This window comes from Malaclemys terrapin, chromosome 13 (assembly GCF_027887155.1).
Source record: "Malaclemys terrapin pileata isolate rMalTer1 chromosome 13, rMalTer1.hap1, whole genome shotgun sequence".
NCBI lineage: Eukaryota > Metazoa > Chordata > Testudines > Emydidae > Malaclemys > Malaclemys terrapin.
The window spans coordinates 2,852,629-2,991,104 of NC_071517.1; the positions used below are offsets into that span (position 1 = coordinate 2,852,629).

Genomic DNA, 138,476 nt, shown 5'->3' on the forward strand with positions numbered 1-138,476 from the left:
AAGGGCTTTCCTATTGTTTTCTGTCCGCCTATTAGCTCAAACATTGCATCAGGTCTTTCCCTCTCTAGCTACAAAAGGAACAATAGTTTTTTTTTTTATTTTACACAAAAAATTAAAACCAAAAGACCCCATAACCTAGAACAAAGGAGTCTTTCAATATTCTTTATAGTGGATCAGGCCACAGTGGAAAAATCTGAATTGCCGGACAGATTTACTTGCTGCGTGGAAGAAAGAATCCCGCAATAACCCCAGAACCCGCAAACCGCTCGTGTGGGCTGGAACAAATCTGTTCCGAGGCAGTTCTACGTTTTATTACAACCCTTTGCTTGACTCCAGCTCCCTAGACCTAGAGGAAGCCAACTCCGCGCCTCACCACTTTTTTCCTGCCCTAAATGATCTTTTATATATGTTATATTTTTAACTCACCAAAATCATCGCTTGATTTTGGGGGAGGGGGGAGAAGGGAAAAGAGCACGTACCTGGCAATCCAGAAATCCAGCCTCTCCCCCCCCCCCCCCCAGAAAAAAAATTCGGGGGGAGAAAGCTATTGAAAATAAGACAGTTTGTAACCTAGCCCTCCCCTCCCGCCGGCTGGGAAGGACCCCAGCGGCCCTGGCTCGGCAGGTCGGGAGCATGGCTTGGGCCCGCACGCTGCGATTTTGCCTTTGGCCAACAATCGTTTTTACCTTCCAGGGACAAGCAGCTGCCGCCCAGACCGAATCGCCCCCAAATCAGAAAGAGACCCCCCCTCGCCCCCTGTCCCTCCCCAGGGCAGCTGGGCCACGCACCGCCGCTCTCCCGAGCTGGGGCTCCGGCTCCGGGCCCCCCACCTGGCAGCGGGCTGCGGCCCCTGCGGCTTCGCACGTAGTTCGAGTCTCCATCCCGCCGACTCAGGCTCGCCTTCTCCGCAGGCGGGGGGCGAACTCCAGCAGCTCCGAGAATCCAGCCGCCGAGAGCCCGGGCACCCCGGGGCCGGGGTGTGCGCCCCCCCCCCCCCTCCACCGGCTCTTCCTGGGGGACTCCGGCGGCAGCCCCCCCGCCTCGGCCCGCAGCACGTGCGAGCTCCGCTCCGCGCCGGCGATCCGGGCTCCCCGGTTCTTTCGGGCGCGGCCCCTCGCCAAGCTGCAGCGACTCCTCCGGCGGCCCGGCCCGGCCCCCCTGCTCCCGGGCACCGGCTCCGGGGCTCGCCCCGGGGAGCAGCAGGCGCGGCCCGGGGAAGGACGCCCCGGGCGGGGCGGGGGTAGGGAGGGGGAGACTCCGCGGGGAAGAGCCGCCCCCTCCCCCAGCAGCCTGAGTCACCGGCATCCCCGGACCCAGCCCCTTTTAAGGCGGGATGGAGGCAGCCGGGCTGCTCGGGCGCAGCGGAGGCTCCCGGGCGGCGGGAGACCGGTTGGGGCTGGGCTCGCTCCCGGGCAAGGGGCGTCCAGGAGGCTGCAGGCACCGGGCGCGCCCCGACTGGGCAGCGCCGCAGCCCGGAGCGTTCTCGGGTCACCTTAAATCCGTCGCGCCGCCCCCCTCCGCGCACCTTCGCGGCGCCGCCAATCAGCCGCGGCGCCGCCGTTCTGTGAATGATTCCCTCTGGGCGGGTGGGGCGCGCCTCCTCCAATCGGACGTGGGGGCGCAGCGGCCCGGGCTCTCGGGCCAATGGGCAGGCGGCTCTCAGCGGAGGCCGGTGTGCGCGCTGCTGGGGATGCCCCAGGCTCAGGCTCGCCATGTGCTCACCCAGCCGGCTGTGCCCGCGTGTCCGGGACTGGGACTCCGCTCGTCAGCCGGGCCGAGCAAGCCTCGAGCCTGCGCTGCTCCCAGGGCCAGTGGCTGAGACACTGGGGCGCACAGGCGGGTTGCGCACGATAGGGACTTAGCTCTGCCCCCTTGGCCCCAGGGCTGCCACCCCTGCGCCCCTGGCACTCAGAGCACAAGGTGGCTCTGTATGTAAAAGGACAGCCAGCTCCCCACCTCCTGGGGTTTTGTTACTGTTTACCCTGAGCTAAGAGTTGGCCTGCCAGTTTTCCTGGTTTTACAAACACATTTTCTTATTCTTGTAAATTGGTTTTCCTCTACCTGGGTGTTGTGTGAAAGACCCACACAAACAAAGGCGCTTTACTAGGTCACACAGGAGAAAAAGTGAAACCGACTATTCACAAAGTGCTGGCGAAGACCCAAAGTCAACAAACTGAGTCAATGGGGAAAACTTTTTTTTTTTAAATTTGATTGTCATCCTAGATTGTCCTTGTAACAGTGCAAGGTACAATGCAGAAGCATGTTTTCAAAGTTGACAGCGCCCCTTTAAATAAAAGATCATTGTAGGTATTACTAACAGAGCCTTGGATGATTAAAACTGAGAGCATGTTATGACTGCACTTTACTTTGCAGCCTTTATGCTGTTTGTCCAAGATGAGTGAATTAGCAAAAAACAAAGGACTACAGTAGCTTAGCCCCTTTCTCTCTTGTTTCTACTCAGTTTCATGCCTGGGTCCCATGCACTAGCACAATGCTGCAATGTCTCGGCTGCAAACACGGCGTGGGGAAAGTTTACTTCCAAACCAATCAAACTGTTTTAATTGACATTTATTTTAGATGTCGTGAAACATTTCTAGTACTATCCCATTTGGAAAAACCTGGGATCATTATTACTGTTGAGCAAATCTTAACTTTTGGGTCTAAACTACTTATCAAGTCCCTCTGAAGGGCAATATTGAAGCCGTAAGTAGTTCATTGGTTATTGTCTTCTCCAGCACTGCTAGCCTTCCCTCTGATCTGCCTGGTTTTCTATGCATTTATGGATAAATGCATTTTATAGACTGACAGCCTCTTGAGACTGAAGTTTTCCATTAATTCACAGAACCGTTACAGTACAGGCAGCAGCTGCACCCGAGTGCCTTACCCTGACCTGCAGGAACCAGTTCCGAAAGCCAGAGAGGCATTCGGTTTGCATGGCCGGCTCAGTCCTTGCTCTCTTTTGGTTGACATTGCCTGGAACCTTGTCAGCTGGTACCAGTGGGGATGATGTTTCCATGTGACATGGATTCCTGATTGCTAGGAACTGGATTGAGACCCACTACCCTGCATATAGGCCACTAATCAGCATAGACCAGGGGTTCTCAAACTGGGGGGCGGGACCCCTGAGAGGGTCAGAAGGTTCTTACGTGGGGGGGTTGTGAGCTGTCAGCCTCCACCCCAAACCCCGCTTTGCCCCCAGCATTTAGAATGGTGTTAAATATATTTAAAGTGTTTTTAATTTTTAAGGGGGGGTCGCACTCAGAGGCTTACTATGTGAAGGGGGTCACCAGTACAAACGTTTGAGAACCACTGGCATAGACCATCCTACTATTGATACAAATAGCCTCTGCTCTGATCTGGATTCCCTGGGTCCAGCAGGTGTAGAAGTGGGATGCAGATGGTTTATAATAAAGTTGGACTTAAAACAAAAAGTGAACATCGTTTTATAACTGCTGTTGTTTATTCTCATTTGGAATGACGTGTCTGTACATCAGCTAGCACCATGAGGGGCCCGCCTGGCTAGGGCTTCGTGGTAGTACTGCACTACAAATAATCAAGGCAAGGCAAGCTGTGTGTCTGCCCGGGGGTGGATCATTTCTTTGCTGGCTACGCTGGAGCCAGCGAGGTGGTTCACTGCACCGGTGAAAAAAGTGTGAGCACAGCTCTGTGTTGGGCACCAAAGCCAACATGCTGTTTACACCCATGCACAGTGAAAGCAAATTGGGTGCAAATTGTTCCCATTCTGGCTTAGCAGCATTCCACGCCCGCTTTGCAGGAGGGGGAGCGATTACCCGAGGGGCAGAGCAGTGGAGAACAGGGGCCCGTGGGTGCAGGTCCAAGCACATAACTGAGTGGGTGCGTGGTTATGACATCCGTGAAAGGTGGTAAATCAGAAGCTGGCTTTGGGGCATAGAGTGTGCCAGTCCAGACGCTACCGTTGGCATTGGATTGTGCAATGCGTTTGGGAGTTACACAGTGCGCTGAAAATGGGAGGAGTAATGCATCTGTTTCCAGGGGCCTCTACAAACAGCTGGGTGCCCATGAAATTGCTCTCCCCTAGCAGCAGCACATGGAAATCACGGCTCCTTCCCAGCCATCCCCCTGAGATGTGGCAGGCCAGCTCCATACCGGGAAAGTTTATTCTAGAAAGTGAAAGTGGGAGCTGATCTAATGCTCCCAGTTCAGCTTCTTAAGTGGAAAACTCTCCCAGCCACTCTGGACTGGGGAAGGAGAGGGGACTGGAGGGGAGCGGGTCTGGCTGTCTAACCAGGGACATAGTGTGGCCCTTTGGCCATTACTAACTCACCAGCAGGCCGCAGACTGTGAAGGAAGCAATAGCTGAGTCCCGGGGGTCTGGGAACCAAAGGGAGAAAGGATTGTAAAATACTCCACTACAAAGAGTCAAACTGGTGGAGGGGCAAAGAAGAAGTATTTCTCCTGCCTTTCCCTAGTCTACACCCTTAGCTTTCTGCCGAGGACGATGTTCCAGAGTGGCGGGATATGAGACACAAACCCTCCACCCCAACATTTTATTTTTAAAATTGAAAATGAAGCATCAGAACTAATACCGATTAGCCACTTCAGGGTGTGCATGGCTGGACCTTTGCCCTCTTGACCCAGCAGGCACCAGAGAAGGCAGAAATAAGTCACGAGTCCAGGGGGAAAGACTTCCTTCTGATCCAGTTCCTTCCCACCTTCGTTCCTTCCCACGTCCGGGTATTCGCTCGTTGGCGCCTGGGCTGTATTTCCCTTCACCACCGACCCAGGGGCCTCCCATCCTCAGAAGCAACGATATTGCAATAGTTCATCTCCTTCCAAACACAGCACCAGGGACTCCTGTTGCTCAGGGCGACGTCCCCCACCCCTTGGAAGGAAGGTTCCAATCTATTTGAAGCAGAATTTAATCTTGTTGGGGGTAGTTTACACTGGGTAGTAAATAAAGATGGTGGAGTGTGGCGCGCTTAGGGGGCTGCGCTCGGAGTTAAATGGAAGCAGGGGTGACGCTAAGCCTACATCCGTCTTGGAAAAAAGAGCCGCACATCATTAACATAGGGGTTATAACTGGCTTTAAACACATCAATGTTAATTTCTTCACACACGTTGGAGAAAGGCCCTGTATCCCTAACATTGTCTATTGACGGCTCATGTGATCCCAATCACCAAATGTATTTCAGTCAGAAGGTTCCGTCTTAGCGGAGTTTCTATAGAGCAGAAGAATGCATATCATTAGGAGTGTAAATCCTCTGGCAAGCTGACGGGTACCATGAAAGGAGACATCAGCCGCGCGGCTCCCGGGCCGCTGAGGAAACACAGGCACAATTAGTTTCTGACAGAGGGACAGATGGAAACAGAGCCGGATCTGTAGATGGGTGGAGATACCTGCACACACGGAAAAGGAGGGAGAGGGCAAAGACCTGCGCAGCTGGAAAATGGTGACTGCTCTTGTTTTCCCCTTCCCTTCTCAATTTTGATCTGTGACTATTGTCCCTGGGAGATGGGTGAAGGGAGGCAATGCCAGAGCTGGACCTTTGCCCATAACCCAAGGCGGGCTACAGCGGCTGTCGCTGGCTTCAGCTGGGAGCATCTCTCTGACACGGAATAGAAAAGCCTGCTGCATCCATCTTTCCAACCTGGCGTGGGCAACGGCCCGAATGCTCGCTCTTTGGGGGTAAAGGGTGGGTCGGGGGAGGCAGAGCCATTCATGTCTAGGTTGCCAGTTCAACACCCGCTCAGATCAGTAACAGAGAAGAATTGTCACCTTCAGAAGCTGACTGACCGCCCTGGTGTGAGATGAGCTCCTGGGTCCCTGCCCAGTGCGCAGATCACAGGAACCCCTTTCTCAACTGGCAGCAATGATTGGTGGGCCCAGAAGCAAAGCCAGGGACCAAACAAGCTGTGGAGAGGGGAGTAGGAGCAGGTGGGTTTGGCTTTCGCTCTCTGCTGGGTCCGTGGAAACGGAGAGACAGGTGCACTGTCTACCTGGCCAGTTCTGAGCTGCCCCCTTGCAGAGCCTTGTGTTCATTACCGGCTGCGAATGGTGGATGGACCCGGGACCCAGGGCCACAGATCGTCTCGTTGTTCTGGCTGGGGCAGAGAGTGGCCCCCGCCTTTGGCAAAGCTGCCCCGGAGGGACGCTCTACTCCCTCTTTTGGCAGCACACTTTGATGTCAGAGCCACCGGTTGGCCTGGATCTCGAGTCTGTCACAGCTGGCTGTGGCTTGTGGCTAGCAGGGAGGACTAGTCCCCGGCCTGGCTTCAGCATCCCTTTCCCACACATGCAGTTGCTCTGCAGGCCTTTCCTTCCCCCAGTCCGGTCAGGCCTGGTTCCCTGTGTTCTCCTGGCTTCCTGGGACTGACGCTTCCTGCAGCAGCTTCCCGATTCCTCATGTGCATCCGAAGAAGTGAGCTTTTTACCCTTGAAAGCTTGTGCCCAAATACATCTGTTAGTCTTTAAGGTGCCACCAGACTCCTCATTGTTTTTGTGGATACAGACTAACACGGCTCCCCCCTGATACTTGGATTCCTCAGGGGTCGCCCTCCTGTAACTCTCAGCCCAGCAACGTGGTGCCCAGTCCTGCCCCTCGGACCAAGGCCTTTCCACAGACCGGGGGCCCGTCTCACCTCTGGCAGTGCAGAGTGCTCCGGGGTGCTGGAGCGGGGCTGGCGGGAGTGGCACATGAATGGGAGCCCAGCCTCGGAGCCGACCTTTTCCAACTCTCGTTAATCACTGGGGAAAACAGAGCAATTTTCCCAAATGAGCAGAGCCTTGGCATTATTAGCCCTGTCCGTCCCGCGTTCCCCGGCCCTGACGGATGGCAGGAGAGCCGCAGGCCAAATTGGCTGGAGCTGGCTGCAGGCGCATTCCATGCCCTGCACTGCCTGGCAAGCAACTGGGGCAGAAGCCAGGATAACGCCTTCCGTGCCTGTTGCTGCTGCTCGCTCACCAAGAAAGTGCCTCGTTCTCTGGCTTAACAGCTGAAAACAAGGCCCGGGCTCCAGGTCTTTGCTGGCTGGGCTGTCCAGGGTGGGGAGCCCCTCCCAAGAGTCCCCTGCTCTGCGGAGGGCTCCACTTTGAAGTTCAGAAGGGTTGTTATTGTAGAACCATGTGCCGGGTCTTTAAGAGCCACCAGAGCCCTTGGATTCAGTAGGGACAAAAGACCAAGGTCTTTGCAAAGACCGTTGTACGTCCGCCAGCGCACAAAAAGGGAAAGTAGTCCCCCCCAGGGCACTTCTCTGGCAAGAGGTCAGAGCTAGCCGCTGCCAGAGGTTATACGCTAGCAGAGAGAACAGAGGGGTCACAGGGAGAGCAATCTCTCGTGGCAGGTCCCACTGCTGGGGGGAGATGGGGGCAGGTTAGCAAACGTCAGACTAAGAGAGTGACTGGACCAGAGCAGACAGCACCCTACTAGGCAAGGTGCCTAAGTCCTTTGGGCTGCAGAGATGTGCCTAGGAGCTGTGGCCACTCGGCGTCTCGCCCGGGGGGAGCCCATGACGAATGCACGAAGAGCTAACTGGCCCAGTCTCTCTTGGGAAGTAAATGGGGGTACACACTGTTCAGAAGGCAGGGATGGGACTCAAGACATCTGGGATCAATTCCTGGCTCTGCCACAGCTCCTGGGGTGACGATCGGCAAGTCACATAGCCTCCCTGGCCTGGTTCCCCCTCTGAGAAATGGGGATCCCACCCTCTCTGCATTTGTCTTCTCTAGTTAGACTGGGAGCTCTTTGGAACAGGGTCTCTCGCACTATGTCTGCAGTGCCCAGCGCGATGGGGCCCTGATCTTGGCTGGGGTCTGGGCAGCGCCCGGCGCGACAGGGCCCTGATCTCGGCTGGGGTCTGGGCAGCGCCCGGCGCGACGGGGCCCTGATCTCGGCTGGGGTCTGGGCAGCGCCCGGCGCGACGGGGCCCTGATCTCGGCTGGGGTCTGGGCAGCGCCCGGTGCGACGGGGCCCTGATCTCGGCTGGGGTCTGGGCAGCGCCCGGCGCGACGGGGCCCTGATCTCGGCTGGGGTCTGGGCAGCGCCCGGCGTGACGGGGCCCTGATCTCGGCTGGGGTCTCGACAGCGCCCAGCGCGATGGGGCCCTGATCTTGGCTGGGACCCGTAAATGCTATTGTAGTACAAACAATAATGATAAGACAAAAACATGCTCTGGAAGGAGGGGAACGATCCACCCTGGTTTTCCCTTATGAAGTCAGCTGTCACACAGTCATCTCTTTGTCCTCCCATTTCCTGCCCCCTTCCTTCCCCCTCCCCCATGAGCTGGGGCCCATCTCTTGTTGCCCTTGCAAACAATCGGGTGCTTTCAGCCACCAAACAGAAGGGAAGGAAAAAATCATCTCACACCGATCTCAGCTTCTCCAGGAAAGTCTTGCTTCTTTCTGTGCCGTTTTGACTCCTGTGCCCTGACAAATAACCCCCATTGCTAGGCTACCAAGTAGCAGGCCTGGGCGGGCCGGCCTGCGGGGCTGAGCTGAACTGGCCTGTAATGAGACCCTCCTTGGGGCCAGCCCTGAACCCTTGGATGGGAACAAGCCTTGATTTCTTTAGGCCACCGACAGAACATGGCCAGGTAAAAGCCCACATATGCCAGAGGGCTGGGTGCCAGGTTGTGTAATTTTTGGTGGTGCCCAGAACGGGTCCAAGCAGAGACGTCCCATCCATAGGACGGACCAGGGCAACCGCCCTGGGCCCCGCGTTTTGGGGGACCCCGCGTTTTGGGGGACCCCGCGCTTCAGGGGGATGCAGGGTCTAGGGTGGCCTGGGGGCTAGTGGGGGGCCTGGCGCCGGCAGCAGCGAGTGACCCAGCCACAGTCCACTTTGCCTCACCCTGCCGGTGTCGCTCGTGGGAGGGGGCAGAAGCCGGAAAGAGGTGGGGCGCGGGCGTGGGGCGGAATGGGAGCAGGAGGGGGCGGAGCAGGGGCACTGGCTCAGGGGCAGGGGCAGGAACTTGGGAGAAGGGGTGGAGTGGGGGCAGGGGCGAGGCAGAACAGGGGCGGGAAGAGGCAGGGCGGGGACATGGCGGGCTGGGGCTGGGTCGTTCGCTGCTGCCCGTGTCAGGCCCCCCCGCTAGCCCCACAGGCCGCCCTGGACCCCACGTCCCCATGAAGCACGGGGGAGGGGGGAGAGTCGCGGGGCCCTATGGATGGGACGGCTCTGAAAATATCAGCCCAAACGTTGGTGGAGCCGGGCCCACGTTCCTGAATATTGCTGGAGCACGGGCACCACGGGCACCACGGGCACCACGGGCACCTAGAACTCGCCGCCTATGCCAGAGGCTCTTCCTCTCGCTGTGTTGGAGTTGCAAAGCCTCCCTTGTCTCCAGCCCCCTCGCTCTTGCTCCGCTGCGGCAGGCGTCTGTGGAGCTGCTGGGATCTGATCCTGGGAGCTCCACGCCAGGCCTGGATACTAACTGCCCCCCCCCGCATGGCGGCCGCAGCTCTCCTCCCAGCCTCCTTCGCTCACGCAGAGCAGCCGTTTCCCTGTGGCGGAGCCGCTCCATCCTGGACCAGGGGTGGTCCTGGGAGCACCACAATTTGCCAGATCAGCTCTGGGGAGCCCGTCTCAGCCTCTCTCCTCTCCTCTGGTCTCCTTCCCGCAGCACTGTCCACCTTCCACCTCCTCTTCCCATTGCTGTCAGCTGCTCCGTGGCCTTTGCCATCGCAACGCTCTCTGCTTTGCACCCAGCAGGCGTCTTTCCACGCCTGGCTCCCCAGCTTCCAGCCCTCCTGGGGCTGAGCCAGACACAGATTGTGTCCAGCCCACGGCTGAGAGCACTGCTGTGCCGCGGAGCTGGGGGGTCACCCCGGCCTCACCCTTCTAGTTTTATAGACAGTGAAATCGGGGCCATCTCCCGTTTGTCCATCAGTCGGTCTGTCCCAGGATTTATGGGGTCCTCATTGCTGTGTGGCAAAGGGCACTAGAGTAACTGCTCTGGGGTCTGAAATCCTATATTCACAGAATGGGACCATCAGTGTCCCTCTCCGGCACCTCCATGACCCGTTCAGCCCGCGGTCTCTCGTCACAGTCGTGTTGGTGGGGCATGCTAGGAACCAGGGGGAGGCCAGCAGCTCACTCTACACGGGCCTGGCCGCTCCAGAGCTCAGAGCTTTCCTCACCGTGGCGTAAACCTAGCAACCTCCCACCGCCTCGACACAGGCCATCCAGGTACGCAGTCAGAGACGGGGCAGAGCAGCAGTGAACAGAAAGGAAGGGGAAGCCGAGGATGTGCCATGTGTGTCCAGGTTCATCTTGGCAGCTTTGCCTCTGCGTGACGCTTTGCCTATTTGCTGAATTCGGTGCCGGTCCCCAGCACGCCTACAAGGGGTGTGTGTGGATGGGACAAGCTCCTCACTTCTTGCTTTTCGGTGGCGCAGGCCTGGGTGTGGGGAGTGTTTTGTTCTCAGCCCAGAAAGGATCAACCCACCCTGCCATCCCATGCGGCATTGGCCACGCTGCCTGCCCGTCTGGACGCTGTGGGGATGGCATCGCAGGCTGTGGGCTCTCCCGCCCCGTACCCCACTGCTTCGCTGGCCCCCAGTGCCTGGGACCGGGATTTGGGGAATGAGTGTGACCCGGGTTCAAACTGCCGAGTGTAAACAGGGCGGGCGGCGGGAACTGCAGCGTGACGGGGGCTCGACAGCTGGAAGCAGTTGGCGCATAAAGGGCTTTGGAGATAAGAGCCGCACAGCAGATGTGGGCTCCTCCGGCCAGCGCCCTCTCACTGGTTCCCATTAGCGAGCTTCTGGCAAGAGGCTGCAGGTAGGTCGGAGACAGAGGCTGTGTGAGAAACAGGAAGGGGAGGAGCAGGGAGTTTGGGCCATCCCAGGGGCACTGGCTCAGCCGCTCACCCCTTCGCAGCTACCGAGAGTTCTCTGGCCTTGGCTGGGGGGGCAGGCAGCCTCCGGGCCCGCTGCACGAGGGTCTGTGGCAGGGGGAGCTCAGGGAAATCCCGAGAGTTCCTCTTCTGCCTCTTGCCCGAGCCTCCAAAAGAGGCATGTCTGGCAGGAGATGGCAGCAGGGCTGGGCCCAGAGTTCCCGAGTCCTACCCTGGCACTGAGCCACTACTGCCTCAGCGGCCTTGGGTGCATCACTTCTCCCCGCTCCCCCCGCCCCCGATTTACCTCCCCGGGAGCTGGGCTGGTTAACGGCTACGTGCCTGCACAGCCCCTGGCGCTGCCCCTGGGCCGTGCACGTGCAGCAGGGCTTGGCCGTATGCTAGAAGAGAGCAATTCCCTGGGGGTCTGCTATGGCCACAGCCCCCCTCTCTAGCCTAGGATTTATAGGCAGGGCACAGGCTCAACCCAAAGTGATGCCACCTAGGCGAACGTCTCCAGCCGCACCTTCTGCCCCTGCAGATTTACAAGCGGTAAAGTCCAAAATACAGATCAGTGGTCCTATGTGCCCCCAGAGCGTCCTGCCTTGTCCTCTGCTCATGCCCCTGCCCCCTTGTGTAGGGTGACCAGACAGCAAGTGTGACAAATTGGGACGGGGGTGGGGGTAATTGGCACCTATATAAACAAAGCCCCCAATATCGGGACTGTCCCTATAAAACCAAGACATCTCCTCTGGGGGTCACCCGGCCATTTCTAAGGTCATGAGCTCAGCTGCACCCAAACAGCTCCCAGCTATGGTGCCTCTGACCTCTGTCTGGGGGTGGACCCCCAAGTCCCAGGCTGGGTTGGAGTCAGTGGGGCCTCCTGCTGGGCACCTTGCGGAGGTGTGGGGGGGATACTGTGACCCTGGTATTCTGTATCCCCGTGGTGGGCTCCATGGAGCACGCAGCCCAGCTGACAAGCTCTCTGCCGCCAGGCTCCTGGATCTGTCTGTCACTGCTGGAGGTGCACACTGGAGCGCATCCACTCCAGCACGGTCAGGACAGGCCCCAAGACGGCAGCAGCCCAGCCTGTTCCACTTTGCTGTCTGCTGGCTTCGGGCTGGTGCAGCCGGACGACTCTGGCGGAGGGCGTGGGAAGGAAGAGAAGCAGGAACAGTTCACACCTGCGCGTCTGCCAGGCCCGAATCGACGGGATCTCAGCAGGCCGGGATCCCCTCCAGGCTCGGCAAGCAATGCCTCTCCCTCGCCAGCGTGTGCACAGCCTCGCTTGGTTGATGAATTTGTCAGAACTTGAAAGGGCCCCTCGTTTATAATAGAACTTCCTGTTCCAGCCCCATTGCCAACACAACCACAGGCAGGTTCACTGAGCGTCCAGCAGCCAGCATCTGTGAGGCAGCCCAGGGAGGTCTCCCTGCAACCTCCCCATGGATTCCTGGGAGGTGAATAAGCTCTGGGGGATTTCAGATGCTGTTGCGGGGAGGTGGAGATCTGTCTATATCGAATATAGCTCACTGTTTCCTGGCTTCAGGGAGCTTCCGAAAGGGGCTGGTGAAAGTGAGTCAGGGTGTGACATCCCCCAGCCATCTGCTGCCTCTGCTGTCCGCACAGAGCGGGGACCTCGCTGGGTCGAGTGAAGGTGAAAAGAGGGGAAAAGCTGCTAGACGGGGGACCCCTCCACCCCCTGCCTGTCATGCTCCAGTCCAGCTCCCAGTGAGTTTGGGGAAGCAGCCAGCGGGGAACCGAGAGTTGCTGCGACGTCCCTTCTTGTGATGAAATTTCACCCCCCCAAAGGAGAGACAAAATGAAAACGTGGTGGCGTGTGCAGGCGCTCTGCCCGGGAGCTCACCGCGGGGCGAGGCGGGTGACAGGGCTGGGGGCAGCTGCGCAGCTGTTTATATGGGGGTCAAACCTCGTGCCCAAGGAGTCACGGGAAATGCCTTGATGAACAGCGACTCTACAGCCCCAGCACATGCTGCTGCGAATTGCACGACTGGCTTATGACATCATGGAAAGAGGGTCGGTGCTGAGGAAACAGAGCCAAGGTTTTCTCTCTCTGCTGGTTCTCATCCTCCCTTTCTCTGCATATCCCCCCCCTTCCCTTCCCACAGTCTCTCCTCCTTCCACTTCCCCCTCCTGGCCCTCGCTGCTCATCCATTCACTTCTAGCCCCCGCCGTGGCCCTGCCATGGAGTTCACGGCCCCAGTGGGCTCCGTAGGGAACCCCTCTTAGCAAAGGAAGGCGAATCCCCCAACGAGATTTCCAAGGCGGCTGCTTCACTGGGAGAGGCAGCCTGGGAAAGGGCGAGGGGTCTGAACACAGGACATGTCTCCAAGATCTCCTGGCTCTGTCCTGAGCGGCCTCCGCCAAGTCGCCCTGGCTCGCGGGCTCCTCCAGTGAGGCTGGCACTCAGCCAGCCCATGCCTGGGGGTTTCAGGCAGGCGAAGCCCGGCCGAGGGTAACACTTCCGCACTCGGCACCTAGATCTGTCATCTGGCCCTGAACCCCGTGGCCTGGTTTTCAGAGAGAGCCCAGTTCAGCAGGGGTCGTGGGTGCTGAGGCCTCCAAGAGGGCCCCGATCCTGGATGGAGGGGCCTCACTCTGGGCACCCGGCTGTGGCAATGTTCCGCTTGAGCGCTGTAAAAGGAGAAGTCTTCTTCTGCCCGGGGTGCTCTGCAGATCAGCTGGCTGGGGGGGGCGGGGCTGCTCTCGGAGCCGGCGAAGCCCGGTGTGCCTGCTAAATATTGGTGTTAATAGCCACAGTAACAAAGATAAGTAACTGACCATTCATTAGTAATGCCTAATAATCTCTGTCTCCTTGTTTTAAAAGGATGCAATCACGGGCCGGCTGGAAAGAGAAGCAAGGTCACCATCCAAATTCCTCTGGATTCCAGGGCTGGGGGGTTGGTGGGGGTCTCTGTGTCACTTGGACTAAAGAGGAACTTGCCAACTGCCAACAAAGACATGTTTGATCCAGAGAGCTCCTCCCCAGCTCCAGCGCTGCGACCCTGCCAGGAAGCCGTGATCCTCAGTGACATGACTGCCGTGCTGCAGAGGCAGCTTGGTGGCTTCTTGGCAGAGTCAGACAGGAGGAGACGCAGGGGGAGGGATGTAGCGTTTGCATTAACAGGAGCAGGGCTGGCTCCCAGAAGGAGGGGCTCAGACTAGGCTCTGGATCTAAACTCCCCCTCCCCCCCGGACCCTGGCTCTGACCTTTCCAGCTTGGGCTCACCTCTAGGAATTAACAGCCCGGTTACAGACAGCAGCAGCAGATGAACCAGGACAGGGCTGATGGGGGCAGGCGATGCGTGTGGGGAAAGCCCCGCTCTGCTGGCAGCAGGCTGGGGAATTTCTGAGGCCTGCAAAGGACAAGACCAGGTTCCAAGGGGGCCCGGGAAGCAAGTGCCGAGGCGTATGGACGGTGTGTGTGTCTGCATCGATTCTCTGTGTCTCCCGCTCCAGCCCGAAGCACCACACCGCCGACGGAACAAGCGGAGCGGAGATTTACAGTGGCTGGCGCGACACGCCGACCCTTCCACTCCACTTGTACAGCAGCATTTTCATCGATCTCTCGGAAAGCTGACAGCTCGGCGAAAGAATGAATCGCTTGTTTCCACCAGCACTGCCGACGGATCCTTCGGTGTTCCACTGGAGAGAGACAGAGACAACAGCCGGCAGCCCCACAACCCACCACCACATCACAACCGCCTCAACCCCACCCGCCGTGCAACCACCACAACATCACAACCACCACAACACCCAGAACCCACGGACTACCATGACATCCAGACCGCCTCAGTCCACTGCCTGCTGCAGCCTCACAGCCGCACACCCCGCCGCACCGGCTTCAACACCACCGCAGCCCCTCCCCACAACCCAGCTGGAATTGTGGCCCGTTCCACATGACAAGGAGTCATCTGGGAATGGGAGCGTTCAACAACTGCACAGAAATGACTTCTTGCTTCTCCTGAGTCCCGTATGCAGGATCTCTTGGTCGCTAATGCCCTGTGTCAGCTGGGGGTTTCTTTTCTGTGGGAGAAGGTGGAAGTGGGGACAGGGAGAGAAGGAAATTCAGTTCACAGTGTTTGGGACCGCGGGCCCCAATCCTGCAAGCTGTTAACTCCTGGCTGGAACTGCCTGGATTTCAGGGGGGGGTCTGGGGAGACATACAGGTTCTGCCCTGCGGAATAGCTCGAAGGGTCATGGCTAAGTCCGGGCTTCGCAGTCACGGCTCAGTGTCCCAGGCCTGACACACGTCCCCCTGCTCCACACCAGGGCAGTAATTATAATTAGAATAAACACTTAGCTCTTATCGAACACTTTTCATCAGTGGGCGAGAACCTGTCAGTAGACAGGGTAACCCTGGCGGCTTCAGAGGAGTCACTCCAGATTCACACCGGGTTAAACTTGAGTGGAATCAGCTCTGTGCTCTGGGCCTTCATGCCGCACTCCCACTCGCCTCCCGTTCCACTACGTGCCAACGCTGGCCTCGTGCGTAGCCCAGCCCCAGGCTGATCTGTCGATTGCGAGGCTGAAGTCTGGAGGAGTCCAGGCTACCCGGTGCAGCCGAATGGGCATGGCTGGCACAACTGAGGTCTGAGCCTGGCACCTCTGCCCCAAGAGGTTGTTCGGGTCTCTCGGCTGAGGTCTAGAGCAGAAAGCGTTTAACAAGGCAGCTTGGTGCCCAGCCGAGCCGAGCCAAGGAAAAATCGGCCAGGAGGGGACGGCTCAGCCCCTAACCCTGCCCTGCCTGTTTCAGACACTCTCTCTATTACACCCTTGGAGCGGCAACACTCAAGATGTTTGCCTGCAACAGACAACTCCCTAATAAAAAGTGGAATGCACGTCAGCATTAATCACGGGGCCGAGCGGGGGAGCCGAGTGCGGGGGCGGGGGGCTCGCCCCCACTCACCACTCTATTAAGAACGTAAATGAGGCTCCGCAGAAGAGGAACAGCTCAGTGCCGCCAAGGAAGTTCCTGCCTCTGGCAGCCAGACAAGCTGACAACGGTGCCGGTTCGGTGACCGGCCGGGGGGCCGGCAGCCCCATAGCAAGGCTGGAAATGTGACCCTCTGTCTCAGAAGGTTAAACCCGTGACACTTCTCTGACATGTCTGACAATGAAACCCAGCCTTCCCGGGTCAGCCCCGAAGGAGGCGACCTCTGAACCAGCAGGAGGTCGCATCTCATTAAAAACGAATCTGTCCAGTTCTGTATCGATGGCCTTTACTTGCTGTAATTAAAAAAAAATTGTAGTCCTAGAGCAATGTTCTCCTGGAGCAATTACCTGGCAGTCAGTATAGACTATGGCATAAATGTGATATGTATCCCGTCCAGCCATGGCATAATGATGAACTGTCGGCTACAGAGGGCGAGCAAAGCACAGAACTTGTACAGCAGCCTCCGCTAGATGTGAAAGGGAATCCATCCAGAAGAAGAGATCTCCTTGGGTTGGGTGACTCTGGTCTGTTTCGCCTGTTCTGTGAGATTCCCCCACTTGGGCCGGGCCCCCACCCAGCCATCGGCCTTAGAGGCCCTGAAAACTCAGTTTTAGGAAGATCGCATTTTATGCCAGATAGAGGCAGGGGTAGGGAAACAAATGTCATGGCTGTGACATCTTGGGGGGTCTAACCAATATAAACGCAGTGAATTAAAGTCAACCCCAGTCTGATCAGTTGGGTCAATCTAAAGTCACAATGGGTCCCTCCCCCCAAAGTGAGCTGCTCCCTATATGACAGGAATAAGAGTTAAATTGGGGAGGCCAAATTCTTGCTAAAGCCTAATCCTGACGGGAGCTCCACTGTAGTGGCCTCATCGGGGTCAGTGAGCGCTGTGGGGTCTGCGACTGCAGAGTTCATTGTAGGACCCTTGGTGCCCTGACTGCACTAGGAGTTTGCCAAAGGAGGGACTTGATCTGTGCACTGGTTAAGGGCCCTGGGCTCTGGCTCAAAGACTGGTCCGAGGTTTCAAATGACTTTTGTTTGGAAAGCTGTTCTTTGGGCGGGCGCATTGTAGGGTGGGAGATCTGCAAGGTGGATGCCCATCTCCCTGCTGCACGTGCCACGCCTAGACAGGATGGCTCCCTTCTGGAGCGGCTGGAATGCTGCGAGGGTCTCGGTGGAATGACTTTGCAAGGTAAGGCAGCCCATGTCTCGCTATTGGTTTTTAGTAGCGTCTCTGTTGGGAAAAGTCCTTTGGGGCTAAATGTTCAGAGCTCAGAACCTGGCTTGCAGTGAGCAATTCCACGGGCAAACAGAGACCTGAGCATGCAACTGAAAATGAGCTTGTGGTTAGTTCCTGCACTGTGGGCAAAACTCCACTCAGGCCGAGGCCTAGGCATCACTTAAGTCCTACTCAAACCCCTCCGGGTCTGCACCGGGAGTGGGGTCATTGGACTGAGACCTTATTGAGGTGAGTGGGCCAGGAGCAGGCCCTGTGTGTTTCAAATAAATGTCCAGGGTGTTTTGCTCTTGAGGATACTTTTAAACATCACCTTGTTTCCTGGCGTTTGTGCTGCTCTCGCCAGCACCCAGACTCCGGGCGGTGCTAGGGAACAGGAGGTATTTCGCTTCACATTCCTTGCACAGTTAAGGAATCAAATATTTTCCAGGGGCAAGATTCTCAGGAGTGACTGGCAACTGCAGAGGCCTCCAATCGTGGGGCCTCATCTTGAGACCTTTCAAAGGGACCCGATTTTCAGAAAGTGCTGAGCAGTGCCTCAGGAAACCGGGCTCTTTTCGGGCGTCCCAAACCGGCTCTTTGAAAGTGAGACACCCCAAATTCTGAGTCACCTCTGATTGCAATGGCTTCTTGGCTAGGGGTGGTATGCCTCACTGGAGCAGGCTGAAATGTACTGCTTCCCAAATGGCTAGAACATTATCAAGACACATCGAGTGAGTGCATGCCACGCATGGCTGCCTAGTGCACTTGTACGGCCCAGGCAAAGCGAATGCTCCCTCGGATCGCGTCTGTAAATTGCTGCTGTTTGAAATGAGCCCATGGCTAAAAAGGTGAAGGTCAATGTAATTTTTACCACTATGAGCAAAGCCTGACTCCTGTGTTTGACTTTTCAAATCCCCTTCAGCGCTCTAGCATGGTTGGTGTCAAATCCAGGCCTCCACCTCATTCCGCGCGGAGGGCCAGCAAAGCATTCCCATTCATGTATGCAAATCTGCAACTGGTGAGATATTGTTTGCTGATCTGCGGGGGCCTCCTTTCTCCTAATCCAAGCCTGGAGAAGTGCCATGACAGCTCCACCCGGGATGACAAGAGATCTCCCTGCCTGTCTTTCTACAGAATGCCTGTGTCCATGCATGGGGGGTTATTTTGAATATCCCACTGCTATGCGAATGAGTGTAGCGAGACTCGGGATTGGTTCCCATCATGTTGCCTGCCCCTGCTCTGATCAGGGCTGGACAGCACAGAGGTAAAAGCACTCACGACCATTGGTGCCTGTACTGCTGCCATGGGGCCGCATGAAGACTAGGCCAGGAAGGCCTGTAGGAAGCTTGCCCAGTGAGTCACTTTAAAGCGCATGGAATTCACCCGCACTCTGCAAAATCACCACAGAGCGAAACCAGGCCTAAGGCGACACGTGGCATCCTCTGCTGGCAGTTACCGCGAGATGGTCAGGGCCCCAGGATGGAAGTGTAGCCGGGTAACGCACTATGAGCCGATCAGGGTGTGAAGTGCAATGCACCCGCGTACAGGGGATTTCTAGCACATGCTTCTGAGGTCATCGGCGTCGTTCACCTGACGCCACGGCCCAGAGTGCAGGTGTGGGGATACAGGGCTGCAATCAGATCAATACATGAATTCAACAGACACCCTCTTGTAGGTGCTGAATGCCAGAAGCAGCAAATCCACGGAGCGCCTTCAACTGTGTGTTTGTGTGTGTGAGAGAGAAGGAGAGATCTTATGATAAAATAAGTCCACTGGGGAATTTGTCAAGGAGTCTTGGCACACACGGCAGGGCTGTGGTGCTGTAGCTTTGCCGCGGTAGCTAATCAAGGTGGCATCAGAAGGATTAAAGCGTATGTAAATTCTTTCCTGATAAGATCCTCAACCAGGAGAGGGTCAGGTGCCAACTGGGTCCTGAATTATCCCCCAGGAATCAGGGTGCAAAACTCCCCTCTCCCCTAAGCTGCTACCGGCTCAGTCTCCAAAGTGCAGCACCTGGCTTGGGAGACATCTGGCGTGGGGGGTGAGGGCAAGTGTGGAACCCCCCAGCCCCTGGTGACTTGTAGCAGGCAGAAGAAGTGGTAGGAAAGCTTTTACACCCTGCCTGGCTCATGACCACAGGCTCAAGCCCTGAGCAGAGGGAGGTGGAATCCTGGCCCCCTGGGAGTCAATTGGACGTTTGCCATTCATTCGAATGGGGCCAGAATTGTGCCCCTGGTCTTTGTCTGTCTGAGCTGCCACTGAAGCCTGCTTGGGGGAATGCAAGCGGCACTGAAAGAGGAGGAAGAGGGAGCGAGAGGGAAGGAGACACAACACAGAGATGTAGCAAAAAATCCCAGCGTCAGCAGTTTGCATTTAACTTGGGGGCAAAACTGAAATCGACATTGATGGGAAAAATTGCCCCGTGGCATTGGGAAGAAAAGCCCCTCTGTTTCGTGGATGCACAAGTGAAAACCTTTTGATGTTGCAGAATATAATTAATGTCATACTGTCGGAGCTGGTAATAAATCAGTTCGTAGATGTAGAGATTTCAAGGTCCAGCACCGAAGAGTCAGGCTCCCCTGGCCCATCAGAGCTACTGCTAGAAGACAGCACATTCTCCACCTCCATTCTTCTGTCACCTGGCTTTCCTTGCCTGCCCGTCTGCCTGAGGACCTGTCCTTGCCTGCAGAGCTGCAGGAGAACCCTAGCCCAGATCCCTGCAGTGCTCCGCTGGTTACACGGCTCTGCCCCTGGGTTTCACCTGCTGCTGCTCTGGTTCCAGATCATGCATCTCCCCAGGTTACATGGCTCTGCCCCTGGGTTTCTCTTTGGGATTCTCATACCTGCATCTCACTGTCCCTATGGGAAAGGGTCCCTGAATCTCTGAGACCTTCTTCTCCACAGCATGCACCCCAATCTTTGAGGCCTCCCCACTGTGGAGCACTCTCCCAGCCAGGGCCATCAAGACGGGCTGCCAAACCTTCCCCCCCGCCCCCCGCGAAGGTTTCAAGCAGGTGGAGTGAGTCTGAGCACAGCACTGTAGGACGGGGCAGCACACTGGGGTCTCTGGATTTCCTTGTGCTACCGTTCGTTGCGGCCGGCTGACCCTCAGGGCCTCTCCTTGTGTAGAACTGGATCCGGCGAAGTGTTGAGTGCCTTCTTTGGCTGCCGTGGGAGCGAGACACTCATCACCTTGCGGACTGGGCCCTTAGTCCACGGGGGCTGTTGGACATGCACAGAGTTTCTTCTCCCCCTCCTCCAGGGAGGGAGGGACATATCTCCTCAGTGCTTTCTTTGCCCTGCAGATCCAGGGAGCAGGAGATCCAGGCCGAGCAGCCTGGTCTCCCTCCCCCAGGGCAGTGCAGAGAATTGATCATTAGTCCCCAAATCCCACATGCCTTCTGATATCACACTTCTACGTTCAGACCTGCCTTTGCCTTAAATGTCAGAAATGGGCGAGGAGGCTCTGGGCTAAACCCACCAGAGGCGGCTACTGGGCTGACATCAGCGTAGTTGTGTCCACTTATGTCAGGTCGGTGTTTGGTCGTCCCTGGCAGCCCCAGAACTTAGCATTCCTGTTTCTGGAGAGACTGCCCCAAATGCAGGTTCATTTGCCTACCACAATAGCCTAGAGTTCTCCTCCATCAGTAACAGCTGAACCTGACCAAATGGCAGATGCTCGTCAGTGAATTCAGGTACCTGGTAACTGGGTTAGCAGGATGGTCACTGTAACGAAAGCAATAGTGTAAGGACTTGTATAGAGCCAAGAGATCTGAATGAGGCCCCCAGATAGGAGCAGTGCTCCATTATTTAGACGGTGAATTCTTCAGGGTTCTGACTATGTCTTTATGCAGCCCCTAGCGCAATGGGGCCCTGACCTTGGTTGGGAGCTGCAAGTGCCAGGGGAACAACAGTAATAATCAATGCCGATGAGCTGGTGGGAAGATTAACTCTTGTTAGTGTGTTACTGCCTTACTGGGTTTTTTGTCTGAGCTGTTGCACAACACATCAAGTAGCTGGGTAAGACACTGTCAATCATGTTTTGCTGGCCAGGGAATTCCAGATGAGTTAGTAACTGATAATGGCTCACAATGAATGAGTGGCTCATTGTGGTAATTCGCTTTGATATTTCGGTTCAGGAATGTGAGGCTGAGCCCTCCTGACTGTGCACAGTCAAACGAGTTAGCAAAAGAAAAATCAGTACAAATAGCAAAGAACTTGCCAAAATAAAAACTCCTGCTGGATTCAAGGGATCCATCCTCACATTGCTGGAATATCGCAGCACATGCAAAATGCAGTGTCAGGCTCAGCAACACAAACAAAGACAGAAATCTTGGTGCTGATATCTAATGAATGTCCTGAGTCTAGCACAATTAACCCTGATGTAACCACAAAGTTGCTGGATGGCAGGAAACTAGACTAGAAGAAATGCTACAGGCAGAATGCCAAACAGTTACCCCCGTGCAATGGGAGAGGATGTTAGACCAGGATGCATGGGTGCTATTCCTAGCTCTGGGACCAAGTCTCTCCTCCTTATTCATACTGCTTTGCACCGTCCCTTTGGGAGGAGTAACATACCACTCAGCTTGAGGATGGATGGGTGAAATTGGGCACTCAGCAATCTTGGGGATGTCTCTTCACCTGTCTGTGTCTCGGCTTCCCCTCTACCCTTTGGGATTCTGATAACATCTAACTCACCAGGCTATTACCTGGGGAGCTGTGAGCACCTGGCCGAAATGGTGCTGCTTCCCTGCGGCATTGGCTGCTCTTCCTTTTATTTTGATCAGGGCCCCCAATTAACTTTTTCTGAATCCACCAATCAATGCAAGAAGCTAGAACCTGGCCCCTGCTAGCAAATGAAAAACAAAGTTGTGGATAGGACCCTACCAAATTCACTGTCCATTTTGGTCAATTTCATGATCATAGGACTTTACAAATCGTAAATGTCATGATTTCAGCTATTTAAATCTGAAATGTCATGGTGCTGTAATTGTAGAGATCCTGACTCAAAAAGCAGTTGTGTGGGGGTGGTGGGGGTGGTGGCAAGGTTATTGTAGGGGGGTTGTGATACTGCTACCCTTACTTCTGCACTGCTGCTGCTGCTGGCAACGCTGCCTTCAGACCTGGGTAACTGGAGAGCGGCGGTTGCTGGCCGGGAGCCCAGCTCTGGAGGCAGAGCCGCCGCCAGCAGCAGCATGGAAGTAAGGATGGCCTGGTATGATATGGCCACCCTTACTTCTGCGCTGTTGCCTGCAGAGCTGGGCCCTCAGTCAGCAGCTGCCGCTCTCCAGCCACTCAGGTCTGCAGGCAGCAGCGCAGAATTCAGAGTGGCGTGGTATGGTGTTGCCAGTCTAACTTCTGCACTGCTGCTGGTGGGGCACGGCCTTCAGAGCTGGGTGCCTGGCCAACAGCCGCTGCTCTCCGACTGCCCAGCTCAATGAAGTGGCAATACCGTGACCTGCCTAAAATAACCTTGTGACCGCCCTGCAACTTCCTTTTGGGTCAGGACCCCCAATTTGATAAACGCTGGTCTCCCCCCGTGAAATCTGTATAGTATAGAGTAAAAGCACACAAAATACCAGATTTCACGGGGGGAGACCAGATTTCATGACACGTTTTTCATGGCCATGAATTTGGTAGGGCCCTAGTTATGGAATAGACCTTCCCCTTCCCATGGCTTTAACGCTACCCTTCGCCAGGAGCCTTTGCAAAACCCCTACTTGAGAAAGCGCTCATGCGTCTTTCTACCTTCCATCCCACCCCTCCACCCCACAAACAAAAAGTGCTGGTTGTTTGCACTGCCAAATCCTTCCTTTGCAAATGAAGGTCTGTATACGTTTCATTTCATTTACTGGCCTTTATTCCCCACTCGGACTTGGGAACTTTGTGCATAATTAGGTACGTTTCCCCTTCCCGCCCCAAAAAGGCATTTTCCTTCCAGAAAACATTATTCGTCATTATGCAGACAGTCCCATGTGCGTGCACACGGCGTCAGACACACACAGGCCAGGGGCTGAGTCTTGCGCCCGGCGCCTTCTCTCATCGCTCACACCTGTGGAAATGGAATGCAAAGTGGGTGCACTGATTTGCACAGATGTAAATAAGGATGTGTGGAGTGAGGCCCTGGTGAAGGGAATTAGATCGGGAAGAGGGTGATTCTAAGAGCATCTTCAACCCCCTTAACTTTAGCCTCTCAGAAGGAAGCCTCTATCATACAGGGGATACAACCAATGAGAAGAGGCCGAGGTGAGGAGAGAAGGCAGTAAGCGACGGGAGGGGGATGTCACTTGGGGGAACCCTGCTGTTTATTGCAGAGATCCGCTTGTGTTGTTTTGATGTGTATCTTTTGTGTTAGTTACATTATTTTCCTTTTGTTCCCTGCCCTGGCCCCGCTCCGGAGCCGAGAGGGCTGCAGAGATTGGGGCTGCAGATCGGCTCCGGGTTTTCCTTCTCCCAGCACGGCATAGGGTGCCTAGGCCAAGGTCATCTAGCAGAAATGAGTGCAGCTCAGCACTTGTGGAAACAGGATTTGACAACAGGCTTTGTGTTTTCTTTCCATTGTCAGAGCCGGGGCGATGACACACATCCATTCCTCCCTCCCACCTGTTTGCCAGCCATCCCCAAAGTCCTTGGAGCAGAAGGAAGTCCCGACAGCTACGCCAGGCAGTGAGATGGGGAACGGACTGATTGCACTGTGCATGGGGATCTGTGTAGAGAGAAGAGATGCGGTGGGCGTTCGGCACTTTGGAAATGTGACAGACAGACAGATCCATCTTTGGATCCTTTACGAGCGAAGGAAGAACGGGCATGTCAGGAAGAGGGAAATGCCACGGGCTGAATGTTCCAACCCTTTAAAATGCACTGGAATCCAGCCCTCCTGCTTTCTCACCAGGTGCCTTTGATCTACCCTCACCCCCAGAAACAAACGGAAGTCTCTCTTGAACTCACTCGTTTGTAGTCTTGGCTTTCGAGCATCTTCAGCTCTGTGTTTCCGCTTAGCCCTTTGGGCTGAGTCAGTGCAGTTCACACGGAGACATTAGCAGATAGCACTTTATCTTACCAACCTTATGTATCTGCTCTGCTCCTTCGGAAGGGGGACGTGGCTCAGTTTCGAAATGAAAGGGGCCTGAGCAGGAATAATGGATCAGGGACATTAGCCTCGCTCCACAGCGCAGCGCTCAACCTTCCGAGACCTGCTGGGGCAACTCTGACCTTTCCGATGTCTGATGGAGACTCACTGCAAGGGACACAACACAAAAATCGCCTGGCAGAAGAGCAGAGGAGAGAGCTGGCCATGACGCCAGCGTCACTGCTTTAATGGCTAGAAAGTTTTCTATAACCTGCTTTCCTGATTCAGCTTTTCTGCCATGTGTAATTTACAGTCATGTCCAGTGAGACAGCGACATGCAGCTTTACATGGGACACAGGCCAATGTGGGTCTAAAATGAGTGATCCACCTTGTCATGAGGGAGGGGTTGTGAAGTCTGCTCCAGAGAACTCTGCATTAGCTACTCTCCGGTACACCTGGCTGGGCGATGTCTGTAATCCCAGTGCTACGACCAACCATCTTTCGTTTAGATTCTAATAACAGGCTGTGGTTCTGAAGCACGAGGCCTGTTGCTAGAAAGGGCTCTGGCTTGTCGTATTATTGCCTTTGCAGTGCATCTCCTTTCCCGTCGGAGCCCAGCAATGGCAGCTCTCGCGAATGCACTCGGGATACGCGACGGGTCTGGGTGGCATAGTCACAAGTTTCTGTTTGATCTTGTGAGACGTACTTGGCGTCACGTGCGTATTCAACCCCGGCTAATGCTGCACCATAGAAAAAGTCTCACGTTAACGACTTTTGTCACAAAAGTCATTAACATAATAGGACTTCCACATCAAAATTGAATATTAATACTACACCAGGCTGCGGCAGTAAGAAGGATAATTGCTCTAATACATTTTCCAGTAGGATTTTCGCATCATAGTAGCAATTGCATTAGCAAAACCGATTATTAACACATCTGATACAATAGAAAGGGCTCATAGGAGTTAAGTTGGTTCCTTTTTTCTCAGGACTACAGCCTGAGCGGTTGAGCTGTGTCTCTCCCCTTCACCTCGCCTCAAAAGAAAAATACCCACACATCAAACCACAGACCCTGCCAGAATGGCTGCTACTAGCCATGGGAAGCAGACAGCCAACTGGAAATGTTTATGGACAGTTAGGAGATTGGGGGCCTGATCCAAAGTTGGTCAAGAGAAAAATTCCCCTTCACTTCTGTGTAAGTATTCGGAGCAGCAGCAGGGATGTTTTGCTGTTACAGAGACGGCTAAGTGACAGGTCACTTGCATTATGTACAACACACTGGATTGTCAGTGCACACACCACATGCAACAGTTGTGGGTTGCTTTCCTGCAGCCCCTCCCAGGGCTAACCAGTAAACTAAATGCAATGTGGCAGAGCATTCATAATCATATATACAGATCTCACTTTTTCGCACAGTGTTTGAACTGTAGAAGGTAATGGTGGTGGTGGTGGTGGGGGGGGGGGTTCTCTTGCCTTTCATGAGTTTCATGCAGCTTTCCTGGATCTACTCAATCATAGCTACCAGGGTGAGTCTTTCATTGGCCTTTGGAATGCATTGGATTGCACCTGATGCCTTAGATGTGTGTGTACATGAGAGGGGGAAACTGAGAAAGAGAGAGACCTTGGGGTGAAAGTGGACAGCAAATTAGACATGTCTTTGCAATGTGATGTGTCAACAAAACAACTAGGCCATTGCAACTCTGAGCTGCATAATGAGAGACATCACCTCCCTGGAAAGAAAGGAAATAATCCTCTCCATGTCTCTTGTGTCCCCCCACCTGGGATATCACCATAGCTGAGAAAGGTGTATATCCAGGATTAGAAACCAGCCCTCCTGACTCCCAGGCAATGTGCTTTCAACACCAGAACATGCGTCTTCTATTGCTCCTCATGTGCTCCCTCCTGATCTTTGTCAGCCTTTTTAAATCCGGATGGAAAATGCATCCTAGAGAGGATGGCTTAGTCAGATGAGCACCCGCCTACCAGATTCTCTAGAACCATAGGTCCAAACCTAGGGTCTGCTCACCCCTCCTTCTTTCTTCAGGGAGTATATGAAGGAGCACACAGCCATCTCTTCTGCATGGATGTCAAAGATTCTGCAGCAGGTCCCTGGTGTCCTTGACTCAAACTCCCCTCCTTCAAATGTGGGGCTGTTTTGTCCACTTCACGCCCACCCTGCACCTGAGAGATGGCAGAAGATACGTGGCTTGGATGTAGTACTGTACCTGTATAGATCTACACGATGTATGTATGTATGTGTAGTGGGGCTAGATCGATAGATAGATCAGTGGTTCTCAAATGTTTGCACTGGTGACCCCTTTCACACAGAAAGTCTCTGAGTGCCACCCCCCTTATAAATTAAAAACACGTTTTTATATATTTAACACCATTATAAATGCTGGGGGCAAAGTGGGGTTTGGGGTGGAGGCTGGCCGCTCGTGAACCCCATGTAATAACCTCGTGACCCCCTGAGGGGTCTTGACCGCCAGTTTGAGAACCCCTGAGATAGACGGATAGATAGATAACTTTGCTGCTACACTAGAAAGTGGCCATTCCATGCACAGGGGGCTGCCTTGAGGAAAACACAGAGATGGGCATGACAGGGTGGTGGAGGGGATGCGATGGAAGGTGAGATCTGAAATGTTGGCTGGGGGCAGATGCGCAGGGCCTTGAAGGTGTGACACATCCATGATGCACAGTGAGACCACAGACCCCCTTGGTGTATGGGGCAGGACAGAGGACTGGAGAGGAATCCACACTCCCCTTTGGTGGGTGAAGGGATCAGAGTGTGTCACAGGGTTACATATTTTGAATACTAATCTGATTACTTGCAACTAGTTACTGTCACTCTAATCACTTGCTCAACAGCCCTAGGGAGCAGCATTGTGCTTAGGACTCACCATGGCCTCCAGTCCCATTGAGGGTCAATACGACCCTTGATCACGCATGGCCCTGGGCACAGAGATAAAACTCATTCGTTCTGTGAATCTGAAATTAGTGGGAAGCCTGAACGCCAGGAGACCTGCCCTTCCCTTCCAGGCACTGTGCAAATGAGAGGCTGATTGCTTATCAGACCCCTGGCTGGGTTGGGCCTTGCACTATTGGCTTAGAGGACTCTTGGTTTTTGGAGAGGTGCATGAAGCTTGCACCTTGGCATTCTTGCTGTCTTCTACCCCACCCCTCTGGCCCTGAGTTTAAATTTCCACAGCTTTCCCTTTATATGACACCTTTCCCGAACGCATGCAGCTTTTCTTCTAACCCGCCCTTTTTATACTAACGGCCAGGGCTCCGGGGAGTCCCGGGGGGAAGGAGACGTTTCCTATCACCTTTGAAAGAGACTAAACCCTGGTGGTGGAAAACTGATGAAACATTCAGAGCAGAAACTCATTCAGTGTTGCAGACCAGCAGATTTGCAAATTAGCAAGTAAGCACAATGAGAATAATTTAAAAAGCCTCCAATCAAATAACCCAGGATACTGCATCCCAAGCTCAGACTAAAAGTCACGCACTCTGAGTAATACCAGGCCTCACGGCTATGAAGAGGAAAGGGCTAGCGCGTCAGATCAAATGCTTGGAGTTATGAGACGGGGACATTTGGATTCTGTTCTGGATCCTTTCCTGGTGACTTGGACTAACTCTGCGAAATCCTTGCTGAGAATCCCAGGGTGACTGGCTGGGATGTTTTGTGAGAATTCACTGGGGCTTGTGGATTAGCCAAGTGAGAATTAGAAAGGGTTCGTTGTGCGTATTGCTCGGCCTGCGCGCTGGATGCTTTACAAGGGAGCACAAAGAGGAGGTCTCTGCCCCAAAGCGATTGTACTCTAACTAAACGTCTCTCCCTGTCCCTGCAGTGACAATCAACAACCCCCCCAAAAGACTTAGGGCCTGACTCTTATCGCAAGCCGCTTTCACACCAGTCTCACTTCACTGTCTTCAAGTTACTCCTTGTTTACAGCAGTGTCAGTGAAATCAGAATCCAGATCTCACTTTTTCTGTGAGGCCACAAAAGGAAAATATATTTAATCTGCCAGATAATTAATATATAATACATAGAATAGAATAGAATAACTTATGACAAATTAATAAACTGCCAGATGTATCTATGTAGGCACAGGGGGCTGCCCTCGTGGGTCTGTTTGCAGGATTGGCACCTAAAGATTCCCTGTATGACCTTGTCTGTCCTTTCAATGTGTTTACTTGTGTCTCTGAGCACACCCAGTGCAGGGCTGGCACTTGATAAATAAACAATCAGACTGGCCCAGGTGTCTAGCAGGGAGTCCCACAGAAACAGGGATAAAGTTTGCACTGTTGAGGTTGCACAGAGGGGTCCTCTGCGGCGCTACTTGGTCTCTGTACAAGCAGAGGGAGAGGAAGGCTGTGGCGCCTGCGGGGAAGGCACCGATCTGGGACTCAGTTGGATTCTTGGCTCTGCCACAAACTCCTTGTGTGCACTTGGGCAAGTCCCTTAGTCTCCCTGCACCTAGATCGCCCATCCACTCAAGGGGATAATGCTGCCCATCTCCCACCATGTACCTGCCTTGTCTAGGCCCTGATCCTGCAAATGACTCGTGGGCCTCCAGGGGTTTAGTGGAGGGCCCTGGGTCACTGAACCTATGGCAGGATGGGGCTTTAGGCCTTTGTGGGCAGGGGCTGCCTGCCACAGAGCTCCCCAGTGTAGTCACATCCTGCACCCACCGAAGGCAGTTTTCCTGCTGGTGCAGATGTGACCGAAGCACTCTTCCCTGGGCCTGGCTGGGTCTACACAGGGGCATAGCTAAGTGGTGGGGGTGGCGGGTATTGTATCTGGCTCCGTGTATGTGCAGCGCCCAGCACCACCCGATCTGGCCGGGGCCTTTAGGTGCTACAGGACCAGCTGCCCACAGTGCAGGGAGGGGAGAGGGAGACCCTGGAGGGCTGGCTCCAGCGGCTGGGGGTCCCCTGCCCCAGAGAGGTCCCTGGCCTCCGCAGTGACCTGCCAGGAGGAACAGACAAAAGAAGCCCCGGGAGGCCGAGGCGAGCCCGGCGCCTTTAAGAAAGCGGAGGCTCCAAGCCCGCCGGAGATCGCGGCGAGGGAAGGCCGGTGAAAAACCAGCAGCCCCCCGAGAGCAGGGAAAGAGCTCCCGGTGCCAAGCCCGCGCCCGCCTGCCCCGAGGACTGTGCTGAGCCGGGCGCGCGGGGGGGGGTCGCTTCTTCTTGTTGTTGTTGGTGTGTGCGCAAAGGTCCGAGCAGCAAATCTCTGTTTCCTCCTCTTGTTTTGAGCGGTGCAATGTAGGGATTTCCTCTCCCCTCCCCCCAGCCCGCTTGGCTTTTGCAGCTGCAGCAAGGACGTTACTTTGTCTGGATCCCGACCGCTCCTGCCCGCCCCGAGAGCCAGGGCGCCAGCTCCGGGCCTGGGCAGCCGAGGGGCATGTAGCCGGGGCCATGCACGCAGCAGCCTCCCCATTTGCATTCGCCAGGGCAGACGAACAGGAAGAAAAGGGAGTCCCGCTTGTCCGCCAGGCCGGGCCCAGAAGCGGGCGGCTCCGCTTCTCTCCCGGGGAAGGGGGAACATGCAACTCGGCACCAGAAAATCCAAACCCCGCCAGGTAAGTCCCGTGCCCGGGGAGCCAGAGCTGGGCTGGGGCAGCTCCTTGCAGCCCTGGATGGCAATGAATGAAAAGCCCCGCTCAGCTTTGCATGGGGCCCCGGTATAAACCTGCCCCCCCCCCCCGGCCCCAGCAAAGTCAGCGGCAATGGCGGGGGGGGATTCGATTCCGCTTCGCTCTCATCCATGGTCTGTTGCATGGCCCCGGCTCCGTTGGGGGGAAGCGAGGCGCGTCCCCCGGCCATAAATCGGTGCTGCTGGAGGCTCCAGCCCCCCGGGCGCGCTAACTGAATGGATTTACTCCGCGCAGGCAGGTAGGGGACCCTGGCACCGGAGCAAAATCGTAAAATAATCACAACCGCAGCTGGCCCCAGAACGCAGCGTCCAGCTCCGCCGTGGAAAAATCCGGGATCCGACACCAACCCCCCGCCCCCCCAACAGCAGCCGTTTCCGCTTTCGGGAGAGCGAGAGGACGCATTAAAGCAACATACCCCCCAAATTACCCTGCATCCGAGGCGTTTTCCATCGGCCCGCGCTGCAAACTGGCTTCGGGGGCTCCAGGGGCCCGGGTCTCTGCCCTGCTCTGGATTTGGGCTTATCCCGCAGATCTGGCCCGGGAGGCGGCGGCCTGGCGGTAGGTGCTTGGGGCTTGTTTGCCTTTTTCATTCTTCTTTTTTTTTTTTTGTAAGTCTTTTTGCCGCATTTTCTCCTGTCCCCCTGCCCTCCTTAATTCCTAAACGAATGGGGCTTTAATTCCAGAGGGAAACGGTCCCCCTTGCCCTGGTCTACTTCTGCATCTCCCCCCCCCCCAGTGCAGTTCAAGGAGCTTTCATAGCTATTCCAATCAACCCCCCCCCCACGAAAACACAACAAAGCGGGGTTCAACCCAGCCCCGTTTTCTCTGCTGCGCTCTCCTGTGTATTAGGGAGCGGTGTGTTGTTTACTAACTTTGTGTACGGACTAGCAGGACAATTGCAGCCAGACTCCGATCTGTGCCAGCTCCGAGACAGGCCGAGCCTACACATGGTTCTCGTTTCCAACTTTTTAAAAATAAATCGCTTCTGCTTTCATAAAACCGCAACGGTTCAGCCGCCGAATAAGCCTGTTCCCGGCTTAACCTTTGTCTTTAGAACGTAGTTGACATTTGGGGGTTTTTTAGCCCTGCAATCTGGCCTGGAGAGGCTCTTTTGCAATTTGCAGGCTGGGTTTAAAGCAAAACTCACTGCGGACATTTTTTGTTGTTGAGAGGCGAGAGAATTTTTTTCTTTTCTTCTGCAAATAACATTCCCGGCTCTGATTTTTAATTCTTGATTTCATTCTTTTTTTAATAATTATTTTCGTCTTTGTACTTTTAAAAGCCCAACGAGACTTTGCAAAAATAAATCGAGAGAACAAAATAGATCGTGTCTCCAGGTTTCCTTTGCAAATAGATTTACAGCGAGCAAGGAAAACACGAGGTAGGCACGGCTAGTATTTAGTACAGCTTGTACGTAATGATTGCCTTCGAAAACAGCCAGGACAGGTTAAAACAGGCAGCAAAACCCGGCTTGATACAAACACAAATGTGATACTGGACCTGTAAAATCTGCAGTTTAAAACCAATCTAAAATGTAGCAATCTTTGCACCGCTATTTTTAAGTTCCAAATGTTCTGGCTAAATCGCTGCTTTATACTCAAGGAAAAACACAGCTTTGTTTCTGTCCAACACTGGAAAACTAATTACAAAGAAATACAATTATCCACGCTTTTAAAACAATCTAAAATTACCGTCCAGATGGGACTAAAATGACTTCTAAAAGGGAAGACGTGACATAGGATGATTGTGCTTTCCTGGGCGCCCTAAAGATCCCGCCCCGACTCCCCAATCTTTTGTTTCTGTTTTCTTCAAGGAAACTGATCGCTGGGCTCGGCCACTAAAGTTTATATCGATGTCCTGCAAATTCAGTGGAGAAAGTATATTTGTGCTAGTAAAAAATAGATTTATGTAACGATTTTTAATTAAAGTGATCGACTTTTCTGTTAACAAAAGAGGTAGTGAAAACCCGAGCTGCCAGGATGAGAGCGCTGGGTTCCGCTCACGGGAAGCGGCTGTTGGGGCATTTCGAGAGGGGTTCGCTTAGACGCGGTATTTTTAGCGTGTGTCTCTTCCCCGTTCTCCTCTTGTGCTCGGTGAAATTCGGTTGCAAAGAGAGGGCAGGAGCCGGAGCCGCGCCGGGCTCGTTCGGAAAACACGCAGGCGGGCTCGCTCGCTTTCGCTTGGCTTTTGTTGTTGTTGTTGTTTTAAATCCAAGAAACGAGCCAGGACATTTTTAGTGCGTTTAGAAAAGCGCATCGAGGGGGCTGGGGGATGCCTCTGATCTAACAAACCTAACGCGGGGTTTCTGTGGCCGGTGGGTCCCAGGCTAGGCGGGGGAACCCGACCCCCTGGCTCGCAGCCCCTTTGCGCCGCGGATGGAAAGGCCCGGAAATGGAGCGGGAGGCGGGTTCCCGGCCCCAGGCTCGCGGGGGATGGGGAGGACGAAGGAGGCTGGGGGCCAGAGCGGGGACGGGCAGGGAAGATGGCCGGCGGGGCGAGCGCCTGCTCCCGGTGGCGCGGGGAGCTCTCGGGGGTCCCTGGCCGGCTGGCCGGGGCGCGTTCTCCGCTGGGGGAGGCGGAGGCTCGCGGGTTCTGCATCGCCGGGGAAGGGGCTCTCCGGGGCCGGAGGGGAAATGGCTCCGGCCTGGCACCGCAGAGCCAGCGCGGTTCTTTGCAAGTTTCACAACAAAACCCGGGCTCCGAGGAAACCCAACCGCCGGGCTCTGCTCGGAGCTGCAGGCCCGCGGCGCCCTGGGCGGCCAGGGGGGAAGGAACCCGCCTTCCCAAGGCGAGCTTGGGGATGGGGCCTTCCCCCTCCACTGGGTGCAAAGGCGATGCTCGCTCGGGGGGCTGGGGGGCTGATTCTCTCGCCTCCCTCCACCCCCCGTTTTCGGGGGTCGGGATACAAAAAAGCAAATCTCCCCGCTTTTCTCCAGCCGGCTCCCCTTGCAAAGGCCTGACAGAGCGAACAGCCGGGACCCCACCAGCAGGGCCCGGCGCAGGCAGGGCTGGGGGGCCCCGCGCCCCGCTGCTGGGGGGAGAAGGAGGCTTCTGCGAGAGAGCAGCCGCGCTCGGCTTCCCTAAAAGCATTTCTTTCTCTTGGTTGTGGTTTTAAAAAGCCATTCATAATTGATGCATAGCCTGGTCCCCCCGCGCGGCCGCTGGGTGCAGGCGTGTGTCTGTCCAGGAGCTTTTAGCCTTTTCAACAGTCCGTGCAAATCAGAGCCGCTGTTACACACACACACACTCTTTCCGATGCTGTGTGAGCAGATAAGGCAGGAGGGGGCTTCCAGTCCTGCCTGCACCCCCCGGGCCCTGCCTGTACCGCTCCCCACCTCTGTCTTCTCCCCCCCCGCCTGGGGGGCAGCTAAAAGTCCAAAACAAAAGTGTTTAAAGAGAAAGCAAAGAGCTCGGGTCCCTTCCCCGGGCTGTAAGCCTGCCAAGGCCTCCCCAGCCCCCGGCTGCCTAGGTCTGGTTTGCATTGAGGGGACAGGCTGCTCGGTAGCACCGCTCCTCTCCAGCCCTCTGGATTTTCCCCAGTGTCTTTTCAATGGGGATTCTGGATCCCGGCTCCCTCTTCGCTCCCAGGTGCAGTGGGAGATGGAGCAGGAGGCAGCCGTAACTCCCTGCAAACACCTTAGCGAGAAACACCGGGCAAAAACGGGGGACTGGGGGGTCCTTTTTTCTTTGATGACTTTGTGCTGGACTTAGGGCAGTGGGGGCAACTGTGAATCCCCTCCTGGGGAAAGAACACGGCCTCTTGCGCCCGAAGAATGTGAACCCCCAAGTGCAGGAGCTGGGAGCCCACACTGGATTTCCTCTGTGCCGCCAGGAACACACACACACACACACACACACACACCCCTCTGCCCTTTACACAACAATAAAAAAAGTCAAACCTCAGCCAGCCAGCCGGTTTCCCATTGGATGGCAAAGGAAAAGCCCCAGCGCTTCGGCCCTGTATCCCGGGCCCTCCTCAGCCAACCCCCGGAGCCAGCCTCCCTTTCCCAAGGCCCTGAGTTATTCCATCCCGCAGGCCCAGCACACACACACACACACACACACACACAAGTCAAACAGCGGCCCTAATGATCACTTAAGGTTGCGTTTGCAAATCCCGTTCCCATTGGCGCGCAGAGCCGCTGTTCGCGGGCCTAGCTGCCAGCTGCAGGATTCTGGCACTAATTGCGTGTTTATCAAAACATGCCCCCCTTTGACATGTCACAACATATTTGCGCAGAACGCGGTGTCCCCCCCCCTCCCCCAACGTGGGTTCCCTTCTCTGTGCTGCGGGAGGGGCGCTGGGTGACAGGCAGGGCTGGTGCAATATGTCTGGGTGTGCAGGTAGCCAGGACTGGGGGTCCCCGGGCTGCCCCGCACAAGGGTCTTCGGGGTTCCGTAGGGACCAGGTGCATCTGGGAGCCTGTCACTGGGATTATTTATTGTCACTTTGCATCTAAAATCCAGCCCCCGTGTGCTGGGGGCTTTCTCCCCATGGAAGATTCCACTAGCTCTGTGCGTTTGCCATCCTCTTTCTCTTCACCCCCTTCCTTCCCTTTAATGCTCCCCCCCCCAGTGCCTGTGACTCCTGTCTTTTCATCATAATTCCCAAACTCCGGAGTGGGGGGAAAGCCAGGTATTAAACTCGCTTGAATGTACCCCAGATGGGTCGCTTCAGTGAGAGCCTCACACAACCAACACCTGGAGTGGTGCGTTGGGGGTGTGAACACACTGGGACAGATTTAGCTTCTCATTAGGACTCTGCATTTAACAGGGCATTAACTAAGCGTTTGGAAGTGGAAAAGCTCCGAGCTCCTAACCTAAAAACCTCTGCTCTGGGCTGATTGGACTCCAGGCCTTCATCTCAAGGGGGGGGGGGGGGGGAATTCTCTCCACTCTGCCTCCCCCCGGCTATAGTAAACAAGGGCACCATTTATGATGTGTGTGTGTGTATCTGTATCTGTAACACTGTATGTGAGTGTATATATTTGTGTGTATGTGGTGTGTGTATGCACTGAAATCCTGTTTGGGTTATAAACGCTCATTGCATTTGAGCAAATATGCCCCCACAATCCCTTCCTACAATGCAAAAAGCTTGTGAGGCAGCGGCCAGGTTTCTTTGGAGATTAAAAATGTGTTGCTGGCTTCAGTGCAATGTCTGTCTGTCTGTCTGTCTCCAGACACTTTAGCTAGGTAGATTTATTCCATTAACAAATTTGTCAGTCTCCTGTACCAAGAGGGAGGCCAGGGCTCCCGGCTAGCTCGGGGGAGGCCAGAAGGGGGCGGGGCTGTATTATTCCCATGGCAATTGATGTTTATAGGCGGATGGCCAATAAATAGCCCGAACTGGTTTAACTGGGAGGGGTGTCAGGATGCTGTCTGCCTTTTCCTCGCTGCTGTCCTCTCCAGGCCAGGCCCACTGTGATCAATGCAGCCAGGGCGGGGTTCCACCCCCAAAACCACCTGTTTCTACCCTGAATATTTTGCGTTTTTATCAATCACTCCAAGCCCCCCCCCAGGCCCCCTCCCTGGCTCTCAGTCGCAATGGCAACCCAGACACCATAAATAATGCCCCTGCACAAGGTCTTCAGGGTTGCATGTGTTGGCGTTTAGCAAAGGGGGTGGGGGAACCCCGCTCCTTGTCCCATGGTCCCCAGGACAGGGGCGTGGACTGCGGAATAACCCCAGGCAACACTCCTGAGGCTAGCCCAATCTTCCTCCTGTTGGCCTGGCCGGGGGGAGGGGACACCCAGCTCTGGGGGGAGGGGAATGACTAGGCGGTTGGTTGATTCACCTGGCGCTTTGGGTAGGGGGCAGGCTAAGGCAGATGCCACCCCCCGAAAGGAGGGGCAGAGACCCTGGCCTGAGTGACAGGTGGCAACAAGGTACAGCCCTATTTTGGGTGAAGGTCTTTTCTGGTGTGCAGGGGCTTGTGTCTCCTCCTGTCTGTTCTCGGGCCAAGGATGGGGGGGCACACACCTCAGGGCTCTCTGGACAACCCCTCCCAGCCCCATGGTGGGTTCTAGGGTCCAGAGACCTCTGCCACAGTCAGAGGGCAGCTTGTCCTGTGGCTTCTACCTTGTGCAGAGTTTGCCCTGGCTTTTGGGCTGGCTAGGCCAGACCCTCACAGAGGGACACGTTCTCCCAGGTCCTTAGACCAGCCCCTGGGATGGGTCTTTCCCCAACGGGCTCCGACCACGTGTTTTGTTTTAAATCCCTAGCAAATATAGGGCCACATGGACTGGTCCCTCCTGCCCCTGGGCAGCGATCTCTCGGCTAAGGGGGGCAGAGCCTGTTGTGGGGCTGGAGATGGAGGGGCGGGCGGGGGCACAATGTCAGGAAAGGGGTGAGTCGGTGCTTGTGCTCTGTGCAGGAGGCAGAGCCCCCCTGACTCGTTCCCTCTGTGGGTTTGTGCCCCCCCGCCCCAGTAGCCTGTTTTTGTAACAAGTAATGCAAAACAGAGCTTATTTTCAGGGAGATTGGCAGCAAGTTACAGCACGTGCTGACTCCCCCCCCCCCCAACAAAATGTAAAACTCGCGAGCCGGTTCCTGTGTTTACCGAGATCTCTGGGTTCGAGCAAATAAACACGGCCTTAGTGGAGAATCTGATTTAGTTGATTGTTTGCATTTTGATCGGAGCACGAGGGTTTTTTTTTCAGGGGGGAGGGGCGGGGAATTTCGGTTTTTCCAAAGCGCTGGATCTGGGCCCTGGGGGAGGGACTGCTGCAAAGGCCGCTGCGCCCCCCCCCCCCCACGGGTGCCAGGAGCGTTTGGGTTTGAAGAATTAAGAGTCATTTTTTGTAGTCAAGAAATTGTTTCTAATTTGCTCTTTGACTAATGGCACTTGGAACAATGAGCCGGCCCCAAACAATTGCATTACTCAGAGGCGCCCAACATGCAATTACCCAAATGCAGAGATTTGCATCTTGCAGCCCTATTAGGCAATTATTTAGTGTGCTGGGTTAATCTACAATATTATTTAACATACCGGGGCCCTTTGCCGTTCCGTTTCCAGATGGAGCGATATTCAATTGCAATATTTTAACCCATTTCCCCAGAGTGGGGAGGTTAGCGGAGGGCTGAGAATTGTCACTGATTGCATATTCATTCGGACAGGAAAGGAGGCTGCTTGGGGTGGCCACTCGCCAGCCACTCCGGTTGGCTCAGGCTGTAGGTGAGCGGGCGAGCCAGGGGTCACGGAGAGGGGTCCTGGCAGCCCTGCTCTGGTGCCGCTCTGCTGTTTCGCAGGGGAGGAAGGGGCCATTTTCCAGAACACACCGCTCTAAACCTCCCCCCGCCATTCAGAAGAACGGGGCTGCGGAGCAGACCCTGTACTGAGCGGATCGCTGCAAAGCGAAGGGCCAAGTCTGACTTTCAATGTGCTGCCAAGCCCGCACCAGGGACCCGGGGCAGCGCTGGGGGGCTAGGGCCGTGCCAAAGATTTCCAATCACGGGGCGGGGCGGATTTTTGCAGCCCTTTCCCCGTCGGTCTTTCCCCAACGCGGTGACGAGCAGAGGGGCTTCGGGGCCCAGGATTCATTTGCAAAACACTGAGGGGAAGCGGGGGGAGTGTTGCAAATACTCAATCGAAGGCCGCTCTCGGAGCTGTGTAAATATTTAGTTCTGGGCGCATTATCTGCGCTCGCTCTTGTCTAAAGGAAGCGTAAGATACCAGCGCTTGGTTCCTGTTCACTGAGAAACATTTGCTGGGTCTGGACAGTTAAAAACTCGGCCATCAGGGAAGCCTCCACTTGTGCTGATAGTGGGCTGCCCGGGGGCAGATACTCCCCGCCCACCCCCAGCAGCCCCGTTCCCTTCGCGTGGAAAATTGGGAGCTATTTCCCCCCTCGCCCCCTTTGCCAGCAGCCCCCGGCTTTGTCCACCAGGCCTATCTGCCGCTCTTTGGTGCCACAACTGCGTGGAAGGGATTTTAAAAAATGATAGAAAAATCTATTCTTAAAACAAAGTACTTGTTTTATAGGTCGGGGCAAAATCTAGACGGGTTTAAAGCAAAATCAATCCAGCGATGTTGGGAATCAGGAATAAAAACGGAAGAAGGGCTCTGGAAGTTTCCCCCTTCTTTTCCCTGGGCACAGCGCAGCTGTATTTCCAGTCGGGTTTGTGCATTGTTCGTTTGGATTGTGCTCCTGGTCAAACAAAACTGACCCTTAAAAAAAAAATCCCCTCCCTTATTGGTCCAATAAATAGACCAACCTTTTTAATGCGAAGGGTTTGGAGATTTTGCAACCCTCGGCCTAAGCCGGTGACAAATGCACCGCTCTGCTAGTTGCCTTTGGGTAGAAGATAGACGGGAAGTGTCAATCAGAAACGCTTCAGTGCTCAGGGACAATCCTCTTTGCAGGCCTGGCCTTCCTCAAGAGCAATCAGTCACTCTGCATTAATTACCCTTCCATCCATTCCCCACTGCAGGGCAACTGCTGCTTCTCCGAGGCCTGGCACATTCATTACAGGGCAGCACCTGAAAGAATGGAGCGACCCCCCCCCTTCCCCAAAAACAAAGAGTCCAGAAAGGAAAAGGATTTCAGGTCTGGACCTTCAAATCCCTCACTCCTGTAGGCAGCCCCGAGAGCTTTTTAGCCCTGCTAATGTCTCCCTCTCCCCCTCCCTCCGCCCCACATCACATCCATGTACAAGCGACAGCAGCCAGACCGAATTTATAGTTGCTAATGTTCAAGCGGGTTGTTTGTGTTGGTTTAAACGGTTCTTTCAGTGCATTGCTTCTAACTCACTCTGCTGGGAACCGCCTGGACGTTACAGGCTTGTGCTGCTCATTCACCCGGGGATCTAATATCCCGAGTCCGATCCAGCCACACAGCCAGAGCCGGTCCCGGCGTTGGAAACAGTCTTTTCCCATAGGAACTGGGAACGCTGAGTTGAGGTCTCGCTTTCAAAACGAGGAGCTCCTTTCAAACCAAAAAGAGGACAACTTGGAAGTAAAGGAAGCCCCCTTTCTCGTGCAGCTGGGCCGTGCGTGTGGATTTCATTCAAGGGATCTCCAGCGAAAGCAAAGCCAAACTCAATCTAGCCGGAGCCCCAGAGCGCGGGCTGCGGGAGGCACGGGGAGGGGTGACACACGCAGAACTTTTGCGGAGCTGACCTGGAAGCGACACATGGGAATGCGGCGGAGCCGCGGGACTGAGGAGAGGCAGCCCGTGGGAAGAGCACCGGAGAGGCGCCTGTCCCCTTGACATTGCCCGAGTCCCGAGCTTTCCTTTCGCAGCGGTTGGAGAATTCACCCCCGAAACGCGGCGCGTGTCGGGCCCCACGCAGCACAGAGCGGGACATTGGCCTGCTTAGCAGCTGTTTTCTGCCTTTAAAACCCGGCCCCGGGTAGCGGCTGCTGCTTTGCGAAGAGGCCGCGCTCTCCCGGCTCTGCCCCGTCCGGACTCGGGGTTTCTTACAGCGCTCTTAGCCGCAGCAGCAGGCCGGCCCCCCGGCCCCCCAATCTCGCTTGTATCCCCGCGCAGCCCCTTCGGATCTGCGCCGCGCGTGGGTGGGGGTCTCTGCCCGGGCTCGGGCCCTGTATTCCGGGCCCCCTTTTATCACGGAACCGCTTCGCACCCCAGCCGCGTTTTGTAGCCCGGGCAAGTTGGCCTGGATCCTGCGGGGCTCTGGGAGGCGCCCGGGCTTTGCACTCGGGAGGGGTCGGTATTTCTAGCCTCTCGGGTCTGCTCTCCCCCGCAGCCGGTCTGCGCGCTCGGTCTTGTCCCTAATTCAATTGGCTTCTTGGCGTAATGAATAGCTCCCTGGTAATCGAATCCCCCGTACGAGCTAGTCTGATTTATTCGGCGTTTTCAGTCAATTACAGCCTGGTGTTTTTAAAAAATAATTTTAATCGCCCTTCTAGGGAATCGCTCCGGCCATTCACCACCCCACCCCCCGCCGGCTAGCGGTGACATTGGCTGGTTTCTGCCCGGTTTATCCCCGGCACCCCCCCGGATCCTGCGGCTGGGAATATCCCAACCCAGCGCTCTGGCCGGGAAACAAATTGACGCGCCTGATCTCATTAGACCCCGCGACTGATAATTGGGCTGAAATGTCTGGGAGCGCTGGGTGCCGGCACTGGAAATGGGGGGGGGTCCCTGCACGGATCGCCCCCTCGCTGCTCAGGCTCGCACGGTGCTGGCTCGCTCTGAAAATCGCGATTGGAATCGATAGCTCCGACCCTCCCTTCCCCAGCCCAGCCGTGGCAGGACCTGTCCCCTCGGACCTCCACCCCCGCCCCTCTTACCTATTTGCACGGCGGAGCAGCCATCCCCATGCACCCCGCGCTCCGCTTCCCGGGGCTTGCGGCTGCTCCCCACACCCAGCCCGGCCCTGCACGCTGCAAACTTTCCGGATGCACCGGATGCTTCTCCCCCCCATCCTCCTTGCCCCCCCTGCAAGGGGAGGGGCTGCCCCCCGTGCACCAAACCTGCATTGTTTTAGGAATCACTAATAGTGGCTCAGTCCATTGCCCCTGTCTCTGTCCCTTTGATCCTCTCCCTCTTTGCTCTTCTTGGCTCCGGGGCCAGTGGGGTCTGCCTAGGGGCCTCCTGGAAACAGTCCCCATCTTATCTCCTTTCATCAAGCAGCCCCGGGCCGCCTTGAAACCGCGGGGCCAGTAATTGCTTTTTTCAGGCAGCCCAGTGCGGACTGGCTAACAGCCAATCAGCGCCTTGTTTACACTGGGTGATTGACAGCGGGCTGGCAGGCTGCCAACCAATCGTAGACATCCCGTGGAGGGAGGGGGGAGTGAACACAAGGGGGGGGGAGAGACTGAAAGCTATGGGTTTAACCCCTGCATTGCCAAAGGACAATCGAGCAAGGGAGAATCTGCATTTTCGTGTGTCTTGCTAGCGCCTCAAATCTCTCCCAAGGGGCAGGGGGGAGAGACTGGGAGCTGCAGGTGGGGGCTGTGGCTGGGTGGCGAGCACATCCCCAGACATGGTCGCCACCGCAGTGACCGTGGTGTCTGCCGTCGCTCCGGTCCGTCCCTTGTCGGGCGGGCTCGGGGCGTCTTGCGAACCAAGCCCTGGCACGTTACAAACAACGCGGGGCCGTCCCAGCCACAGTCTCACAACCCACACCTGGTGGGGGGGAGGCTCTAGGGGACGTGAGTGTAATTCCCCCTCTTGCCCAGGACTGGCAGGGTTTCGTTTTGCTGGTTCCCTCTTTGGGGGAAGAGGGCGGAAGAGAATGCACGGGTGGGAGTGAATCAAAGTCTCCTGCGACTTCTCCAGAAAAATAATAAAGGCACCAAAAGGGCCTGTTCCGAGATCGCACATGATGCAAGTGACGGGGAAGAGCGTTGGCAGGTCGCTGTCCCAGTTCTGCAGCCGGGCCCCCCTGCTCCGTCTGCAGCCGGGCCCGCATTGTCCAGTCCGCCTCCGACACAGGACAGGAGCCATCGCCTGCGAGGGGCCCGTTAGAAGCCCGCAGCCCTTCTGGAGTCAAAGGGACGCTCGGTTTGGTGCAACGCCCACGTACCCAGCCCAGTCCGTAATCCCACATATCGGACTGCGCCATAGCTCCGTGCAGGGGGTTGTCCCAGAGCTCCCAGCGCGGTCTGGTGCGGTAACCCCCTGCGCTGGCCAGTCCAGCCCAGCCCAGCCAAGCAAACTCCTGCCCAGCGGCTCGGAGTGTGTGTGGGCTGGAGCAGCCCCCCCCGCCCTTCCCTCCACCCCCAAACACCCCCCGCCGCGGCCTTCGCTGTGCATCCCCATTCACCCAGCGAGCAGGGCCGGGAGCTGCGCGAGAGGAGCTGCGCAGCGGCAAGGCTTGAATTCGGCGCCATTGGGCTGAGTAGTAGCCCTGCTGCTCTCTGATTGGCAGCTCGCTGGCCCCGCGCCAGCCTATTGGGAGGCCTGTTTACGCAGGGAGAGTGGCACGAGCTTATTACCGTGGAGGGCCAGGCGTCCAATCAGCGAGCGGGCTCACCCTGGGTGAGTGGCACGAGCTTATTAGTATGCAGGGAGAGTTGCTTGTAGGACTGAGCTGCGGGCTGGGGAGCTGCTGAGGCTGGAAGGAACCCACTATAGGGTCCTTTCCCTTCTGCAAGAGCAGCCAGTGCATTTACAGTGCAACAGTCAGCACAGTGCAAATACCAATAGGAATACAATCCAAAGTCCCATTCACTGATTTAATTGTATTGCAGTCACTGTGTGCAAGGAACATATCTCCAGTAAGTAACTGCAATTCTATTTTTGTTTGCTTTTTAAAAAAAAATGCTTTATTTTTTTTTTTAAAGAATTAAAATAAAATCCAGGATTGTAAATTTGATTATTTTTTTTTGCATAGTGAGAACTTTTGGTGGTTGAAAATACCATGTCGCTATTCTTTTCCTTTTGAGAACATTCTGTAGTTCTGTGTGATGTTACATCTGTAAAAAAATTAATAGCAGTGTTTTGCTTGGAACTGTTTATAACACATATCAATTGAAAATAATAATACTACTAAAAAAGACATGTTGGAATACGCTACACTTAGCACCTCCAATGAAAAGAAATGCTACAGGGCATTTTTTTTAATGGTTACAGTAAATTGCTCTCTATACCCCTGGAAATTTGTACCTAGCGCCGGGTAGCACCAACAAAAACACAATTGTTTGCAAATTTCCTAATGCAATTCTAAGGTTTTTAAAATGCAGCCATGAATGGTGCTTTGCAAGGAAAAACAAACAGAGCCATTGTAGCACTTTAAAAAAGGCAATGGATGCAAATTTGCACCCTTTCTGTTTTAAAAAATAAATAATAGGTGGTTGGAGAAGAGGTTTAGCTTTGCATCGAGCGCCGCGGAGTCCTTTCTTCCTCCCCCAGCGCATTTGTTACATTTGAATAGAGGACAAATCTGAATTGGGAAAAAAAATCCAAAGGAAAAAAACCCCAACACAAAACAAAATTAGGTTTGCGGGAAGGTGCAACTTGAAGCTGTTGATTTTTTTTTATGGTCACACGGACTTTGCATGTTAATTAGTAGATTTCAAATGAAGATTGAGTTGGGGATACTGGGGAGAAAATCCGGCTTTTTTTAAACCTTCGGGCTCGGTAGGTTTTGTTGTTGGTCGCAGGGAGGCCGGCTCGTTGCAGATCTGCCTGCGGTTGGGGGCCGTGGCGGTTGTTGTGTGTCTCCTCTCTTCCCCGGGTCCTGGGGTGTCTCCTCGAACCGGGAAGCGGCTGTTTGTTTGTTTGTTTAATTTTCATTTGGAAACGCGAGCGGCTGGGGCCCGGGGGAGGTTTTTGTTAAGACAAATGCACCATCGAGGGATGCACGGCTCCAGGCTGCGCCCCTTGTCCGAGGAGCCGGGGCTGGTGGCGCGTTTTCCCTCTCGGTGCAAAAAGGGGTTTGCAAAGCTCGAAAGCCTCGGGGTGGGGAGGAGAACCCGCGGCCAGCCGGCCCCAAGCCCGGCTCTCGCTAGGCCTGCCGCGAGGCCGATCCCCGCAGCTCCCCAGCGGCTGCCGGCGGAGAGCGATCGCGGCTGGGCTGGGGCAGTCGCTCGGATGGCGAGCGCAGCGGCGGGGAGGAGGCCGGGGAGCCGATCCCGGGTGCGGGCTCCGGAGAGCCCGCTGCCTTGGCGCGGTGCGGGAGGGCGGCTGCACGGACTGGGCCGGGTCGGAGCTCAGGGCCGCTTGCGGCGGAATATTTGCTCCCACCTTCTCCCCGCGGTTTCTTTTTAAGCGCTTTCCGCGCATTGTTCCAGCCGCGGCGGGCTCGGAGCCGCCCCGGCCCGCCTGCCCTTGGCTGGCTGCAGGGAGACCGGCGCAAGGAGAGATTTTGGGGGTGGGGTGCGGGAGGGGATTTGATGAATGGGGTTTGGAGATTGGGGGCGGAATTTGCCGAAACCCCGCCGGTCTCCGGCAGAAGCACAGCGGCTGGGAACAGAGGCGTGTGACCCCCTCGGCCCCCAGCCCTTCGCCGCCGCCTGCTCCACCCTGGCCTGCAAACAGGACACGATCCTGGCAAATCATCATCATCATCATCATTAATAATTCCATTGTGCAAACAAAGCCGGGTGCGGCCTGCGGGGCGGGGTGTCCGGCCCCCCCCTCCTGTAACTGATCCCGGGACTTTTCCTGCTCCCCCAGGCCCTGGCCGGATTGCGAGCCTTGTATTCATTTCTAAAAAATCTGAACCCGAGATGAATCAGAGAGTGGGAATCTTTCCCTCTGCAAAACAACCTTTCCCCTCCGCGTTGCTATGTGAAACCATCCACCCCGCCAGGCTGCTGAAACTGCGAACGGAGCGTTGTCTTGCAGGCTTCAATTTTTCCCCCTGTGAATTTCATATCTGTATATTGCTTTGAAGTGGGTGTTTTCCTCTAGTCTCTCCCAGACCCATTTCCGCTGCTTTTTAGGTGATTTCGGCTGACTGCTGAGAAAAAAACCCCTTCCGTAAGATTTTTGCAAAGCGAAGGATCCTTCCAATAATTCCCTGTAATTGCAAAGTAGGAAATATTCGTTAGGCTAAAAGAGATAGATTATGATCTCAATAGGGGGAGAAAAAAACCCACCTTCCTTTGTATTAAGTTGTAAGCCACAGAGAGCTCATTGTGTTACTTCCAATTTATTTACAATGCAAAAGCACCCCATCTAAATATATATATAAAATACTTATCAGCTGTGCAAATATGTATTCACTTAATACATTGTGTTTTCGGTTATAGATTAAATCAAACACAAAATAGTCTGCAAATAAGACACTGTAGGACTGGAAGCATTAAATATAGCAATTGCAAATGGTATTCGCTAAATGAAAAACATCTTAATTGCTTGGTTGTTATGATCCGGGTTAAAAAAATATACTTTCTCCCCCCTGTAATGTTAACAATTCAGGGTAGTGACTCTAGGAGTCTCCTCTCTCCTTGGGCTGGAGGTGAGATGAAACGTTAAAACAATACAGATGGAAGGAGAAGATTAGATATGCAAAACCCGAGTGTCTGGGAGCCCTGGCCTGGGGTGGGGGGGCTGGACTGTGAACGGGAAGGAATTGTGGGGCAGGAGCAGAATTGTCCCGGTTGTGCTGGGGCTTTGTTTGTATTTATTTATCCACGCGCGCACAAGGCTGGAGTCGGGAGCTAGGGGAAATTCTTAGATGCTACCTCGTCCTTTGCTTCCTCCCCCCCACCACATTTATGAAGCAAGACCCCCACCCCCTTTTGGCCTAATGTTACAGGCGCTGGGCCCGAGCCAACCAGCCTTGTGTGCAAACGCAGTGAATGCCCGGGAAGCACCTTACAGAACTGTTTGGGCTGGGAACCGTGTCTAGAAGAATTTAAAGCCCCGGCCGTGCCCGCCGCATGCGGGGTTTGCCACCGAGGTGGCCGGAGGGAGAGATTTATTTCGGGGCCAGCGTCACCGATTCTGCCTCTTGCACCGGCTTTCCCGGGGAGCCGCTGGAGACAATAGCGCAACTTCTGTCTCTGGTGGGAGCCCGGATCGGTGGGTGGGGGGCGCAGGCCCGGCTCCTGCGGCAGGGAACTGACCCCCCCCCCCAAGGCAGAGTTCGGGAGAAGCGCCCCCAGCTCCCTGCGCCCCCGGATCGGCCCCGCGCAGAGCTGGCGCTGGCTTGGCCATGGAGGCAGGAGCGCCGAGAAACACCTTTTCCCAGAAACGGGGAGAATTTTGTTAAAAACCCAGCCCCCAAAGGCCTGGTCTAGGGGGGGGGGTTGTCTCTCCCTCGCAGATGCAATTCACGTTTTGGATGAAATGCAGCTCTGCCTTGCGGGGTGGGGGGAGAGGCTGCGCGGAGGGGGCCTGCGCGGGTTCTGTATTTTTAAAACCCTCCCGTGCCCCCATCAGCGCAGCGGCTCGGTGACCAGCCCGGAGCAGGGCCGCGGATTTCTCCCGGCCCCCCAGGTGGGCTGCAGCCGGTTTCACCCGCTCTCTCTCCCCTCTGCAGAGGATGAGCCGGGACGCCAGGAGCAGACGCGGGGCCCGAGCCCGCCGGAGCCCTGAAGGAGGAGCGCTGCCTCGCTGAGGAGCCGCCGCCGCCCGCCCGCCGGGCTGCGTGCCGCGGGCCCCGGCATGGACGGCCGCGAGTTCGCGCCCCCGCCTCACCTCCTCGCCGAGCGCGGCAGCGTGGGTCACCGCAGCAGCGCCGGCCGCCTGGCCGCCTCCGGCCACAGCCCCGTGCAGCACCCGGGCCACTTCCAGCCGGGCAAGTTCTTCCCCGCGCCCATCTCCATGGCGGCGCACACAGGTCAGTGGCGTCCCCCGCAGCCAGGCTCGGGTCCCCGGGCCGCTAGAGGCAGAGCGCATCTCCGCGCGGGGCTGCCCCGGTTCCACGCGGGGCTTGAGCTGGCCGGGTTTCCCGAGCGGGAGCTGATCTTCGCCGCCGCTGGTGGAGGCGAGAGGCGGTTCGTCCCCTTCGTGCCGCAGCCGAAGGAGAATAACCCCCAGCGAAAAGCCTTCGCGGCCCTGACCGCCCGGAGAAAGTCGGGGCGGGGAACCGGGCGGCCTTTGGAGGGGCTGAACAAAAAGACCGCTCGGTGGAAGGGAGCGGGGGGCTGGTTGGGGCCTTGCAGATTAGGGGCAGTGGTGTGTTAACAGGGCTGGTGGTGTAGGGCTAGAAAATCCGGTTTCTATATCAAGCCCCGAAGTGTCAGGGTGCGAATGGGTTTGCAGGGCATGGAATAGCTTTAACAAGTGCCTCCGGTATCCTGCTAAAGGCAGACAAAGTGTGGCAAGGAAAATAGACCCAGTTCGATGCACTAGGGTCTTGGGAGATCATCTGCAGTGCCCTTTTAATCAACTAATGCTTCAGAGCCGCCTGCAGCCGGAGAGGGGTGGGGGGGAATCTACCAGGTACCAACTAGCTACATGCTTAGTATTAAACAAAACACAATCAAAACCATCAACCGGTCAATTATATGCCTGAGCAGCTCAGGGTTTCTGGGGAGGTAAGGTGTATATTCATTGTCTTCAGTACTGGTGGATAGCGAAAGGGCGCGGGTCAATCCCCACTGTAGTGGTGTTCTCAGGCCTCACTCGGTGGGAAAGTTGCCTGAGAAAGGAGGAAGGGAAAATGGAAGGGAGGCTTCAGGATTTGGCCCTCACATTTTGCCTTTGCTTCTGAGTACTGTGGGCTCCTCCTATTTCCAAAGGGTTGATCCACTGTGGGACTGGATTTTAAAGTGAGCTTCTGCTGTGTGCGAAATGAAAGATTGGAGTTAGAAATCTTATTTCCTCCGTATTAACCCACAAGTGAATATATTTTTGTCCTCAAAGTTTTTGTGCACAGACTGCTGGGTTTGAAATCTGTTAGCTGTTTTTTAATGTCAAGAAAGAACGGCTGTGGGAAGCTGTGTGTGCATTGTGTATATGTATGAGATATATTTATGGATGTCATGCTAGTCTTGCACAAGCACATAGCTGGCTCGGTTTGTTTACAGTTTGCTTTAAACATCAGAGTAAATGTTTTGCAGTTTAAAAAAACCTCCACAGTAAGAGTTATTATTGCTAGCTTGATGAACTGTGAATACTAATAAAATTATATCTGCTTTAATGGGATTACAATTAGTGTGTGGATTAAAAAGGACGGCATGAGATGGACTAGAATGGAGAATTGTCATCTGGGAGTGCAGTCAAAAGACGACTGTAAATTTCCTAAAAAGAAAAAAATGACACACAAAAATTGCATAATTACTAATGGGCTTTTAGCATGATGAGATGAAAAAAAGTGCCACTAACAAACGCAAGGATCGAGACATACTTATTCTGAAATGTGCTGCGTTTTAAATAATGACATCATATATTTGCAGAATTTTCCCTGGATGAAATGTGTATTTCCTCCGACTATTTCTTCCCTTCCCTTCCCCTTCCTTTTTTTTTGTAAATTGCAATATGTTAATTGCAGCTCAGCCTTCTAGAAACGGCTGCTCCTAAACGACACCGAGGTTTATTTTAAAATATAAAACTGGACAAACAGGGCAAATAGTGAGATTTGTGGTTAAATCTGGTTTCTTCTGTACTCCTGGGTTAGTGCCCCGAATTCAGACCATGCCCCATCCCGCTTCAGAGAAGGTGGATGTAGCCCCATGTAGTCTTCCCTGGATGAAGCTCATAGTCCCTCGTGTAGCTCAGAGAAACCCCCTTTCTAAAGTCCTCAGCGTCGTGTTTAAGTCTCATTGGGGAATTCGGGGGAGATGAGAAAATTTGCAGGTAAGCAAATTGGTGATTCCTGTAGAATAAATTATTGATGGTATCTTGACACTGAGTATTTAATTATAATACAGGGAACGACCTTACAAGGACCAGAGGCCATTGGGTAGGAATATACCGACTAGACTGGATGGAGCTTTGCCAATTTTTTTTTTCTTTAATCTGAAAAAGGTTATTAATGTCTCTTAACCCCCTGCTCTCAGCTTTTAAACACACACACACACGGGGTGTCTCAGGAAAGACGACGGGCAAAAACTGTCCTGGAGGAATTGTTTTGACTCCTTCAATTTTCAGGTGGAGATTTGGCTAAAAATTGAAATGTACGGCTCGGAAGGCCCCCAAATGAGACAGATCCATTGGGGGTATATTGGTTCTAATAAGAAAAGCACGGTTCAGAATGAGCTTTGTTTTTATGTCCAGTCATTCTTCTAGTCAGGCAGAATTCCACACGGCATACATAGTTGATCGAGCATTTATTGTAACACTCCCGTTGCTGTGGAATTCTCTCCCCACGGAAAGCTTCCCTCTCCCCCCTCAAACTGTACTTTTTTATTTTTTTTTAGTCCGCTGCAAAGACCTTGATTTTGAAGTTAGCTTTTAATGTTTCACAAATTGTTTTTCTTAAAACGGAGTGCTGATAGTTTTATAATCCTGCTGTAGAAATTTTATGGTAAAGTGCTGTTATAGTAACCTTGTCACAAAAGGTGCAATTAAAATGTTTTGTAGCGTTATTTTTAGTGCAGTGGTAGATTTTTTTTGTCTCTAATGCAGATGGTCCAAAGTCAAAGCTGTGAAAGTTGAGAGAGAGAGAGAGGAGCAGGGTTATTTAGCAGTCCTGCTGCCTCAAGCTGCTGAAATTTCAACATTGCTGTAGACTCTTATTCAGTACGAGAGACATTTTTATCTTTTAGGGAAACCTCCAAATATAAACATTGTCTCTCTCTCCCCTGCCGCCCCTCCAAGGTAGCTGCGTGCTTCAACGTTTTAGCTTGAATGGAAATGACAATAAGAAATAATCTGTGAACTGCTGCAGCTAGAAACACAAATATAATCATCATACTAATTAATAAAGATTAATAGTAATCAGGAATGGCAGCCGTCTCTAGCAGGGACCATAAAGGACTGCAAGCCGAGAATTTCTGGTGGAGTCCTTCCATCTTTTACTCCACCACCGTCCAAGCCCCGAAACTTGCAAGGAAGAATAGATCGTCATATAGATTTAGTTATCATTAAATCCAGTAATTTCCTGGTGAGACAAACCCCGTAAAGGGGTTTCCCCCCACTGCCTTTAGTGTTCTTCTTTTTTTAAAAGAAAATACATTTTAGTAAATACCTCATTAACTGCATGACACCAGTGAGTGTTTTTGCAACACAGTTACCAGCATTAAATAGGTGCTAAAAGAGTTACTGTTCAAAGACATGTTCTAAAGACTCTAACCATCTTTACTTATAAATGACAAGTAGCATGAGACATCAAAGGCAATGCACAGCTAACAGCTAGGAACTGCCAGGGCTGATCTTTTGCACAAGAACTGGAAGATATACATTGTTATGCAAGGCAGCTGCGGTTAACACACACACTGGGAAATTAAAGCTCAGTTTTGGAATGTGCATTTTTCCACTGGGAATTGCTACACCATCATGTCTAATTATTCCTATAAGAAGTGGAATTTTTCTATAGGACTATCCACGCTGGGTGATGCTAATTTAGTGGTAGGCAGAGCCTTGGTGCAAATAGCGCATCCGAAGAAATTGACTCCAGCAATTCTTAGAAACCTGCCCAGCCTGGTAGGAGAGGCTGTGCGACATATGGAAGTCCAAATGCAAAGAAGTCTGTTAAAATAACATGTATGAGTCTAAAAATACCCCTCCAGAAACTCACTTTAAAAAAAAAAAAAAAAAAACCCAAACCCAACAACAGAAAGATCTAAAAATATTCCGGGCTTTGGCAAGGCCCATGAAGTTAAATAAATTATACAAGAGCCATTCATGGGAGAGTCTCCACTTTCTCTTACGGGAACATTGTTCAAGCTAATAAAAATTATAATTTACTAGCCACCGAGCTTTTCATGAGTCTAAATTTAATTGGTTGGGCTTCTGGAGTCCATCATTTCCTGCTGGATTAGTAGATTTGTATTGGAGTTTGTGACACGGCAGAGAATGAAAAAAGGCAGAATCATGAAATGCCATATTTCTGGGCATAGGCAGGACAAGGAGACTTGCCCTGCAAACAGTTCCTGTTCGCTGGCCCGTGCAGTGGTGGGGTTTTGGGAAGGGGCTGCTAGGAAGCGAGGATGCAATTTGGATGCTCCGGGCCTTTGGAACGCAACACGGTCATTTAAATTTGATAAATGATTGGACACCTTTAAGAGTATGTTTGAACAATCAAGATGCACTCCAGCAGGCGGATAGGATGTATGCTGTCAAGTTACCTATGTCATTAGTGCAGGCTGTGAGCATAAATAATGGGAAGACAGAGCTCCTCTGAATACCCTCCACTCCTCTGCTTGATACCCACAAAAGAGCCCTCTCACCTCCCTTCAAATTGGGGACGTCTGAGAGCAACCTCCCCCCCCCCTCCTGCTTTAGGACACACTCCTCTTGTAGCTGGTGCCAGCAGAGAGCCTTCAAAATAGAAACATATTAAGGATAATGGAGCCACCAAATGTGATCTCGGGAAAGCTGGGTGTAACCGCTCCAGCTAGTTGTGGCCGGGTCTGTAATTTGGAGGGGAGAGAGTTGGTTGCAGGAAAGAGACATCGCAGCTCTTTTAGAATACCGTCCGTTTACTTATTTAGCTGTTAACCTAATTTCATTCTTTTCTCGCTGCTGTTCCATGGCCTGGCGCTGCGTGCTTTGGAAACGTGGCTAACGGTAATGAACGATGATTAATAATTACTCTTCCCAATAAATAACCAAACAATGTAGTGGGTTGGCTGCAGTAAACCGAAAAGGTGGAAAGACAAGCGCAGAACGGTAATTACAAGGTCGGGCCGGATCCCCAACTGGTGCCAATCAGCGAACTCCCCTGAAGTCAGGGAAGCTGCCCGGACTTACACACGTTGAGGAGAGGACCCAATGTCTTGCCCTCATCTGATTTTTCCTTTGCTTTGGTACCGGCTGCCTCTCAGTCAGGGTTATCCAAAGTGCAATTCACAGGGTTGTCTGTCTGTAACATGGCTCCCTCCCCTGCTGCCCCTTTAAGCGTGGGACTACACATCCCAGAATACCTTGCAGATGGCTGGCTCCAAGGTTGTGGGTCACTTGGAGGATGTGCAGAATCTAAGATACAAAGGTTTGGTTTTATTAAACCCATCATTCAAAGTTGGGCAGTTAGAACAGCCAAATGCTTTGCTTTGCATCTGGTTTTGGCGCAAAGATCATGCAAATGAATATGTCAGAGAATGTTCTCCAGCGCTGGCACACAGAACTGGGAATCGTGACCCCCTGGCTCCATTTCCAGCTTTCTCACTTCCTTGCTCTCTGAGTCTTTTTCTGGCCTCAGTTTCTTCATCTGTACAATATGGAGACCACTTACCCACCTTTGTAAAGGGCGCAGAAATTCTCCAATGCAAGTTACTAAACAAGAGCAAAGTAGTATTTATGCGTTATAAGCGCAGCATTGTGTTCTGGGAAGTTGCCTGGGTGACTTCTGATACGTCAGAGTTTGGATGCTTGACATTTCTTATTTCTGATGCAATTATAGAGAGAAACAAACAGAACAGAATAGATTTTGTCCTTTGGAACCTATAGGGGCATATTTTAATTTTCCTGCCTAACTCCTATTAAAGTCACTGAAAATCCCTCATGGAACATACCCTGTAATATAGAACAGATTTTCTATAAAAGTCACTTTGTTCCACAATTAAAATTCTACGAAGGAACTGAAAGATTATCGCTGAATCAATATGAAAAGCCTGCCAGACCCCATCATGAGACAGGAAAGAGTCCTGCCTTAGTAGCAAACTAGCCTCATCAAAGTTATCCTGGTTCAAAATCTGCAGACTTACTGCAACTTCACACTGGTCTAGCAGAGGGTGGATGTTGGCCTGGGACCTTGAATCTCACGTAGTGCTCAGGCACCATGGTGGAAATGCCCATAAATAAATGAAAGAAGGGAAAGAAGAAGTGGAAAACTTCGACAAAGAGGTTCTGTGAACTCGATACTTTACACGGAGTCTAAATTTTTGCCCTTGTGACATTTTTATAGGCTAATATATAGGTTAGCTCATGTAGTGCTATTTGTCACTGCACCAAAGCTCTCTATTTGTTGTAATATATAATAATACTGTACCCTGCGAGCAGCAGCCTGGAAGGGATTTTACATAAGGCAGGAGCAGGAGTTTTGCCGAGGCCAAACATTGCTGGGTAGCTGAGGGAGCCCCGGAGCACCGCTGTGACGTGATCCTGGTGATTTCTGGTTTTCAATCAGGCCCCATTGTGTGTCAGATACGAGCCCTCAGGGCCCAAGTTACCAGCATCTCCTGCTCCAGTTTGTTCTCACTGCAGCTGTCTCGGTGGATTAAATTCCAGGCTGGGATCGGTCCGAACACTTAATTTTTTTATTCCGGCGTTCCCGAGAAAGGGATGGGTCAGAAACAGGTGGGGCTGTGTTTTCTTTTTTAAACGGACTGGAGATTGTTTCTCTAATTTCCTAAGACCTTGAAAGCAGCCGAATCCACGTCACCGGAGGCTGGTGAATTGGGATCCAGGAGCCCTTGGTCGCACGCACACATACATGTGCAGCTGTGTGTGTCTTCAGCAGCAATCCACCGAGCGTGAGAGAAGCAACAAAAACAATGCTGGGTGGGAGCAAGAATGAAGAATGGATCTTGAGGCAAACCACCTCGCAACTGTCTTTTAATTACTTTAAGATTAAATCTGACTCATTTAAAGTGTGTGTGTGGATGGGGGGGAGGGTGGCGTGTATACATCCAGCCCCAGTCACACCGGTTGGGCGTGGTGGAAGACGATAGCCTTCCATCTTTTCCAGGCATAGCCTGGGCAAGCGTGAGGATGTGAAGCTGCAGGGATCAGTTAGTGATCCATCATCCTAAAAGGAGCTTTTTCTTCCTCCGCTCCGTATCGCCTGTGTTTCACTGTGGCTTGCCAGCCCAGCCTCTCTGGAACAGGCATTGCATTTTAAAAAGTAGGTGTCAAAGTTAAAACAGATTTTGAGATTAACTTGTCTACTCCTTATTAGTGACACTCCTGCTGAAGATTACTGAGGAGGGGAGGCGGGAGGTAAATGCACATGTGTCAGGGAGAAAAAAAGCAGAATACTAAGAAACCAAAATCTTGTGGAATTACACTTGAGTGGTTTCATCTGTTCATTAGTTATTATTTGGATCTGGGCAGAGACACTCGTGTGTGCATGTCTGTGGAGAGACAGATAGGCCGGCGCTAGACCAACTGAACGGCACATTTTATGATCTCACCTGTAGACACTAAGTGTCTCTAATAAATACTGTTATGATTGCCCCAAAATATGGACATGAATGCTTGACACCGGGGTGCCAGAGCGGCCACGCTGTAACATGGAATTGGATTCCGGTTTCAGGGATGTGAATCTCTTTGATGTACTGGGGGATTTTTTTTTTGTGTGTATAAATTTGTTATTCATCATGGTGAAAGAGACATAAATATTCCAGCTGCCGGTGATGTCAGAGGGAGATCCTGTGAGTGATTGTGTGTGTCTGGGCATGAGAGAGAGAGAGAGATCCTGGGGGGAAGTGTATATTAGGGGAAGAAAAATGTACCGTGCAAGTCACTGATCTCTGTTCCCAGGGACCCCATGGTGCTGAGCCCCCAAGATCTGAACAAATGTCCCCTTCACCTGACCAACCCGGTGTCCCAGGGGTGCATGTAAGGGAAGGGGAATCTGTTGCTGTGAGCTCCGGAGTTTAAACAGGCAGTTTCAGAATGGAGCCAGGGCTGGGCTGGGCAAACGAACTTGTGTTAAATGCACTTTCTGTAAATGCTGATAGATGGTTTTGGAAAGCCCCGTGGAGCGCACTGCACGGACAGAACGTGCGAGCGAGAGCAGCGCGCGGAATCCTGGGAAACCTCGTTACAAACCTTGGGATTAGAAAGCGTTTTTAAAACCGGGCTCTTCCAAGGCAGGTTTGCGAGCCCTGGTCCAACTCCTCCCGAGTCAGATATGGAGGGAGGCGTTGGCTCCATCACTGGCAGGGGAATCGCCCCAAGCCCCCTCCCCGAAGCAGCCCTGCCAGTATCTTGTGAGGTCTCTGGGCAGGCAGGTGGCCTACCTCAGACAGAACTCCCCGTGCAGAGCTGATTGCGGCATCCAGACCCGTTTGGGAATGCGTTACCTAGGTGCTGCTGGGAGCTGAGCAAGGTACCTCCAGCCAGCAGCAAGGCCAGTAATACCAGGGTTATGAATGTAGGGCTCTCTGCCCTGCAGTGCATCTCATGTTCTCCTCTGGGTACTGCTGCCCTTACGGAGGCTCGGGGAGTCAACAGAGACAAGTCAGCAAGCTGCATCCCAGCCTAAACAGAGCGTGAAACGCACAGGGCGTCTGACAGCAAACCTGCGTGCGAGCTCTGCGTGCGAGCTCTGCATGCGAGCTCTGCGCTGGCCTGATCTCCCCATCCAGCAGAAGGGAGGCTGGCAGCAGTGGTAGCGTCTCCGAAGGCCGGGGCCGTGCGCTGATGGCTATGGAAAGGGACAGCAAGTCTGGTAATTACAGCAAAGCATTAAAATAGCAGGATTTGGCTACTAGGTGACGCTGCAAAAATTCACATGGGCTTCGAAGGGAGAGCGCCACTCCCGCGTTCAGTGCGTGTGTGCGAATACACCATCCTCCACGCATGGGACCGTTGGGCTGGTTCCTTCTTCATCCACTCTGTAAAATACAACAAAACCGATGGGCCCAGAGTTGCAAACTCCGCTCCCTGCTGCCCTGTACTCCCAGGCTGGGACGTGGGAATTCCTCTGGACTGGAGAAGAGCCGATCCCAGGAGCTCAAACCCCAATTTCCCCTTCCCTTCTGGGGCCTCAGACCGATTCTCCCTGTCACAGCTCATTCAACCAAGGGTGGGAACCTCCCGTCTCTCCCCACCCCCGCTCTTTCCTGCCTGGGGGCTTAACCAACCTCTTGCCCTCCCAAGCCCTTTTGGTCCCTCAGGCTGGGACTGGAGGCAGGGGGGTCCCACAAACGGCCCTGGGGAGACATCCGGCCCATGGGTCGGACCAAAGCAGCTTGTCCCAAGTTTTGGGGACACATCTGAGCTCCTGGCTGGTCTCTCCCTGCGCCCAGATTTCTTAACCTGCCTCAGTGCCCGGAGGTGGGGTCTGGGCCTTGTGTTAGTTCGGCTGCTGGCTGTGGGACGTGCCTGTTGAACCGTCTCTCCCAGGCCAGGGGGCATGGGGGCGACACTGGGGGAGGCCGGGGAGCCCATCTGAGGTGCAGCCCCCCCCTCACGAGCTAGCAGGAGTTCCAAGGGAGAAGCAGCTGTTGGGGCCCAGGCAGGGCCCGTTGCTCACGGGCCTGAGCGAGAAACCACTGAGGGGAAATGCACTGAACCCAGGTGCAGCTTGGCCGTGTTACTGCTTCGAGGCCAGTGGGCCATTGACTTCACTGGGATCAGGTGTTCCCCCTTAAGGCCTCCTCCTCCATGCCTGGGAAGGTGGGTGCAGGGGGCTGGCAGGGGACAGATCCCTCCCTCCCTCCATGCAGCTGAGATGCCCAGAGCCTGTGGCCCCTTTCCTGGCTAGCTCCCCAATCCCTTCCCTGGGCAGAGCGATTTGGGGTCCCTCTGACCTGCAGGGACCCTGCCTGTCCCCATGCTGCGGTGTGGCAGGCCTGCTGTATGCTCTCTACAGGCTGGGCTGGGCAGCCCGTACCCCCGCTGGTGACTTCGCCCCCGCTGGCAGGGAGTCGGGGCGCAGCACTCTGGCTGAGGCAGGACCACAGCTGTGTAAAAGAACAAATCTCCCGGGGCAGCCGGGAGGGAAACACCGCGGGGAGCTGGCTCGATAAACAAAGACTCTTTCCACAGACCAGGCCAACGCCCCTCCCGCAAAGAGCTGAGGCCTCTGCAGTGGAGAGCCGGCAGCTCCAGGGACAGGCCCAGCTAGTGGGAGGTGCAGTGCAGCCAGGAGACCTGTGTTCTTATTCGCAGCTCTGCCAATGCCCTGCTGTGTGACCATAGTCAAGTCACTTCCTCTCTCAGAGTCGCCGTTTCCCCATCTCTAAAGTGAGGCTGAGGAAACTCAGCTTCCTTTGAGACTGCAGATAAAAAGTACCACGCGCACCTTTTCCAGCGTCCTCTGCGATGGACAGCCGGACGTCAGCGGGCATCAGACCGGGCCCCATGCGAGCTGAGCCGCACCGTTATCAGAGCCCCCTTTTGGAAGCAACCAGACTTAGCCAAATCCCAGCACGTGTGTATGGCCTGGATCGAAACCCAGCTGTTTTATTTATTTCTAGGGTAACTGAGAAATTCAGGAATACGTCATCAACTAGCAGGGTGAAGAAGCTCTCCTCTTGAAGCTGAGTGGGATTCACCGAGTAAAACCAATATTTATGTTAGCGGGGCTTAGAGCTGGCCTACCGATAAATTGTGCTTTATTGCTTACGCTCTGGTTTGGTAATTTTTTGGTTGTTGCTTTGCTCTGGGCCCGCTCTGACTTCTCGCCCTTGGTGGGGATTTTATGTATTTGAAACACTTCCTGAGAACTGAATGGAGCAATTTCAGGGGCTGGTTCTCAGCCCTACAGACAGCAGCTTGTCGGCAGAGGCCCTTTGGATTTACCCCGGGTGGCAGCACGCAGCCTCGCTCGGAGCCTCCTGCTTGTGTTGCAGAAACACAGGGAGCAAAGCAGGCTGTCAGGAGCGATTTCCCGGCCCCGGTTTGGATGCCAGACGCTCCAGTGTGATTCTCCCCACTCGGCCCCTCTGCCCCCACTCTCCTTCGCACCTGGCCAAAGTGGGTGTGAAACCGATCAGCTCAGAACCGCAGCATTTGCCCTCCCCCCCGACGTGCGGGGCGAATGGTGACACAAGGGGTCAGGCAGGAGAAGCGGGGCCCGGGGCCAAAGCAGCAATGGAAGATTCGCATACGGGGCCAGGTGCCCAAGAAGCTCCAGGTGGGCTGGGATCGGACTCTGTTCCCAGGGTTTATTGGCTGCGATGACTGTATTCAAGTAGCACCTGGCATTGTGAGTAGCCCGGGAGCTAGTAGAGGCAGCACCCAAGAGATCCCTTAGCTGCCCTGATTCCAGCCGGCCAGGGGTGCTGTCTGTCCCAGCAGGGAGCAGGCGCCCAGTCACCCTGCACTCCCTTGCAGCCAGGGAAGAGCTGGGCATCTCCCCCACTCCCTGGGTGCACCTACCCCTGGGGGGCAGCCACTCTCCGTCCAGCACAGCTCCTCCCCATGCAGCAAGGCCGGAGAACGTAGCGATTACGGTCCCATTGGCACTCTGGCAGAGCAGGGATCTGAACCCGAGTCTGCCAAGTCCCAGGCTAATGGGATCACTGGTGCTGCGATTGCAGCCACAGGAGGGGAGAGGGGTCTGACCAGTCTAGACCCACATCCCCAGCAGCTTGTATCTTGTTGCTTCCCACGGGCACCTTTGTGCTGGGGCTGGAGCGCGTTCCGAGTGGTACCAGTGTGATGGTGGGGGAGCTGAACTTGGCAGGGGGAGTTTGCTCTGGTGGTTGTGTTTGTCTGGCTTTTTAAGCATTGGGACGTGAAGTGGCGCTGATCAGAACCGCTCCTCCGTTCTCTCTCTCAGTCAAAAGGCGACAGATTGCAAGTGGCACTTACAACGTAGAAACTAGCTTGTGATTACCCATTGGATAACATTTTAATTGTACGTCTGGCACTCTGTCAAGCTAATTTGAACTGCATTTCAATATTACAGCATTTATTTAGTGCCATAACAATATGGATTAATCTTAAATTATAACACTGAAGAAATTATATTACACTTATTTCCTATTTGCCAAATATTTAAAGGGGCAGCATCAGGTTAAAAATCTCATTATCTGAAAGGAAAAACAAAGGAAATTCACGTGCTGGCTCTGGGATCACGCTTTAGATTGGTACAAGGGAAGGACTTGAAAAGACTGTCATTATTTACGCTGTTTGTTGGTTCTCTTTGCATTTCCGGCCTTTGAGGCGGAGTTATCCAGCTCTTCCTTCCTAACTAAGGTGGGTTTTAGGTCTCGTGCCTGGACGCTGCTGAATGGGGCAGGTAGCAGTTACTGCAAAAGGGTTGGGGTTTAACTTGAGAGGCAAACTGGGTTTCATTGTTATTTAAAAAAAAATAAATCAGGTGATGGTTGATTTCTCTTGATGCCAGTTATTATTATTTTGGGGGGATGAATCTTTCCAAATAAACCCTCAGTGTCTGGTGTAAATCACTGGGGCCGGGGCCGGGGCCGAGTGGAGCTTGAGCTGTCCTGGGAGCAGCTTTGAGTGACCAATCTGGTATTTCTCAGTCCAAAGGTTTGGTTCTAAGAGCAGGCGGGGATGGAGGGAGTCCTCTTCCCCCTCCTCGGTGTTCCTGGATCTCTCTCACATTACTGTGAACATGGCTACACCTGAGGGGCAAGTGCCCAAGTAGAAATATGCCCGGGGGCAAGGGGTGCAAGAACAGCCTCTCTTTATTTCTCTCCTGTCTTTCATGAAGCAATGGACACATGAACAGTAGTGAAGAGAGAAGTGTGTGTGTGTGTGTGTGTGTGTGCACGCGCGCCTTATCTCCTTTTCTATGTATGTTTCCTTTCCTGGAGTTTCGTGTAGGAAACCAGGGTTAGCATTTGTGGAGACATGCACCCTGTCCCACGTGAACAAACCTCCCATGAGCTGACCCCACGGAACAGGACTGACAATCCGTCCAGTCCTCTGCAAAACTCCGAGGGGCGAGCCGGGCACAGCTGTTGCAGCCTGTAAAGTAGGGAGAATGCTGCATTTCCAGGCACCAGGATCTTGGGCTTTGAGAGGAGCAGAGCGTTGTCCACCCTCCGTGTTTTACAAACACCCAGCGCTCTGAGTGGAAGCCACAGGGGAGCCGGGGGAGCGCGCTCAGGCCCCCTAGCGTGGATGTGTTCCTGGTCCCCACCCCACAGCTGTTTGATGGCCCCTGGGTGAAATGAGCTGCCGGCTTCAGCCCTGTCCCCAGGGGGCAGGTGCCCAGATCACAGAAACACCAGGAGCAGAGGTGCTAATTGGTCCCTGTGCTGCCGAGGGAGGAGGGGTTTCTGCGCAGGTGGTGGTGGCGGCGCCGTGCATGGGGGGAGCCGAGACTTGCTTTGCCTCTGCCTGTGGATAAATAAAGCACCGGATTCCCCAGGGCTGCCCCCCTGGCATCTCTCCAGTGGGGAAGGGACCAGGGGAGCAGTAGCCGGGATGCTAGTGCCTGGATGGCTCCGATGGGCAGGGAAGGTGGGCGCCGTTCCCGAGTTCCCTCTCTTGGTGCCACGTGTATCGCTGGAGCCAGTGGTGAGGTGCTCCTAGCCCCGGCGCTGGGGCGTCCTGCAGGCAGAGCGCTGGCCGTGGCTTTCCCAGAGCCACAGAGGATTCTGCAGGCAGCGGCGGCCCCAATTGGCTGTGCCAGGCCCCCTGCCCCACGGCGGGGACTGAGCGGGTGGCTCGCTCTGGCCCGGCCACACGGGGTCACTGGAGGGCACCCGCCGGCACCCTGTGCCGTGGCTGATGGGTGACATGTTCTGCCCTCCCCGCCCACTCTGTCTGAGGAGCAGCACCCAACGCTCTGCTGGGGCCGGACAAACTTTCACTGGTATTGTTTACACAAGGCTTTGTTTCTATAGGGCTTTGGGCTGTGGCTCTCAAAGCACTTTATGGATCTGGGGGGGACACGGGAGGAGTTTTTGCCATTAGCCTCCTCTTTGGGTGGGGAAACTGAGGCACGGAGTGGGGACGTGACTGCCCGAGGCCACACAAGAGCCGGGAGTAGAACCCACAAGTCCTGACGCCAAGCCTGCTCCGGGCTGGAGGTTTGGAGAGATCCAGGGTCCGGAAGGCAGTTCCCACTGAATGCTCAGAGCTAGGCCAAGCCTCGGTCGTCCCTCGCACCATTGCCCCAGTGAAAATACTGGGGGGCCTGCCCCATGCTGGGGACAAAACTGAACAGCATTGTCTCCTCCCCCCCGTCCCTGCCACACAGCCAGCTCCACCTTTTCCATGTTAGCTGCCATTTATTTTCCAGTCACAAACTGCCCCCGTCTCCCCCCGGTACCGCTCCCAACTTTTCGTTTTATTATTATTATTATTTTGCTATAAATTAAGAAGCATAATCAATATTTAGAGAAGCCGGGATGGATTTATTCGATTTGCATAAATGGATGGAGTGGATGTTTAGCCGATATTTCAGCATGTCAGGGAGCTTTATGGGACAAATTGATTGATGAGGAAGATGGGGAAAGATTAGATTGGAAGGGGCAGGTTGCTGAAACTTGTGAAGACCCGCCAGGGAAGGAGGGGGGCTGCACATCGGTGGTGGGGGTTGCAGTGCTACTTGGGTGCTAATTTGCATCCCTCGGCTTTCCGTTCTGGTTAGGGAACCTGCTAAACGGCTTGCAAATGAACAGACAGATTGCTGGGTTCACCGGAGCAATTTTCACACGTTTTCAGGGCCAAAACTTTAACAAAACGGTCTCCATAAAATGTAACGTCGTCGACTCGGAACACCAGCTCATGCCTTCGGTGACAGGCGTCTCCCCCAGCTCTGCCTTTCTCGGGGGGTTTCTTTTGCAGTGGAAAGGGAAATTAATTGTGTTTTCTTTGTTTGTTTTTCCCTATTTCCAATGTAATCTACCAGTGTTTTATTGGTAACAATATATCTCTAGATTATAGCATTTTAACAGCAAACTGAACCTCAAATATTTTTTCTGTTCGCTGCACAGCCTGTGAGAGCATCTTCTCTTTAGCGTATCACCGGGTGTGCCAGCTGCTTGTGTGGGAAATGAGCTGTATTAGCCCCAAAAGATGGGGAAACTGAGGCACAGAGCAGGGACGTGACTCACCGAGGCCCCCTGCGGGAGTTAGTGTTAGAGCCGAGATTAGAACTCAGTGACTGGCTATCCGGCAGTGGAAGAATGAAATAAACGAGTATCCAACCAGGGGAGAGGTGGCTCGCAGCTAGCCCGCAAGTCTCCCTCTGTCTCCTGCCTCGGGGAAGTCAGGATCAGTAGCCGGCGTGTGAGGGTGGCACCGTAAAGACTCGGTGATTGGCACTCTAGGAATAACGTAGCTCAGATTGCAGGGGCAGATGAGGGGTCACACTGGCAGATTTAAAGAGATAGTGGGAGTCAGATGGAAAAGTCCCGTTTCATCCTCCCCCTTCCCTCCCCTGTCTCCAGATTCCCTGTGCTCCTTACACGTGGGGCAGCCCCTTGCTTGCATTGGTGCAAACTCCTGCGTGGGAGCAGCGTGGAGCGGCTGCCCTGGGGTTGCAGGGAAGGACCTCGCCGCAGCTGGAGTCTCCTGCAGGAATAGTGTCTGTGCGCCCCTTGTCTTGTCCCCTGCTTTGAGCCTGGGCACGGAGAGAGCGGGGACCGGCCCACCCATCATCCTGGGCAGGGCAGCACGGTCCCCGGCAGGGCCTTGACCTGGTCCTAAAGGGCCCCTCCATGCAGGTCCCCCTGTGCAGAGCCCAGCCAGCACAGGACCTGTCAGTTTTATCCCCTTTAAAAGCCTGAGGCAGTGTGTAAAGCCGGGACCCCGCGGCCCAGGTGTCTCTGACACAGTGCTTCTCGGCTCGGAGCCAGGAGCGTGGGGGCCCTGGGAGCTTCCAGATGCCGCCGAATTTCAGTCTGAAAAATATTTCCAGCCCTCGCCATGGCGAAGAGAGCCCTGAAAAGCCACGAAGTGAATGCAAGCAACACAGCGATCGATGGCTGCCTGAGTCTGCAGAGAGCCTGACACCAGGGCTTGGGGAGGTGTGAACGGCCCCAGGCACTGATTGGCTGGAACCGGAGCGTGAGCATTTAACTCTCTGGTGCTGTATGCGTTGGTGCAGCTGGGCTGGTCCCAGGGTAGGAGAGAGACGAAGTGGGGGGAGGTAATAGTGTTTGTTGGACCCACTGCTGTTGGTGAGAGAGAGACTCACTTGCTTCGCCAGGGCCTGGAGAGCTTGTCTCTCTGACCAGCAGAAATTGGCCCAATGAGAGAGATTCCTTGTGTCTCATTTAACTCTGGCGTTGTTAACGACTTCCTTGTGTCCTGACGTGCCTGCCCAGCTGTCCCGCTTTGCTCAGTCCAGGGGCGCATTGGGGAGCAGGAGATGGTGCACACAACTGGACTCCATCTCTGCCCCACCGCGGCGGAGCCGAGGGCGCTGAGCATGGGGACAACTGTGAGGAGGACAGTGGGGCCCACGTGGGCTGCCTGTTCTGTAGGTCCCTTCTTCACACCCCAGAGCTAGCATCTGTATTAGCACGGGAGCCCCAGGCACAGAGCAGGACACCGCTGTGCAAGGTGCTGGACAAACCCAGAGCGGAGTCAGTCCCTGCCCCAGCGAGCTGATGCGCTACATATAGGACAGGAGACAAGCTGGGGGCAGACGAGGGAGCCCAAGGAGACAGTAGGACAGAGCTGGCAGTGTCACGGGCAGTGCCAGCAACCACCCTGTGGCCATGGGTTCTGTGGGTAGGTGGCACACGGGAGTTCCACGGGGGGACCTGAAGACTAGGGGGAGCACCTGGGGGCTGCCTGCCCTGGCCCGCCCGGCCAAGAGGAGTCAGCCCCCTCCGTCTATGGAACCTTTCTCCAGCCGGCCAACGCTTCAGCTCCGAGCTGGCGCCGGCCCCGCTCCTGCAGCAGGGAGCTGAGGCGATCTGGGAAGAACCAGGCGAGACCCCGGCCAGCAGCCTGCCCCAACGTTCCCTCCCCATCCTCCTGGAGCGGTTACGGCTTCGCCCCCACCCGCCTCCCCTGTGGTGCTGGGGAGCTGCTCCGGCTGGGGGCAGACAGGGCGCTAGAGTCAGGTGGGGGACCGCTGGGCACCAGGGATTGTGCCTGTGCTGGGGGCAGAAAGTGGGAGGTGTTGCTGGGGCGGGGGATGGACGGCAAGGAGGGACAGGATGGGAGGAGGGTCGAGGCGCAGGGCCTACGCCATGGCTGGTGCTGGGGAGGGGATGGTATCACGGCCAGGCTCACCCCCGTCCCCGCGGTGAAGGGGCAGGATGGAAGGGTCGTGGGGCGGACGCTCTCCAGGAGGACAGGGGCTGGTAGGGGCCAGCCCAGCTCCCCAGGGTGAGTGGCTTTGGGGGCGAACGGGAGTGGGAGTGCGTTCTCCGGGGGTGGGATTTACTACGGTAGGAGGGGAAACGGCCAGGCCGCACGCTGGGCCTTGTCTTCACGACTCTTGATGTGGCTGGGAGGAATTCTGCAATGTACCCGGCGAAATCTAACGCAGGCATTTGGCCAGTGTATACGGATCCAAGGAGTGTTTCTAGCCCATTACAGATAATTATCTGGCATTCAGGCCAGTTTAAGGCTCTTCTCTTTTGTGTTTGCGCCTTGCTCCTCCCGCTGCCTTCTGGCTGGGGCTGTGTGTCAGCTGTGGGTTTTAGCGAGGAAACGCCTCCTGCCGGGGAATCCAGAGCCTGGGGCATCAGGAAAGGAGACAGGGCCTGGTGGGGAGAAGTAATGCGGGAGCAATCAGTGTTGTGTCAACATGTGTTCATATGCACATGCCTGTTGGTCTGAGGTTAGCACGTGTTCACACGTGCATAGACCCACACGTTAGCAGCAGGAATGCGCCGTTCACACACATCAGTGATATGCCAGTGCATGTTCGTATGTTCTCACACACATCAGTATCTCGTTCGTATCCATGTGTGTGCGTGCACACAGGCACATCAGTATGTTTGTATCGACGTGTGTGTGCCCAGATGCGTCAGTATCCCACCCAAGCATGGGATCCCAGTGGGTGCACACAGCACCGAAGGGCAGGATTGGGGCCGTAGACTATTTGGGGGGTTTATTGGGGTGGGGCAGAGCGCGAGGGTCTGAGAGCACTGGCTAGCATCGGACAGGCTGGCGTTACCCAAAGCCTTCCGGCAGGCGGCACAGGAGAGAACACGGGCTGCTCCCTGTCGGCTCCGGGGACCCTGTCCCTGCTCAGAATGTTCTAAACCTGAAATAGACAAATGAGTAACTCACCCCCAGCCTGGCTGCTCCCCCGGCTTCCCTGCTGGGGTTTGAGTCACGCTCTGGCATTTCTCTGGGGCAGCGACCCAGCCAGATAGTCCCTGGCAGGGAGGTGTCAGCCTGCAGGCCGCACATGGGACTGGGAGCCAGACATTCCCGGGGCCTAATCCTGGCTCTGCCACTGGCTGGTGAGGCCTCCTTGGGCAAGTCCCTTCCCTGCCTTTTGCCTCGGTTTCCCTTTCCTGTTGCAGGGAGTTAGGGATGCCAGCTCCTCTTAGGAGCTGTTTGCGAAAGGCTGCGCTAAGCAGTATCAATAAGAAACTAATCAACTCTTCCACCGCGATGCATGACGGGGGGACGGCCTCCCAAACGCCTGCGTTTCTCATGGGCGCCGGCTGGTGCTACAGCCTCTGCCCTGGTGCGAGCTGAGACGCCGGGGCAGCGAAGGAGCTGGTGTGGAGGAGGGGCTGTGGCCTTGCCCGCTGGCCAGGAGGCTAGTGAGGCCTGTGGGTCTGGGCACCCGGCGCCCAGCCAGCTCCCAGCCTGCCCTGCCTGTAGAAGGGAGTGAAACACTGGGGTCTCCCACCTGGGGGGCTGGCCCGCTCTTGTGCTCTGCTGCCGTGACCCTTTCCCATCAGCCACCCGAGCAAGGGGGCAGGGGGCTGCTTCCCGGCCGCCCCGCACTGTGAACGCCTCCCCTCAGGGTCGCTGGCCTCATGTGGTGTCTGCTCCCCGGGGGGTCTGTTCAGGACACTGCTCTCCGGGAGGGAGGGGCAAAAGCTGCCAAGGGGGGGGGGGTCAGCGAGGCTGGAGCTGCCCCCAGTCTGACCTGCACGGGAGGGGGGGGGCATGTGGGACGAAGTGGGGACCCGGGGTGGTTAGTTACGAGTGCAGGGGCGGGCTCTGCCCGGAGAGGAAGGTTATTTCGGAGCTGGGCTCCGTGCCCCCGTCCTTTCCTGGCAGCGCTGGTTTGGCTCCTATCGCGCCACTGGAACTTGGAGGCTCTCAGCTACTGGCCAGAAACCTGCTTAGTCGCAAAACAGATGTTGCCTCCATATTTCCTGTGTGGCCCCCGGGGTCTGCGGCCAGGGCGAGGTCTCCCCAGCCAAGGGGTTTGGAGGAGATGCCGAGTCCTGACCCGCAGCCCCAGCCCAGCTGAATGGACGAGTGAAACTTTCCATCCGCCCAGCACATTTGTGTGAGTGTGAGAATTCGGTGCTCTCAAAAGGGAGGAGATAACTCTATGGAGGATGCAGGAAGGCATGGTACAAACTTCCCCAGGCCACAGCCCTGCCGGTGCCCCTCACTCCCGACCCGTAGCCCCCTGCTTTGCCAGCCCTGGGCTCCCCAGCCCTGCCGGTGCCCCTCACTCCCGACCCGTAGCCCCCCCACTTTGCCAGCCCTGGGCTCCCCAGCCCTGCCGGTGCCCCTCACTCCCGACCCGTAGCCCCCCCACTTTGCCAGCCCTGGGCTCCCCAGCCCTGCCGGTGCCCCTCACTCCCGACCCGTAGCCCCCCCACTTTGCCAGCCCTGGGCTCCCCTCCCTGCCGGTGCCCCTTTAGTGCTGTTCCATTTCTCAGGGCCAGGCTCAGCTGTGCTGGTCAGTCGTGTTTACAGTGTTGACTGATGCCCCCCGAGGGGACTGTGCTGAGATCTGCCGGGCTCGCTTCACAAGGGTCTGCCAAGCGAAAAGCCCCCAAGCCTCCCGCAAGGCTTCCCAGCCCCCCTGCCCCTCCCCCACATTCTTGGCAGGTGAGAAGAATGAGTCTAAACTTGGTTCCCAAGGTTTTGTTTTAACCCTTTCCTGCACCCAGAGTTTCATGTGTTTCCTCTAAAAAGTTCTGAAGTCAATTTGTGTGCATGTGCATGTACACGTGCGTGTGTGAACATGTGTGTGTGTGAGCGTGTGCGTGTGTATGTGCATGTGTACGTGCGTGTGTGTGAATGTGTGTGTATGTGCATATGTACATGTGTGCATGAGAATGTGTGTGTGTACACGTGTATGTGTGAGAACGTGTGAGAACGCATGTATGTGTGTGTGTACACGTGCGTGTGAGAACATGTGTATGTTTACACGTGCGTGTGAGAATGTGTGCGTGTGAGAATGTGTGCACAGCCAGCCCAAGACAAGTGCAAACTTACTAACTAACACCACCGTTGCAGCCCAGTCCCCCTGAATCGAGCTGTGTGGAGGTTTCCTCTGCTGGCATGAGGCCGCCATAGAGGAGCGGCTCCTGGTTCCTTTCCCAGCCCTGCCACTGAGGTGACCATGGACAAGTCACCCCCCCGCTCGGTGCCTCAGTTTCCCCTCCCAGACTTTGTCTGCCTGGTTCGATTGTGAACTCACTGAGGAAGGGGCTCTCTGTGCTTCTGCACTGGGGGGCTGGAGATGGCACTGCAGTAAATCATTATAATGCATCTCTGCGAGTGAGCGTCTTGGATCCGGGGCTAGTTCTGGCAGGGGAGGGGGTGGGACCCTGGTCGGTGACTTGTGGATAAATTAAACGAGATCAGAGCCCCCCATGCATGTGAGTCAGAAATGCCCCCGAGCTCAGTCCCAGTGCCCCAGCGTCCTGGGGGGAGTCTCACGGGGAGGACTCAGGGAGGTTTGTGGCCTTGGGCATGAATCTCCGGAGACGCAGGAGGCCGTCGGTGCTGCCTCGTGCCCCAGAAACGGCCCTGCCCAAGTCAGGGCCTGCGAGCAGCAGGCGTGGCTGTGGCCCGCTCTGCTTGTGCTGTGTGTGGGGCCGGGGGGGTGCTCGGTCAGTCCCAGGGGATCTGGGTTTGCCTCATGCTGGTTTGGCTCTGGCTCCAGGTGGTTCTGCTCCAGTTCTGCTGTGGCTCCGGCGTGGCTCGTGCCCAAGCCAAGTGGCCCAGAGCGGCTGGCCAGGCTCGGGCCTGCGTAGCCAGGACCCTAGCAGGCCTTGGGGGAGGCTGGGCAGTGTATGCCGTGCCTGGGGGTGGGGTGGAGAGGGCCCCCCATGAGCTGCAGCCTGGGCTGGGATAAAGGGAACATCCTGCGCCGACAGGAGCCCAGAGAGCTGGACGGGGGAGCTCCCAGCTTGGCTGCAGCCTGGGGACCCTGATGTGACTCACCAGCGACCCCGAGCCCGGGTGGGGTCCCTGCTGCCCCTCCCGCCCCCCGGCGTCCTGCGCTGCCCGGCTCCCCACTGCACTGGGCCGTTCCCAGGCTGGGCGCGGGGTCGGGCACGGCTTAGCTACTGAGGTTCATGGTGACTGACATCTTAAGGAGATTAGCTCGCGCGAGCAGGGACGCCAGCCCGTGTTAACGAAACCAAGCGTCACCGCCACTCAACGTGTGCCACTCAAACGTGGCCGGGCCCCCGAACAAGGGGGGATTGCTTGGGGCTGCCTGGTCCTTGTGGCCCTTGTCCCTCAGCTCAGCGAGACGTGCGGTGCCGGGATGGGGAGGGGGTTTGCTCCAGGCCCCTGAAGCTGGTGGGGCCAACCCTGGCCCCCATCCTGGAAGGGGGCTGCCCCATGGCACAGAGGCCCAGTTCTCCCGGGAGGAGAGCACTTGGGGCTGGCTGTCCTGTTTTACACAGCCTCAAGTGTCGGCTCAGGGAGCCGTTCCAGGGACCTCGGCGGCCAGGCCGCGGTCGGGGAGGAGCCCCGAGCCGGGCGAGCGATGGGGGGGCCTGTGCATGGGGGGGGTGCGATTGACAACACGGAGAGTGGAGGCTGTGACTGAGATGGGGGGGTGGGACGCGCAGCCCCAGCCCCAAGGTCAGCCCAGCCCTGCATGAGGAGCGGGGCTGGGAGGGGGCCTGATGGCAGCTGGAACAGAGGCCGAGGGCTGCACGGGCGAAGGACCGAGCTCCTCTCTCGAGCCAGCGTTGCCCGTCCGCCAAGGGGCCAGCCCGACCCAATGGGGCGGTTGGGGTCTGGCCGGGGCCCCCAGCCTCCTGTAAGATCTCATAGGGTTTGCCAGTGTCTAGGGTGCTTCAGGATGCTCTAGGCCAGGGGGTCTCAAACCAGGGGTTGGGACCCTCAGGGGGTCGTGAGCTGTCAACCTCCACCCCAAACCCCGCTTTGCCCTGAGATCATCAGCCCCTCTGGGCACTGCTCCCCATGCCACACCCCTGTCCCTGGCACCCAACCCTGGTGGGTCCCATCCTCCCGGGTCTCTCCTCTGGGTTGCTGGTGGTTCCCTCCTGCTCTCTGCCCCTCTGAGCGCCCGACCCACCTTCTGCGGCACGGTAGGTTTGGGGTGGGTGACACGGGCGAGGGGCTGGGCTGCTTTGGCTGGTGGCACCTGCCAGTTCGGGGGCAAGGCTGAGTGCTTCTTGCGGCTCTCAGGTGGGGAAGGACTGGCAGGCGAGGGGCCGGGGCAGCCTGGGAGCCCCCCAGAGCAAGCCCTGCTCTCTGAGGCAGGAGGAGAGAGCCCCGCCCGGCTGGTCCCGTGGGTCGCTAATGGGAAGCACATGGGGCTGCATGGCTCTCGGCCGGCCGCCTCCTTCCCAAGCACTTACCCTGCCGGGGAGAGGAGCTGCGGGTGGGCTGGGCTCGGCTCGCTGGCTGGTTTGTGGGAAGGGAGGGTCAGGGCCCATGGGGGGTGCCCTGCACTATCTGGCTCCCTGCTTCCAGCTGGGACAGTCACGCGGCAGACAGGGGGAACAGCTCGCCCCCTGCAGCCATCACCAGCCCAGCCATGCCCCTCTGCACGGGGCCGCTTCCCCATCCATCCGCACAGCCTTCCCGCTACTCACTCTCGCTGGCGGGGCCGGCTGTGGCTGGGTATGGGATGGCAGAGATGTGGGAGGAGAGGGCTGCTGGTGGGTCTCACCCAGGGTCAGAGCATGCAGGCAGCAGCTCCCGGGGGGTACGGAGTGGCCCCCAGACTGGGGGGTGCTGTCCTGCAGCCAGGCTGGGGCCAGGCACTCTCCAAGGGGAGGACAAACCTGGGAGGTTGCCGCTGAGATCAGGCAGCGGGTCCCCCACCCTGCCCAGCGCTGGGAGCAGCCGGCCCCAAGCGGCTCCTGGATAACGCACCTGCAAATGGCCCGGATCTGCCAGGCTCTGGCCACTCACCCGCGTGGCCCTGGCTTGCCCTCGTCTGGGCACGTCGGCCGGCTAAGGACCTGATGGGGTGGGAATGGCGCCATCGGGGCCTGACGGGGGAGCCTGAGACCCATCTGTGGAGACATCCAAGCCTGTGTCCCAACCGCTACGCTCCTCAGTCACCGCACTGCCTAGGGTGAGGCTGCCGGCGGATGGGACCGAACTTCCTGTGATCCGGCCCTGGGTAGGGGCTTCCATCTGCTGGGCTCCCTCGGCCCGTCTGGGCGGCCTACAGGCCTAGCATGGAGAAGGGCCCGAGCTGGGCAGAGCGGGCGCCCCTCACTCGGGTCTCTCTCGCTCTCTGGGCCATGCTCTGGCTGCTTCCAGCCCCCCTCGCCTGTACCGGGACCCCCCCCGGCAACAGCCTGGGAGGGGGGGAACGGGGCTTGGGGAGCAGCCCCTCCCCTGTGGCTCTGCATCTCTGTCCGTGCGTCTCCGCAGCAGGCAGGCTTGGGACACACGGACGAGGGCAGAGCAGTCGGGCTGGCGATCAGCTGAGTGGGGTGGGGGCTGCTCGATATCGCTGGTGTCACAGGGGTGGATAAAAGGGGCTGTTTCTTGCGGGGGGGGGGCACTGGGTGCTGCTCAGTCCAACTTGTGGACTCTCTCCAGCCCCTGGGGGAGACTTTCTCCATTGCAGGGGCAGGGAGTGTGTTCAGATCTCTGCTTTGGGGGCAGGCGGGGAGCTGGGGGATCTCGACACGGGGGGAGGCTCCGGGAAGCCTCTCTTGAGTTGTGCTGGATAAAGACCAACTCATGGGCGCCGATGGCTTGTGACCGTGTGTGCAGGGTTGGGAGCTGCTCCATCAGCCACCCCGAATTCAAAGCCAGCCTCTTCTCTCAAGGGAAAGTGACTCGGTCTAGCCCCCGTTCTCCACATCAAAAAACCAACTCATTCCTGGTGACTTTGGTGCAACAGAGAATCAGGGGGCTGCGGGTCGGGGTTGAGGGGCACCGGCAGAGCTGGAGTGGGGGGAGCCCAGGGCCGGGCTAGCAGGGGGCTGCGGGTCATGATTGAGGGGCACTGGCAGAGCTGGGGGGAGGGGGGAGCCCACGGCTGGGCTGGCAGGGGGCTGCGGGTTGGGATTGAGGGGCACCGGCAGAGCTGGAGTGGGGGGAGCCCAGGGCCAGGCTAGCAGGGGGCTGTGGGTCGGGAGTGAGGGGCACCGGCAGAGCTGTGGGGAGGGGGGAGCCCAGGGCTGGGCTAGCAGGGGGCTGCGGGTCGGGGTTGAGGGGCACCGGCAGAGCTGGGGGGAGGGGGGAGCCCAGGGCTGGGCTGGCAGGGGGCTGTGGGTCGGGGTTGAGGGGCACCGGCAGAGCTGTGGGGAGGGGGCTGCGGGTCGGGGTTGAGGGGCACCGGCAGAGCTGTGGGGAGGGGGGAGCCCAGGGCTGGGCTGGCAGGGGGCTGCGGGTCGGAGTTGAGGGGCACCGGCAGAGCTGGGGGGAGGGGGGAGCCCAGGGCTGGGCTGGCAGGGGGCTGTGGGTCAGGGTTGAGGGGCACCGGCAGAGCTGTGGGGAGGGGGCTGCGGGTCGGGGTTGAGGGGCACCGGCAAAGCTGTGGGGAGGGGGGAGCCCAGGGCTGGGCTGGCAGGGGGCTGCGGGTCGGAGTTGAGGGGAACCGGCAGAGCTGTGGGGAGGGGGGAGCCTGGGGCTGGGCTAGCAGGGGGTGGGGGTCGGGGTTGAGGGGCACCGGCAGAGCTGTGGGAAGGGGGGAGCCTGGGGCTGGGCTAGCAGGGGGTGGGGGTCGGGGTTGAGGGGCACGGGCAAAGCTGGGGGGGTCGCAGGGGAGATGCTTTGGCTCTGGCGAGTTCTCTTTCCATGAGCGCACGGGTCCCCCAGCCTGTCAGCCCCTTGCTCCCCCCGGGGCAGGTCCGGCGCTTGCGGGCGGCCCCTAGACATGCTGGTGGTGGGAGGACTCAGTGGCCAGCCCTTTGCAGTCAGTAGCCACGCGGGGGTGTGGCCGTGCCCCTGCCCTACAGGAGCCCCCGAGGGCCAGCATAGCTGCACTGTGGATCCAGCAGCCAGTGAGAACCAGCTGCAGACGCGGTGGGAGAGCTGGAGCCAGGCCCCGGGCCGTGGGAAGGACACACCCTCCCGCTGTTCTGGGGCTTTCCTCTAAGGATCCAGGAGTCCTGGGGAGGATACCCCAGCCAGCTGCAATCTGGTGCTGGGATGGGAACTCATCAGCCAGCAACGTACGGGGGGCAGGGGGCTGTGACAGCCCCACGCCAGCCCCTGCCCGGCTGATGCGCTGTGCCCGGTTGGCGAGATGGAAGCAGCACCCCTCCCCCCCAGCCCTGCTCCGTTCTCCTGGGGTTCTGAGTGTGGACAGGAGATTTAAGGTGGATTTTTTTATCATCACCTTTGAACTGGGGAAAGGGAAATGTTTGTTTCCTGCTGCTCTGTGGGGTTTGACCTTCCCAGGGTTGGATTATACATTGATGTCGGTCCGTCCATTACCACACTCTGTCTGTCTGTCCTGAGCTCTTACTGCACAGGGCTCTCCCTGCCCGGGACTGCGCCTGGGGCCCTTTCTCCCCACCCGGGGCCATGCCTGGGGCTCTCTCCCCGCCCGGGGCCATGCCTGGGACTTTCTCCCCGCCCGGGGCCGTGTGTTGGGCTCTCTCTCCCCGCCCAGGGCCGCGCCTGGGGCTCTCTCCCCGCCCGGGGCCATGCTTTGGACTCTCTCCCCGCCCAGGGCCACATCTGGGGCTCTCTCCCCGCCCGGGGCCGTGCGTTGGGCTCCCTCCCCCCTCCCGGGGCCGCGCCTGGGGCTCCCTCCCCCCTCCCGGGGCCGCGCCTGGGGCTCCCTCCCCCCTCCCGGGGCCGCGCGTTGGGCTCCCTCCCCCCGCCCGGGGCCGCGCGTTGGGCTCCCTCCCCCCGCCCGGGGCCGCGCCTGGGGCTCCCTCCCCCCGCCCGGGGCCGCGCCTGGGGCTCCCTCCCCCCGCCCGGGGCCGCGCGTAGGGCTCTCTCTCCCCGCCCGGGGCCGCGCCTGGGGCTCTCTCTCCCCGCCCGGGGCCGCGCCTGGGGCTCTCTCTCCCCGCCCGGGGCCGCGCCTGGGGCTCTCTCTGACGGTTCCGGTTTCTTTGATGGGTTGATATTTTTGCTCTGCAGAGCGGGGCCGGGGACTGGGAATGAGGGAAACGTGCGTCTCCTCCGCACTTGGCAGGGCTGTGGGAGCAGAGAGCTCTGGCAGGGAGGGCGGGAGCGGGGGGATTGCTTGGGAGTGTGTGAAAGGAGGGGGGTGGGAACCTGGCGCAGGCCTGGCCACAGGGCTCGGCAGCCAGACCCGGAGCCTGGGGAGCAGAGCTGGTGCCAGCAGCCTGTGAGTCAGCTGGTCGGAAATGTGGGGGGGAGTGTGAGAGCGGCCGGGGGGGCCCTGTTCTCAGGGAGCCCCGAGCCAGGCAGCGCAGAGCCTGGGTTGCTTTGCCGCCTGCTTCCCAGCCTCCAGAACAGGCTGGGCCTGGAACCTCGCCCTGCTGTGCCGCCCTGATGCTCCGTGGGGGGAGGTGGGTAAATGCCCCCCCCACAGCCCCACTGAGGACTAGACTGGGGGGAAAGTTAGGCTCTGAACCTGGCTCAGCCAGGCAGATTGCTCTGTTAGAGAGCCCTTGTTTGCCCCGAGGGCGCGGCTCAGGGCATGGCGCGTCCCGGGGCGCTGGGATGGGGCCGTTTGGCCATGAGCCTTGGCCAGCGCTTGATGCGTTGGCCCCTGTCCCGGAGTCCCCGGGCGATGCTCTGGAACTGCTCCCCACGAAGCCAGGCAGGACTTTGGGGAGCCTCCTCTCCCTCGGAGCAGACTGTCTCCAGGGCAAGAAGCTCACACGGCTTCACCTTCCTGGGTCTGGCCTCGGAGCATTCAGCATCTTCTGCCCCTCCGTGCGCTTCCCACAGCGAGTCCGCCCAGGCGGGGTCCTGGGGAAGCCAGAGGGTCCTGCACCCCCACTTCGCAGTCAGACGTGACTCTCAGCCAGCCAGTAACACAGAGGTTTATTAGACAGCAGGAGCATGGTCTAAAACAGAGCTTGTAGGTACAGGAAACAGGACCCCTAAGTCAGGTCCATCTTGGGGAGGCAGGAAGACCAGAGCCATGTCTGGGCCCTTCCTCCATTTTCCCAGCCAGCTCCAAACGGAAACTCCCTCCAGCCATCTCACTCAGCCTCCCCCCGACTCCTCCCCCAGCCTTTGTCCAGTTTCCCGGCCAGAGGTGTCACCTGGCTCCAGCCCCCTCCTGGTTCTCATGTTACCTGCTCAGGTATTCTCCCTCAAGGAAAGTCTCCCATCCCCAATACAGACTGTCCCAGCCAAACTCCCCTGCAACCTTCCCAGGTCAACACTCCCCACTCCCTGCTGCATCACAGGCCCCCACCCAGGAGTCAAAGAAAACATTAAGAACATTCCCACTTTGTCACAACCCTCTCTGCTCCTGCCCTGGGACGCCACCCCCCCCCCCCCGGGATGCCACACCCCCTGTCACCTTTCACCCCCCTCTCACCCCGTCCGGGGGGCGCCACACCTCCCCTCATCCCGCCTGGGATGCCACAGCCCCTCTCATTTCCCCCCCTGGGATGCCACACCCACCTCTCCTCCCGCCCCGGGCTCTGCTCCCGCCCCAGGACACCCACATCCCTCCTCTCCTCCTGCCTGGGACATCATACCCCCTTCATCCCCCTCTCTGGGACACTGCACCCCCACTCTGCCCACCCCAAGATGCTGCACCCCTCTCTCATCCCCCCTGAGATGCTGCTCTTCCACCCCAGGACACCGTGGCCCCCCTGGTGTGAGCTCCGTGGGGGGCACGGTGAGTGGGGTACATGGCAGGGTGGGGTGGCAGTGCATGCCTGGCACCTGCTCTGGAGAGGGGGTACATCTGACTCTGGGGGGCCCGGCTGGCACCTCTCCCCTGAGCGCAGAGCACTTCCCCTCCCCTCTTGGTGACTCAGTGATTCCTGGGTTTGGAATCCAGCCCCTCGCTGCCTCTCCCGAGCTGTCTGCTTGCCCGGGCCCTATCATGCGGCCTGGCTCCTGGCTGGAGCCGCGTTTGCATGGAAACACTTTGCCTCATCGCATCTGATTTAAATCAAGCTGAGAGTGCGTCTAACCAGGCTTGGCTTTCCCGGGCATGGGGGCTCACGGGGGCTCGCCTAGCACTCGGGGAGGGATGGGGCAGACATTGGGGATGAGCGCCGGCGGGCAGCGTGTGTTCGGGGGCGGTTTGCCAGGGCTCAGTGAGTGCCGGGGGGGCGGCTGTTGGGGGGAGGGCTGGTGGGCCAAGGATGGGAGACTGGCCATTAGAACTGGCCATTAGAACGTCCGTCTTGAACCATGAAGAGCTGGGGGGGCTTTGCTGGGGCTAGGCCGGGGGGGCAGGAGAGATGTTTGCAGAACAAGAGCATGTTGGAACTGGGGAGAGGTGGGGAGTGAAAGGGAAGGTGAGGCAGAGACCCAGGGCTGCGAGCATCAGCCGAGCTCCATCTCTTCATTAGCTGAGATCTCCTCTCCCATGGTCTGTCTCCCCCACTTCCACTTCCCGGCTTCCAGCCCGTCCAGCCTAGCCCCTTGGCCTCCCCCTCCCACGGTGAGCTGGCATGGGGTGCCCTTGGCCCGCGACGCTCCTCTCCCTTCGCTGGTACTGGGCCGGGGAACGGGGAAGCGAACGCCAGCATCTCCGGCCCCAAATGGAGCAGGAAAAGTCATTGTCTGGCTCTGTGACGGCCGGGGGACGGGAAATGGTTTGGTGGGCGCAGCGGGGTCCCAGCCGGAGCCAGGGGGCCGCCTGCCACTCCGGGGCGGTTCGGGTGAAAATCAGAAGGCAGTGACACTTAATTCTAAAAGGCCGAGGGTTTGGAAACATCCCACCCCTGCCGGCTGCTTCCCCGGCCCAGCCAACCCCTGTGTGAACCCACGGCCTCTGGGCAGGAGCCCTGGCTAACAGAGAGGCTAGCGGGCCCAGCACTGGGGTCTGTGGGTCAGGACTGCAGGGTATTGGTGTAGCTGGATGTGGGGGAGGGGAGGAGGGAGATTTCCGGGGGGTGGGGGGGTGGGGAATCCCGAGGGGAGCAGCGGGGCTTCGGGAGGGAGGATCCCAGGAGGTTATTTCCCGCTGGTTTTGCTCTGTTCTAGGCCTAGCTGCGGGTGCCCCAAGAGATGCCCAAATGCTCCAAGCTGGCGCGTGGGCTGGGGGGGATGGAGAGCAGGGAGCTGAGCCCGGCCCTGCCAGCTGGGGACAGAGGGATGAGCTGGGGGTGGCCATAGGGGGCAGCTGCCTGGTGAGGTCCCCGGGGCTGGTGAGTGCCAAGGGCTCGGGGGCGCCAGCCTCTTCTGCGCTCACATGGATGCCCCTGCCAGGCGGGGTGGGGGGGTGACTCCCAGGGTTCGCGGCAGGTTTGGCCCCCAGAGCTGGGCTGGCTGCAGGCACAGGGGAGCCTGTCTTTGCCATCCCATCCCTGCCTCATTGCAGCTGTGGGCGGGCGCTCCTTGGCAACGCGGGTCAAGTCCCCCATCGTCCATGGGGGCCAAACACTGCTCTGGGGGGCCAGGGGCTGTGAGGTGGGGAGGTGGGCCCTGCCTTGAGGCCATTGCCTGCCCCACGGTTGCCACTGCAGGCTCTGGGGTCTTGGGCTCCCAGCTCCTTAGCTTGGGGTCTGGCCTCCCCTCATTCCCAGGCCCCCCTGCTCCGCTGGGAATCCCCCATCGCTGTGTGTGGGAGGGCCCAGGCTCCCTGTTCTCAGAGCCGCAGCCTGGAAAATCCTTCTCCTCCTTGGCGCCGGGCCCTGGCGTCCTGGCCCCGCTGGCTGCTGGGCTCCCCCGGAGATACGCACTGAGCAGCGGTCCGGGCGCCCGCCCCCGGCCCAGCTGCTGGGCGCGGCCTCAGCCCGCCTGCTCTGCAGTGCCCAGCCCCAGCCCCTGGCTCTGCGAGCAGGAAGGCCGGGGCGAGTGTAACCACATCCCGACACTCATCCCCGAGGCATCCTGGGGATTAGCTCGGGAGCGTGGGCCGGCTTAGAGAGCAGAGCTCACTTCCTCCCCGTGTGGGCGTCCGGCCAGGCTCCGCCGGCCCCGCTCAGCTTCCCATCAGGGAATGACCCGCTCCTCGGCCGCGCCCCCGGCTGTGAACACATGTGCTGGGGCAGGGAGAGGACCGGGGCCAGCCCGCCCGGCCCTTGGCTACCGGCTGCAATGTTTCCAACATGATCTCACAGGCCGGTCTTCCATGCTCGCCTCCTCCCCCCAGCCCGCACCTCCCCAGCCGCTCCCCAGCACAGCCGCTCTCCTGCCCAGCCGGGTGCCTGCAGGCCGGTCGGGGTGAGCACCTGGCATGGGGCGAGTGGTCTCTGCTGAGGCGTTGGGGCTGCCAGACCCCGGCCAGGCCCTGAGGCGTGGGGGCTGTGTGTGCTACAGGCGACAACTGCCTGCTGTAGGGTGGGTGCGGTGGGCTTGGAGGGGCGCTGCGCCTGCTCCCTGCCCCACCCCAACGGCACCTGGTGTCTCATGGGCTGGGGGCCAGTGCGGCTGGACACCTGCTCTGCCCTGGGGCGCTGCCTGCTCCTAATCTAGAGCCGGCTGCAGGAGGGTCTGAGCGGCCTGGACGGGGCTGCGCTCGTGTGCACGGGCTGCCCCGTGGCCCACGCATGCTCGCGCCCCAGCTGCCACGCTCGCTACCCTGCACCTACGCAGCCTCTCTGCTTCGGCGCTGGGCCCAGCCCATGGAGGTGCCGGCGCTGGGCTGCTCCCTGTGGGCACTCATTTCGTGTGGGAGCGTGAACAGGGCTTGGAGCACGTGGGTGTCCGGGTGCTGCTGTGTGGGTGCCCATGCGGGTGGCCGTGGCAACTGATGGTCCTTTGTTGTGTTCACAGCAGGGAGTGGATTGATGGGGAACACGCCCGCCTCGTCCTTCATGGGCAGCTTCCTCGCCAGCAGCCTGGGCTCGGCCGCCCCCACGCACCCCACGGGCCCCGCCTCGTCCCCCTCGGAGCCGGCCTACCGGGGCCCGCACTCCGGCACCTCCCAGATCTGGTTCTCGCACTCCCACGAAGGTAAGGGCTCGGGGCCCGGAGCGCCGCGGGGGAACTGGGGAGGGAGCGGGGCAGGGGAGACAGTGGGGACACAAGGAGCCCCATAGCCGCCCAGCCTCGACTCATTGCTCATTTTTTTTTTTTTTTAAATGGAGATATCCTATCTCCTAGAACTGGAAGGGACCTTGGAAGATCATCAAGTCCAGCCCCCTGCCTTCATTAGCAGGACCAAGTACTGTTTCTACCCCAGATCCCTAAGTGGCCCCCTCAAGGATTGAACTCACAACCCTGGGTTTAGCAGGCCAATGCTCAAACCACTGAGCTATCCCTCCCCTCATCCTGGCAGTGAACCAATGGCAGTGAGCTGTCTGCCTGCCCCCGGGCCATGTGTCCCCAGATGCGCCGGGCGCGTCCCGCTGCCCAGGACCACGTGTCCCCGAATGCGCCGGGCGCGTCCCGCTGCCCAGGGCCACAGGTCCTCGGATGCGCCGGGCGCGTCCCGCTGCCCAGGGCCACGGGTCCTCGGATGCGCCGGGCGCGTCCCGCTGCCCAGGGCCACGTGTCCCCGAATGCGCCGGGCGCGTCCTGCTACCCAGGGCCCGTGTCCCCGGATGTGGCGGGCACGTCCTGCTACCCAGGGCCACGTGTCCCCACATGTACACGCTCAGACGTCTCTAAGGCCTTTGATTTGGTACCACACGACATTTTGATTAAAACACTAGAACGAGATAAAATTACCCTGGTGCACATGAAATGGATTAAAAACTGGCTAACTGGTAGATCTCAAAATGTACCTGGAAGCAGGGAATCGCCATGGAGTGGGCGTGTTACCAGTGGGTCCCACAGGGATCGGTTCTTGGCCCTTCACTAGTTAACCTCTTTATCAATGACCTGGAAGAAAACATAAACTCATCCCTGATGAATTTACCGATGACACAAACGTGGGGGAGTGGGAAGTAATGCAGAGGCCAGGTCACTGAGACAGAGCGAGCGGCATCGCTTGGTAACCTGCGGGCAAGCAAACAATGGGTGTTTTAATAAGGAGAATTGTAACTGTACACATCTGGGAACAGAGCGCTGGCCATGCTGCCAGGCTGGGGGGCTCTGCCCGGGGGAGCAGCGACTGTAAAAGATTTGGGGTGTTTGGGGGGGAATCAGCCAGACGTGAGCTCCCAGTGCGACACTGGCCAAAAGCGCCGATGGGCTCGTGGGATGCACAAGCGGGAATCTGGAGGAGGCGCAGAGAGGTTATGTCACCGTGTACTGGGCACTGGTCCGACCCCTGCTGGGATCCTGTGTCCAGTTCTGGTGCCACAATTCAAGAGGGATGCGGATGAATCGGAGACGGGGCAGAGAAGAGCCACGAGAATGATCAGAGGGTTAGAAAACCTGCCTTGTAGTGACGGACTCCAGGAGCTCGGTCGATTTAGCATAACAAAGAGAAGGTTCGGGGGGGACTGGATCCCAGTCTGGAAGTACCGACCTGGGGAGCTTGGATAACGGGCTCTTCAGTCTAGCAGGGGAAGGTCTCACACCATCCTGCGGCTGGACGCTGAAGCTGGACCCAGTCAGCCTGGGAATAAGGTGGACGTTTTTAACGGTGAGAGTAACTAAGCACAGGAACGGTTCCCCAAGGGGCCTGGTGGATTCGCCCTCACAGGCAATGTTGCAATGAAGGCTGGATGTTTGCTGAAAGCTCTGCCTAGGGATTGTGTGGGGCCGGTTTCTGAGTCTGGCCTGCGTTATCCAGGAAGTCAGACGAGATGATCACATCGGTCCCGTCTGGCCTTGGAATCTATAAATCTGTGTGCCGGCTGCTCCCCCGGCTGCGGGTCCCCAGATGTGCCGGCTGCCCCCTACGGCTGCACATCCCCAGATGTGCCGGCTGCCCGCCCCAACTGCACGTCCCCAGATGTGCCAGGTATGTGTCTCTGCCCGGCTGGCTGTTTGGCCCCGCCCCTCAGTTGGGTTAGCTGTGCCTTAGGAGAAGGGCGAGGGTGACTTTACTGGCCCCAGCAGGGTGCTTTCGGTAACCCCCCCTCTGGTTCCCATCCCAGGGGATGAGTGCATCTGGAGGGTGGGGTGGCGCCGAAGGAGTTAAGGCTTTGCAGGCCTGGCTCTCGGCACGGCTGGCATGCGGAGAGGTAATTGCAGTTGGCAGCGTGAGTGAGCGGCGGGCTCTGTGCCGCTGGCACCTGGCTGCCCTGTAACGCGACGGTTCCTGCAAATCAAGTGTTTGGAGAGGCGATGAGGCAGGCGGGATGGGGCGGGGCGGGGGGGATGTTCCCTGCAGCCCTCTCGCCCTCCTGGGGCCTGTGTGTCTCTGGCTGGGGGGTTGGCGTGACGGGGCTTGGAGGGGCACGACGCTCAGGGACCTGACTGCTCAGGACTGAAAAGAGAGAGCTAGGCCGGCGTGGGCAGGGGAGTCCAGTACAGCTGTGCCAGGCCATGCCTTGCCCCCCCCCCCCACGACAGTACCTGGCAGTGCCAGCTCCCACCATGGCTTGTGTGATGTGCACAAACAGGGACTGGGGCCAGTCAGACTCATGCCACTTGTGACCATTGGGATGTGGAACCTGCTTTGCCAGCTCGCTGGGCCGGGCACCCTCCGGGCAGCCCCTCTCTGTGCTGTGCAGGGCCTGGCGCTTCCCAGGCAGTGTGAGCTGGGCCTGGGCAAACGGGAGCTTTGGCCAGCAGCTCACTAGGTCGCAGAGCAGCTCGGGAGGGGGGTCTGTAGCAGGCTGGGGTGGGGGGCCAGGTGCCAGGAAGCAGCGCTGGGAGCAGCCGGCATAACCGACGCCAGGCTCTGAGCTGCAGGTGCCTGCAGCGCTGGCTGCCACGGGGCCCGATCTCCGCGATAAGCAGCAGGGGCTCCAGGGGAAGGGAGAGGGGCCTTTGGGTGGGTGGAGGAGTGAATGGCCCCTCCCCCCTTCCAGAAGCAGCCCGGGGTGCAGGGGTGACCCCAGCCTTTCCCCTCACCTAGCCCAGCCGGAGTCACTGCCCCAGGCTCCCGGAGCGGGGCTGGGGTGCGAGCGCCCACTCGGGGGCTGGCGCCTGTCCCTGCCCCCCATCGCCTGCTCATCAGCTCAGAGCCTCTGTGGTTAAACCGGCGACACCCCGGCTTCCTGTGCCACTAACGGCCGGGGGGAGGGGGATCCTGCTACCGCAGACTGGGGGGGGGCTCCTGGCTCAGCCCCCCAGCCACGCTGCTCTGCGTCATGGGGGTTGTGCTGGGGAGATGCAGCCTGCCTGCCCCCCCCACTGGCCCCAGGGAACTGGTTCACTCACTGGTGGGGAGCAGCACCCCCAGTGCCCACCCTGGGCTGGGCCAACCCCCAGAATTCACGTCCCATCCCGGCTCACTCCCTAACCGCAGCCTGCCACCCCCTCCCCTGAAGAACCACTCCTCTCAGCCCCCTGTTGTACCCCACTGGACGGCTGGCTCCTTTCTCCAGCCTCTCCCCCTGCCCTGCCAGCTCTGATGGTGCCCCTCAATCCTGACCCGCACCCCCTGCTAGCCCAGCCCTGCCCCCTAAACTCTGCTGGTGCCCCCCACTCCCGACCTGCAGCCCCCTGCTAGCCCAGCCCTGAGCTGCCCCTCAATCCCGACCCGCACCCCCTGCTATCTCAGCCCTGCCCCTAATCTCTGCTGTTGCCCCCCACTCCTGACCTGCAGCCCCCTGCTAGTCCAGCCCTGCCCCCTAAACTCTGCTGGTGCCCCCCACTCCTGACCTGCAGCCCCCTGCTAGTCCAGCCCTGCCCCCTAATCTCTGCTGGTGCCCCCCACTCCTGACCTGCAGCCCCCTGCTAGTCCAGCCCTGCCCACTAAACTCTGCTGGTGCCTGACACTCCTGACATGCAGCCCCCTGCTATCCCAGCCCTGCCCCCGCCCCAGTGCTGACGGTGCCCCTCACTCCCAACCCGCAGCCCTTTGCTGCCCTTTCTCCCCTCCCTCCCCCCCACCTGGGTTTGGTGCTGAGTCTGTGGTGTCCCCACCTGATCCCTGTCCAATGAGCTGGGTCAGCGCCGGGAAGCGAGGGAGATGCAGAGTTAAGGAGCGAGGAGCGAGGTGGTATTGGCAGGGTGCCCTGGCACTGAGCCCGGCTGCTAGTTTGAACTAGTGCCAGTTGGCTTCCGGCATGCCGGGGCTTGCTCAGCGCGTCGGCGGTGGGGGGGAGCGCACGGCTGCCTGAGCAGGATCACGAGAGGGGCAGCCTGGCCGAGCACCGGCGGCTAATGAAGCTGAAAGGGGCCGGGCGCGGCGTGGGGTTCAGAACTCAGCCTTCCGGGAGGGCGCCTGCGCCCGGCTCGCTGGGCACCCGGCTGCCGTCCGCCCTGTTGCGCTAGAGGGAAGCAGAGAGGGGGGCTCACAGTGGGGGCTGGGTGGAAAGGGGGCAGCAGGGTGGGAAGGGGCATGGGTCTGCGGGAAGGGGGGCGGGAGAAGATGGGGCTGCAGGCGCCGGGGGTAAAGCCTTGGCATCTCACCGCAGGGCCCATGAGCTGGCATCTCGGCTTTGTTCACCCAGTCTGGCGGGTCTCCGTGTGGGGCCCATTGGGGTGGGGCAGGGTAGAGGGGCGGAGGTGTGCGATGGGGCTGGCATTGGTCTGTCTCTCTCTGCAGGCCCAGGTTCGACCTCGCTGCGCAGAGGGGCAGGATGGGGCCTCTGGATCTCGGCAGGGCGCAGCATCCCAGCCCCAGCTTGTGGGAATTTCCAGCTCCGCACAGACCTGCTGGGCCCCACTGCGCCGGCTTCCCTGGGAGGCCCTGAGCCCTGGACCAGAGGGGTGGGGTGTGGATGTGTCCCATGGCTGGAAGCCGGGGAGCCACCAGCAGCAGTAATGGGGAGAGGATGGGCTGGCCGGGGTGTGTGCCGGATGTCCGCCCCCGGCGGAGGCAGGTGGGGCTGGTGACCCCAAGGGTAAGAGTGAGTCCCATAGGAAACCTCTAAAAAGGTGCGGGGAGGGGTCCAGGCCAGGGCCGGACAGACACAGGTGGGGTCCGGGTCAGAGTCTGGGGTGAAGGGTGGGCCTTGTTCCCCCTGCAGGGAGATGTGCTGGGGGTGAGCAGAAGGCCTGGGGTGGGGACACTGAATTGCCCTGGGGGTTCCCTGCTCCCACGAATTCGAGCTCAGGACGGCTTGCCCCGTGAGCCGGAAGCTGAGACCGCAGCAATTCATGTCACTTGTTGGCTGGTTGGCCGGTGCCCCATTCGGACTGGAGGGGTCAGCCGCACCGGGAGGGAGTGCAGCAAATTCACTGGGCCCAGTCCCATCAGCAGCTCTGGGTCCCTGGAGGGCTGGAAGGAGGTGGGGGGGCCACCGGAGTTGCAGCAGCTGCCCTGCCCCGCAGCAGGCTGTGTGTGGGGCTGTCTGCATTGCCCCCAACCCCAGCGTGTTCGGGGGATGGGGCGGGGGGCCTGGGAAACTCTGTCAAGCATGTGTCATGTGTGATGTAAATGGTGTGTGTGGGGGGGTCAGTTCTTAAAGGGAAAGCAGCCTGGTCTCTGGTTCAGAGTTCAGAGCCGGGAGGGGGGAGGGCCGTTCTAGGGTGTTGCCCCAGCGGGGCGCCCTCTGCACAGAGAACCCTGGGGGTCTAGTCCTGGCATCATCTGCCCCCCACTCCCATTGCAACTGCCTGTCAGGAACCTGGTGGCCCTCGCACCAGCCCCCCATCCCACCGGGGGGAGGGGAATCACCCAGGGCCTTCTGCCACTGTCGGACATTTGCTGAAGCGCTTTACGACTGGACAGGGAAGTTGCCTCACCTACCACTGAAATGCAGCCACCTCTGGGCTGCCACGCAGCAGCTGTTTAACCGCTCACAGCAATGCAGCTAGGACAAGGAGTGAGGGCGCCAACGTACCCCGCTGAAGCTGCGGGTGAGCTTGAGGCAGCAGGATGGAATTGCCCCGTTGGGATCTGGCCAGGGTGCAGACACTGACGCCCTAGCTCAGGCGGAGGTTGAATGACCGCAGGCTTCCTGGGTTTGCTGCCCCTGGGAGGGACGACCCTGCACAGCTCAGTGTCCCAGCCGAGGGCTTGGGGCCAGTGTGCATTGTGCCTCCGAGCCCCCTGTGTGCCCAGGGCTTGGGTCTATGTCTCTGGGCCCTTTGCCAGGCACTGGCTCCGCTCAGCCCCGCTCGCCTGGCCGCCTGGTGACCAAGGCTCCCAGCAGGGACAGGTTGGGCCCCCCCGGGCCTGCAGCAGCTTCTCACCAGCAGCCCGGTGTGAGCAATGCCCCAGGGGTGTCCAGGCTGCGAGTGTGCACACGGACGTGGCTCTGGGCCGGTGTACGCCTGCCCCCCCAGTCTGGGCTCTAGGCTCCCCTCGCACGCCAGGAGTGGGTATGTTCCCGTGCCCAGGCTGATGTGTGTGGGTTATGGCTGTGCTCACGTCACTGTGTGTCCGTACACATGTCCATGTGTGTCTGTGTCCATCCTCGTGTGCATGGCCTGGTTGGGTGTGTGCTGCACGACTGTGCATATGCCTATGTGCTCGTGCGCGTATATAGCTGTGGGTGTGGGTGTGCTCACGCGTGTGCATTTGGGCATGTTGTATCCACACTTGCTGCGTTCCCCCATCCCCCCTCCTCCCCCTCCCGGTCCCAGGTGCCTGCTGTGCGCACACAGCTCTGGGTGAGCTCCCTGGCAGGGCTGCGCGCTCAGGTTTCGGTGCATAACCTCGTTCGTCTTTGAAGCATGTGCCAGAGATGAGGTCGGGAGTTCTGAGCCGCATGCTGCAGGGAAACCCCTCCCATCCCCCGCAGTTGTGTGTGTGCTCCCCCTCCCCCCCAGCCTGAGCCAAGACCTCTGAGGCTGGGCAGGTGCCACTCACTCCCACTGCCCCTCTCTGAGCCACAGCCCAGCCTGGGGGGCTTCCCTGGGCCACTCGCTGGGGCTGGGAAGTGTGACTGGGGCGGCCCTGCCCTGGGGGAGGGCTGGATTTGACCCCTCAGTGCCCAGTGCAGTCAACTGGTTGAGGCTGGGCTGGGCCAAGCTGGCAGAAGCTCTGTTTGGATCTCCTGGGTCCTCGACTGCCCCAGTGCCCCCTTCGCCTGTGGGCAGAGATGGGCGCACAGGTGTCCCGAGACAGGCGCTGCTGCCAGCGGCAAGGGATTCTGGGTAACCGGAGAATGCCTGGCTGAGGCCGCTCTGCCCTGCCCCAGAGAGCTTGGTGAGCCGGAGCTCAGACCCCTGGAGACCCCCCTCCAGGCTCCCTCCCCCACCACTGCACCTGCACCTCAGCCAACTGCCCCGCACCCGCTCCCCTGCCTGCCTCCTGCAGAGGGCGACAGTGGCCCGGCGCCTTGCAGACGAGGCATGTGACTGGGAGTCGGCTCCTGGGTTCTGGTCCCAGCTCTGTTGCAGACACTGCGTGACCTCGGGCAGGTCACATCATCTCCCTGTGCCTTGGTGTCCCCACGGCGGGGCGGGGGCAGCGACCCTGAGCACGCAGCGAGGCGAGGAGCTGGGTGAGTCCCCACCACTACAGAGCGGTACCAGGGAAGACACCTGGGGCCACGGAGGCTGCATCCCCCTCCTGGGAGAGCATGATGGCAGACCTGGCCAGCGTGGGGGGCAGACCTGGCCATCATCTCTGCAGGGCAGCAACATTGGCAACCAGAGCTGGTGCCCCCTCCCCCATTGCACCAGGGCATCCCTGGGAGATGCAGAGATTCGGGGCCTGCACTGGCCCCCATGGGAGGACACAGCACAGAAGCCTGGCGGGACTGGGGGTGGGGTGGGGAGAGACGTGGGGTGACGGCAGGAGGTCAGGCATCTGGGCCTGAGGAATTTACAGACTTCTGTTGACTGAAATGAGGGCCAGTAAAACTTTTAACAGCAGCTGATGAAAGAGGGACAGCTGCTGGTGGGCCGTGCCCCGCCCCGCCCCATGGCACAGCCCCAGGGGACCGCGGGTGCAGCACGGGATGAAGGTGGCATTGGAGCGGGCAGAAGAGTGCCGCTGACCACGCAGTACTGGATGTTATCGAGGGTCGTTCTGCTCTGACTGGGGCCAAAGGGAAGAGATGCCGGGGTTTAGACGGGGGCTGACAGGCCTCAGGCTGGAGCAGCGCCGGCAGAAAAGCAGCATCCTCGTTAGCTCCATGTGGAGGCTGGGCAACCCTTCCTTTGCTGTTTCCCGACTTCGCTGCTTTCTGGGCATTGTGCTGGCAGGTTTGGGTGCGGGCTGGGCTAGCCAGCCGCTGCTCTCGGGGGTGTAACGGGCGAGATCCCCCGTTCCTCCCTGGGCAATGGGGCTGTCACCATGCGGGGGAGAGGGGGTGCTCGTGGCCTAGCGGTGAGCACTGCTGTGTGCCCAGAGACAAGCGAGAACTGCCCAGTTGCTTTGGCGGATCAGACAACGCTCGTGCCAGCGCCAGCCCCAGGGCGCTGAGGGCTACGGCAGGGCTTGAGTGGTGCCAGGGGTTTGTGTGGGCACAGGTCCTGGTGCATGGAGAAATACCAGGTGCCCTGGCCTGGGAGAGCACGGGGGAGGCGCAGCGCAATCCCCGTCCAGCTTGCAGGGGCAAGCGCACAGAAGCCAGCGAGCTGAGCACTCACATGCACTCACGTGCCTGGCCGGTTCGCTCCCCCTCTGGTGAGGGCTGATGGGGGCGCTGGACAGACGTGCCAAGAGGGGATCGGATGCGGGGGGGGACATTGTGCGATTGCAGGTGCGCTGACCAGATCTGCCCCCACCGCAAGACTGGTCTCCGGGGGATTGATTGAAACCCAACGGGGCCATGTCCTCTCCGCTGGTCCTGCCTTGCCCCCGTGTCACCCCAGCGCCTGCGCACAGTGGGCTGAACCCCAACATGGGGACGGGCCCAGGTGCGAATGGCGGGGAAGGCATCATGTCACCGGCGCGCGAAGGCCCCAGGGCGATCTCCCACCGGCCATAGCGGGGTGGGGAGGAGCTGACTGACTGCTGGCTCTGGGACCCCCGTTCAGAGCTCCGACAGCAGCAGCCCGCCAAAGGGGAAGGGCCAGGAGCCTGGCTTGTCCATGCAGGCTTTGGTGTTCCTGTGGCCTGTCTGGGGAGGTGCCCAGAGGCTAGGGGGATGGGCAGCCGGGCGAAGCCTTGCGACAGTGTGTGTGTGTGTGGGGGGGGGGGATACCATTTACCGAGGGCTTCCCGTGATCTGCCTGCGTGTCTCTGCACACTCGCTCCCTCTCTCTCTCCAGCTCCGGGGTACCCCAGGTTCTCGGGGAGTCTGGCCTCCACCTTCCTGCCCATGAGCCATTTGGATCACCATGGAAACAGCAACGTCCTCTACGGCCAGCATCGGTTCTACGAAAGCCAGAAAGCAGGTACCAGGAGGGGCTGGGGCAGGGCCTGGAGTCTGCACCCCAGCGCCCGGGCTCCTGGGCCCCAAGGCAATGGGCGGGGAGGGGCTACCGGGGCACCCTGGGAGGGGACCAGCCAAGCCCAGGAGGGAAGAGGCAGGAAGCCACCTGGACTTCTTGACACGAGCCTGTGCCCCGCGAGAGCCTCCTGCTGGGGATTTGGCGCCAGTGGAGTGGGGCTGGTTACCCCAGCTGATGGGGAGACGCCCCCGGTCCCTGTCTGGAGAGTCCTGCCCCGCTGCGTGGCAAAGGAAGGGCCGAGCCCCCTGGCCGTGGCAGGAGGGAGCAGCACACAGGCACACAGCAGGGAGCCGGCCTGGGCAGTGCGGGCCGTGGGTCGGTTTGCGATGCCCCGGCCTGGCCCATAACCCTGCGCTGGGAGGGATTTGGGCAACAGGCTGATTTTTTACAGCCACTTGGACCAAAAAGTGGGGAACTTCTGGCGGGGGGTGGGAGGGTCTGGGGGGGGGACATGATTTGTGGAGTTGTTGTGGGGGAGGATTAATGGAAGTGGCGGTTCTGGGTTGGGAAGGTTGGGGGTGTTGGGGGCAGGGAGGACTGAGGGATGGGGGCTGGGATGAAGGGAGCTGGGATGAGGAGTGGATTGTGGGGCTGGGGGGGGCTGGGATGAAGGGGGCTGGGATGAGAAGTGGATTGTGGGCCTGGGAAGAAGGGTGCTGGGGCAGGGAGGATTGGGGGCTGGGGGGCTGGGGTGAGGGGGGCTGGGGTGAGGGGAGGATTGTGGGGCTGGGGGGGGCTGGGATGAAGGGGGCTGGGGCAGGGAGGATTGTGGGGCTGGGATGAGGGGAGGAGTGGGGGGCTGGAGGGCTGGGATGAGGGGGACTGGGGCGGGGAGGATGGGGCGGCTGGGATGAGGGGGAGGATGGGGGGCTGGGATGAGGGGTGCTGCCGGGGTGGGCTCTAGCACTGCTGAGGTGACTGTCATGGCGCTGAGACGTCGGGTGCCTCCTGTGGGCGATGCCGGGGGCTGCTGCGCAGAGCAGGGTCAGCAGGGCCTGGTGGCGGGCGAGCTCCGCGGAGGGAGCCAGCGTCCAGCCAAGCCGGGGCCGTGTCCCAGGCCCCGCAGGGAGGCGGGCGCCCATCGCTGCAGAAGGCCCCGCGCTCACCGGCTGCGTTTGCCCCCCAGATAACTTCTACCTGCGGAACCTGCCGGCCCAGCCCACCCTGCTGTCAGCCAACCACAACTTCCCCACCATTGCCCGAGCAGCCCCCGGCCACCCCATCGGGTCCTGCAGCCGTGACCGCGAGGCCAGCCACGGGCAGAAGAACCACAAGGAATACGACCGCTACCTCCTGGCCAAGGAGAAGGCGGGCAAGGGGGAGGCCAAGGAGAGGCTGGGGGAGGAGGACGTGAAGGAGCGGCACAAGCTGGTGCTGCCCATGACGCCCGAGGGGCACTGTAAGGAAGGGGTCCACCAGAGGAGCTCGTGCGAGAACCGGGCCAAGCACCTCAACTCCTGCCTGCTGAACTCCAAAATGCTCAATGGCGACGCCCACAAGGCCGTGCTGCCTAGCTGCACGGGCGGCGCCCTGCCCCGCCCCGCCGGCATGGCCCAGAGCCGCTGCCCCAAGGACATGCTGAGGTCGGAGCGGGAGCTGGCTCCCCACGAGTCGCCGCAGCCCTACAGCGAGTGCCTGGAGCGGCGCCAGATGCTGCACCACTCGGTCTCCTACACCGTCCCGTCCAGCCTGCCCGCCATCCCGCCCCCGCTCAGCACCTCGGCCGCCACCTTCCCCTGCCTGCAGCTCCACTCCAGCCCCGACGGGCTGTGCCCCTTGCAGGACAAAGCTGGGCGGGAGCTGAAGCTCAGCGGGGCCACGTTCGTGCCGTCGGTGGGACACTTGACCGACAAGAGCAGGTCTTTCCAGGTGGCGGCCGAGGCCTGCAGCCTGGAGCGCGGCGAGGCCAAGGAAAGGCACGAGATGAGCTCGGAGCACACGGGCGCCTACGGGAACTCCTTCCACCATCTCAAGGCGGAAGGCAAGGTGGACCGGAGGCTGGAGTGGGCGCAGAGCTCCAACGCCCGGCTGAAAGGCCTGGAGTACCTGAACAGCGCCGGCTCCGAGGCCCCCTTCCCCAGCCTGCCCCAGGCGCCCAAGGGCGGCCTGGAGAAAGGCAGCTACTTCGAGATGGCGCCGTCTCAGGACTGCTCCCGCGCCAGCCACCAGGACGCCCTGTGCGTCAAACTCAGCCAGTCCTGCTGCACTTTAGACAAGAGCTCCAAGGAGTACCAGGGCCAGAGCCAGAGCGTGCAGAAGGTGGCGCGGATACGGCACCAGCAGCACGTCCCCCCGGAGCTGGAGCTGGCGGGGAGCGGCTCCGAGGCCAGGAGGAAGGCGATGGGCTACAATGGAGCCCCTCTGCCCCCCTGGGGCGTGCAGGGGCAAGGCGCGCCCATGTCCATGGGCGAGGAGAGGAAGAGCTCCTATCTCGACCCCTTCAGCACCAGTTTGCAGCAGGCTGCGCTAATGACTCAGGGCTCGGTGCTGAGCCAGGACACACAGAGCCCCCCCGACGAGGTGTCGGCCATGAAGAACCTGCTGAAATACAGCAACCAAGCACTTACCGTGGGCCAGAAGGCCCCCTTCGTGGGGCTGGGCACCATCAAGGGCAGCTGCGCTCAGCAGGACGGGAAATTCCAGGCCGGGAAAGGGCAGCAGGAGCTGGAGCGGCCGGACTGCGCCCGCAGCAGAGACCATGAGCTGGCCCACGGGGAGGGCGAGGTGCGGCAGCCGCCCGTGGGCATCGCTGTGGCGGTGGCGCGACAGAAGGACACGCTGAGCCGGCCGGAGCCCTCGTACGGCACCAACTCCAGCCGGCAGAACAGGGTGACCATGGGCCTGAAAGGTAACGGGGCCAGGCCGGCCACGCGCCGCCCTAGGCGGGAGGCTGTCTCTGGGGTGGGCAGCCCCAGGCCTGGGAGGAGCAGCAATGGGGGTGGTGTCCGCAGGGCTGGTGGGGGGAGGGCACTTCCCAGAAACCACAAGCGTCCGGTTCTTATGGCCAGCCGGCATTGCCCAAAGTTCACGGCCCCAGTGCCTCTGCCCGGAGCCCCGCTGGAGAGGAGCACGGCCAGTCCCAGGGAACCCCACACTCACGCCTGCTGCCCTCCACATGCTGCCCCGTCCCCTGGGCCCCACCCGTCAGCCCCTCTTTGTATGCTTCCATCCCCTGAAGCCCAGTGTGACCCTCAGCTGAAATGACCCCTCTCCCCGCTATTCCATCCTGAGCCCTCCCCATCACAGCTCTGCCAGTCAGTGCCCCTGCTAGCCCAACCCTGCCCCCCACAGCCCTCCCGGTGCCCCTCGGTCCCGACCCATAGCCCCTGCTAGCCCAGCCCTGCCCCCCACAGCCCTCCCGGTGCCCCTCGGTCCCGACCCATAGCCCCTGCTAGCCCAACCCTGCCCCCCACAGCCCTGCCGGTGCCCCTCAGTCCCAACCCATAGCCCCTGCTAGCCCAGCCCTGCCCCCCACAGCCCTGCCGGTGCCCCTCGGTCCCATCCTTCGGCCCCACTCTGTTTCCCAGCCCTGTGGAGAGCACACGTCAGCCCCAGCTGGGGGGTGAGATGGGCACAGGCAGGGGCAGGCTGAGACCCACGGGATGAACGTGGGAGCCCAGGGTGAGAGGCGGATGCCCGGCCCGCACCCCTGAGTGAGGGGTGCGGGATCCTGTCCCTCACGTTTCTCTCTCATCCTGTAGCCGGCTCAGCACGACCCATGCACGTCATCGACCTGGAGGCGGAGGAGGAGCGGAGCCGCCTGTGCGAGGAGCGGCTGGGGATCACGGGCCGAGAGCTTCTTCTCCAGTAAGGAGCCAGCGCACCCTGGCCCACGCCGGCAGGAGAGTCAGGCTGGCTGGCCTCCCCCACCCCCTCCGGGGCTGCCCGGATCCCACGTCCCCGGTATTTCTCTGCCCTGGGTCTTAAATGGGCCGTGGGTGGCCCCCAAGGCCTCCGGGTCCTGGCTGGAGCGGGGCCAGTAACGGGCTGGGTGGGTGCCAGAGGAGGGCCAGGCTGCACCGAAGTCTCTAGCGTCATTCTACAAACCTTGGGCCCAATTCTGAATGGTGCAGAGCGCTGGCAGCTCTTGCTGGGGTCCCCAGGTCGCAGCTGCGAGGAACAACAGGAGGAGGCAGTAATCTCGGAGCTGGACGCAAACCCTGTCACTCCCAGATCCTGCAGCTCCAGGGCCGGGCAGCGCAGGCCAGGGGTGCAGGGCACCAGGACACCTGGGTTCCGCTCCCAGCTCTGCCATGGTGTGGCCTTGGGTGGGCGTCTGTCGGCCCCCCCATTTCCCACCTGTAGAGGTGGGTGGGGCGGATGCTCCCTGGGAAGTACTTTGCCCCTGGGATGTGCATGGAGCCCAGCGCACGCCCCTGGCTCAGGGCCCAGCGTGGGACTCACCTGGCAGCTGGCCCTGGGCAGGTGCCTCGGGCTGGCTGGACGAGGCAGAGGGAGCCCAGAGCCGGCTGGACAAGTGACTGCCGTGGCATATGCCTGGAACCATGCCTGGGGCAGCCAGGTGCCCGCGTTGTCAGCAGGCACCGTGTCTCTGTTTCCAGCGATGGGGGCAGCTGTGGGGAGCAATGGGCACCGTCTCACCCTGTTCTGCGTCTCCCCTTCGCTTTGCAGGGAGAACAAGGACCTCGTGGACTTTGCCAGGATCCACCCATCCAGCGGCTGCCCGGGCGACCTCACCCCCCACCTCATGATCGCAGGCGGCTCCTCCCTCCAGGCCGGCCAGTTGGGAGGGGACCCCGCAGCCCACGCGCACCCGGCCCACACGCACTGGCTGCCCCGGACGCGCAGCCCCTCCATCTGGATGGGGGGGCACTCGTACGGTCAGTGCAGGGCGTGGCCGGCTGGCTGCTGCTGGGGAGACGGGGCTGCTGGGCTTCGCTCCAGGTCTTTGGGTGAATCTATGAACAGGATTGGGCCTGGGCATCACTGGGGCTGGGCATGCTGCCAGCCACGCACCTCTGGTGGTGCCCCTCCATCCCCGACTGCACCCGCCCTGGCCTCCCGTACGCAGGCACTGTGGATCGGCGCCAGGGCTTGCTGGGGTTACAGACTCCTCCGGCTCCTGCTCTCACTCCGCTCCCAGCAGCCGTGGTCTGGGCGTCCCAGCTGCCGCACGGAGCCTGGCGTGTGGCCCGTGGGCTCGCTGCCCAGCCCGGCTCTGTCACTGACAAGTCCCTGGGTCTGGCCACGGTGCCAGCCCGCTAGAGCGGGGCCCTGGGAAGGTGCCTCTGGCTACGCCAGCCCCCGTGACCCTTCTGTGTTTGTTCCCTCCACAGGCATCAGCCACCCGGCCTTGCATCAGAACCTGCCGCCCGGCTTCCCAGCCTCCATGCCCAGCACCATGCAGTCCGTGTTCCCCCTTCCCCAGGATCCCCCAGCGCAGCTCGTCATCCTGCCCACGGAGCCGTCAGCCCACGGCGCCCCGCACACGCTGGGTAAGGGCAGCTGCCAGGGGAGACGCTGCCCCCTGCGGAGGGTGGGCCCAGCGCCTGGCTCCCTGGCTGGGCTTGTCCCTCTCGCCCGGGTTCCCTCAGCAAAGGGCTTGTCAGGGAGGGGGGCCTGGCAGGGCTGCGCCGGGTGGCCCCTACCCCACGGGCTCTGGTTGGCCCAGGGCGAGGGGCCGCGGCTGCTGAGCTGATCCCCTGCTCTCTCTCGGCAGCTGATGTTATGGACCAGGCCTCGCTGTGGCCGCCCATGTACCCGGGCCGGGGCCCCAGCTCCCACCTGCAGCACGCGGGCCAGCTCCCCGTCTACTCGCGCTCGCAGTTCCTCCGGCAGCAGGAGCTCTACGCCCTGCAGCAGCAGCAGCGGGCGGCCCAGGCGCTGGAGCTGCAGAGGCAGTCGCAGATCCAGGTCGGGGGCAGGGAGCCGGGGGGAAGGGTGAGGGGGGGTTCAGAGGAGGGTGGTGCAGGTCCCCTGCCCCTCCTAGCCCCTGGCAGCCTCACGCCTGGGGAGCCGGCACTGGGCAAACTGGGCTGGGGCCATCTGGTCTCTCCGGGGTGGGTGTCAGGCTAGGGCGTGAGGCCAGTTTGTCTGGGGCATAGGGCTGGGCCCTGGGACTGACCTGTCTGGGGCGTGGGGCTGGGCCCTGGGACTGACCTGTCTGGGGCGTGGGGCTGGGCCCCGGGACTGACCTGTCTGGGGCGTGGGGCTGGGCCCCGGGACTGACCTGTCTGGGGCGTGGGGCTGGGCCCTGGGACTGACCTGTCTGGGGTGTGGGGCTGGGCCCTGGGACTGACCTGTCCGGGGCTGGGCCCCGGGACTGACCTGTCTGGGGCGTGGGGCTGGGCCGTGGGGTGACCTGTCTGGGGTGTGGGGCTGGGCCCCGGGACTGACCTGTCTGGGGTGTGGGGCTGGGCTGTGGGGTGACCTGTCCAGGGCTGGGCAGTGGGGCTGACCTGTCTGGGGTGTGGGGCTGGGCTGTGGGGTGACCTGTCCGGGGCTGGGCCATGGGGCTGACCTGTCTGGGGCGTGGGGCTGGGCTGTGGGGTGACCTGTCTTGGGCTGGGCCATGGGGCTGACCTGTCTGGGGCATGGGGCTGGGCTGTGGGGTGACCTGTCCGGGGCTGGGCCGTGGGGCTGACCTGTCTATGTCCTGGCCCCACAGCGGAAGGTGGAGGAGCAGCCTGCCGAGCTGGACGAGCCAGGCCCCGAGAAGCCCCTCAAGCCGTCCCATAAACCAGTTGCCTTAACGCCCCCCACCAAGGGCCTCTCCTCGCCGGCCCCCTGCCCTGCCAAGCTCTCACCCTGCTGCCACTCGCCCGCCCTGCGGCATCCATCGAAATGCCCCTCGGTGCATCCTGCTGCCCCCTGCACTTTACCCGTCTGCCCGGCGCCCAGCTCGGCCATTGCCCCGCGCTCCCCGCCCGCCAGCCCCAGTCCCTCGCCCAGCTCCAAGAGCAACGAAGCGGAAGACAAGCGGGTGGAGGGGCAGCCGCCCCGGGGCTACCCCAAGTCGCTGGAGCCAGGTGGGGTTCGCGCCGGGGCTGGGCTGGAGGGGAGCCATAGGAGTGCTGGGGCCTGAGCCCTGAGACAGACAGTGGGGCCAGCCCCCCATTCGTGTGTCTCAGGGCAGTCCTGTGGGGTGGGGAGCTGGGCTCTCTGGCTGTGGGGCAGGGGGAGGCCATGCTGAGGCCCTGCTCCAGCCCTGGGCAGAAGGATCCAACTTTGTCAGGACAGCAGCTGGGCACCGTGGTGATGAGGCCAGTGGGGTGGGGGGAGCTCAGGGCCACCGGGGGCAGGATGAGGTGCCCGGGTGGCCCTGGTTCTCCATGCTGGGATTGGGGGGGAGGGGTTGGCAGTCAGCCCTGTTTGTGAGAGAGAAGCCGAAGGGGGCATGTGGGGCGTCAGCGAGGCCAGAGCCTCCCCGTCCCGTGCGGCCCGCCATGGGGTGACCCAGTGCCAGGGCAGGCAGAGGGGCTGGAGCCGATTGGCACCCGCTGGGGAACCGGCCCCAGGAATCCACCAGGCGCTTGTGGGGCCGTATGTGCGTCCCGCTGCCCGAGCTCCCTCCCTGTGCCAGCCGAGCTGCCCGCTGGCCCTGCCAGCCCTCAGACAAGGGCATTTAACTCCGCTGGCATCGCCGCCAGCGTTTACATTGGAACCATGTGTTGGACGTAGCATCTGGTCCCAGGGTTGCCACGGGGATGCCCGCCAGCAGGGTTAATGGGGCACAGTGCCTGTGCTGAGCCAGCTCCCATTCCCCAGCCGTGGCTAAGGCCTGCCTGCCGAACCGGAGCATTGGTGGGGGGGCCTGGCCCGCCTGGGGGGCTACCTGGGATCAGAGGGGCCTATCGAGTCATCCCACGCACCCCCCTTGTCCCAGCTGGGGAGGCACAGACCTGGCAAATGCATGGGCCAGTTAGACACGTCCCCTGGGCCCCTGCCGGCTCGGGGCTGGGGTTCCCCAGGCGGGCAGACCCCAGGCGCCTCTGACCAGCTGGCAGGCCCACGAGGCTCATGGGAAAGGGCGGGGGGAACATCTAAGCGAGGGCCTAAAGGGAGGGAGACCCCCAGACGCTGAGTAGGATGGCGGGGGTCAGAGCCCCCTCCTGGAGAGCGTCAGGGGTTGGGCTGGCCCCTGGCGCTGTGGGGCACGTGGTCCCCTCCCCTGCCCTCCCTGACTGTGCTGCCTTGCTCCGCAGACCTGCCGCCTGGATACAGCTACCCTGCCGTCAGCATGGGCTACTCCTCGCCGCTGGCCGTGCACGCCGCCGAGCCGGCCGACCCCGACACTATGCAAAGCGTCTCCCCGGCGGCCGAGCCCGAGCAGTCCCGGACGTTCCCTCCCACGGAGGAGCCGTGCCGGGCCAGCGCCGCGGCCGTGCTGGAGGAGGCCGGGCGGGCGGTGCAGGGCGCCACGGCCGAGCCCAAGGCCCAGGCTGTCATGGGCCAGCATCTCCACCACCTCCTCCTCCCCCCGGGGCAGGCCTCCGGGGAGCTGGTGGGGGCAGCGACGGGGCGGGGCCCGGCGGAGGAGCTGGGAGAGACGCCCTATGGCCCAATGCTGGGGGGGCCCGGCTTGGCCTCGGCTCAGGGAGCTCCGGAGGAGAGCGGGGGCCTGGAGGAGCAGCCGGGGGCAGCACAGCTCCCAGGGGCACCGGCAGGCTCCCCCCCGAAGGCCTCGGAGGGCGCAGCCGGGGAGGAGCAGGTGGCAGGACAGAAGGCCGGCTGCGAAGAGGAGCAGGAAAGCGACTCCCTGAGCCTCCTGAGGGCGGGCACCGGCCTCCAGGGCCCCCTGAGCGGGCTGGACGCACTGATCATCGCAGGCATCGACCTGGGAGACCTCCCTGCCCTGAGCCCGCCCAGCGCGGCCCCCCCAGCGGCTCCCCCCTTGCCCTGCCCGTGCAGCTCAGGAATCACCCTGCTCAGCGAACTGGCCGACCTGGAGCTCCAGCGGCAGAGGTGCGACGCGGCGGTGGGAGGTAAGGAGCTGCCACCCACCCCCCGGGCCTCACACCGGACCCCTCCCTCGGCTGGGAGCCCCCCATTGCAGCCCCTCTGCTCTCTGATCCCCCCCCCCCGCAGTGTGGGGTTGGAATCAGGCTGGGTGCAGTGTGGGGTTGACATCGGGTGGGGCAGGTGCAGTGTGGGGTTGGCATTGGGCTGGGTGCAATGTGGGGTTGACATCGGGTGGGGCAGGTGCAGTGTGGGGTTGGCATTGGGCTGGGTGCAGTGTGGGGTTGACATCGGGTGGGGCAGGTGCAGTGTGGGGTTGGCATTGGGCTGGGTGCAATGTGGGGTTGACATCGGGTGGGGCAGGTGCAGTGTGGGGTTGGCATCGGGTGGGGCAGGTGCAGTGTGGGGTTGGCATTGGGCTGGGTGCAGTGTGGGGTTGACATCGGGTGGGGCAGATGCAGTGTGGGGTTGGCATTGGGCTGGGTGCAGTGTGGGGTTGACATCGGGTGGGGCAGGTGCAGTGTGGGGTTGGCATCGGGCTGGGTGCAGTGGGCTTGGCATCGGGTGGGGCAGGTGCAGTGTGGGGTTGGCATTGGGCGCAGCGGCTGCATGGGGTGTCAGGGTGGCCACCAGGGTGCAGTGGCCCAGTGCAGACAGGCCGAGCGGCTCCATGTCCCACCCAGGCAGGACACGGCGGGGTCCCAGGCATGCCCCTCGGGGCGCGCAGCAGAGCAGGCGGGTGGCTGCCCAGCCAGATGCCCGGGCGCTCTGCAGAGAGGGGCCTGCCTGGCCCGGGTGAGCTGCAGGCTGTGTTTGGAGAGCGACAAACGCGCAGGTCGCTCGCCAGTCACCCAGGAAGGAGAGTTCACCACGGCCAGGCGCCCTCTACCCGCTCACAGTGGGCGCAGGCGCCCCGGGGACGTCTCCTGGGAGCAGGCATTGGGAAGGTGGTGGGGTGCCAGTCTTCGGGCTCAGCGTCCCTCCTCCCTCGACACCTGGGATTCCTGCTCAGCCTGGCCCTGCGCTGCCAGGCCGGGGGTTCCTGAGTCAGGGCTCTGGGAGGTGGAGGAGCCGAGAAGGGGCACAAGGTCTGAGCAGAGGGAGAAACCCCCCAGGCACGGCCCCAGTTATGCAACAAAAAGCCCCTGGAAAGGGAGCAAATGGCCCCCCAAAGCCCTTCCCATCTCCACGCCCCAGGGAGCAGACTGGAGGGAGCATCCTGTCCTGGGGATGGGACTTTCCCCACTCTAAGGCTGGGGGTCTTTTGGGGACCTGGGTGTCCTGGCAGGAACAAGGAAACCCCAAACCCCACTGCAGCAAGAGCCGGGTCAGGGAATGGGCACTGGAGTGGGAATGGGACATCAGAGGGCAGGGAATGGGGCGCTGGAGGGCAGGGAAGGGATGTTGGAGGGCAGGGAATGGGGCATTGGAGGGCAGGCAAGGGACGTCGGAGGGCAGGGAATGAGCACTGGAGTGGGAATGGGGCGTCGGAGGGCAGGGAATGGGCACTGGAGGGCAGGGAATGGGGCATCGGAGGGCAGGGAATGGGGCGCTGGAGTGGGGCGTCGCAGGGCAGGGAATGGGGCGTCGCAGGGCAGGGAATGGGGCGTCGCAGGGCAGGGAATGGGCACTGGAGTGGGAATGGGGCGCCGGAGGGCAGGGAATGGGGCACCGGAGGGCAGGGAATGGGGCACCGGAGTGGGAATGGGGCGTTGAAAGGCAGGGAATGGGGCACCGGAGGGCAGGGAAGGGGCGTCGCAGGGCAGGGAATGGGCACTGGAGTGGGAATGGGGTGCCGGAGGGCCGGGAATGGGGTGTCGCCGGGTAGGGAATGAGGTGTCGGAGGGCAAGGAACGGGCACTGGAGTGGGAATGGGGCTCCGGAGGGCCGGGAATGGGGTGTCGCCAGGTAGGGAATGAGGTGTCGGAGGGCAAGGAACGGGCACTGGAGTGGGAATGGGGCACCGGAGGGCAGGGAATGGGGCACCGGAGGGCAGGGAATGGGGCACCGCGGGGCAGGGAATGGGGCGCCGCAGAGCAGGGAATGGGGCGCCGCGGGGCAGGGAATGGGGCGCCGGAGGGCAGGGAATGGGGCGTCGCAGAGCAGGGAATGGGGCGCCGGAGGGCAGGGAATGGGGCCTCGCAGAGCAGGGAATGGGGCGCCGGAGGGCAGGGAATGGGGCATCGCAGAGCAGGGAATGGGGCGCCGGAGGGCAGGGAATGGGGCGCCGGAGGGCAGGGAATGGGGCGCCGCGAGGCAGGGAATGGGGCGCCGGAGGGCAGGGAATGGGGCGCCGCGGGGCAGGGAATGGGGCACCGGAGTGGGAATGGGGCGTTGCAGGGCAGGGAATGGGCACTGGAGTGGGAATGGGGTGCCGGAGGGCCGGGAATGGGGTGTCGCCGGGTAGGGAATGAGGTGTCGGAGGGCAAGGAACGGGCACTGGAGTGGGAATGGGGCTCCGGAGGGCCGGGAATGGGGTGTCGCCAGGTAGGGAATGAGGTGTCGGAGGGCAAGGAACGGGCACTGGAGTGGGAATGGGGCACCGGAGGGCAGGGAATGGGGCACCGGAGGGCAGGGAATGGGGCATCGCAGAGCAGGGAATGGGGCGCCGGAGGGCAGGGAATGGGGCGCCGCGAGGCAGGGAATGGGGCGCCGGAGGGCAGGGAATGGGGCGCCGCGGGGCAGGGAATGGGGCACCGGAGTGGGAATGGGGCGTTGCAGGGCAGGGAATGGGCACTGGAGTGGGAATGGGGTGCCGGAGGGCCGGGAATGGGGTGTTGCTGGGTAGGGAATGGGCACACTCTTGCCCTGGAGCCTGGCCCAGCACACGGGGGCTCAGCCAGCTTGTTTATTTCCTTAAATTCTAGAGGCAGAAAATCCCCCACTCATCTATTCCTGCACCAAGCAGAGCCAAAGCACCCGGCATCGCCCCCACTTCCCCTGCCCCTGCCCCTCCCCCCCCAGCTGTGCCTGGCCCAGCCCTGGTCCATACAGGATTCCCAGAGAGCACAGGTGGGCCGAGCCTGGGTCACCAGATCCCCACCCCAGGGCTTTGGCCGCCACTAGCAGCTGAGGTCACTGGAAGCTCCACACGTTGACATGGCCCCCAGCCAACCTGGCCCTGTTGTCCCGTTCACATGCCACGGGCCCTCCTCACCCGCCCTTACTGCAAGGCTATAAACAACCCCCTGCTGCGCCCTGACGGTTCTCCTGCCCCCGCAGTCCTTCGCCCAAGCAAAGTCTGTTCCTTCCATCTCTGCTCAGACGGTTACTGTTCCCAGAACCCGCAACGAAACGGAAACCACACACAGGCATTCCTGCCCGCCACCACTGCCACGCCATGCACACTCGCCCGAGAAGCCCACGCCATCGCACGCCCCGCGTGCCAGGCCAGCAAACGCCTGCACACGTGTGCACGGGCCCTCTGCCACACCCACGGGCCCCTGAGCCCCCCCCAGCCACACCCATGGGATCCTGCCCCCTCCCCACCCTGCTACACCCATGGGACCCTGCCCCCTCCCACCCAGCTGCACCCACAGGACCCTGCCCCCTCCCTACCTGGCCACACCCGCAGAACCCTGCCCCCTCCCTACCTGGCCACACCTGCAGGACTCTGCCACCCTCCCCACCTGGTCACACCCACAGGCCCCTGAGCCCCCCCAGCCACACCCATGGGATCCTGCCCCCTGGAGCCTGTCCTGGATGAGGCCTGGGCTGGCTGCCCCCCACATCCAAGCTTTCCCCCCATTCTGCCTCCCCCTCTCCCTGCCCTCTCCCTCCCATAGCCAGCCCTGACCCCTGCCTGCCATCACACGACCTTTGGCCTGGGAAAGTCCCCCCCACCCCCCCGGTGGCTGCCAGGACCCTCAGGCCAAGGTATTTGGTGTCCCTGTAAGTTCCCCTCCGGCTGGGTTGCTGCTCGGTATGCCAGGAATAAACAGGCACAGAGTGCCGGGCCTGGCCTGGGGCAGGGAGCTAGGCAGGGGGCAGCTGTGGGAGGGGAGGAAGCTGATGCCCACGGCAGAGGTTCTGGTGCCTGGGCCCAGGGCCCATCTATACCAACTGGCTGGGCCTGCCAGGGGGCGCTGGCATTCAGGGCTGCAAAAGGCCCTCTGGGGCTGGCCCCCCCGTCTGTGCTCCTTCTCGCTCGGTGCTGTGAGACAGGGCTGGGGGGTCGTTAGCTAATGAGCTGAGTGCCTCTGAGATGCGGGGGGCTGACCCCGCTGCGGGGCTGGGGGCAGCTCTGCCTCCCCTGACCTCTCTGCTCCCCACAGCGGAGGATGAAGACTTGGTGGCTGTTAACCTTCAGAGCCTGGCGACCATCGCTGCCCTGGTGGAGGCGGCCGACGAGGAGAGCAGCCCACCCTGCCTCAGCCCCCTGGTGGCCCCCCTGGCCCCCCGTGCACGGGGCCTGCGACGGAAATACACCTGGACCCCCAAAACCAAACCCGTGAGTGCCCGCCTCGCCGCCCTGCCTGCACGGTCCCCCAGCCTCCGCAGCACATGCCAGGGCCCAACCGAGCCACCCGCCGGCCTGGATTCCAACCGGCAACCCCCAGGGAAAGGCCCCTGAGCCCTTCCCTGAGCCCCAGGGCCCCATGGCGGCATCTCTCACCACTCCTGGGAGCCCCATGCTCTCCCCCGCAGCCTCCCTTTGTCCTTGGAGCCCTGGGCCCACCAACAGTCGAAGGGCCCACCCCATGTTTAGTCTGTGGGTTGCTCAGGGCCCTGCCTGGCTCCTGCCACCCCCCAGAGCTAAGCGCATTCCCTGGCACATGGGGACTCCAGGGTGCTCCCGTCTCGTCAGGGTCACCCATCAGGCAGCTCCGGGTGCCTCGCCCTGTTGGGACGATGGGAACTGGAGCCGTGGGGACCTGGTGGCTGGGTGGGGTGGCCCATTCCCGACAGATGGATCCCCCATTGCACCTGGGCTCCTCTTCCCAGGCAGTCGAAGCTGCTGCTGGCCTTGGCCCTTTGCTGGGCTCCAAAGGCCGGTTCAGGCAGAGATGGGGGGCCAGGCTGGTGATGCCAACGAAGGGAGCAGCTGAGGACACGGTGCTCGGCCGCCCAGCCTGCAGGCCCTTGGCTCTCCTCCCTCACGCTGACCCTGGGCCTGCCCCCCCAGGTCTGCCCCCTGAAGGCCGCCATTGAGCAGCTAGACACGCAGGAGGTGGAGATGCGTCTGCGGCTGGCGGAGCTGCAGCGCCGCTACAAGGAGAAGCAGCGGGAGCTGGTGAAACTGCAGCGACGGCATGACCATGAGTACGTCCCCCTCGATGCACCCCTGTCCACTGGCCTTTCGGAGCCCCCCACACACACAGGGCATGGGGCAGGTGGCCAGTCTGTGAAAGGGGCAGGGGAGGGAGGGATGGAGTGGGGGGTAGGTGGGAGTGGTACTGCCACAAAGGAAAGAGGAGGGAGCCCCCCGAGGTCTCTGCCCAGTGTCCCAGGAGGTGTCAGAGCCCCAGGGAGAACCTGTAATAGGAGCAGAAAAACAAGGCAGGTGAAAAGTCACTGGTGTGATGAGTCTGAGGCCGTTCTCAGCCTAGTTCACGCAATGAGCCAGTCAGCGGAGAAGACGCAGGAGCCCAGAGCAGAGGGCAGGAGGGGGGCGAGTTCCTGGCATCACTCTGGTTTTGTTGTGGCTGGTGCCCGCAGGCACGACGAGAGCTCGCGGAGTCCGGCGCGGCGCGGCCCGGGGCGGCCGAGGAAACGGAAGCATTCCAGCATGCTCGGCACCCTGCGGCAGAACAACGCGCTCAGCAGGGCTGACGGCAGGAAAGTCAAGTGAGTGACGCTGCGTGTGGTGCATTGTGGGGATGTGCCAGCAGCTGGGGCCCCTGTCTCGGGGGGTCGCTTGGCCCCAGGAAGCCCCGTGCTCTGGCTCCAGGGGGTGTGCTGCATGCATTGCCTTGTGGCATGGGAGGGAGGGGGCTCATTCCCCATCCCCGGTGTGGTAGATGTGACTCTTAGCGAGCCCCAGGGCAGAGTGGCACACCGAGCGCTGGGACTGTACACCTGCAGCCCCCTGCACTTGGCAGGCCGATTACAGGAGCGTGTCCTGGTGTCCTTCCTCTTCTTCCTGCTTCTGCGTGGCACTGCCCGCCTCCCGGCTCCTCTGCCCCAGAACCGGCAGCATTTCGGGGGCAGGAGACGCAGTCCCCATACGTGCAGTCGGATGGAAATGGGGCTGGCTGGCTGCAAGCCTGGCTTCCTCCTGGCGCTCCCTCCCCAGCCCATCGCCGAGCGGAGCGGTTCCGACGTGCCTGCACTGTTCCGGGGAGCGCCCCCCCCCCCCCCCCAAAGGGGAAGGCAGCGTTGCATAAAAGCCTCTTTATCTGTGCTGTATAAAGTCATTGGTCACGCTGCAGTGCTGTTCATTGCTGCTGGCGCTTTATTATTATCCATTAGCCGCCCGGCGCAGTCATTCTCGCACTCACGGGCCCTGTATAATTGTCCTTCTCTGCTACAAATTGCCTCTCCCGGCAGGCCCATTTGCATAAATCCTCCGAGCTAGTCCAAACATGATTGGAGTGTGTGTGCGCAGTGCATCAATCCTGATGATTTGGTAATAATAGTTAAATCTGTACTAAATGGTTCCTTCAATTAAGACAGAGGGAAAAAATTAATCTCGAGGTTTTATGTCACAAAACATTAGCAAATGGAGTGAAGGTTAGAGTTAAAAAAAAAAAAAAAAAAAAGCAGTTAGTGTTGGCTTAGGGTTGCAACGTGGCTCGACCATATGGCTGCTGGGAATTCTCCTGGGCTATTGGGACAACTGGTTTTGCTCCCTCCCCCCAGTCCAGGGGAAAGAGGAGAAACCTCCCCCCACCCCCATCCGCAAAGCTCCACAGCCCGCTGAATACAGGGCCGGCTCTGGGACGAGACACCCCGCGCTGCCCTCCACTGCCCGCAGCAGGTCTGTCTCCTCTAGTGCCTGAGAAAAGGGCTTCTGGGCTCCTCCACAGACGCCTGGCTGAGCATGACCGCCCTCCTGCCAGGGCTGCCCGAGCTGCCAGCCCTCTGGTGGGGAAGGAGGGGCAGAAAATGCCCTGGTGGGGCCCAGGCCAGGGGACTGGCATCCCTGGAAATTCCTTCCCCACTCCAGATCTGGCCACTTCCCTCCCCTGGTGCATGGGCCAGAGTCACTGGAGTTTCTGCGTCCCTGGCGTTGCTGATAAAGGACCCAACAAGAACCTCGGATCCGTGCCATTTACCCGGGCTGTGGCCAGACTAAGGCGTGTTCCTGCTGTTCGTGTGCACATGCAATCATGCAGCCACACTCGTGCACGCGTGTGCTCATGCACATACTTTCCTCCACAGATGCAGCCACACAGACTGGCACACTCACGTACGTGTGCGCCAATGCATACCCATGCACACGCTCATCCTCGCACGGACACGTCTGTGCTCCAGTACACACACAAATGCACAATCACACAGCCCTCCACTTGGCCTGACCCCCCACTGCACACAGCCTCGCCCCACGTTCGTGCACCCACACACGGCCTTGCGGTGAGCTCCCTGTGCTCACACCCCTGCATCCATCGTGCTGACACACACGCTGCTTGTGACCCTGTGCACACGCACACCTTTGCACATGCCCTGGCCCTGCACCCCAGGAAATCTGCCTCTGCAGGCTGTGAGTCCGCAGTCCCACACGCAGGCCCTGCCCCTCCCCGGGTGCCACATGCGGCATCTTGGCCACAGCCCTGCGGCAAAGGTTCGTCCAGCAGCTGCAACTCCGGCCCTTTGGCCGCCATCCGATCACTAACATTCCTGCCTCCTCAAGCTCCTCAAGGGCGCGGAGCTGGCTGAGCGGAGACGCCTCCCAAAGCCGGACACTCCCCTGGAGCAAAGCTGTGGCCTTGGTCCGTGGAATCTCCTCGCAGGGCCCCGTTCCTCCCTGGCTGGCCCAAGGGCCCCGGCCAGTGACTTGGGGAGCTGGGAACCTCCCTGCCTCCCCTCCTGGCTCTCTGGTTAGCCGGGGATTCCCTCCCTGCTGCCCAGAGCTGACACTGGGTGCCAGGGTCGCCCAAGGGCGCCGGGTCGAAAGGTCGAGTGAAAGCGTCAAGCCCTGCCAGAGGGGTGTGAACAGGAGCTGCCTTGCAGGTGCGGGGCCGGAGGACAGCCTCGGACCCCAGCCTGGAGCGCCAGGGCAGGGGAGCCAAGTCAGCTTCCCTGGAGCTTGGGGTTCAGCCCCGCTCCCGGCACGGAGGGGCTCCGGGCACCAGGCCTTGGGGCAGCGAGATGCCCTGGTTCGGGGTGGGCAGCAGCACTGGGAAGGAATGAACAGGGAGGGTAAATGAGCCCCCTGCAGGGAGCTCGGGGTGGGGGGGGGCATTCTCCCTGTGGGGTGGCTGCTCCAGCGAGCGCCCAGATGCACGGGCAGTGCCCGCAGAGCCGCAGGCAGGGCTGTGGAACTGGCAGGGCGGGCACTGGTGTTGTGTCCCGCTGATTGCACAGTGGGGATGGGGGCCGTGGCTGGTTCTGGCACTCTGACCCACAGCGTCTCTGTGCGCCGCGCCCCGAGGTGCTGTGATCTGAGTGCTGGGGCGGGGGACCCCCCTCTCCCATCCCCCACCCCCTTGGGCCCAGCTGCCGCTCTCAGGCCCTGCCTGGTTTTTTCTGCACTCTAATGACTAAAGCAATTAGTCAGTAATAAATGCCCCCAGCCCCAGGAGGGCAGCACCTGTGCATCTCCCCCAGTCTGGGGGCAGGGTGTCTCCCCATCTTCCCCACTCACCAGTGGCAGCACTGATATCCTCTCGGACGGGACAGGCCAGCCCCACGTGGGAGCTGCCTTTCCCCTGCCAGCCCCGTGCCCATAAAGCGCCCTGACAGCTGGGGATGGTGATTCATTTTTGGTGAAAGAGGCGATTGTCCGTGGAGCGGGTCCGTTCCCCCCCCACCCCATATTAATTAGCTCCAGCAGCAGCCGCCTCGCGGGCTCTCTGGAGGAATGTGGCAGGAAGGCACGGAAAGCCCAGGAATGTCCCAGGGAGAGGACTCCCCCGCCCTCCCCCGCCCCCACAAGGGAGCAGATGCGGGGTGGGAGGGGGGGTGGATCTGGCCTGCCCCAGCTGTGGCCTCATTGTATTCATTGTTGGGTGGGGAGATCCCAACGCAGCCCATCCCCCCCCATAATACACCTGCCGGGGAAGGAAGGGGGCGCAGGGCCGGTGTCAGGGAGGCTGAAGTGCAGTAACACTTCGCATTGTCTGTGCAGCCTCTACCCCCAAGGATCTCAAAGCACCACAATGGATTTTGCCTCCCAGTTCCCCTCTAGGGGTGCAGAGAAGTCTCAATGCCCCCATTTTATACAGTGGGAAACTGAGGCACAGGGCGATCTGGCGACTTGCCCCCAGTCACATCGCTGGGACAAGAACCCAGCGCCAGGCTGGGGTGGGAGTTCGGAGCCGCTCTGGTTCTCTGCTCCAGCATGGACCTGGCTCATGCCCACCTGTTTGTCACAAACCTTGGCTCCATAGAACATGACTCTGGGCAAAGGGGCCGGGTGGGGGCAAGATCCCTTGCCCGGCCCCCTAGGCTGCCCGGTGCCGCTGCAGTTCACAGGGCCCCGGGCTCAGTGGCTATGGGGGAGTGCTTGGGAGAGTGCTTGGCTGGGGCGGGGTCAGGCTCTGGCAGTGGGGCTGACATCAGGGTGGAGGCTGGCAGCAGGCTGGGATTCCTGGGGCAGCCGGGTGGGTGGCAGGACAGGGTTCCTGGGGTGGGGCTGATGGCGGGTCAGGGTTCCTGGGGTGGGGCTGGTGGCGGGGCGGGGCTGACGGTGGGGCGGGGTTCCTGAGGTGGGGCTGGTGGCAGGGCGGGGCTGACGGCGGGGTGGGGCTCCTGGGGTGGGGCTGGTGGCGGGATGGGGCTGATGGCCGGTCAGGGTTCCTGGGGTGGGGCTGGTGGCGGGGCGGGGCGGGGTTCCTGGGGTGGGGCTGATGGCGGGGCGGGCAGGCTGGTGGCAGGACTGGATTCCCGGCACCCCGGGACAAGGCCCGCGTCTCCGCGCCTCTGCATGCCCGGTGCACTGAAGGCCGCTCTCCCCCGCTCATAGGGCCGTGAAGACCAGCCTGTCCCTCCTGTGCGCGGAGCTGCGGAGCGACGGCGAGCCCAAGAAGAAGCGGAGCAGGATTGCCGAGGCGGCCTACAGCAGTCTCAAGGGCGCCCAGGTGAGTGCCCGCGCCGGGAATGGCCCCGCCGGGTTGGCTGGGGGAGGCTGGACACTGGGTGAGGGCGCTGGGCACGGTGCCCGGGGTCTCTGGGGGGTCTTGGCTGTTCCACACATGGGGCCCCGCCTGGGCTGCCCCATTCCCTGACAGCCCCAGCCGGGAGGAGCGGGGATGCAGGTCGTAATGAACTCAGCAGCACTGTTGGGAAGCCCAGCTCCTCCTCTGGCAATGGGGGACGGGCGAAGCCATTGCTGTGGGGTTAGGGGGACCAGACAGCAAGTGTGAAAAATCGGGACCGGGGTTGGGGGTAATAGGAGCCTATATAAGAAAAAGACCCAAAAATCGGGACTGTCCCTATAAACTCGGGACATCTGGTCACCCTGGGGTGGGGCCAGGCGGCAGGGCAGAACGCACTGGGTAGCCGCTCAGGGCTGTGCTGTTTCCGGCCCACGCAGGACAAGGTGCGGTGCAAGAAAAACGTTGCCAAGGCGGCTCACAAGGTCTCCCAGCTGAAGCAGAAAGTGAAGAGCAAAGGGCTCCCAGCCGGCATCAGCCCCTTCCGCAGGAAAGAGTCCAGCCCCGGCAGCCGGATCCAGAAGAAACTCTCCAGGGCCAAGAGCACCAAAGCTGCGGCCTCCACCAAGTACCCGCAGCCAGACCCGGCCAGCCGGGAGACTGCTCACTTCAAAGCCACGCCCAGCCTGGGGGCAGCCGGCCCAGGTACAGGAGTGGGAGAGGGCATGGGCCACAGCCCAGTCAGGTCCCACTGGCACCCGGCCCTAGGGCTGCCCCCCCTTCATACTGCTGCAGGGAGGCCCTGGGCACGACTCTGCTCCACGGGTGAGGGAAGGGGCATCTGTCCCTGGACACAGGGCAGCTGGCAGGGCAGGGCTGCCTTGGCAGCGAGAGGTTCCTGGCCTGCTGCTGCTCTGCTGGGCTCCAATGGAGGGGCAGGGGGCTCGCTGGGGCTGGGGGCCGTGCACAGGGATGAGCGCTAGCTGCAGCTACTGGGGGAGAGGAAGGGAGGCCGACAGATGGAGAAAGCTCTGTGGGACGAGGAATTTAAAAATAGCTCTGTCTGCCTGGCCCAGGGCTGGTTCCCGAGGCCCCGGGGGCGACCCCGCAGCTGCCGGGCAGGGTTATCGGGCAGCCAGGCCCTGACACACAAGACTGGGAAAAAGCCTCAGCTTCCTCTCCCCAAAAGCCCTTTGGTCCGGCAGAACAAAGAGAGGGGCCCGCCTGGGCAGGATGCAGGAAGGAGGAAGCCGGAGCAGGAAGCGCTTGCTGCGAAGGAGCAGGAAGTGCCATCCCCAGGGAGCGCCCTCCCCGTGCCCCGGGTGAAGGGCAGAGAAGTGGGAAGGGCAGATAAGACGAGGAAATCCAAGGCTCTTTGTGCCGGCCCTGGTGGTGTCTGGCTGCAGCAAACCTCTCCCGGGTGCCCAGCCCTGCCCAGCATGGCTCTGCTCCTGGCGGGAGGGGTCCTGCCTGCCGACTGGCCACCGGGCTGGGGCCAGAGAAAGGGGATCCCAGCCCTGCACCCTACCCTTCTGGGGGTATCCCCAGGCGAGCCCCAGGATGGCTTCCAGAGACCCCCCCACCCCACCCCAGCCACTCTTGGGCTATGACATGGGGACATGCTGAGTCCCCTGCGGCTGCCCAGCGGGTCCCTCCCTGATCCCAGGGCCAGGCAGGGCAGTGTGGGGAGAGGGGGCTGGGTAAGTACGGGCACCCCCTGCACCCATGTGCTCTCCGGCCAGCGCTCAGCCTCACACCCGCCATTGCAGCCCCACCTCCCCTGTCTCTTCCTCACCCCTCCCGGCCTGGCCTCCCCCTGCAGACGCAGACTACGAGAGCGAGGACGGTGCCGCCCTGTCGCCTGACGAGACCCTGCCCCCCGCCGTGGTCGGGCCCTCCCCATCCTCGGTGGTGAAGATGGAGGCCAATCAGAAGGCGAAGAAGAAAAAGGAAAGGCAGGGGTTGCTAGGTAACGGGAAAGGCAGGCCGGGGGTACCGGGGATTGGCAGGTGCCAGGCGCAGGGAGCGCAGGGCAGGGGGCCCCTGGCACAGACCCCCCTGAGCAGGGGGCAGGCCATGGAGACAGAGCTGCCTTTGCCCGGAGCTGGGGCAGCACGCTGAAGGGGCTCACGCTGGCACAGTCCAGCTCTACCCAGTGCCGGCCCACCTCGAGAGGCAGCGAGCACAGCCAGATGCTTTGCTCAGCGGGTGCCCTGATGGAAACTTGTGGCCAGCTGGCGATGGTTCAGAGTCAGTGCAGGGAGAGCACCCCCTGTCGGTGCCCCAGGACGCTGGCCCACATGCCAGCACGGGGCCCCTGCTCCTTGGCGGGCTCAGGATGGGCACAGGCTGGCAGTCGCCAGGACCCCTGGCCTAAGCAGCCCGTCCCTCCCCTCTCTCCCTGCAGGGCCTTGTCGAATCTCCAGCCCAGAGGGCGAAGTCAAGATCAAGCGGCGCCCGGGGAAGCCTGGCGCAGGGAAGCTGGAGAAAGTGCCCGCCAAGAGGAAGACGGGGGCCTGCGAGGGGACCGCCAAGAAGAAGCTGAAGGGGAATCCCAAGGAGAGCCTGCGGCAGCTGGTGCAATCCGGCGCGGGCAGCCTGGCAGCCAGCAACAGCCCCTTCCCCGGCACCGACGCCAGACAGTTCACACCCAGGGAGGACGGGGCCAAGATTTCCAGCGAGCGCCTGAAGAAAGCCACGCGCAAGAGCAAGGTGTTGCAGTCGGCCCTGCGGGTGAGTGCTGGGGGGCAGGGGCTCCTGTAGGTGGGGGGGCCAGGGGTGCTGAGTGTGGAGAGGCTGGGGGCGCACAGGTGGGGGGCGTGTTGCATGGTGCAGGGCAGAGGGCTGTGGGTGTGCTTGGGGGTCTCTGGGCCACAGCCATGCACTGTCAGTGTGCTAACCCCTATCGTCCCCCCCAACAGCGGAAGAACGGGGCGCTGGCCCTGGCCCTCTCGCCCAGGAATGCCAAAGCCATCCTCAGCAAAGGCAAGAAGCTGTGCAAGGTGAAGAGCAAAGTGGCCACCAAACAGGTAAGGTAGCCTCGTAGCCCTGCCCCCGCCCCTGCTGCAGCAACCCCTCCCCCACCTCTGCCAGCCCTGCCCCCATCCCCACTTCGGCACCCCCTCCACCACCTCCGCCAGCCCTGCCCCCACCTCTGCCAGCCCTGCCCCCACCCCCACTTCGGCACCCCCTCCCCCACCTCTGCCATCTGTCCCCCCTCCACGCATGGCCCCTAGTCTGTGGCATAGGAGCCCAGCCCTGAACCACATCCTGCCCAACCTGCCACGGTTGGGAAGAGACGCTGAGGCCAGCTGCCATCTCCAGAGCACATCGGCCTGCGGCCCCCTGACTAATCACCAGCCACCCATCCCGAGATAAGGGGCTGCTCAGAGACCTGTGGGCAGAGAGCCGTCTGGAGAGACCAAGGCCGCGCTCGGGGGGCTGGAATCCCGGCCAGGGCTGTCTGTGGCCCTTCGGGGGGACTGGGGGTTGGGAGGAGTAGCAGGAATCTGTCCGTGGCGGGGCAGGGGGAAGCCCCTTGGGGCCATTCCTCCCTCCAGATGCTCCCAGGCTTCCCCCAGGCCCCCGAGAGGTTCGCTCCCCCAGGCTGGCCGGGCTGCAGGCAGAGCCGACCTCCCCACTGGTGCTGTCGGGAGAGACCCAGGTTCAAGGCCTGGCCAGGGGCTGGGTGAGGGGCTCCCTGGCAGCCCCCGGACCACAAGGGGGTGGCTGCTCACTGCCCCCCGCACTCTGTCCCCACAGTGCAAGGGGCGGGCGGTCAGCAAGCTGCTGGAGAGCTTCACCGTGGAGGACGACTTCGAGTTTGATGACAACAGCAGCTTCTCAGAAGAGGAGGAGAGCCCTCGGCTGGGGGCTGAGCAGGGCGCAGCCCACGGTGAGCTCTGCCCCCCAGGCCGCTGGGGGATGGGACGAATGGACACAGCTCAGGGGGGTCCAGGGCCGAGGAGTTGGTTCTAAGGCACCCGTGTCAGGACTCCTGGGTCCACGCCTGGCTTTGTGTGTGTCTGCCCCGTTCTGTGCCTCAGCTTCCCCATGGGGCTCTCCAGAGTGGGGCTGTGGGGCTCAATCCAGTCACATCTTGCAGCGCTCTGGGATCCCTGGAGCGAGGGGGGGGCCACAGATTGGCGGGGCGGGATCCCGGGGGGCACAGCACACCCCACGGCTCGTTTCAGCGCTCTGTAACGAGAGCCAGCATCCCGTATGCAGCCCCCAGAAGCCAGTGAGCAGGCTCCGGATCCCTAAGCCACGGGAGGGGCTGTGAGGCATGCGAGTGCCCCGTGGTGCGGCTTGCCTTGCGGGCACGGTGTGGGCAGGGGGGCAGGCGCTGGCCCCTGGGGGACTCATGCCCCGTCTTCTCCCCCAGCTCACTCCTGTACTATCCGCAAGGAGGACCTGCGGGACGGCCTGCGCGTGCTCATCCCCAAGGAGGACAGTCTGCTGTATGCCGGCAGCGTCAAGACCCTGCAGCCTCCGGACATGTAAGGGCCACGCTGGTGTGGGGGAGAGATGGGGGGGCGGGAGGACCCACAAGGAAGGAGACGGACAGATGGACAGACAACCCCTGCACGGGAGGGGCTACCGTGATGCCCCTCGCCCGCCAGGGTGGGTCGCCCTCTAGGCCCCTTTGGATTTTCCCAGCCGTTCTCCCCCGGAGAGGCCAGTGAAAGCGATGGTTCTCTGGGAACGCTCTTGGGATGCGAAATGGGTCCTGTCTGTGCCCATCCCCCTGCACCCTTGTCCTCCCCCCTCACGGCAGCGCTGGGCTGCGGGCCCTGGGGTTACCAGGCTAGCCCTGCAGAACCACGCACTGGGCTCTGGGCCTCTTGGGCTGGGCGTCCCACCTTCCCCCTTCTGGGCGAGCTCTGAAAGCAGAGGCGAGCCCCTTCCTCCCGCCGTGCTGGCCTGACCCCTTTGTTCGCTGACTCCCTCCTGCAGCTACAGCGTTGTGATCGAGGGGGAGAGAGGGAACCGCCAGCGGATCTACTCCCTGGAGCAGCTCCTGCAGGAAGCCGTGAGTGCTCTGCTCACCCTGGGTAAACACAGAGCTTGGCCCGGAGCCGCAGGGAGGGAAACAACCTGCCTCAGACAATCGGAAGGTCCCAGCCATCTGTGCAGGGCGGGCAGGGCAGCCTTCAAAGCGCGGGCAGGAAGGGAGGGGTTGGCAAGCGCCCGGCCAAGGCAAACAAGGGCAAGCGCGCACAATGTGCTGGAGCCAGCGTGGGGACGGGAGCCAGGCCAGGCCAGCTTCACAGCACCCCAGGCAGCGGCTAGAGCACACCAGAACCCCACTGGTTCCCCACCCTGTGTGCACTTCCCAGGCAGAGCTCCCCCCACGTGGGTGCGACAGACACCCCCCACCCTTTGGCGGGGGGGAGGTTGTCCCCGGGCAGATGCCCCAGCCCTGCCGAGGAGCCTCTGGTGACCCAGGCTCTTGTCTCCTTCCAGGTGCTGGACGTCAGACCCCAGTCCAGCCACCACCTCCCGCCAGGAGCCAGGGTGTGCGCGTACTGGAGCCAGAAATCCCGCTGCCTCTACCCGGGGAACGTGGTGCGAGGTGAGGAGCCTGCAGGGTGCAGGCCGGGGTAGGAGCCGTTCGGGTGATTCGGGCCACGGGGCAGCGCGAGCACCGTTGGGCTGCAGAATTGAGGCTGGTGCTCTGGTGCCAGGCAGGGGTCCCCGGGCAGGGGCAGCGGGAGGAGAGGGTAGCAGGGCTGGCACCTCCCTGGCACACAGCTGGGAGCTCAGCTCTGCCCGGGACACGGCCCTGCTGACAGGCCTGGGCAGACTGGGGCTGGACGGAGGGGCGCGCAGAGGGAGTGCAGGGCGGGGGGGAGCTGGGGATGGGCCTGGCTGGAGGAGGACTCTCATTCTGCTGCATGCACATGTGACTGTGGCCCAGAGATGCCCCTGCCATCGGCGCGTCCCTGCCCCAGCGTGCTGGCTCTGCGCAGCCTCACCTGCTCAGGGACGCCCTGCGCTGGCAGTGGGCTGGCCCCCTCACTCGCCCAGCGCTGGGGCTCCCCCTCCCCTCTGCGCGCACTGACAGCACGTCCCCCCAGGGCCCTCCAGCGACGAGGAGGAGGAGGAGGAGGACCTGGACTCGGTGGTGGTGGAGTTTGACGACGGGGACACAGGCCACATCTCAGTATCCAACATCCGCCTGCTGCCCCCGGACTACCAGATCCAATGTGAGCCGCCCGGCTGGGCCCCGGGGCGGGCGGGGGGCCGTGGGGTGCCCCGCAGAGAGGCACAGGTTGTGTGTGCAGGGCCAGGGGCCAGAGTACTGGCATCGCACTGCCGGGGGGCCGGGCAGGGACTCAGCCAGGTCTCCCTGCCCCTGGGGCCTGGGCCGGCCCATCTGGCTACGGGCGCGAGTCTCCTCCCCAGCCCTGACGCTCGCTGTGGTTACAGGCACGGAGCCCTCCCCCGCCCTGCTGGTATCCAGCACATGCCGGCGGACGAAGCGGTCCTCCAGCGACGCCCCCCCGCCCAGCGAGGCAGTCCCCAGCCTGTGTGTGGATGGGCGTGACAGCGCCGAGCCAGCCAAGAACGCCAGCAAGAAGGCCACTAGCAAAGAGAAAGCCGGTAGGTAGAGCCAGGGGCTGGGAATGAGCCTCCCAATAGGCAAGGGTCCCTCACCTGCTCCGCTACAGCCAGCCAGCAGAACTATGCCCTTCCCTGGAGGGAAAACTCCCTAGGGGGCTGGGACTGGCCTAGCAGGGAGCTGCGGGTCGGGAGGGAGGGGCACCAGCAGAGCTGGGGTGGTGGAGCCCAGGGCTGGCATCGTGCTCCTCTCCAGCCAGCTTGAGAGCTGAATTGGCACAGCCAGGCCTGGGGACCCGTGCACGGGGCTCGGTGCTGGGCGGGCACGGTTGGGACGCTGTGGCTGGAACAGGGGCCTGGCAGAGCCCGGAGCTGTTCTCACCCACAGCCATTGGCCTGACCCGGCTGTTTCCCTTCCCGACAGGTAAAGCCGATGTGCTGGCCCTGGGTGCCAAGGCGCTGCCGCCGGCTGATCACTTCCTGGGCCGGCGTGGCAGCCCCCTGATGAGCTGGTCGGCGGTGGCCCAGACCAAGCGGAAGGCGGCCAGCAAGAACCCAGCCGTGCTGCAGAACCTCTTTCAGCTCAACGGCAGCAGCAAGAAACTGCGGGCCAAAGAGGCGCTCTTCCCCGTGCACAGCGTGGCCGCCCCCATCTTCGGCAACGGCTTCGGTGCCGACTCCTTCAGCAGGATCGCCAGCTCCTACGCCTCCTTCGGCGCCGGCGCCGGCCTGGTGCTGCCCGGCACCCAGAAGCTCCTGCGGGCCAAGAAGGTGGAGAGGCTGGAGGCGGAGGTGGGCAAGGGGGGCAGGAGGAAGTCGGGCAGCGAGTACCTGGTCAAGCTGGACCACGAGGGCGTGACATCCCCCAAGAACAAGAACTGCAAGGCCCTGCTGATGAGCGACAAGGGCTTTGGGCCCAAGCTGGAGAGGCCCCTGCCCAGCCATGGCTACGCCCACCCAGCTCTGGTGGGCAAGGACAAAAAGGGGCGGGCCCCCATACACCAGCTGCCCATGGGGCTGGCGCTGCGCAAGTACTCGGGCCAGGCCGACTACGCCTTGAACTGTGACAGCGACTGCCACAGCTCCTACTCCGACGAGGACGAGGAGACCGGTGGGCTGGGCGCCAGCGTGCCCTCGCGCTTCATGACGCGCCTCTCGGTCTCCTCCTCCTCCTCCGGCTCCTCCACCTCCTCCTCCTCCGGCTCCATCTCCACCTCCAGCCTGTGCTCCTCGGACAACGAGGACTCCTCCTACAGCTCCGACGACGAGGACTCCACCCTGCTGCTGCAGACCTGCCTCACCCACCCTGTGCCCACCCTGCTGGCACAGTCCCAGGCCCTGCGCTCCAAGAGCAGCGCCCCGCAGAGGTGCTACATCGCCAAGGCCGCCGCCGCCAGCGCCAAGGCCAAGCTGAAGCGCAAGGAGGCCCTGAGCTTCTCCAAAGCCAAAGAGTTCTCCCGGAGGCAGCGGCTGCCGTCGGTGGAAAATCGGCCAAAGATCTCCGCTTTCCTGCCAGCGCGGCAGCTCTGGAAGTGGTCGGGGAACCCCACGCAGGTACGTCCAGCCCCGCCCCCAGGTACATCTGGCCCTGCCCCTGGGTACATCTGGCCCCGCCCCCAGGTACATCTGGCCACGCCCCTGGGTACATCTGGCCACGCCCCTGGCTATATCTGCCTTCCCCTCCCAGTACATCTGGCCCCGCCTCTGGAAGCATCTGGCCCCGCCCCCGGGGGAGTCTCAAGGGCAGGGCCGGTAGAGGTCTCCCATGTGATTGTCCCTGGCTTGTTAGCTTGGTGCGGAGGGGAGGCTGTTGGGCACTGCCAGCAGATGGGATGAGGGGCAGGGCGCCCCCCTAACAGGGATGTCTTGGGTCGGGGAGCTGCTGGCCAGGCCGACACCTCCACAAGCAGACCCCTGCCATGGAGGCACAGTCACTGCCCGAGGGGGCACCGGCTTGGCACACCGAGGCATCTCCCCCAGCCCATTCCCTCCAGGGTTTGCAGTTCTTGGTCCCCCCTTAGCTCCGATCCAGGCAGAACCTCCCCACCCCTTGTCCTGCTGGGAGCCCATGGACTCACTGAGGGGGCCTGGAGCTGCTGCATCGCTACCAGCCCCCCAATCCCACCAGGGCAGCCGTGCTGCTCTTATTGGCACCTCATCCCAGTGCCCGGGATGCCAGTGTGGGGTGGGAGGGTCGCGAGCTGGGGCCTGACTGCGTCTCCACCCCCCGCAGAGAAGGGGCATGAAGGGCAAGGCCCGGAAGCTGTTCTACAAGGCCATCGTGCGGGGCAAGGAGACGCTGCGCATTGGCGACTGCGCCGTGTTCCTCTCGGCCGGCCGGCCCAACCTGCCCTACATCGGGCGCATCGAGAGCATGTGGGAGTCGTGGGGCAGCAACATGGTGGTGAAGGTGAAGTGGTTCTACCACCCCGAGGAGACCAAGCTGGGCAAGCGGCAGAGCGACGGCAAGGTGAGGGGGTGGACGGCTGGGCACGGACCATGGATGGGGGCAGACGGGTGCGGGACAGGGGTGGCTGGGCGGATGAGCACGGGATGGGGCGCTGGGTGGACAGGCCTGGGATGGGGGTGACAGGCGTGAGATGGGGGTTGCTAGGCAGATGGGCACAGGATGGGGGCACTGGGCGGATGAGCACAGGATGGGGCTCTGGGTGGACAGGCCTGGGATGGGGGTGACAGGCGTGAGATGGGGGTTGCTAGGCAGATGGGGACAGGATGGGGGCACTGGGTGGAGGGGCACAAGATGGGGGTACTGGGCAACTGGGCACGGGACGGTGCATTGGGCTGCCGGGCGTGGGATGGGGCACTGGGCAGACGGACACAAAATGGGGGTTGCTGGGCGGACGGGCACAGGACGGGGCACTGGGCAGCCAGGCACGAGATGGCCCCTTTCCCAAGCTCCCCGGGAGAACCTAAGGGCTGCGCTCAGAACAGGATGGCCACGGAGCTCCCAACCTTGCCCTCTGCCCACAGAACGCGCTGTACCAGTCGTGCCACGAGGACGAGAACGACGTGCAGACCATCTCGCACAAGTGCCAGGTGGTGGGGCGGGAGCACTACGAGCAACTGACCAGGAGCAAGAAGTACCAGGATCGCCAGGACCTCTATTACCTAGCGGGGACCTACGACCCCACCACGGGCCGGCTGGTGACTGCCGACGGCGTCCCCATCCTGTGCTGACCCCGCCGGGGGCGAGCCAACCACCCCCCGACCACCCACCGGCAAACACGCAGGGGAAAGGAGCCGTGAACCGGGGCCAGGAATGGCCGAGCACCCTGGGGCCTTTTGCCCCCCTTTCTGGGTGGGCTGGCCGACGAAGGGCTGTGCTGACATCGGGGGGAGCTCCCCCAGCAGCACCACCTCTGCCCGTTGGAGCCAGGCCCGGTAATTATGCAAACCCCGCCCAGCCGCACAACCCCGGCGGCTCCCGCGGAGCAGCGGCTCGGATCCTGGCCGTGGGGCAGAGCCAGCCTGGCTTGCCGGAGACCCGCACACAGAGCTCTCCTTCCCATTGGCAGGCGCGGAGAGATTTGAATTCAAGCCATACTGTCCCTAGTACCTCGGACTGTTTGCCAGCAGGTAAAGCAGAAATCAGGTGTATTATTCTATTTATTTCTCATGTAAATATTGTATTTCTTCCGGGAAGTTTTATGGAAACAGAGAAACCGACAGACAAACGGGGGGGGGCGGGGAGGGTGTTGCAATGCACTGTTTGCCCTCAGCCTGGCTGAGGCCAAGGACAGCTGGGGTTTTCTGTACATAGGGAGGGAGCAGGGAGGGCCCCTGGCGTGCTCACCCCGCTGACGGGACCGCACCCGCCTGGCCGGCTGTGTAATATAGACCCCCCGGGGCGCGCTCCCTCGGTCCTTCGGTGTATTATTATTATTATTATTCTGATGCTAGTGACCCCGGCGCTCTGTCGGGGGGCATGTGCCCTGGGGCGGGAACAGAGAGAGAGTATATATATTATTATAAACTAGGGCAGGGAGCACACAGCCAGAGCCAACTTCCCTCGGGAACCAAACACGCCCGCCACGCACAGACCTGCCGCTCCTGCATGCACCCACGCCCCGCACAAGCAGGAGACAGGGCTGGCCTGGGCTCTCCCTGTGGCTCCCAGCCGTGCCAGGATCCCGGGTAAAGGACATGGGTGGATGTGTGCAGATGGGGGAAGGGGGGGGGGCATTCGCATGTGAACGTGGGCACGCAGGGAGTGGGCACGCAGGGGGTGGGTACGCGGAGGGGTGCACAGACGCTGAAAGGACAAAGTGCAGGGGTGCCCGACAGCACCGCATCCCCAACCCTCTTTTCTGAATCCCATGAATCCATTAAACCAAACTAACCCAGACCCTCTCAGGAGAAGACGCAGGGGCCCGGCTGGAGCCAGCGCTGCCCATGGGAAGTGGCTGCCCCAATGCCCTGGGCTGGGGCCCAGCTGGAGCCGAGATATCTCTGCTCTTTGGGTGCCCTCAAGCCTGCAGCTCTGGCAATGGGGCTTACGGCCGGGCTGCCCCCCCCCGGGGGAATTGGGGCTTTTCTGAAAGCAGAAGAACCCAGTGAGAAGGTGCCCGGGGAGGTGGGGCTGAGCCAGCCGGGAACGGATATCGCGCCCTGCTTCGAGCCCATTGCCCTGGCATGCCGAGTGATCCAGAGGGGCAGTGGGTGGCTTCCTGCAGACAAACCAAAGCACCACCCCCCGCTCACCCAGCCCCCAGGGGCTGCGCTGGGAGCCCGGCAGGGACATCCGGGAGCAGGCCCCTGCCCTTGCCGGCCCATGTGCAGACACCCCAGCTCTCCCACCCAGCGGCTGCCAGCATGTCTGCCACTGCTTCCCACTCCCCCCATGGCAGCCCTGCCCTACAGGGAGGTGGCACCCACTGGACACAATGCTGGGCTCTGTGTGGCCCATGCCAGCTCGGGGTAGCATGGCCCCACTGAGTGGGCACCCCCAACCAAGGACCAGATGGCCCCAAGCTGATGTAATGTGTTCGGAGGTGCCCCCACGCTCCCAATACTTTGCTGTCTGTGATTTCTGCCCACTCCAGTCAGGACCCACGCCCTCAATGGGGCAGGGGGACGCTGGCCCGTCCCAGCCCCCCCTAAAGCTCCAGATAGAAGAGAAAGGAGCCTCCCCTCCCCCCGGTGGTCTCAGAGGAACCCAGATTCCTGATGAGTGCGTGAGACGCCCCCCCGCATCCCCCCAGCGGCCGTGCCCCCTCCCCGTGGCTATGCTGTAGATGTGTAAAGGGCCGTTCTGCGCCGAGGGGAGGGGTTTTTTTCAATGTAAACACTAAAAAAACTACAACAAAAAAAGGGGGCAAAGACCCCGGTTTTCTGAACAGCAGACGATGTAAAGGCCTTTTAGTATGGAACTTTTCTATCGATAACTTGGCTTATGAATAAATATATGAAACCTTGCTGGGCAGCGGGTGTTCAATCCCTCGTGGAACCAGCCCCACGGGCAGACAGGCACTGGGCACCGGGGCAGGGCTCTAACCTATGTACTGGGGGTGCCAGGGGAACGGATCAGGAGTGCCCTGCACGGGGGGGCATCACAGGGAGGATTGGGGGTGCCCTGCCTTTGAGGGGTGTTGGGATGAGGCTCGGGGAGGATTGGGGGTGCCATGCACTGGGTGGGCCATGCCAAGGAGCATCAGTAACATGGGCCGGGCTACATATCAGTTACAGTGACACCCAAGGGCCAAGTGTGGCACTGGGGAAAGCTGGGTGCCAGGCCCCGGCTCCATGCCAGGCCCCGGCTTTGCCTTAGCACTACTCAGAACAGGCCGACAGAACACAGGTTCAAGTCCCCAGTTCTGCCTCTGCAGCTACAGACAAGTCCCTTGTGGAGGGGTGGGTGGCTCCGTGCCTCAGTTTCCCCTTCTGCCTGAGGGGTCTCAGTGGCCTCCCCAGGGGAGAGTCTGGGACTCACGCTGGGATGTGCTTTGAGATCCTTGGTAGAGCCAAGAAGGCTGAGCGCTCACCCTGGCTGGCCTGGTGCAGCCCACCCCCTTCTCCAGCAGTGTGGGGTCAGGGTCGCCCCATAGCCTGACTGCGGGCCAGGCCCCCTCCCAGCCGAGCCATTCGCAGCATGGGGGCTGTAAATCCCACCGCGGCCCCCCGCAGCTGCTGGCTAATGACTTAGTTTTATATCTTAATTCACAATTTTATTGCCCTCCTCCCAAGCGCAGAGACAGAGAGATGTAATTAGCAGCCAATGCAGTTACCGCCCGCCCCGCCCCGTGCCCGCTCCAGCACCACACTCAGGAAGGGAGCTGGAGCAGCTGCTGGCACAGGGTGGTCCGGAGGCCCAGGGCAAGCAGGGTCTTGCTGGCCCTAGTCCTCCTGCAGCAGCCATGGCAAACACATCTGCTCCCCCCGGCTCGACAAACAGACACGGGGGTGGGATAAATTGAGAGGCTGGCTGGCGCAGTGAGATTAATGGGTGCATTGATGACAGGCAAAGGGGGGCACTGGTGAAATGTTGGGGTGCTCTCAGTTCCAACCCCCATTCTCCAGACAGGGAAACAGAGACATCTAGCTGGGACCTGACTTCCCCTGGTCACACTTCAGTGGCAGACGAGTGACAGCCCCAGGAGCCCTATCTGCCAGCCCCACACTCAACCCCCCAGCCAGCCCTGGCTGTCCCCCAGGCCCCAGCACGACCATTCCCAAGGGCAGCAAGCGCCACCCAGCTCCTCTCTGGCCTGTCCTCACCCAGCCCCCTCCCATGCCAGGGATGCTGCCCGGCTGCTTCCCCATGCAAGCCCTTTGCCAGGCCTCTGCAGGGACCGTGCCTATGGAGAGCCAGCCCCACTGCATTTGGGGCTGCCGTGGCCGGAGCGCAGCACTGGGACGCAGGCAGGGCAGAGCAGAGCTAACCCCAGTAGCGAGACACCAGCATGGGGGCAACTGCGGCTCCCCGCAAGCATCGACGGGCAGGGGCGTGAAAGCCCCCGTCTGGGAGCTGGGCAGATTCCAGCCAAAAAGCGGAGGGCAGAGACAGCACCAGGAGCTAGGCATCCCCCGGGGCCAGAGGCCCCAGGCTAGGGGGCTGAGGCCAGCAGCCCTGCGGTGACTAGCTTGGGGGCTCTTGGCCATGGGAATGCTGGCCTTTCAGCGCCAGTTGGATCCCGCAGCCATCACAGGCCCCCCCCCGCGGTTTTCTCAGCACTGGCCATGGGCACTGCCCAGCTCAGCAGAGAGGTACCGGAGACCAGGCTCCCCCCCAGAAGTGGGGGCATGTTGCTGGGGTCCAATTTCTGTCTCCTCTTGCAGGCAGCCAGAGCGTCCCCAATGTCTTCTCCCTCCCCTTCCCCCACACCCACCAGCCCAGCTGCTCCACGGTGGTGCTTCATGTCTCTCCGCGCTGTGCGGAAAGTGATCCTGCCCCAGGGGAGGTCAGCGTGCAGGCCGGGGAGTCGGCTTTCAGCCCAGCACTGCTGCCCAGGCCCCCCAGGCCACGCCAGCCCCTTCACCCTGACAGCGGGCTCGGCTTAATTCTGCCCAGCCGAAGAGAGACGAAATTAAACAGGAGCTGGCCCAGCCCCCAGCAAGCCTGGCGCAGAGCAGGGAGCCGCACAGCCTCAGGCCCGGCTCTACCCCGTCCCAGGCTGGGGGTGGGCGCCAGGGAGTGCTGACTGTTGGGTTGTTACAATGGGACAGGCCCCATGGGGCCAGCCACTCCCATCCCAGGCGGGCACCCCCCTGACTCACCAGCCTGAAGCGGCACAGGGGCCGGCAAGCTCCATGGACCGCGTCCCCTCTCCCCTGCACCCCCATCCCAGCCGGGGCCCACAGCCCCCTGGGGGTGGGGCTTGAGGTCTCCAGCCCTACTTCCCCGTCCCGGGTACCACAGGAGCAAATTCCTTTCCCCATCTGCCAAGGCCATGGCCAGGTGAAAACCCCCCACCTTTCTGCCCCACTCCTGTCTCCACTGTGCCCGCCCCACTGGAAGGCCCCTGGAGCAGGGCCTGTGCTGTGTCAGGGGGCAGCGCCCAGAATACACAGGGTTAAAACCGGTGCGCCTGGCCTGTGACTAAGACAAATGAGGCGCTATGGGACCCGCCACAGCAAGATAAATGGTGGCACCGGGTGACTTTGATCAATACACGTGACGCTGGCGCAGGTAGAGATGACAAGCAGGGCCGATCACAATTAGTTTTTAATACCACAAACCAATTGGGGATGAGGGCACATTAATTATTCATCCACCAAGCACCAGCCTCGCCTCCTATGGAGCTGCGTGGGTGGGGGCCGGGCCAGAGAGCAGCAGGCACCCCTGGCCAGTGCCCCACAGCCACAGAAGGGGGGCACAGAGGGATGCCAGGGCTGGTGGTCTGAGGATCCCCTGGGAGGCATTTTGGCTGATGGACAGATTCTCCCAAGGGAGCTAATGGGCACCACAGGGCACAGTGTCACCAGGCCGGGTGCCTGCCCAGCCTTGCCAGCATAAATGGGCACTTTGCCCGGTCGAGGGTGAAGCAGAGACGGGTGAGTGGGGAGGGGAGACACGCCGCAGGAGGAGCTTTCCCAGACTCCTCCCCCTTTCAAGCGCCACACGGGCACCCTCCGGCCCTCATGCAGCTGGCAACTCTCACCCGCTGGGCATGAGCCGACCCACCAGCCCATGACGAGCTGTCACGGAGGGGTGGGGGGGACACAAGGCCCTGCACCCCCGGCTTCCTGCAATTCACCATGACTCTCAGCCAGCCAGTAAAGCAGAAGGTTTATTTAGACGACAGGAACACAGTCCAAGACAGGTCTTGCAGGCACAGACAACTGGACCCCCTCACTTAGGTCCATCTTGGGGTCCCAGAGCACCCCAGCCCCGTTGGGGGGGGGTCAGAGCCCCATCTGGGCTCTCCTCCATTACCAGCCAGCTCCTGACCAACCTCAACTCCCTCCAGCCTCTCTCACCCCTCCTCCTCCCCAGCCTTTGTCCAGTTTCCAGGGCAGAGGTGTCACCTGGCTCCAACCCCCTTCCTGGGTTCTCACGTTACATGCTCAGGTATCTTCCCTCAAGGCCAGTCTCCCATCCCCCAATGCAGACAGGCCCAGCCAGAATAAAACAGCACTCCGCTCTCTCCATCCCACCCCCTGTGCGCCCCCCCCACCCCCACTAGGCTTTGCATCTCCCCCCAATCCCCACCCAGCATTCAAAGACCTCATTAAGAACTGTCCCAGTTCGTCACACGAGCACAGGCTGGTCAAGCTGCTCACATCTCTCTGCCCCCAGTCCCCTCTGGAGGGCAGGGCCGGAGTTAATCCTGTTCTGGGGCCGGCAGATCCCTGCACCCAGACCCTCTTGTCACGTGCCAGCTGCCAACCCAGCTCCCCACAACCTCCATCACAGGTCCTGCAACCCCAGGGCAAGAGGCCCCTTCCCGGGCTGATCCCACAGGAGCAAAGGCAATGGTCCCAACCCCCTGCCCCACCCCAGGCTGGCCCTGCCCGGACTAGCTCCCTGCAGCTTCCACCCTTCCTCCTGGTCAGGTGGGGATTGTGGGGAGATGCAAAGCCTAGCAGGGGGGGTGGGGTGCACAGAGGTGGGATGGAGAGAGCAGAGTGCTGTGTTATTCTGGAGACAGAAAGAGCCTGAAAGTCCCAGCTGGATTGTCCAAGGGAATTAGACCCCCAAGATACAGAGAATGCCAGGCACATTCGAAAAATCACCCTTGCTGCCTGTCTGTGCCTTTAGGCCCCTAACTCCCTTGGGCAGCCTGGCCCCCAGAGGGCATCTTGTTCCACCCGTGCAGTGAGCCAGTGCAGGGTGCTGCCAGGCAGGGTGCTGCCAGGCAGAGGGGAGGGTCCCTGCCCCAAGCTCTGAGGCCAGGTTGGGGGCAGCCTTGTCACTCCAGGAAAGGCCCTGCTGCAGCCACGGGGCTTGGGGCAGGGAGCCAGGATTCCTGGCGTCCACCCTCAGCTGGTCCCAGCGCACAGGGTGCCCCACGAGAGGTAATGCCCCATCTGGAACCAAGGTGAGCAATGCCCTGCAGAGCCCAGCATGCCCACGCGGCCGCTCCTGGCCTGGGCACTGCCGCCATATTCCCCACCCCTTTCTCTAGGCCAGGCTTGGGAAGCTCCCGGCAAGGGGACACGATCCACTCAGACCCACGGATCGCCCCAGGCTCCCACCCCTGCTGCCAGCTCAGAGGGGAGCCCCGCTGGCACTTCTGGCTGGAGACCAGGCCAGACTTCCCATTCACCTGGGAGCAGGCCCCATGCAGCCAGCTCAGGGTAGGGGACTCTCCTGGGAGCAGGGTCCTGAGGCAGGGGCAGCACTGGGCTGTGATCCCAAGCAGGTGGGGTAGCAGCTCCCTGTGACCACGCCCTGGCACCAAACCCGAGCCAGTTGCCCAGGAGACCCTGCCAGAGGCCCCCCGAGCCAGGCCAACAAGCAGAGGGCCCTGAAGGGCCGCACCAGGGCAGGAGCCGAAGGTGAAGGGCCGCCGGCCGTGGCCAGGGCAAAGGCTGACTGGCTGGACAGTCCCTGCAGGTACCTCCCGGGCACAGCCCCGGTGGGTCGGCTGGAGGCAGCGGCCGCAGAGCGACTCTACAGGAAAGACCCAGCGAGCAGTTTGAGGGGCTGCTCCTCCCACACTGGGGCCGCCAAGGAGCAGCAGAGCAGGACGGCGGGAGCTGGAACAGCAGCTCCACCGGGCCTAGCCAAGCCACCTCTCAAAGGGCTGGGCTAGCAGTGGGCTGCGGGTCAGGATTGAGGGGCATCGCCCCGGCCTGCGCTATCACTCCCCATTGACATGAGCACGGACACCAGGACCCGGCAGGACGGGGCTGTTTAGGGACCGGTGCGGGGCGATGGACCCAGCTTCGGAACAGTCTCTAGGAGGAGCCTTTTCGTGGGCCAGAGCCCCTCTGGGTCTCACTCCTCAGACTGCACCTCGGGGCCTGCTGTCCCCCGTGCGCTCCCTGCAGCAAGTGCAGGCCCCGGGTGAGACCTGGCCCCTCTGCAGGATTAACGCCCCTCGCGACACACGGCGTTGGCAGTTTATCAGTCACCCAGCACTGCCCAGGAAACCCCCAGGGGGGCAGAGAACAGTGAAAGCCCAGACCCTCCTGTTCAGCCCAGAGCCCGACTAAGCTGCCGTGAACCCATGTTCTGGCTCTGACTCGGCCTGGCTAGACCCCAGGTGAGACCCCAACTCCTTCCAGCAGCCAGGTCTCGTCCCCTCCGTCCTTTGCGCTCAAGTGGGGGATCCTCGCTCAGCTTCCTTAAGCAGACGCAGGGAAATCCAGCTCCCTCGGGGCATCAGCTGGTAGGGGTCCATATCCTGGTGACTGGCTTGGCTAAGGTCTTCACAGATGCTCCATTGATCTCAGGTCTGAGGCCACATCAGAACAAACAGCCCACTGGGTAACAATACAGCACAGGGGAAACTGAGGCACACGGGATTAAAAATATTACAGAAAATTCCCACTTTCTCATGAGGCCCATGAGAGCGGTTGCTCCCCACCCCACCGACTGGGCTGACCCCATGCTATGGTCCAGCTCCTAGTCTCTGCACAGCCCAGAGAGCCTGTACCCTGGGGGGCGTCTCCCTCTCTGCCCCCCCCCCCCAGTAGGGGTACAGGCTACAACTGGAGACAGACACAGACAACCCTGCCTGTATCAGCAGGGGGCAGATGTCTCTGGGTCCCGGCCTAGCTTCCCCCCATCACTGAGCGGCTCACACAAACGGGCACAGGCCAGCCGCTGGCTCTGGTGTCTGCACACAGACTACTTGGCGGTGGCTGGGGAAGGCTCCTGACGGCAGGTAAGATCAAGGGGCTACATCACTGGGAGCTCTCCACACAGGACCCCCAGGAAGACTGGCTTGGCCAGGTCCCACTGCAGCTCCCCACCCTGCCTCAGCCCCAGTGGATTTCTCACTTGTGCCCCGTAACACTGAATCAGTCCCAGCAGGGCTGGCTGGCAGAACGGCAGCTATTGGTAGGCCAGGGCTGCTGGGGGAACTAGGCTGCGTCCGCTGTGCCAGGCTGGGCAGAGGGAGCCTTTGCCATTCCCTCACCTGTTAATGGGGCTCCACGCTGGGCAAGCTCTGGTGCACAATGCCCCGGGTGCCCACACAGGGACAGGGGGTGCTGCAAACAGAGCCCCGCCAACAGCTTGGAGCTGGGATAAGGCCTGAGGCCCAAAACCCCTTTCCCTGGGAGACTCTGATCCATCTCCTGCCTACCCACAGAGGGGCTTAGGCAGAGACCGGCCAGGGCCCCTCTGCTCTGGGGAGGGCTGGAGAAGGCTGCTGCAAACCAGAGAGAGAAAGCCTGGGGTCTCGCTCCCCGGGGTGGGCGGCTGGGACCTGGAAAGGAACGAGCCAGCCCTGAACATCTCCCTGTCCACCCCCATGGGGGGCCTACGCTGAGGGGTGTCAGATCATCCACACACACGGCCACTGCCCCCCTGCACTGCCTGCCCGAGGGCTCCCCACCCGTTCGGCGAGCCGAGCTGAGCACTGCAGGAGAAGAGCCCTCGGCATGGCACGTCCCTCCATGGAGCTCAGCCAAGCCGCCCTGGCACAGAGCAGGGATGCCGAACCGGCCCCGGAACCTGCCAACAAAATAGCCCGGATCCCCCACCCCTCCCTCATGGGCCTGGCTGGGCTCCCCTGGAATGGCCAGGGCTGGGCTCCCCACTGTGGCCCTTAAACATGCTGGAGTGTTGGCACCGCAAGCTATGGCCAAGGGCTGGTCCTGGCATGACAGCCCCCTTCCCCCAGCATGCCTGGGCAGGCGTGGCTCTGGGGACAGCACTGGGATGCCAGCCTCACTCCTCCCCTCCCCAGGATACCCAGACCCCTTCCCCCCCCCCACAGGCGTGGCTCTGGGGACAGCACTGGGATGCCAGCCTCACTCCTCCCCTCCCCAGGATACCCAGACCCCTTCCCCCCCCCACAGGCGTGGCTCTGGGGACAGCACTGGGATGCCAGCCTCACTCCTCCCCTCCCCAGGATACCCAGACCCCTTCCCCCCCCCCACAGGCGTGGCTCTGGGGACAGCACTGGGATGCCAGCCTCACTCCTCCCCTCCCCAGGATACCCAGACCCCTTCCCCCCCCCCACAGGCGTGGCTCTGGGGACAGCACTGGGATGCCAGCCTCACTCCTCCCCTCCCCAGGATACCCAGACCCCTTCCCCCCCCCCACAGGCGTGGCTCTGGGGACAGCACTGGGATGCCAGCCTCACTCCTCCCCTCCCCAGGATACCCAGACCCCTTCCCCCCCCCCACAGGCGTGGCTCTGGGGACAGCACTGGGATGCCAGCCTCACTCCTCCCCTCCCCAGGATACCCAGACCCCTTCCCCCCCCCCACAGGCGTGGCTCTGGGGACAGCACTGGGATGCCAGTCTCACTCCTCCCCTCCCCAGGATACCCAGACCCCTTCCCCCCTCACAGGCATGGCTCTGGGGACAGCACTGGGATGCCAGTCTCACTCCTCCCCCACCCCCAGGACACCCAGACCCCTTCCCCCCTCACAGGCATGGCTCTGGGGTCACAGGCACCCCAGGAACCCACTCAAGGACGGAGGGGAGGGGAACCACAGCAAACTCCAGCCTTAGCCCTTCGTCTCCCCCTGCACCATCAGCGGGACACAGAGCTGGGTGAATCCAGGCAGCTGAGACCCAACCGGCAGAGAACGCGCTGGGGCGCCGAGCAAGGAGTTAGTCCAGGATGGCTGTGCGCGTTTAACTCCAACAAGCCTGCCAGTGCCCCTCAACCCCGACCCCCCAGCCCCGGGCTCCCCCCTCCCCCCAGCTCTGCCGGTGCCCATCAATCCCGACCCGCAGCCCCCTGCCAGCCCAGCCCCAGGCTCCCCCCTCCCCACAGCTCTGCCAGTGCCCCTCACTCCCGACTCACAGCCCCCTGCCAGCCCAGCCCTGGGCTCCCCCCTCCCCCCAGTGCCCCTCAATCCCGACCCGCAGCCCCCTGCCAGCCCAGCCCCAGGCTCCCACCTCCCCACAGCTCTGCCAGTGCCCCTCAATACCGACCCCCAGCCCTCTGCTAGCCCAGCCCCGGGCTCCCCCCTCCCCACAGCTCTGCCAGTGCCCCTCAACCCCGACCCGCAGCCCCCTGCTAGCCCGGCCCTGGGCTCCCCCCTCCCCACAGCTCTGCCAGTGCCCCTCAATCCCGACCCGCAGCCCCCTGCCAGCCCAGCCCCAGGTTCCCCCCTCCCCACAGCTCTGCCAGTGCCCCTCACTCCCGACTCACAGCCCCCTGCCAGCCCAGCCCTGGGCTCCCCCCTCCCCCAGCGACCCTCAATCCCGACCCGCAGCCCCCTGCCAGCCCAGCCCCAGGCTCCCCCTTCCCCCAGCTCGGCCGGTGCCCCTCAATCCCGACCCGCAGCCCCCCAGTGTCGCCTTCCTCGAGTCAAAGCCATAATGACCCAATAGCACAAGGTGTGTGTGTGTGGGGGGGGGGTAGGGGGGTTGCTCCAGCCTGCGCTGAGGAAGGCCAGCTTGCAGACCAGGGAGAAGCACGGCCTTCAGGGGCTGATCACGGAGCCATCTGAGAAGCTGGGTCAGGGGCCAGCAAGAGCGGGAAGTGACCCCTACAAAGCCCCCCTCCAACCAGGGGGGAGGGGAGGGGGGAGCTTCGTGGGGCCTGGAGAGCAGATCCAGGCTGGTTTCGCTTATAGGATCAAAAGTGAAGGCAGCGAGAAGCTACAGGGGATTTTAGATTAAAGAGCCTCCCAGAGTCTCATGGCTGCGCTCAGATGAAGAGCTCACCAGGCCTCAGAGGGGTGAGGAATTAACCAGGCTGAGCCCCGCTGGGGGGGGGGGGGCGGGGGGGGGACTCCTGAACCAGGAACCCACAGATCCCCCGTCCCCGGAGCTCGGGGCCCCTGCTCAGCGGGCTACCCTACAGCTGCTATTAGTACAGCCGCCAGGGCGGGGGCCCCATGGGTTGAGCTGGGGAGGGGGTCCCGGCGGGCCAGGGTGAGGGGCAGGGAAAGCACGGCCCCCCAGTGATGGGGGTACAGATTGGGGACCAGGCTTTGGAGCTGACCGAGGGCGAGAGGAAAGCCCAAGGGACAGACCCGCAATCAGCACGCCATCCCCAGGGCCTGGCAGTGCCAGCTTCGCCGTGCTGCGCTGAGGGGCTGAGGCAAGCCGGGGCCTGCAGACCCCCAGGTGCAGGGGCAGAGGAGCCGAACACCAGCGCAGGGAAGAGTTTCTAAAGCACGTTTGGTTGCAGGCCTCTGAGCAGCGGGGAGATGGGCCCAGGGCAGAGGCTGCACACCCCATGAGCGGCTGGCTCGGGCCTGGGCAGAGCACCAGGGCGTATCCCCCAGAACCCCACAAGCGAGGCTGCAGCCACCCCCCACATACAGCACCAAGCCCAGGCACATGCACTAGGGGCACATGTCTGGGGCTCCCTCGGAGGCCCGGGGAAGAGGAAAGGTGAGTGCAGCCCGGCCTCCAGCAGCCGAGGGGTCCAACAAGACCCGAGAGGCCGGCCTGTGCACCCCGGATCCCGCTGCAGAACAGCCCGTATCTCCCCGTTCCCACCAGCAGGAGGCGCTGAGCCGGGAATGCCCCTGCCAGGCTGGGGAAGCCGGACACTCCCAAGGGAGGAACCCGCCTCATCCCGACCTCGCACCCACCCCCAGCACAGGGCCACGAGCTCCCCGGCCTGGGGCAAACCGCGGCCCTTCTCTGCCTCAGTTTCCCCACTTGTGCATGGGGGCGCGGGGATCCCGCGCTCGCAGCGCTAGGGGGAGCCCGCCCAGAGCCCGGCAGGGGACCGACCTCCCGGTCCCGCCGCGCCCATCCCCGGGGCATCGGGCCCCGCGCCGCCCCCCGCCTCCGAGAGGGAGGAGCGCGAGGCCCCGCCCACGGGGTCCCTCCATCCCCCACGCCGGCCGCGCGCGCACGCGGCTCATTGACGCGAGGTGACGTGCGCAGGGCTGAGCGATGGACGGGCCCCCAGCCAGCCAATGGAGATCCGACTCGCGGCTCCTTCCCCCACGTGGGGCAGGACGGGCGGCCAGCGCCCGCCTGCCATTGGCCGCGCGGCAGCCAACCAGAGAGTGTCAAAACGCAGCTCTGCGCGCCCATTGGCCAGCGGGGCTCCCTTTTGTTCTCGCCACCCTGGTGCAGTTAACCCTTCCCTCCCCGCAGGCTGGTCCGGGGGAGCCGCTGTCCTCCAGGGGGCGCTGGCAATGCCAGGGAGCCCCGGGACTAACACGTGCTCGTGGGGTGAGGGCACCAGCCCCCCGCAGGGCAGGGCAGGGCATTGCCAGGGGCCCAGGCGCTGCTCCCAGAGCTGGGGAATCAGCAGGGGGCTCCAGGGGGAGCAATAGGGGCGGGTGGAGACAGGCCAGGTCCCACAGGCAGATGGCACAGAGACCCCCTAGGAGCCTGCGAGGGGCCCTTCACCCACCCCTCAGTGCCACAGACCAGGGAGACTCACGGTGGCAAGCCGGGACCCAGGGCTCAGCCAGCACCTGGGCCTATGGGCGGCAGCGCGTCCTTCGCCCAGACAGAGCCCCCCAGAAAGCCAGCGCAAGCCAAAGAGCTCCTAGCAGGACAGAGCCAGCGTCACTCACAAGGGTAACAGGCTGGGAAGGGGGAGACCTGCCAGCTGGGCACAATGCCCCCAGCTTCCTAGATCAGGGGAGGACGCTCTGCAGATGCCCTTCCCCCACAGTCCCCCTGCTGGCAGGGGTGCACGCTCTGCAGGCGGCTCAGGGGTGCACAGGGCGGGGGTGCAATGGGGCGTACTCAGCAGGACCCCCATAATGCCCTTCACTTCCCCCCCACCTGGGCAAATATGCAGCCCAGGAAGCGCCCGGATCAGGCAGATGGGTGGGGGGAACCATTACGAGAGCTTTGTGAGGGTCACACCCCTCACTAGTGTGACCGTAGCGCACTGCGGCAGAGCCACAATGAACCCCACCCTCCCCACTGCCCGTGGTGCCCTGCCATGCAAGCCCTTCCCATGGTATCCATTCCCAGCGGGCAGGCATGGCTCTCGGCCGGAATCCCTGCTCTGTGTGCACACAGACAGGGGCCATGGGATGTGGGGGCCAGCCCCCAGGCCAGGGGAATTAAACCCTCTGCACGATCAGAGCCAGCTCCCCTGCACTCAGGACAGTACCACACACTGGGGCAGGTGAGCCCAACATTCCTTAGGCCCCGCTGGGACGCTGGGGCTGTTAATGACAAGTTTCAGAGTAACAGCCGTGTTAGTCTGTATCCGCAAAAAGAAGAACAGGAGTACTTGTGGCACCTTAGAGACTAACAAATTTATTAGAGCATAATAAATTTATAAATGCTCTAATAAATTTGTTAGTCTCTAAGGTGCCACAAGTACTCCTGTTCTTCTTTTTGGGGCTGTTAATGGCTCTCCCCACTGCCCCGACAGCAGAGCTCTGGCTGCCCCACGTAGCAGCGCCATTTGCCTGGCTCTGTGCCGGCTGGGGAAGCTAGGCAGAACGGTGAGGGGGATGGATCTGGGCATTGGCACAGCCAGCAGGTTCATCTTTGGGGGCTACCAGGCGCTGCACTGGGCATGCAACGGGCCACTTGGGTTCTGCGCAGGAAGCCTGAGCCTAGATGGCACCCGCCCAGCATCATGGGTGCACAACCCCTGGTCCATAAGTTTGCGAGGCTGCACGGGAAGCCCCTCGTCCACCCGCCAGGGCCTCTCTCCTGAACCCCCAGGCTGAGCCACATGAGTCTATCCCACTTTCCGCCACTAGGTGGCACCCCAGCAGGCCATGGCCAAGGGCAGGGAGCAGCTGGATGTGGGGTGGCCAAGACAGAGTTTTGGAGCCCCACAGGGGCAGGCCGGCTGGGCCCAGGAGAAGGGCTGGGTGCACCTGCCCCACAACACATTACAGCTTTGTGGGGAAGGAATAAGAGCCCCACACACAGCAGCCGCTCCTCGGGCTGGGGAGAGATGCTCCGTCCCCAAGGCAGGGAGCAGATGGCCCCTGAGCTCTGCATTTGCTGCAGCACCAGCCCTTGGGTTTGGCTGCTGGCCGACGAAGGGTTAAGCCCTCCACCCATCACTCAGCAGCCACGGGGACCCCCGCCCCCGCATGGCACAGGGAGGCAGGCCGGGAATTCCTTCCAACACCACAGTATAAAAAGTCACCGACTAAGCAAGTTAACAAGTGAACAATCAACCGCAGCCAACTTGGCTACAGCGAAGCCGTGACGAATGCCAATTGAGAGACGAGCAAAGGCTGCGGCGGGATCGCTATGCCCAGCCAGCCGGGCGCGAGGCACGGCGTGCAGAGCAGGGCCAGGGGGGCCTTGACAGACCCAGCAGCCGGCATCCCTCCTCAGCTTCCCTCCTTCCCCCCGCCCCAACGCGTACCTCCCGTACTGCGCCAGGGCTGCCCTTTTCTGTGTGGCCCTTCTGGATGGGCTGCATGGCGCAGCGCCCCATCCGGAAAGGCCATTACCGCATGCGCCGTGACGCGGTAAACGCCCCTGGCCAGCAGCCCAGCTCTCAGACAGGGGGTGCAGCCAGCAGGGGGCATCACAGAAAAGGACACTGTCCCTCTCTCTAGGGACCACCACCTCCTCAGCCCTGTTCCCCGATCAGATGCACCTACCTGGAGCTGGCGATGGTCCCGGATCCCTGATCCTCTCCATCCAGGCAGGCTCCCTACAGAGTGCATGGACAAACCTGTTAGGAGCCAGATGCCAGGTTCCAGACACCAAGCCCCCACCCTGAAATCAGCCCCTTACCTGCCCTGGGATCAACACAGCTGCCCCCTGCCCTGGGAGCTAAAGGACTGGCATAGCGTCCGCTCCTCCTTATATAGGGAGTGGTGTTGCAGGGAAAGCTGTCCCTGTGGATCACCCGTTCCCATTCAGCTAGTTCCATGCACCCTGCTGACCTACCCGCCTCACGCCCAAGGGAGCAACAAGTGCCACCATCTGCCAAGAGCAAGAGAGAATCTCGAAGAACTGGGGGGTGGCGATGGGCAGCACCCAGTCTGGTTCCCAATGCCACACAGCCACAACCCCCCTCCTGAGGCTGCCCCCGCTGGATCTAGGGGGGTCTCCCAGCCTGTCCTGCTCCCAGGAGCCTGTCTCCCCGCAGCCCGTCTCTGGGTGCGAGGGAGAGCCCCCGTTCTGGGTGGGGTGGGGGCATGCCATGGCCATGGTGACAGAGTGGCAGGCGCCCCACTCCCCTCGTGGAGACTGCCATTGGCATGCACCATCCCCTGCTCTCCGTGCAGCAGGCCAGGAATCTCTCCCCCAGCCAGTGTCAGGCCCAGGGCCTGAGCCCTGCAGGCCAGGCTCCCCCGGGGAGCTGGAGGGGGCCCAGAGTGCAGGCAAAGAATAGCTGCCACTCGCCCCCTCACCAAGCCCTGAGCTTGGCATCTACCCTGCAAGAGTGGAGGCATCCCTCATGCCCGGGCCTGCATGGAGGGCACCCCGCCCTTACGGTGCCAGCAATGGTACTGGCTGCCGCAGAACCACCAGGGCCCGGAGCTGACACCTCTCAGATTCTGCCTGGATCACAGCTTCTGTGGTTTGTCCTGAGCTCCTCCAGCGGCTCCCGAGGAGCAAAGGGAGAGGTGGCTGCCCTGTGCCCACTCGTGCCAGGGGAGAGCTGGGCCTTGGGACTCAGATCCTTGCAGGCGGGCTAGAGAGACTGAGCCCTGCTCAGCCACAGCCAGCGAGCAAGCAGGTCCCCTCAGATCTGGGCAAACATCCCTCCATGGCCAGCCTGTGACCAGCCTGTGGAACCAGATGGGGAGCCCAGAGCCCCATGGGCACGGCTATCACCCCCAGACACACCAGTGTCGGCATCTCCCCGTAACTGACGCCGGATGGTGGCAGCGCGGAGAAACGCCGGCTCTGAAATGGGGGGAAAGGGGCCAGGGCAGGACGATCCCCACCACAGCGCCAGCTGGGATGAGCTGGGGGGGCTCCGTTCTCCCCTTCACAGCTGGCAGCCCCTTGGGCAGTTTGCTGAGCTCACCATAACTTCTGCTGATTCTGGTTCCATGAATAAATGATGCGAAACTTGCACAGAGGCCGCCTGCATTGAAATGTCTGTCTATCCTGCCAGCCGTCCTGTGCCCATCACCGAGGTATCTGGGCCCTTCTGCCACAGTAAGGGGGGAAATCAGACCCTTGCTTTGCACTGGAGTAAGTGCTGATCCAAGGTGTAGCCTAGCAGTGAAGCAGGCCCACTGAAAGTGGGGCGCATGGTTGCACCAATGTGAGGCCCTCTCCCTCTGGTTTGAAACCTGTTTGAGATGAGCACAAGGCAGGAGCAATTTGGACACAAATGCAGTGCAGCTAGTGCTTGTCATTTGATGATGGTCTTCATAAAGCCCCAGCTCCTGGAGTCCTGTGAGTCACTGAGAATCTTGGCTTTCATTGAAAAAAAAAATCAGAAAGTTTCTAGCCCTTGTGACTGGAGAAAAAACAGAAATTGTGATTTGGGTGTAACCAACAGGCTCTGGAACCAGAAGGAAACAAACCAGGACCCAAATTTCATTACAAAATAAATAAAATGATTTTCAAGCCAGTCATGGGTGGCTGTTTTTTTAACCATGTAGGGTTGTTGTTCATAATGCAAATGCATTTTGCTGCTTCTTTCTTGGGAGAACAGGCTGAGGGGGGATGAGCTCGACCCGGACTGGGGCTCTGCATTGTTGACACAGGTGATTTCAGCTATTTCCTTGTGTCTGTGCCAGCGTTTGGCATGCCTGCCTCGCTGCAGTAGCCTGTCCTGCCTGCGGGATAGCGAGTGCCCGGCCCATTATCAACAACACTCGTGCTGCGGTATCAGACCACGGTCAATATTAATAATGCAAACCACATTGGGGTTGGTGCGGCTCAGGACTTTGCCAAGAAGCAGCTATAAATTCTACCTGGCTAGAGCTGTCAAAAGTGAAACAGGCCCGGGCCGAGGCCCCGGGGCCAGACTGCAGCCGGATTGGATGCACAGGTGAGTGCACAGATGTATCTAGTCACCCGCTAGGGCTGAGGCAGCTGGGGCCGAGACTGGCCACCAGACAGAATGAGAAGGGAGCCATGCACAAGCCCGGGGTTGGTGCTGGTGGGCAGCAGCCGGCTGGATGGAAGGGCTGGGGAGCTGGCACTCAGTGGTAGAGCCATTATCAGAGCTCGGAGGTGTGGGGACTCAAGCGCCCCCCCCGTAGGCCTAATGCCACTCCGAGCGCTGCCTGGAGCAGGAGAGCCCAAGGGAGGGGGGTCTCTGGGGGACAAGGAGGAAGCGGGAAGTGACAGCGTCTGTCCTAGGAATAGCGAGGGCTTGGCCAACTCCCCCACTTCCTTGAACTGCCTTGCTGGGATCCCCCTGCTCCCACAGGCTGAGAGTCCAAACCCTGCATGGATGGTGAAGCAGCCGGGCTCACGGCAGCTCACGGCCAAGGGGGGATTGCAGAAGGTGGGGGAGGGGTCATCTCGTCACCCCACTCCCTGCCCTTACCCACGTAACCCCCCCACCCGGTGTCACAGCAACGGGCAGAGAGCGCTGCTGTGCCCTGTGCCTGCTGCAATTGCCAGGGCGCGGTGCCCCAATGGGGCCCTGGGACAGCCCTGAGCACCCACTGTGCCACCCCAAGCACCCCCTCTGCAGATTTTTCCTTCTTCCATGAAAAGGCTCCAAGCAATGTCCCAGCACCCCGACGAGTCCCCCTAACCCTGACTGGATCCCAGCGCACCAAAGGGGCGTTCCCAGCACCATCACAGCACCCTTAAACCCTGACAGGGTCTTCCCAGCACCCCGATGGGGCCCCCAAATCCCCAGTGCCCTGGCAGGACCCAAAATCCCCGACAGGACTTTCCCAGCACCCCGGTGGGACCCCCAAATCCCCAGTGCCCTGACAGGACCCAAAACCCCTGACAGGACCTTCCCAGCAAGCGAGTGGGGCCCCTGCACACTGACTGGAACTCGGCACCCCACCAGGAGCACCCCAGGCAGCCCAGCCCTGGGGTCCCACCTCCACCCCCACAGAGCTCCCTCAGTGCCCCTCAACACAGGCAGCGTAGGCTGAGGCTGGAGCATGGGCCTGGGAGCCAGGAGCGGCTGGGTGCTCATCCCCCAGTGTGCAGGGCTGATTACTGAGGGAGGCGGGCGGTATTCAGCGCTCTTTGGCAGCAGGTGGGGGCACACACCCCCTGAAAACCAGCCCACAGCCTGGGCACCCAAACTCGCTGGACATGTGGGCCTAGATTGTTGCATGACTCAGTTTCCCCCAAGGAGACTGATCTAAAACATAGAGGGCTGTGGGGCCCAATGGGTTAATGCTGGCCCAGTGCTAGGAGCCGGAGATGCTGGCTGACTGTCTCTGTTCAGTTATGTTCAAGGCCTCCTGCCCCCAACCCCCACTCCAGCCTGCCCTTGAGGGACCAGCCCTAGGGCAGAGAGGGGATTTTCACACACCCCCCCCCCCGCTGCGGCTGCCAGCCAGGACGTCAATCAGGGCCAGGAGAGAGGGGGCCGTTTCTGCCATGCTGGCAGAGCAGAGACCCTGGCTTGGGCCAGCGCCAGCGACTGCCGGGCACCAGGCTCCGCATGGCTCAGCAGGGAGGCAGCCACCGTCTTTGCCAACTGCATGAGCGCAGCAGCTGGCAGTGAGCTTTTCCGGCCAGGGACCATCTCCCTCTCTGCGCAGCACCTGGCCCACTGGGGCCCGCAGGCGCTACCATAGCAATAACGACCGGCCTGGCGAGGCCTGCCAGCTTGGAGAAGTTGAAACCATAGGCACATGTCTGTGCACCCCCCGTCCCCATCGCTCCACTGGCTAAAGTCCGAGGAGAACCAGAGATCCATCTCCCGCATGGCACCCCCAAACGCCTGGCCGGCTGGAGCAGTGCTGCACTGCCCTCTTGTGCGCACCCTGGGGATGACAGACTGGATTTGGAGCGGAAACTCATCAGAGTTGGGTTCAAATTGCTAGTGGCATGGGGATCAAAACACTCCCGGGCCCTCTCTGGCAGGAAACGCTGCCTTGCCACCTGCCTCCGGCCCATGTTCTGCACTTGGCTGCAAACAGCGCAGGGAGCCAAACACACAAACCTGCCAAGCTGTTTGCAGGCCTGGTGGAGTGGTGTTGGCCCCAGGAAATTAGCGAGACCGGGGGTGTGTGTGTGTGTGTGTGTGTGTGTGTGTGTGTGTGTGTGTGTGTGTGTGTGTGTGTGTGTGTGTGTGTGTGTGTGTGTGTGTGTGTGTGTGTGTGTGTGAGGTAATAGCTTTTATTGGCCCAGCCTCCAAGGATATGTACACGAGCGAACCCAGCCACTACGGTTACACCCGGCTGGGGAAAACTGACACACACAGCTGTAGAAGTGAGGCTAGACACATCAGTCTCGGCAGCCTCCACAGACAGGTGGGCAGATGGGGATGGGATGGGGCGGACAGATGGAGGGACATTAGGGGAGAAATCTAACAACTCCTTTACTCCCATTGAAATACACTTAACTGGAGGAGTTCTGGGGGAAGAGGACAGGAAAACGCCCCATAGTTTGTTAAAAAAATGAATAAAAAATACTAGGGGCTTCCTCCCTAGGGCTATGTTCTGCTCCAAGTTACTTCAACAAAACAAGGAGCTATTTTTCGCTAGTGTTAGACCCCAATTTCGATTTGATTGCACTAGAAGTGGGGCTTAAAAATAAACACCCCCCCCCCAACCAGAATGGAAATGGTTTCATGAATAATTTTGTTAATTTCTGTTTAAACCAATTTTTTAAAAAAGTTTAAACTTTCACCCAAAATGCTGGGAGGGGGGAGGAATCAAACGTTGCAACTCAGTGCTGGTGTAGGAGGGCTCTTTAATATCATGCACAACCCAGGGTGCAGCAAAACCCAGCTGGTGGCAGCTGAAGGGAGGAAATGCAAACTGGCCATAAGGCGTGCCCTTAATGGTGACTCCGGGAAGAACTTACCAAGGGACACGGAGGAGTCTCCGGGACAGGAGGCCTCACATGGAAAGTGGCCACCTCTATCTGAGAACTGGGCTCTAGTTCACCCACCGGCTACTGGGCTCAAGGCAGGAAGCACTGGTGGGATCTCTGGCAGGATGGTCCCAGGGGCTGAGCTGTGAAATCGACCAGAACCAGAAAGTGACACTTGTGCTCCCCCGTCAGTCTGTCTGTCTCCAGCTGGTGTCTTGTCTGATTATTGGATCGTCTCTTTGGGGCAGGGACTGTCTCTGTGTCGTTTGTACAGTGCCTAGCACCGCAGGGTCCTGGGCCATGCTGGGGTTCCTCGGCACTGCACTGGTACAGATAAAGCACAAACCAGCAATACGACAGCCTTACCTGGCTAATGGGAGTCTGATGTCGGAAATTCTTCCTGCCCTCCCAGGCTGGAGCTCTCAGGAGCTGATCCAGGTGAGGGTGGTGCTTGAGTTGCTGGCTGTGTTGAACTCTCACAGCCCCGCAGAGATTTTTCTGTTCCTAGCACAGGAGTCGGCAACCTTTCAGAAGTGCTGTGCCGAGTCTTCATTTATTCACTCTGATTTAAGGTTTCGCGTGCCAGTCATACATTTGAACGTTTTTAGAGGGTCTCTTTCTAGAAGTCTATAATATCTAACTAAACTCTTGTTGTATGTAAAGTAAAGAAGGTTTTTAAAATGCTTAAGAAGGTTCATTTCAAATTAAATTAAAATGCAGAGCCCCCCGGACACTGGCCAGGACCCAGGCGGTGTGAGTACCACTGAAAATCAGCTCGCGTACCGCCTTTGCCACGCGTACCTACCCCTGTCCTAGCAAATAAATGACAGGCCAGACAGACAGACATTGGCCCAGATGGGACGCAGCAGCTGCTGGCTCCGTGTGACCAGTAGCTCACAGGGAACCGAGTGGGAAATGATCCCTGGTCTCTTCTAAGTTACCCCTTCAAAATCTTTGGGGGGAAAAAAAAAAAACCAGACTAAAACTGCTCCCTGGAGCCGCGTATGGGGGTACATCCCCCAAAAGCCGCAGCGACTCTCCCCGGTGGGCACACTGGGATCCCTACAGACAGAGGCCAGGGCCGGCCCATTCGCCAGGCTGCCAAGCTGCAAACCCGCAGAGCAGGCTCCAGCCCCGTGACTGTGGGAACGGAGCACAGGATGGGGGCAGGGGGGAGCTGCAAGCGATTGGCCTTTGGTACGCAGGGCTCTGTGCCTCTTACCCGGAGCCGGGCAGGGCCTGGGAAGGGTAGGAGGCCAGGCTGTGGCAGGAGAATCGCTCCCAAGGGCAGTGCAGGAAGCAGGTGGCAGGGGAGCTGATTTTTATACACGGGGGGGCACCGCACCTCTCCCGGCACATCTGCGCCATCCCTGTGACCGGAGCCAGCGTCCCAGCTGGAGCCCACCACATGCCCGGGTGGTGCAATGAGACGCCACCTGGACCATCTCCCTTTACCAAAGCTGCACATTTTGAGCACGTTAAGCAGACATTGGCCCTTAACGTCCATCGGTGGCCAACTGGCCCCTTGGCGCAGCCCCCCCCCCGCCGCCCGCCTCCCCCACCCACCAGGACCTGGCACCGCGGGCATTTGCTGGGCCGAAGCAGCCTCATTAGCGGAAGAGAATCGATATTTCCCTATAAAAGGGGAGAGCAGAATTTATTAGACAGACCACTCTGGGGCTCCACATGGGACATCTGGCTGCTGAATTCTCCGAGAGGACAGGCCCTTTATCCCGAGACAAAAGAGAGGCCAGGCAGGGAATGCCGGCGCCGTGGGGACCCTGTCAGGCCCGGCGAGTTGGGAACAGAAAGAGCCCGGAATCGAGAGAGCAACGGGAGGCCGGAACACAATGTTGGGCTCTCTGCAGCCACTCTAATCACATTACCCACCGGCTTCTCGCACACAGCTCGGCTCCTCGGCCAGGCAGCCGTCGCCACCGACCTGCTCTCCCGCCCGCCCACGTGCCCCGGCTCATCCAGCGGCACACTGCTGCCAGGCTGCGGCGAGGAAAAGGTGCTGGGAGAACTTTCATGAAGCCAACTTTGCTCCGGGGATTCGCTACCAGAACGAGCCCAGCGCTGACCCGAGCCCCGTCTGGTGAAATGACAGCGCAGGCTCTCAAAGCCCCACTGAGAACGCCCGGGGACTCTTCGGCAGAGTGGGGTCACTGATTTTTTTCTTTTCTTTAAATCTTCCCGTCAGGCGAATGGTTAATATGAAGAGAGGAGGAGGAGAAGAATTCCACATCTCTGCAGAGTCACCATTGGCTCCTGAACGTCCTCGGGCACCGGCGCTCGGAGGGAGACGGAGAACGGCCGTGGCGCAGCTGGTGTCCACTGCCGTGACAACAGCAGGGCTTGACCCAGAG

The 138,476-nt window shown here is 60.4% G+C and overlaps 1 protein-coding gene and 2 long non-coding RNA genes across 6 annotated transcripts; 1 reads left to right on the forward strand and 2 right to left on the reverse strand.

Annotated features, from left to right (window-relative positions):
• Positions 1–22,855: 22,855 nt before the first annotated feature.
• On the reverse strand, positions 22,856–30,232 carry LOC128847601 (uncharacterized). 2 transcript variants are annotated; one of them, XR_008446923.1, is made up of 3 exons: positions 30,151–30,232; positions 24,059–26,244; positions 22,856–23,046 (listed from the first exon to the last, which is right to left on the reverse strand). It is a non-coding gene; the product is annotated as an uncharacterized LOC128847601 (long non-coding RNA). The 2 variants fall into 2 exon arrangements; XR_008446924.1 differs by having other exon boundaries at positions 22,856–23,700.
• Positions 29,561–117,608, forward strand: BAHCC1 (BAH domain and coiled-coil containing 1). Of its 3 annotated transcripts, none has more exons than XM_054047140.1 (28): positions 29,561–29,648; positions 45,621–45,920; positions 76,967–77,146; positions 86,312–86,437; positions 87,621–89,342; positions 90,196–90,301; positions 91,127–91,335; positions 91,792–91,950; positions 92,175–92,368; positions 93,123–93,483; positions 94,660–95,439; positions 99,688–99,863; positions 100,539–100,675; positions 101,072–101,200; positions 105,480–105,594; positions 106,050–106,314; positions 107,432–107,578; positions 108,017–108,342; positions 108,531–108,638; positions 109,372–109,504; positions 109,994–110,108; positions 110,566–110,641; positions 111,076–111,184; positions 111,690–111,818; positions 112,042–112,215; positions 112,598–113,727; positions 114,407–114,643; positions 115,165–117,608. In XM_054047140.1, exons 2-28 carry the CDS (start codon positions 45,746–45,748, stop codon positions 115,369–115,371), a joined length of 7,725 nt encoding a protein of 2,574 aa, XP_053903115.1. In that variant the 5' UTR covers positions 29,561–29,648; positions 45,621–45,745; the 3' UTR covers positions 115,372–117,608. The 3 variants fall into 3 exon arrangements, with proteins under 3 accessions (XP_053903115.1, XP_053903113.1, XP_053903114.1); XM_054047138.1 differs by lacking the exon at positions 29,561–29,648 and adding an exon at positions 30,194–30,281; XM_054047139.1 differs by lacking the exon at positions 29,561–29,648 and adding an exon at positions 41,731–41,907.
• Positions 117,609–120,907: 3,299 nt separating this feature from the next.
• On the reverse strand, positions 120,908–130,969 carry LOC128847718 (uncharacterized). Its single transcript, XR_008446941.1, has 3 exons — positions 130,912–130,969; positions 130,776–130,828; positions 120,908–123,561 (listed from the first exon to the last, which is right to left on the reverse strand). It is a non-coding gene; the product is annotated as an uncharacterized LOC128847718 (long non-coding RNA).
• Positions 130,970–138,476: the final 7,507 nt, after the last annotated feature.

Bases quoted from the DNA above. Each gene is read 5' to 3' on its own strand.
- BAHCC1 (XM_054047140.1), top strand. From the start codon at position 45,746: ATGGACGGCCGCGAGTTCGCGCCCCCGCCTCACCTCCTCGCCGAGCGC. The intron at 45,921-76,966 runs GTCAGTGGCGTC...TTGTGTTCACAG, and splicing joins CTCCATGGCGGCGCACACAG to CAGGGAGTGGATTGATGGGG. The intron at 107,579-108,016 runs GTAACGGGAAAG...CTCTCCCTGCAG, and splicing joins GGAAAGGCAGGGGTTGCTAG to GGCCTTGTCGAATCTCCAGC.